This window comes from Sceloporus occidentalis, unplaced genomic scaffold (assembly GCF_023333645.1).
Source record: "Sceloporus occidentalis isolate IW3139 unplaced genomic scaffold, rSceOcc1.0.p SCAF_6, whole genome shotgun sequence".
NCBI lineage: Eukaryota > Metazoa > Chordata > Lepidosauria > Squamata > Phrynosomatidae > Sceloporus > Sceloporus occidentalis.
Window position 1 is genome coordinate 113,857,559 of NW_028316986.1, and position 144,179 is coordinate 114,001,737.

At 40.5% G+C, this 144,179-nt stretch overlaps 2 protein-coding genes across 5 annotated transcripts; both read right to left on the reverse strand.

The window, feature by feature from the left end:
- Positions 1-6,392: 6,392 nt before the first annotated feature.
- On the reverse strand, positions 6,393-29,936 carry LOC149311282 (four and a half LIM domains protein 5-like). Of its 3 annotated transcripts, none has more exons than XR_016281622.1 (7): positions 29,778-29,936; positions 24,915-25,089; positions 19,974-20,143; positions 18,239-18,425; positions 13,449-13,586; positions 10,071-10,144; positions 6,393-7,113 (listed from the first exon to the last, which is right to left on the reverse strand). XR_016281622.1 is itself a non-coding variant. In XM_089528534.1 (5 exons), exons 1-5 carry the CDS (start codon positions 29,934-29,936, stop codon positions 13,435-13,437), a joined length of 843 nt encoding a protein of 280 aa, XP_089384660.1. In that variant the 3' UTR covers positions 12,579-13,434. The 3 variants fall into 3 exon arrangements, 1 of the variants encoding a protein (XP_089384660.1); XR_016281621.1 differs by lacking the exon at positions 6,393-7,113 and adding an exon at positions 8,707-8,736; XM_089528534.1 differs by lacking the exons at positions 6,393-7,113; positions 10,071-10,144 and having other exon boundaries at positions 12,579-13,586.
- Positions 29,937-47,415: 17,479 nt separating this feature from the next.
- LOC149311283 (E3 UFM1-protein ligase 1-like) lies at positions 47,416-77,854 on the reverse strand. Of its 2 annotated transcripts, XM_089530704.1 has the most exons (19): positions 77,710-77,854; positions 73,799-73,944; positions 73,084-73,112; positions 71,918-72,015; positions 70,296-70,410; positions 69,475-69,605; positions 68,099-68,157; positions 63,578-63,724; positions 62,431-62,606; positions 60,475-60,654; positions 58,776-58,896; positions 56,073-56,183; positions 55,282-55,402; positions 54,220-54,386; positions 53,263-53,393; positions 52,388-52,468; positions 50,562-50,647; positions 49,335-49,515; positions 47,416-47,650 (listed from the first exon to the last, which is right to left on the reverse strand). In XM_089530704.1, the coding sequence occupies exons 1-19, from the start codon at positions 77,784-77,786 to the stop codon at positions 47,435-47,437; spliced, it is 2,373 nt and encodes a 790-aa protein (XP_089386830.1). In that variant the 5' UTR covers positions 77,787-77,854; the 3' UTR covers positions 47,416-47,434. The 2 variants fall into 2 exon arrangements, with proteins under 2 accessions (XP_089386830.1, XP_089386831.1); XM_089530705.1 differs by lacking the exons at positions 73,084-73,112; positions 77,710-77,854 and having other exon boundaries at positions 73,799-73,902.
- Between the last annotated feature and the right edge of the window lie 66,325 nt (positions 77,855-144,179).

Below are 144,179 nucleotides of genomic sequence, written 5' to 3' on the forward strand. Positions count from 1 at the left end.
ATTATAATACTTCACAACATCACTATTAAGGAATAGAATCCAAGAACAGAGGCAGGCATAGTAGAGAAAACAGTCATCAAATAAAATATCATCTGTCTGGCAAGGAAAGAACATGCTGGTCTAAATGAGTCTTTACTAGCTAGTAGAAGGCAATGAGAAAATGAGTCAGCTGGTAGGGATAAGATGTACAATAATGAAGGTGTAGCTACCAAAAATATCCATTCTCTTGTCTCAACCAATAACCTTTCCATCATGGGGAGTGAGAGAGACCAGGTAGGCTGGCCAATCAGATAACCTTAAAGCTAATATGTTCTGCAGAAATCACCAGGTAAAGCTTTTAATGATACTGCTTGCCAACTGCTTAATTTCATTTTGTTGTTAACTGCCTTCAAAATGATTTTGACTCATGGCAGTCCTAAGAATGAGAGACCCCCAAGTCACCTTGTCCTCAACTGCCCTATTCAGGCCCTGCAAACTTATGGATATGGCTTCTTTGACTGAGACTATCCATCTGGAATCTGGTCTTTCTCTTCTCCTATTGCTCTCCACTTTACCAAACATTATAGTTTTTTTCTAGTGAGTCCTTTCTTTTCATGATATGGTCAAAATGTGGCAACCTCAGTTTAGTCATCTTTCTTCCAAGGAGACTTGGTCAGGCCCCAACTGGAATACTGTGTCCAGTTCTGGGCATCACAATTCAAAAAGGACATTGAGAAACTGGAGCGTGTCCAAAGGATGGCGATTAAAATGGTGAAAGGTCTGGAAACCATGCCCTATGAGGAACGACTTAGGGAGCTGGGGATGTTTAGCCTGGAGAAGTGAAGGTTAAGAGGTGATATGATAGCCCTGTTTAAATATTTGAAGGGATGTCATATTGATGAGGGAGCAAGCTTGTTTTCTGCTGCTCCAGAGACTAGGACCCAGATGCAAGCTCCAGGAAAAGAGATTCCACCTAAACATTAGGAGGAACTTTCTGACAGTAAGGGCTGTTCGACAGTGGAACAAACTCCCTTGGAGTGTAGTGGAGTCTCCTTCCTTAGAGGTCTTTAAACAGAGGCTAGATAGCCATCTGTTGGGGATGCTTTGATTTAGATTTCCTGCATGGCAGGGGGTTGGACTGGATGGCCCTTGCGGTCTCTTCCAACTCTACGACTCTATGATTCTATGAGTTTGGGCCCGATCTGCTCTAGGACCCATCCATTGGCCTTTTTATCAGTCCAAAGCATCCTCAGCACTCTTCTTCAGCACCACATCTCAACTGAGTTGTTTTCCCTGTCAGCTTTCTTCACTGTCCAGCTTTCACAACCATACATAGAAATGGGAAATACAATTGCATGGACAATCCTAGTATTTAATGATATATCTTTGCACTTCAGGATCTTGTCTAGTTCCTTCATAGCTATTCTTCTAAGTCCTAGGATCTTATCTCATGGCCAAAAAAGCATGACTTACCCCTTCTGGGATGATGATGATGATGATGATGATGATGATGATGATGATGATGATGATGATGATGATGATGATATTTATTTATTTATAGCCTGCCCATTCACAGAGAATCAGGGTGGGTTACAGCAGTAAAAGGATACATCACAAATCAAACAATATAAAAATTAATCCCTTCCCAACCCCCTCATCCCAATTCTAATACCAAAATAATATAAAATAGATTACAGTTGTTTAAGGGATGCAGTCGGGAATTATCACATGGAAAATACCACGGATGCATCCCGGCTGCATCCTAGCTCCCAGCCACACTTAGCCAGCTGATTTGCAAACACAGGAACTTGCCATGTTTGCAAATCAGCTGGATGAGTGTGGCTGGGAGCCAGAATTCAGCCAGGATGCAGTCGCCCAGTGGAATCGGTGGTGACTTTGGTACAATAATATCTGCCTGCATCCCATTGGGGAGTAATCAGTGCAGTAAGCTCCCCAGTCTTCTTCTGATTTCTTTACTGTAGTCTCTACTCTGATTGAGCACAAGTATGGAAAATCTTGCACTATTTCAATCTGATTAATGCTGAACATAAAAACACCCCAAAATAATGACCACAGAGGATTTATGTAATTCAATCTAGACAATGAAGAAATAGTCAAAGATTTCTCATACCATGGGTCCATCATTGACCAGAACAGAGATTGTAGTCAAGAAATTAGAAGAAAATCAGTACAGTTATGAAAGAACTAGATAAAACCCTAAAGTCAAAGATATAAAACTGAACACTAAAGTAAGGATAGTCCAAGCCATTGTTTTCCCCATCACTGTGTACAATTGCGAGAGAAATCAGACAGAAAGAAAATCAATTCATTTGAGATGAGAAGAGTGCTGAGGATACCATGGACAGCCAGAAAGTCAAACAAATGGGTACTAGAACAGATCAGGCTTGAGTTCTGCCTGGAAGCAAAGATGATCAAACTGAGGCTGTTATACTTTGGTCACATCATGAAAAGATAGGATTTACTGGAAAAGACAATAATTCAGTGAAACATGGAGGGTATTAGAAAGAGAAGAAGACTGCATATTATATGGTTGGACTCAGTCAAGGAGGTCAAAGGCCCTGAGCCTGAAGGCCTGAGCAGTTCAAGACAGGGGGGCTTGGAGGTGTCTCACTCATGGGGAGTCAAAGTCAACAGGGGCACTTAACAAAAAACTGACTAAGTGAAGCTTCTGTCAAGTTGCATAGGAGCTAGAGTTGGTGTAAAGTCAGCAACTCTTAGACTTAATAGCAGAGGGGGGTGGGATAAGACGTGAACTGAAAATTGGTTGCATTTCTTTTGTTAACAAGAGTTTCTTTGCCATCTTATGTCATTGATGTCACCTCTTGAAAGCCTTCCTTCAAGTCAATTGTCTAACACTGAGCTAACTTCCACCCCTGAGAAGGATGCTGGGTGTACTTCCTAGTGTTCCTCCACCCTTCATGAAAATGACTCTTGCCTTGACCTTGCTTGAGATGGTAACGATTTGTGAAGACACGTACAGATGGTACAAAGACTGGATGCTCTTGAACATAGCCTTAAATCAAGTGGTTAGCTGAAAATAAACTGAGAGAACTGGGTTTCTGTAGTTTTATTATGACAGACTGATTCAGTGAGCCATGCCATTTGAAATGTACTCAGAAAAGAAGGCTTTAAAAACATTACAATTTACTTCCTATCAAGGACTTGGAAGCTCCTGGAGAAGGAATGATGGTAAGAGCTCTGAAAGAGCATACTTTGCATTTGTGGGAGGCTGTAGGGTAAGGTTGACAGCATAGTGACATTTTGCTAACAAGCTCCACATGTCAGATTCCGAATGTTTTCTGAGCATCACTGTTGTTAAATAGTCCAGCTCATTCCTAGGACATTGGCAATTCAGTGTAAAAATCAGTTCTTGCCATCTTTGAAAACAGAGCAGGGAAAATGCTAGCAAAAATTAACAGTACTCAGCAGCATTGATTATTGGTATAGTTCTCCAAAAGTTTTTGCCAGGGATGTTCCTACTATTAGATAAAGTGAAGCAGCTCCTCAACAGATTTGTGGATGGTGGCAGCTGTGGTGATCCTTTGGGCACTCCCTTCAACCTCCCCAGGGACTCTTCTCTGTTGGAAGGACAGAGCTGTGTGTGTCCCAGTCTAAGCTCCTTTGCCACTCTCAGGTACAGCAAAGGGTGCTTCTCTGCTACCAACATTGAAGAAAAATTCTGTATGTGAAATGAGAAGGGATGGAGGAACAACCTATCCCTACTTGGGCCAGCCTTTGGTCCTGTATTCAATAACTTTGTTTGATTTCCTGCATCTACGTTGTGATTATTGAATAATTTCCCATTCTTAGGCCTCCATGCCTCCTTTAAGACACCCAACTGTAATCTATAAAAGCTAACAATAAATGATGCCAGCCACAGATGCTGGTGAAACGTCAGGAATAAACTCTTCTAAAACATGGCCACATAGCCCGAAAACTATGGATACCGGTCACAAAAAACTATGGATACCGGCCATGAAAACCTTCAACTTCACAATAAATGTATTAGTTTTTAAGGTTCCATTGGACCTCTGTTGATTCAACCATCAAAATTCCTTCAGGCTCTGCCTTTGTTTTGCTGGAATTTGACTTTTCCTAATATATTTGAGATCAGCTTTAAACAATCTTCTAGGGCAGTCATGGAAGTAAACACATGAGACCCGCCAACAGTTTGTGTCATTTTTCCTTTCCTAAGGAAGGAATAAGTGTTAGAACCATTTGGGAATATTTTCTGTGTTTTGAGTTGCACTTGGGACCATTTCAGAGACTGCTTTACCTTTTGTGTCTGAAGAATGATGGCAAGTCATTCGAACTGAAAGGTGAATCTCTGGTCATTTGTGATGTGAAGAGCTCGAAGTGGGTTTTCTACAGTTTTAAATTAGACCTTTTAGAAACTGACAAAACAAGTTGGCATGGACTGTTGATGAAGACAACCTCAAGGGATAACCAGGCAAGGCCGTATCTGCTTTGTAGCTTTGTACGGCAAAATAAATTTCTACTCCCATGGTTTTGAGATAGTTTGTTGCTTTCACATCAGTCCTGCGTCACTAATCATTCCCTCTATCTAGATAGGTAGCATTTGTTTTTGAGTGTATTCCCACAGTGTTAAAACAGTGAAATTTACATTTGAAGTCTGATATAATACATTCCTTTTCATCAGAACATATAGCCAAATTTGTGAGGTAGAGTCAATGTGTTGTAGTAGATTGAGTGTTAGACTAGGATTCTAGGAGACCAAGATTCAAATCCCTGCTCAGCCATGGAAACCCACTGGGTAACCTTGGGCAAAGCACACTTTCTCAGAGGAAGGCATTGGTAGGCCTCCTCTGGATAAATCTTGCCGATAAAACTCTACATTAGGGTTGCCATAAGTCAATATTGACTTGAATCAACAACCAAAACCTTCACGGTTTTTGAAATAATGTAAATTTATGTTTTGCCTCAGAGAAAAGAAATCAAAGCTTTAGACCTGATAAAAACCTTCAACCAGTTGTGCTGTAAAATAAGACAGTTTTCACATGTTGGCAAATTATCAATTTTTTTTAAAAGGGATGGTATCACTACCATAGTTTGTAAATTTTATTTTTTTCGTATTCAGTATTCAAGAGCCAAATATGTCAACATTCCCTTCCTCTTGCCCCTCTTATCAGTCTGGTTATCCCCACCTCTTATTACTATATTCTGCTCATTTTTATGAATTATTTTTCTTACAGGAGCTGACCAATAGCATTCCTTTAACCCTGAGGATGTGAAATAATACCATTAAAAGCACAGCTTTGGACTAGTACCTCCTCTTAAACCCTCATTGTCACATGGAATGTATGAAAAATCTGAGGATAGATTCTCACGACTATTGAATAACTACTTTCAAAATTATTATTCTTTTTTTTTTAATGCCCTAACTATCTTGGAAAATGCAGGAGCTACCATTTTGCAAATGATGACAGAAATGAAATTTCTGGCAGCAGGTAAATGGTGTGAGGAATTGACATTCCCCGGCTCTCATTCATTCCTAGAATACTGGATATGGGAAGGATTTCCTAGCATTGAGCCAGGGCAGTTAAAGCTGTCTCAAACTGGATTATTTCTACAGTGTGTTTTGGACCTAAGGAGCATACTTGCTTCTATTGAAAAATTATACATCTCTAAACATCTCTAAACAGGCATCTGTGAGTACAAAGGCCTTCAAGGGTTAAGTATCCTTGATACATTGCTATATCCAGCAGCATCCATTACAATCAGAATGGGAATAGATCTATTGAGCAGAGATGTTTCTCTGTCTTACCAGCATGTTCTGTTGAAACCTGGGATACCTGAACTTTCCCCCAGTGCAGATTGAAAAGCACTCTGACTTCTATCTCCTCTCAGCTTGTTTTTATCCTCCCTATCTTAATGAGCTTCAGTCAGCTGATATGTTTAGTTCAATGAGATAAAAGATTTCTAGTGAACCTTGTTTATGAAAACTTCCCTCTCATCCAATAAAATTCTTGGAGATAACATAAACCAAGTTATGTCAGGTTTTGGCTGCCTTCCATCAGATTACATCAGCCATCTGATTGCATCAGCCATTGCTCTTTATTCAGCATCTGCTATGAGTTTATTATCAGTCAGGTCAAGCTTTAGTATTAGTTAAGTCTGCTCATGACTTTGTTGGTGTTCTGAATGTAATTATCTTGTCTATTTCTCAGTAACATACACATATTGTCCAATACACCAAGCTTTCTGTGTTGTGTTTTATATATACTTCATATTATATATATATTCTAAACCCTTTATTTATGTTTTTGAGGGTTACATTTTGTAAACTTTTACCCAAATCAGTGCTCAGGCTGTATCAAATTGATGCAATGTTTTTGGTTGCCACGCAAGTTGCATTGGCTATTTCAATACAAATTTCAAATAAAAAGCGGACATCTGTGATAGTAATATTTTTAAGGGGCTAGAAAGCAAGAGAGGGCTGTCTGAGCTAATGCTACTAATATTAAGGTGCGGGGGTGGGGTTGGAAAACAGCAAGAATCTGCTGATAAATTCTTGAGGTTAAAAATGGACAGGAGAACAAGAAAGAGTAGGCTGAATGAGGTACTGGTGGTATGATTCCTGGGGTAAAGAAATGGAATAGGGGGAATAAGAAAACAATACATTTGGAGCATTAGGTAAAGAAACGGAAAGCATTGGGCACTTCAGTTAGTAAGAAATAAATCATACGTATGAGTTCGACTCTCAGGCCTAGAAGGCTCGTTTCAAATGTTCTTCCTAGTAGTCTCTCAGCTTCAACACCTTCACAAAGCTCCCTCCATAATATTGTAGAACTGAAGTTCTGAAGAACTGTAGAAAGCAGGTGAAAGGCCTCTTGTGGGGCAATACGCGTTGCAAAATTTTTGGCTGCCACCATTGCATTATCACAGAACCTCCGAGTGGTCAGGGATCTGTTACAATCTGGCCCAAAGGAGAATTTTAGCTACTCAGCAGCCTGCTACAAAGAATTTGCCCATCACTTTCTGACTTGGATGCCACAGTTCATACCGGCCCCATGGATGAATCATTGACCCTTGCTTGTCCAGTGTTGATGGATACTCTTCCATTTGTGCAGACTGAGGGTATGGACAGGATTCCTGGAGAGATGAGATTAGTTGAGTGAATAAGGAACATGATTAATGCCTCTTTACAACAAGGCAAGGTCCCAACATGCCTGAAGGAGGGTGTTGTAAGACCACTTCTGACAAAGCCTTCCTTGAATCCTACTATACTGGATGATCATAGGCCAGTCTCCAACCTTCCATTTTTGGGCAAGATGCTGGAGTGTGTGGTGGCTTCTCAACTCCAGGAGTTCTTGGATGAGATGGATTACTTAGATCTATTTCTGTTTGGTTTCAGGCCATTCATTTGAATGCCTCTTCCAAAGTGCATTACAGAATGATCCCCTTGTCCACCCCCAGTAACCTCCGCTTTTTTTGTTATTTCCATTTTGGTAGCAAAACATTGATCTATATTTTTGAAACTTTTCTGGGTAAATGAGGAAGTTGGTTAATCTCCTGCCCCCTTTTCTTTCTGTGTTCCTCCTCACACATGTTCGATAGGGTGATTCTGGAGGCAGCTGTTTACATCGCCTCTTGTGTGTAAGTACACACAGCTACAGTAGGACCACCTAGAGCAGAATCCCATTATTTCCCAGGTCAAGTTTATTGCATTGTTTACTTCAGACATGATGCTGCAACTGAACACTGACAGGCTGTCTTTCTCCAGCCATCATTCATCATCTTTCCAGTGCCAATGCAGCAAACAGACTTCCAGACAGAAGATAAGAAAACGAAGTGGGCTGGATTCCCGTTTTTTAAAAAAAGTTTGCAGAAAAGAATGTCTTTGTCAGACGCTTTATTAACCGAGGCATTCTTGAATCTATATGATTTGGGTAGAACACTTGTTGTTGTATGCCTTTAACTCATTTCCAAGTTCTGGCAACCATAAGGCGACAGTATTTTTTGGGCAAAATTTGTTCAGGCAAGGTTTGCTATTGCCATCCTCTGAGGGTGAGAGATTGTGACTTGCCCAAAGTCACTCAGTGGGTTTCCATAGCTGAGTGGGGATTTGAACCCTGCTCTCCAGAGTCATAGTCCAGTGCTGAAACCATTACACCATACTGGTTCTCAAAGTCAACAGGCAACTTCAAGGCACAGTGCTGTTGTTTTGTGCCTTGAAGTCATTTCTGGTTTGTGACCCTAAGGTGACCCTATCATGGGTTTTTCTGGGGCTGAAAATGTGTGATGGTCACCTGTGATCAAGTATGGAATCGAACTCTGTTCTCCAGACTTGTAGTCCAATGCTCAGACCACTACACCACACTGACTACTTTTAAATAGTTGCAATAAACCTGGTGGGAACAGTGATAGAATCAAGAACACTTTCAAGAGATTTGTGTATCAGTTTCCATGGCACCCCCAGCATGCGGTATTAACCACACATAAATAATGAGGGATGCTATTCAATCCATGTGTTAAATCGCATAATATGGAAACATGCTGGGTGGAAATTTTTAATAACATTATTGGACCAGGTGCAACTCTGGCATAAATCAATATTAGCAACATTGAAGTCAACACTGTGTCTATTGATTCCACCTCAAAGTTAATTTTCTATTTTTGTTTCTTTGCCTTATTGGCTATCTTCTGATCCAACACTGATGAATTCAGAGATCAAGCAGCATCCCTTCTATCTTGACAGCAGCAGTGTTGTGCCACCTAGTGGGTGTAAAAGAGAATCCAATATTTCTAGGAAGTGGATTTATTTTGCTGCTCGATATGCATGCAGACATCCATTAATTTTAATGCTGCTTCATACTCGTGCAAGATGGTATCCATAATAATATGCATGCATTTCTACTTCTGGTATTCCTAATTCGATGTTGCATTGGAAAACTGACCAGCTAACATAAATTCTTAAACATTCATATGAAGGAAGGGTTCCTATCTTTTATAACTGTCTTTATTCTTATTGATATTCCTGTAATACAGTTGTTGTAGCTGTTGTTATGGGAGGACTGTGGTGACTCATTGGTTTAGGAGAAACTTCCTGACAGTAACGGCTGTTCGGCAGTGGAACACACTCCCTTGGAGTGTAGTGGAGTTTCCTTCCCTGGAGGTCTTTAAACAGAGACTTGATGGCCATCTGTCAGGGATGCTTTGATTGAGAGTTCCTGCATGGCAGGGGGGTTGGACTGGATGGCCCTTGCGATCTCTTCCAACTCTACGATTCTATGATTCTATGGCATTCTTTTAAAGCAATATATACTCCATATCTGGATGCGCTTAAGTGCTGGTAAAACGCTGCTAAATCTTTTAGGAAGCGTGTATGTGTGAAAGCCTCATGCGCTTCCTAAATGTCAGGGGATTGTTAGCTCCCCTCCAGCATCCCCAAATCATTCATGGACAGACAAATTCCTACGAATGGAAACTTTGAGTTCATAGGAATCCTCCCTCCAGTCCATCTGCCTTGGTCCAGGCCTCGGAGGTAGAGAGGAACTGCTGGACCTCTTACCCTTTCCCTCCACCACTCCCTTCTCCTTCTGTGTCATGTCTTTTTAGATTGTAAGCCCGAGGGCAGGGATCCGTCTAACTAAGAAGATTGCATGTACAGCGCTGTGTAAATTTACAGTGCTTCATAAATAAAGGTTAATAATAATAATAATAATAATAATCATTCAGGGATGCTGGAGGGGAACCAACAATCCCCTGATGTTTAGGAAGCCCATCAGGCTTTCACACACATGCACTTCCTAAATGATTTAGCAGCATTTTACCAGCACCTAAACACTGGTCTGAAAATCTTCATTGAAGCTATACTGCATGGGCCAAAAGACCAGCTCTTTATACCTCATGTGATTCAGGAGGACACAACTTCCTTAGAAGGACAAGGGCAGGACAGTTATTGAGGATCAAATTCAACAATGTGTTTACCATGGTGTTTGGTGAGGGACTGAGGAAGAGGTGGTGGTTGTTGTTCATACAGGGGAGTTTCACCGAAAAAAGATGTCTGTTAGTCATGTTGCATAATTTTCCTCACACGTGTAACTTACAGTTAGCATACTATGTTTTTCTTCACTGGAAAGCATTAATTTCAAAACTGCTAAGGATCGTCTTTAAGGAAACCCTGTAGTGGAAAGGAAAACATGAGTTAATCACAGGGAATACACATTCTCCTTAATGACTTGTTAACCCCCGAGGTTCAGCCTTGAAGTTCAAGTTTAAGACAATGCAACAAGTGAAGCATGATTATGTCATTAGTGGAAACGTCTTTCAAAAACAAGAAATGCACAGTTAATTTTTTAAAAAAAAGATCTTGTACAAGCCTTTTAAAAACTACTTATGTGAAAAGTGATACAAGTCAATTATTTTAGGTGAGTTCTAATTTTTGTTCTAAGGTCATACAATCCAACCACCTGGTATTTATAGATGCATTCAGTTCTTATAAATCATTGCACACATGTGTCTCCATCTGTGATTTTTATTTTTAGCCCTTGCAACCTAGTTCTTTTTCTGATAATTGAAGCCTTGTAGAGAGGAGAAATTGTATGGGAGCAGGCAGCTGAAGTTGGCAAGCAAGGATAATGCAAAGATAGGCTGGCTTGCAGGTATGATGGGGGCAACCAGACCATTACTGATGGAGTATGGCTTGTGGTACATTTTAGCTTTAGAAAAATGAGCAAAATAAAACTGCTGATTACAAATATGGATCCCAAGCATTAAAAGGGCAGCACAGACTACTGATTGTAGCTGTCTGTCATCCTTTTGGCTCAAGAAATGCTAGCAGGAAACCTGTAAACTATCCATTTACAGTAGAATGTATGAATAAGGAAAGTGAAAAGGCCAGCACTTTCCTAATAGGCAAATGTCCCCCTTCTTGAAAACAACTGTGAGCTATTAGGTACTGGTTTGTGTACTTCTGTTACATTCTTTGTGCTTCTAACAACAACAAAAGACCAGTAGGAAAGGGCAGGTATAATAAGCCTACCTTTTCCATGCCAAGAATAGTATGTAGTAGTTTGGAATGGGCACAGTGTAATCCTCCTTGCACCAAATGACACTCACATATGGCCATTTGAGGTAAGCAGAAAGATCATTTTGTGTTCCTTACTTTTCAGCATGCAAGGGCCTGCTCCTCTCTCACGTGAACCAGAGTCTTGGCTACTTACAGGTGTACACAGGTCAATAGCTAGCTCTTTTTGTTTGAGATAGGAATCAAGTAGCTCTCAAGATGTTAGGGAACTGCAACTCCCAAAATCCTTCCCCTTCACTCTGTGGGGAGTTGTACTCCAACTATGAGTGGCATCCTGTTAGAGACCTATGTGCACATAAGTGTGCCTTAGACATGTTTACGTCTCTTTTTATGTTGGGTGTGGGCTTGTGCCTTGTTCAAAGCCTTCTCCCCAGGTAAGCCCTGTGAGGGGCCTCTGCTGCTGCTTACCTGTGGGGATGGGAGAGAATGGGAAAGCAATCAGAGGGGTAAGCTGGAGCTGATCTTGGCTCCATGGGGAACAGAAAGAAAGGGCATTCCATTTGTGAATGCATCCCCATCCCCCAAGCTGAAACCAGATACTTCATCATGTGAATCCCTTCCTCTTCCCTTTCATCCCCACCAGTAAGCAGTAACATGGTCCCCTTCTTCTGGGGCTTGAAAGCTGCCAGGACAGAGGGAGGAGACAGAGCTGTGAGGTCTAGAGCATTACACTCTGCCTGCTCAATGTAGGATCTCAGCCAATATCTGTAAAGCAACATAATTCCTATTCCATTGTAGATGATGATCTGGCATAATTAGCATTGAATCCTGATAATGTGAATAAAGGAGCTTATCCCATTAACAAATAAGCCAGTTTACCTCTTCCGGCTTGAATTCAGGATCTGGGATGCCCCCTGGATGTTATCATACCTAAATCGCCACCTATCTAGCTGGGATGCTGTCGCCTGGATGCACCCGGGTCGAAACCTCGCTCAACCAGCCAATTTTTTAAGTCGGAAGCTCCTCGACTTCAAAAAAGTGCTGGCTGGGCGATGCTTTAACACAGGATGCATCTGGGTGGCAACATCCTGCCTAAATCGGGGACAATTTAGGTATGATAACATCTGGGGGCATCCCGGATCCTGAATTCTAGCCAGAAAAAGTAAACTGTCTTATTTGTTAGTGGGATAAGCTCCAAAGTTGAGAGTTTAGGATCTTTCCAAGCACATAAGGGTAACATAGATTTTTAAAAAATGTTTTCACTATTATAACTGTTTTAAATATAATTCTGGGTGCTGAATTTGAAAAATAAAATAAAAATGTTGTTCCACACCTATTTCTCTTCCTTTTTTCTCCATTCAGTTGTTACTCAGCTTTGATTAAGTGAGGATGCTGATGTTCCAGTGTGATTTCTTTTAGTGTTTTTGAATGGGATTTCTGTTGTTTCATATCAACAAATTAAAGTCTTCTAACAGACTTTTACCTCTTTTGTACTCTTTGCAGGATAATTCTTCGAAGGATAATATTATTCAGTCACATATCACAATACAGAAACATCAAAGACTCTCAGTTTTTCAGGCCTGTGTAATCAAACTAGTACAGGAGCTCACTCACTCCAAAACAGCTTGGTAGTCCATAACATTCTAAAGTTCGCACAATTTTGTGACCTCCAGTAGATAGTGTCATTTTACCAAGTGGTTTCTAGAACATGGCCACATAGCCCGAAATCCCACCAAAAAATATGGATGCCGGCCATGAAAGCCTTTGACTCCACAACAGCTCTTTCTGTTGTACATTTCTCCTATTCCCAGTACAAAACTTGACATGTCCATCCATCTGCTAGATTTTTGAAAAGGACAAAGGCATCCACCAGGTTGGTGCTACAACCATGGAACTCCTATGAGACCTCTAGTTTGGTATGGGTTGATTTTGCGATATTATGCAGAAAGACAACACCAGAGGTAGCAAACTTCCCTTTTTTGTTGTTCTGCTGTGCTGTTCTTTCACCTTTTTGGCCTGCCCACCCCCCAATGTTTGTTGATGACCTATCGGTTTAAAAAGGACAGAGGTGGTGCCAGGAAAAGATGCGTATTGTGCTGTTGGAAAAGTCCTGTTTTCTGTTTCTTCAGCCATACTATCTTACAGCCTCTCTTTATTAGAATTTAAGGACAATATCTCTGTTGAAAAACTGTACCTCCCTGTATTTCAAACAGCAGAGTGCACTCTCCTCCAAGGAAAAGAAAACAAACAACAAACTCTTCCAGGTTAATACATATTGGAAGCTGTTTTCGTAACAAGAACAAGGGTTATTTAAAGTGGTTACAAAGAAGGTACACTACTACGATAGAACAGCAATTTATGCAACTAAACAACCATTATACTTGGTTGACAGACATCTGATGGCCTAGCGGTGAAATTTCAGAGGAAGTAAATGGATCTCTTGACTATGTGGTGTTACCACAAAGGCAGCAAAGGATTCTCCCCTGCTGGGCCAGGAAGCCTTTTCCCACCAAGGAGCTGGAACATTTCCCACATTTGAAGCAGTCACTGTGCCAGTGGCGATCCTCAAACGAGATAAATTTGGCTCCCCCGAGAGCTGGAAAGAGAAAGCAGGGGAAGATAAATTAAACTGCATGTGTACCTTTCAGCAGATCACAAAGGCATTCAGTTTATGCTCTAATAAATAAAGTTCTTTAGTTTATCCCAAAAAAGCCTACATGAATTTCACATAGCTGGAGGTCAACAAATGAAGCTGTTTTATGTTGAAACAAGCGGTAGTGTGCCATCTCATTGCAACATGTAATATGATGCTGAGCTATGGGTCTCATGGGAACAGTCTGGAAAAATGTTTTAGAGGGGTTTTTATTTGTTTGTTTGGATTACAACTGTCAGAAATACCCAGCTATTGTGGTTATTGGACAACTGAACATATAACTATGAGTTATTATCTACAATACACAAGAAATTGAGCATGGATGAGTTCTGTTTGTTAACCGCACCACACACAGAAGGGTGTGTGTGTGTGTGTATACAGACAGTGAACTCATCACATTTACTGGGGTTCCACAGGACCCCCATGAAAGTGGGAAAATGCCCTATTATTTTCTATGGGACTTGAATATGTGTGAGTCGCTATTTTTGCAAGGGGGTCCAGAACGGATCCCCTGTGGTTTGGGAGAGGCTACTGTGTATATATGTATATATAAGAGACAGCCAGTGTGGTGTAGTGGTTGAAATTTTGGAATATGACTCTGAAGACCAAAATTCAAATCCCACTGGGTAATTGTGGGCAAGTCACACACTCTCAGCCTTAGAAGAAGGCAAAGGCAAAGACAAATCCCCTCTAAACAAAACTTGCCAAGAAAACCCCATGATAGGGTTGCTATTAATTGGAAACAATGTATATAGTGTCTGTGAATATGCATGTATGACAGGAATTTTCTCCTTGGGCCTGCATACAAAGCACTAGGCAATAAGTAATGTATACAAGATCTTCAACCTGGTTAATTTCTACAATCTAGGTAGTAAATCCTTTCAGTTTTATTCTTATACAAAGGATTTTATATTTTATAAAAAAAAATTCTTTTCTTTTTTAAGAAAATACACTGTAGACTTTCATTGTAGAGTATCCTAAAAAGTCAATTTCTTGGGAGCTGAGGAGTATTAGTGCCTGGCTGCTTGAAATTAACCTTTCATGCACATGAAATCCCAGAGTTCACTACACATCAAAAAAGGAGAGGGGAGAAGAAGGGCCAAGTCATAGCTGATGGAATTTCCTTCCTTCCTTTCTTTCTTTGAATTTCAGGATTAGTAATCTCTTGGCAACTTTATTCCTAGGAACTGGGGCAAGAGGACATTCAATTTATTTTTAAGAGATCTGGCTAATGGTCTTAAAGTACTTTTAAACTGCTTCTGAGTGTTTGCCAAGCATTTAATTATCTGCCATTTAAACACAAATATATAAACCAGTTTTTCCCTCCTGTTACTGGCATGATCTGTTCTTCAGCTTTGGGAATTTAAAAGCTGCCAAGCAAAGATAGATGTTTCTAGCATCACATGGACAAAATTACACACACACACACACACACACACACACACACACACACACACAGTCACACCCCAGAAGACATTTAGATTCCCATTGGCGCCACCCCCAATGGACTATCTAAAGTACAGAGGTTTCCCAGATTGCATGTATAGAGAATGTTTGAATTGTACTGAGGAAGGAATAAGAATTTTAGCTGCTGAAATGAGAGAGAGAGAGGGGCAGACAGGTGAGTTGTTTTTGTTGTTGTTGTTGTGCCTTCAAGTTATTTCCAACTTACGCTGACCCAAAGGCAAACCTATCATGGGGCTTTCTTGGTAAGATTTGTTCAGAGCAGGTTTAGTAAGGCAAAGTCTTATTTACAGTTAGTTATGCTTCAAACAGTTCTTTGCCCGTCGCTCTTCCCCACAGACCTTGTTGTATCCCCGGCTGTCTCTCTCTGGAGACAGTTGGAGGCCAGCAAAGGTCTTTGGGAGGAGCCACCGGCATGCGCATCCTCCTCCCCCATCTTTTTCCCGGCCTTCAACTGTCTGGAAGAGACAGCTAAAAGCTGGGAGAAGGCTGGGAGGAGGTGACAGTGGTGCATGCCTCTGGCTTCTTCTCCCCAACGCCATTTTCTGGCTGACACCTGGAGACCAAGAAAAGGCAGGGAGGAGGAGGAATGGGCACGCGTGTGCCTGTTCCTTCTTCTCCTGGCCCGTGCCTGGCGAAATGGGGTCTCGTGCCACCCGTGGCACACGTGCCATAGGTTCGCCATCATAGCCCTATGCTTCTCAACCAGAACCCTACCTAACCCCCAATATGCTTCTCAACCAGTGGAGGGATTCAAGGGGTACTTAGATCTAAACAGGTTGGTGGCTGGCTGGCAACCTACCTGTTGTTGGTGTCACCTCTGGGGAATGCATCAGCTCTGACTGAGTATAATTCTCCCAAACACCAGGAACAAGACAGCATCTCCTGCCACACCTGTTGTAGGCAGGCCCAGTGACATAGCTATTTCCAACGTCAATTTGTTGCTTCCAGGCCTACAACTTTTACAGGTTGAAGTGGTAGTTTCACTTTGCCTAATGCCAGCAGAGGTTTAATTTTGTGCTAATATAGATGGGCACTTCTGAGAGAGGTGGCTGAATATCCCCCCTTCCCTCCCTAACACTCAATGGCCCAAATACTCTTTGGACCATTTGCATGGGTACGTATCCCTTACCCATGCAAATGTCCATTTTGGGGGCACTGCAGTGAATGATACAGTAGTCCCTTGGTATCTGCTGGGCTTTGGTTCCGGCACACCCACACATCCTGCTGTGGATACCAAAATCTGAGGATGCTCAAGCCCCATTAGATACAATAGCTTTCACCCAATTTAAAATGCAAAAACAAATTTAAAATAAAATTTCATCCAACATGCAAATACTCTTAAGAGTATTCCAGCCATGACATTTTTGTTGTTACTGTGTGCCTTCACGTCACTTCCAACTTATGGTGACGGCCTAAGGCAAACCTATCATGGGGTTTTCTTGACAAAATTTGTTCCTGGGAGGTTTACCACTGCCTTCCTCTGAGGCTAAGAACATGTGACTTGTCCAAGGTCACCCAGCAGGTTTCATGGCCAAAGTGGGAATCCTGGTCTCCAGATTCATATTCCAACACTCAAACCACTACACCACATTGGCATCCCTTATATAAAATTTTTTAAAAAATCAAGGTTTGCTTTTTGGGAGACATGTAAGTATTTTCAAACCATGGATATTTGAATCTATGGATATGGAGGACCAGCTGTATTCTCATCCTCCCTCTGCAGTGCCCAAAGCCCACCCAATTTACAGTAAAGCTCTTGAAGCCCCCACCCCTCAGTATGGCCATTCTGTGCTTTGTGTGGAGAAGGCAGGATCACAGAAGCATCTGGCTACATCCCTGTAGCCAGACATGCAATGATGACATCAGTGCTGAGATCTGCAGGGGTCCTCTGGGAGTCTCAGCACATATGTCATAATTGTGCATCTGGCTATGGAGTTGTTCCTCTGATCCTGTCTGCTTGCTAAGAAGAATGCAGGGCATCTTGAAGGGCCTTACGGTAAGTTGGGGGAGGGTATACAGCACATGTTCGCTAGCAGATATTTAGGTTATACCGAGGGGATTAGATTGAGGCCCATAAAATGTAGTATCACTCACACATATCACAATGTCTTCACATGCCAGTCATTGACTGCCATGAGCAGTGCAAGTCAATACAGAATATGGGTTGAGATCCTACAGACACAATTATGAACATGTAACTACATATCATCTCTTGACCCAGCTCCACAAACCTACCTTAACAGTTGTCAGCTACACTGAGTGACAGCAGTCTAATGTGCTGGTGACTGGGGTGCACCAAGATGATATTTTCAGCCCCTTTCTTTCAGCAATTTGCAGTGTGACAAGGAGTTGTTACAGGGGTCCCATTTCTGATTGTTGCATCACAAATTACTGTTGGGTGGGGGCTGGAAACATCATCTTGCTGAACCCTGATCACCAGGAGAACAGACCTTCACCATTTGGCATGGCTGCTGGCTGTTAAGGGAAGGTTGGGGGGGAGATTTCCAATTGTGGCAATAATGTCATGATTGTAAACTTGAATACAGATCAGTTACAAATGGGCAGTGTGATGCAGTGGTTTGAGTGGTGGACTACAACCCTGGAGGCCAGGATTCAAATTGCTGCACTGCCATGGAAGCTTCCTGGGTGACCTTGAGCAAATCACACACACCGAGCCTCAGAAATGCTGTGATGAGTTCAGATGAAAAACAGAGCAGATTCACTGCCTCACTAACATGAAATTATGAGCTGCTGCTGTTAAGACCAAAATTGTATTGGTGCCCTATGCCTGTCCAATGTCCACTGCACCAGTGTAAGTCATTTTGGAGCAGGGGACAGCAGAGAAAGCAAACTCAACTGCCATCTGAGCTGCCCTGCTGGCTTATAAGCAGCTTAGGAGTGTACAGGTCAGCTTTCTCTCCTGATAGAAATGACTTTCATCCATGTCCCCTCCCATCACAGTGTGTGGCCATTTTTCCACTTATGCCACTGCTCTCCACACACAGCTGTACCCTAGCCAATAAGATTGCTGGATAAGGGCCCAGCCCACAACTGTTTACAATGCAGACATAAAAAGTACAAATGCTGTCAATGGCTTTCTTTGAAGATGCCAGCCAGATAATAGTTACCTGTAATGGGTTTGGTGCAGGCTGTGCATTTCTTTCCGTAATGGCTGCTGAAGCACTCAAGGCAGTAAGGAAGTTCATCTTTGGAAATAAACTGTTGTCCTGCAAGCTGTTTCTTGCATCCACTACAAAGGAAGCATTCATTGTGCCATGGCTGGTCATGATAAGTCACACCACCAGTAGTTATCACCTAATGAATATGAAGTGGGCATTAGGAAAAGCTGATGAGCTTGGTAATAGTTTTAACCTTCAGAATTAACAAAGCCTTTTCACAAAGTCTTTTTACACTTTTAATTCTGCAGTGTAAATGCAGCCAAAGAAATAATGTCCATTAACACATCAGTTTCATTAACTGAGGAATACCTGTATTAGTTACTAGTCCTTGCTTAGTTTCTTAAATGCTGGAGATCAACCTTGCCATGGAGTCATCTTCATGAGAAGGAAAAAAAACACCTCTTCTCACATCTCTGTAATACTTATTTAGCCTAGATATCCTAAGGACACCATATCCCATCTGCTCTTGGGAGATAAGAAGGGTGAATCCTAGCTACCACTTGGATAGGAGATTATTAATAGATCCAAGGAATACTGGGTGTATTTCAGAGAAAAGCAATGACAAATCACTTCTGAGTGTTCCTTGCCTAAGAAAACCCTATGAAGTTCATGGAATCACCATAAGTTGATAGGTGAACTGAAGACACATACACATGGACAAAATCCAATTATCAGTTCCAATTAGAGTGGACCCACCGAATCAGTGGAACTTGTGAAGTACCCATTGATTTTATGGGTATGCTCTAATTTGGATTATCCATATCCATCTCTTTTGCTTTCCTTCCATTGGAGAAGGCACCAGGTGCACAGCTGAAGGGGCCTAAGGGCAGCCAGATTGTCTCCCCTTGTGATTTGGAAGGGCTATAAACACTCCACCACACTCCCTGGGGACCACAAGGAGCCCTACAGAGCATTTCACCATGATATTGGAACCTACTGGACACTTTTAAGCCTGGGAGATGCCATTTTTCCAAAAAGAAGTGTTAACCTCCAGTATCTTTCTTGTTTAAATTTTTTTCCTATGATTAACATATTCTTGTGGGAAGGGGACCAAACCCATCAAGAAGTTTCCCCATATCCGCTGGGGGACGTTTTTTGGGGGGGGCAAAGCAACCTTTTTGCCAAAACCTTTTTTGGAGGTTATCTTAGAGGCTTGGTGACTTCTTTGATGAAATGTCCTTTATTATAAGCATGATCCTTAGCACCTCAGTCAAGCCACATGTCACTAATCTTTCTGCTTCTGCTGCTAATTAGAGCAGCAACAAAATGTGTGGCATTTTCAAAGTGAAAAGCATCAAGATGACCCCAGTGAAATTGTAGACAATACATGGCAGCTGGGGAGAAAGAAAAAAGTGAAGTACACATTAGTGCTCTGCTCTAAACGTTCTGTGTGCTCTGGTGCAATATGCAATATTCTGTGATATATTGATTGTCCTTCCACTGAAATGGCCAGAAGATGGACATGTTACATTTTTACTATACACTCCCACTCACTCTCATACGCCCCTCAAGGAGTAGGCCATAAAAACTGTTTGGCTCTCAGAATGCTGTTCCTGAAAGAACAGAACAGAAAGGGAGAGGTCCCATAATAAATGGTATCAAAAGCTATTCTCTTTCCAAGTGCAGCAAACCCATCATGATGAAAATCTTAGCTTGCCAGCTGTATATGCACTCATTGTGTTACCTTTTTGCAGGAGTAACAATGCTGAGCAAATTGCTTCTCAAAACAGGGCACGCAGTAATTGTCATCATCCTTGGTAATCAAAGGCTTTGTTCCTAATGGTTGCCGACAATGTTGGCAAACAAAGCAAGCTTCATGCCAAAAGTTTCCCTTAAACTCCATTTTACGAGAACCTGTAAAGCAAATTGCAAATTCAGTCTGATTATTGGCCCGTTGCTGGCATTTTATAAATGGTAGTTTAAAAAAGATACTATCTTTGGATTTCCCCCCTGTATCACTCATTATTAAGTACAGTAAAGTACTCAATTATTGAGTACATTTACAGCTACAGTCAAGTTTGTTTTGGTCAAATGCAAAAGGTCAATACAAACCTAATTCCAGAATATATAAACAGATTATATATATATATATATATATATATATATATATATATATATTGTATGTGTATATATATATATATATATATATATATATATGGAAGGAGGAGAAATATTATGCTATATGTTGGATCCCTCTGCATTTTATCACATTTACTTCAACATTTTCTCCCTAAGATTTTACAGTTTTAGGAAATCTTGCCCTTTTTATATGTTTTATGCTTTTCCTAATGAAACAGAAGAAAGAAGGGCTACTGAATTGTTATTGCATATGTTGAATCAACACACAAGAAGGGGGTAAACATTAGCTTTAGCTTCCTCTGTTCCCAGTTCCATCCTCTTCCTCCACAGGCAGAATGATACTTCATGTGAATCAAAACCCTGAATTTCCAGATTACCAGTTAAGGTGGAGACTGTCCATTGATAGTGAATATCCACTTCCACTTCATCCTTTTATTTTCCACATGTAGGGGGATAACAGTGATGACAACTGATGAGTATGTGTATGGAGGCAAGGCTAAGACTAGGATGTTCCTCATCTTGGTGTGTCGATTCAACATGCAAAAGAACAACTAGACAGGGTTAGACAATCAGAAATATTTTACAACTAATTTATCTGTTCCCTAATGAACTGCTCTGTGAGAACAATATAAACAGAATAATGTAATAGTGAACAAAATGAACAGTGTTATACAGTGGTTTAAGCATTGGACTAAGACTCTGCAGACCAGGTTTTGAATCCCTGCTCAGCCATGGAAACCACTGGGTGACTTTGGACAAGTCACACTCTCTCAATGGCCATCTCTGAACAAATCTTGCCAAGAAAGCCCTGTGATAGGTTCATTTTAGGGCTGCCATAAGTCTGTAATGACCTGAAGGCACACAACAACAACACTAGTAAGCAGCAAACATTTGTCAAATGAATAAGCTACACACATACAAAAGCACTAGTTAATTGGAAGTTTCCAATTCCATCTTTTCTGAGAGGGCACTTCAGGGGCATTGTTTGAGAATGGATTACTGTAACGTATTTTACTTGGAGCTGTTTTTTGAAAAATGTTTAGAAACTGCAGGTGGTACAAAATGTTGCAGCCAGATTGTTGACTCTGGCTGGTTACAGAATGCACACAGCTCTCTTTTTACAACAGCTTCATGGACCCCAGCTCCAATTTTGGTCACAATTCAGAATGCGGGTCCTGATCTACAAAGCCCTATGGTTCACATCCAGGTTATCTGAAGGAAGATATCTATCAACTGGACTCTGTCCAGTCTTTAAGATCTGTAGGAGGAGGTCCTTACCTTATTTCTTTCATCCTTAGAGATAAGCTTGGTGGGAACATGTGGAGCTTTCTTAGGGGCTGTACAAACAGCCCCAAAGGGGCAGCCTCTTCTTTAGACGGATTTGGGCCATGGCAACCTCATGCTGCAGCCCCAATCTGACCTTTCCAGGGCGCCATAGCTATGTTGCTGCAACTATACGGCACTCCTTCAACGCTGCATTGTATGGACGCAGTGCTGTAGGATCATCATGGTGCTGTGTGCCATGTGGAGCATCAGGTCATCCTGGAGTCAGGGTGTGCATCATCTGGATGCAATGTCCCGACTCTGCTCCCAGGCCAACCTTTCAGGCCAGTCTGAACAGGGCCTTAGTGCCTGGTCCTAGATTCTTATTCCCAAAGGGATTCCCTGTTTGACTTTATAGAGGAAACATAATGTTATTTTATTCCCCTTGCATCTTTGATAACTAAGTTGAAATAGATATGCTGGATATTTGGTGTTTTAATGTGTTTATTAATGTAGTGTTGGAAAGTGTTTTCATTACTCTTTTAAATAAATGCATAAGTTAATATGCATAATTTACTGTGTTGTATTAGATTTATTTTTTTAAAAAATATTTTAAGCTGCCTTGCATCCAGTAGGAGGAAACAAGCAAGCAAACAGCCATGTGACGGAAGCTTTAGGACCCAAAAAGAGGAGGGAGGCAGATCATGAGAACAGCTCTCTTGAATATATAATAATGGAATAATAAAAACAATGAGGCTCTAATCAGCTCCCGTGTGTCCTGTGAAGCATAAAACTATACAGCCTCTTATTGAATGAATTAAGCTCCTTTTTGAGATACTAGCAGCTTAAAACTGGGAGAGTCAATACTGCTTGATTGCATTTTAGCATCATGGAGGACCCACAAATTATTTCATTACTGTACTTTACCTGCACCAGTAAACGTTTTTAGTGAGCTTGTTATCCTCTATTTCATTCTGTTTAAAGTATTAGGGAGAAATTGCCACAAATATGCTGGGATCTGAGCCAGTCATTGTTCTGAAATAAGTTCATTAACCACACCGTTCAAAATGCTAAGGAAGAATTGTTTCTTAATCCCTCCAATTGGGAAGTCCATTTTGTGGCTGAAAACCAGGCAATAAGACAAGACAAAACAACTAGATATAACTCATGGGCAGGCAGAAAGTGTCTAGGTGCCCTCAGATGTTCGAAAAATGTCAGATGTCAGTGCACCTTGACCGTTCACTCTACATCTGTCATTTTCAAAGACCAAGCATGAGACAGCTTGAATTGAAACTTTTTTAAAGGAAGAAAAATGGATTTATGGATTGACAGGGCTCTGCTAAGAAGCAGTTGCTTGATTTGTAGTTTTTCCAAGGGCCATGTTGGGAAACTCTTTGAAGTGGAACCACTAAGAGTGTTTCATTTCAAGGGAGAAAGATCTCATTAAAACCCATTAGGACAAGGGTGTGCTAGGTGTTTTTAAACAGAGGCTGGATAACCATCTGTCAGGGATGCTTTGATTTAGATTTCCTGCATGGCAGGGGATTGGACTGGATGGGCCTTGCGGTCTCTTCCAACTCTTATGATTCTAATTTTTGTGTGGTTTTTAACCCCCAAACTGGCCAAAATGACCCAAAACCACTTGCAAATATAGGACTTTCTCACATGGGAGAAATTGGGCAAAAGCGGGGATTTAAACTAACCTTATCCCATAAAAATTGGGTGATGTGCTGAAGATTTTCACATGACATCACGATTAAAGAGGACTAATTGTGTCAATAACCAGGTAATAAACAGCAACAAATCATTCACAGGGGAATCCCTGTGGTTATTGCTGGGATAAGTCCTCTTCAATCATAACGTGTGTGAAAATCTTCAGTGCAATCATGCAATTTTCACGGGATAATGTTAATTTAAACCCCTGCTTCCCTCCCCATTTCCCCCTGTATGATAAAGTCCATAGGAGTTTACAAGTTACAACACTTAAACAAGATATGCACAAATAGCAAATTCCATGAAATGTGAAACTGAAGAGTAGGGAACAACCTTTGGCTCGAGGGCCAAATTCAGTTGCAGAGAAAGTTTACAAGGGCCACATTACTGTAGTGGGTGGGTAAAAAAATACTGGCATATTTTATTTTACAGCTCTCATTGCGGGCAACTACAGTCACCTCTCCTTTTTCATTGGGATCCATTCCGGACCCCTTGCAAAAATGGAGTTTTGTCTATATTCAAGCCCCATTGGCTTGAGTATAGGTATGGGTGCATGGGGATGTGTAGGTGCGCGCCATGGGCATGCACCCCATTCATTCTCCCTCCATTAGTCCCTTGCGCATAAGACCATGAAAATGGATAGAGGACTATGAACCTTAAGAGAGCCATTTCCACATTTTAGAATGGTACACACACACACACACACACTCCCACAGAAACAGCAAAACCTCCAAGTGATGGTGTCATGGGCAAGGGCCACACTGTGATGCTGAGAGGGTGACAGTTGGCCCTATGGCCTAACTTTCTCCTCATTGTATAAGGACTGCATGCCCTTCATCTCTCCTGATTTGGCAGGGTCTGTCATGATTCATTGCCTCCCTTCACTTTTTCAGCTTTATTTAAAATGTCCCAGTTTCTCTCTCCTCCTACTACTTTCCCACTGTCATCAGCTTACATTTATAGGTACAAAAGGTAAAAGTAATGGCACTCCATTCACCTAGCAGGAGTGGGAGGAGGGGTGGAATATTGCTCTTCCCAGTAGACTCAGGCAAAAGCAAATGGTTGTAGCCTCTTCTAGCTTGTGTTTTCATATTTTTGCAGTCTTCACCATACTCTGATGTTGCTTGGCCACTCATGTCCTGGTTTTCATCTGTGAAATGTTTGAGGGTATAGGACTTTGCTTACACATCCAATAAAGTACTTGTCTGAGAAAGCTCTTGGAAAATGTTTTCTCCTGACACAGTCATACTTTTGCCATGCTAACTAATGGATCAAAGTTTATTAAAAGTATCATATAATTCTATTTAGAAAGAGCCAACATGATGTAGTGATTTGAGCATTGGACTACAGCCCTGGAGACCAGGGTTTGATTGCCTGAACAGCCATGGAAATCCACTGGGGGACCTTAGGCAAGCCGCACACTCTCAGTCCCTGAAAACCCCATGATAGGTTAACCCCTCGGGTCACCATAAATCAGAAAGGATTTGAAGGCACACAATAACAACAACAACAACAATCCCCATTTAATCACAGTGAACAAACAAACAGCAATCACTTCTTTTTCTCTTACCAGGCATAATGGTTCTTTTGCAGTGGAAACACTTGGATGAATACTCATTGGAATAGCACTCTGTGCACAACAGGAGCTCGTCTTTGACTGCAAAGGGCTTCTCTACCAAAGACTTTTGGCACTTTGCACATTTGAAGCACACTTCGTGCCAATGGAGGCCTTTATAAGCAAGATCCTTTGAGATAGTAAATGTATGTTAATAAAAAGCATTTGACTCCTTGAAAAAATCCAGCTGGACAGAATCAAATTGGAAGGACTGATGAACTGCAGGCTTCAGGATCATTGTCAAAAGTGACCTGAAAGGTGATAATATTCTATTGTTTGGCCTTGGTCTTTTTTGAAATGTGTGTGTGGTGTGGTTTCTTCCCTGTTCTCCAATCTTGTGGTCTACTTGACAAGACTGTCTATTTATCAGAAGTCATAAAGAGAAAGACAGTGTGTCCTTTTGCACTTCTACTCTGGAATTAGTATACAACTAATAAAGGGCTAATGAAACAAGTGTCCCACTATAATCATGATTTTAACAAATTTAAATTGTATCTGTTCTAACATGTGATAGCCATACAGTTCACAAAATATCAAATTGCCTTACTTTCAATAAGTCTGTTGGCTCATGTTCTTCAGCCTTTCCTTACTTTAATCTGCCATACAATTTGGTAGGAGGCCCAGCATAGAGTAGTGGTTTGAGGTTGGACTATCACTCTGGAGACCAGGGTTCAATTCCCAGCTTGGCCATGAAATCGACTGCATGACCTCTCAGCCTCAGAGGAAGGCAATGGCAAACCTCCTCTGCTCAAATCTTGCCAAGAAAACGCCTTACCAAGAAAATGTCATTACGCTTTAGGGTCATCATAAGTTGGTAATGACTTGAAGGCACACAACACAATTTGGTAGATGGGCCAAAATACCCTAAAGACACCAACGCCTATTTGATCTTGGAAACAAAGCAAGGTCAGTCCTGGTTAGTACTTGGATGGGAGACTGGAAACAAATACAAGGTGCTGCAGGGTATATTTCAGAAGAAGGAACTGGCAAAAAAAAAAACTCTTCTGAATATAAGAAAACCTTGTGAAATTCATGGGATTGCCATAGGCCAACTGGAGACTTGAGGGCATACATACGCGCGTGTGCACACACACACACACATACACTTAGATAGACTGAAGAAGCTGCCTCAGACAACAGTTATGGGGGGGAGGGATTAAATTTTTGCAAGAAAGATCTGAGAGTGCATTGTCACTTTCCTTGGGTAGCATAAGCTAGCCTGCTGTCCTTTGCTGTAATGGTGGATGTTCTAGCTTTGCTAGTGTTGAAAATAAGATGCGGCTATGAATTTGGTCAACTTCTGTTAATAGAATGGATGGTGTTGCTATTTTGTCCTCCTCAGACAACAAAATGTCTTGAGCCTGCCTGGTGCAAGGTTTCAGGGAGGAATATTTTTCAACCCCTATGAAAGATTTCAGGGATGGAAACTGGCAGTTTTAGGGGCTGACTAGCATTAAGACTGGCCTGGGGGCAGAGTTGGGGCATGGCATCCATATGATGCATGCCCGACTCTGCTCCCATGATGGTGTGATGGCGCGCAGCACCAGGGCACTCCTCTGGCACTGCATTTACAAACACAGCACCAAAGGAGCACCTTAAAGCCATGGCACTGTGGCTATCACACGCTTTCCAGGGTGCAAAAAGGAGACGCCTTTTGCAGCTCCTTTTTGTGCCCTAGAAAGGCCACATTGTGGCTATGGTGTGTAGTTGCCAAGGCCCTGATCTGGTGCAGCTGGAGGTGGCTGCAGGCCACCCCTTAGGGGCAGTCTGCATAGCCTCTCAGTACACCAAACAGGTACTTCTACCACTGAATTGTCAGCTTTCAACTCAGATTCTCTCCATTTGACCAATTTTATGTGTTTCCCCCCACTTAACAATTTTAAAATTCAATGTTTATAGGGGTCTGGCAATGTAGAGATGGAGACAGTCAGACAGAGCGCGAGTGGGGGGGGGGGAGAGATGGGACTGCCCAACCTACCATTTCCCCATCAACCACAGAAAGCACAATATTAAAGTCAAAGGAAAAAGCAGATTTCCATGCTATTTACAGGCTCCGTTGTGGTGTGGATAAATCTAAGGAAAATTTAGCCTGAGATATGAGAGAAAAGATTAATAGAAACAAACTCAGAGAAGTTAAACTTTGTTTTCTCTTGATTGCCCCTGTTCCCCAGAATATGTCATTTCTGTGATGAGTGAGGAGACATTGAGAGATAAACAAAATTAAGTTGTCATTTAGTGAATAAAATATTTTAATCCAAACACATCTATTTTGAGGAATCTTGCTTGTGGAGACAGTGTTATTACATATAAATGATAAGTGTCATTTATTTTCTAGTGAAACTCTCCTTGAATCTTAGCAGCTACACTAGAGGCCATCTGTAGAATAGACTAAGGGAAGTCATTTTTCATCAGTTATTTGTCAGTGGAATTTATTTTAAAAGTTTTTCTTGATTTTATCAGTTGAATTAAACTCAGAACAGAAAAGGAAATCAGCACTGCAATCTCTCTGGAATGAGTTCTTAAAATGATACAACTTGCTGGGTTTTTTAAAATATCAGATATTAAAGACACTAGGATATTATATTGAGGTTAATGGAACAATTTAACATCCCCCTGTATATAAAGCTGCTGAATCTAGATGATGAATGGGACCCATTCTATTAGGTCTACTGGGAATCTGCAAACCATTAAAACCTTCTGTATCTTTCCAGGAGATTAATGTCACAGTTTATAAACTAATCCAACATTCCCCAACCTGTTCCCTCTCACAATATGGCAGATTACAACTTCCAGCATCCCCAGCCACAGGTCCTGCATGGCTAGAGATTGGTAAGAAGTGTTAAGTCTGGAGAGATTGGACTGGAGAAGATTGAACAGATGCTAAATGTTACTTCTTTGGACTATAATTCCAGCAATCCCTAAACCAGTTTACCCACTGCTCATGCTGGGGAGTAGATTCTGGGAACTATCACCCAAATAATGTCATTTCAAAACTCTGATACTTATTTTATGTTGATACCTTTTTCTGAAGGTTTTTTTTTTTGGGGGGGGGGTGTCTTTGTTTTCTTTTTGGAAGACATAGCTTGTGGATCAGCACATCACCCCTTATTTCATACACAACCACTGCAGTCAGTTTTATGCTTAGGCTGTCTCTGACAGAAGAAAACTAAATGCCACTAGGAAAACTCCATTATGAGTTTATGGTGGGCAGCAGTGTGCTGAGTCACCAGCATCAGGGATTAGTCCAGGGGCTGGCAAAGAGGACTGGCATCCCACCCCCTCACTCAACTACAAGGGTTACTAGCTTCAGTTACTCTCCCACACAGAGGCCAAAGACTGGCACAGATAACTTAATGAATCACAGCAGCTAATTGCATTGAAGCAAGTACTTGAAAAACCTGCAGGCAGCTTTAAATAATTGATTTGTCCCTCTTCCTCATCTCTTATATCTAACAGACCAGTAATGAGTCAGCAGTAGAGCTAGGTAGCCGAAGAAGGATGATAAAATTTCCCTGCCAGCAGGCCTGGGGCCAACTCCCTCCCTCATACTTACATCACCAAAACTATCTATCTATCTGGAATCCTAGACTTGGAAGAGATCTCAAGGGCCATTCAGTTCAACTACTGCATTGCAGGAACACACAATCAAAACACCCTGACAGATGGCCATCCAGCTTCTGTTTCAAAAGCTCCAAAGGAGGAGACTCCACCACTCTCCGAAGGAATGTGTTCCACTGTCAAATAGCTCTTACTGTCAAGAAGTTCTTCCTAATGTTTAGGTGGATTCTCTTTTCCTGTAGTTTGCATCTATTGCTCTTTGTCCATCCTATCTATCTATCTATCTATCTATCTATCTATCTATCTATCTATCTATCTATCTAATCTATCCACCGACCCATCCATCCTATTCTGTATTGCAATTATGGATTTATAAACTAGAATTGCAGATCTATAACCACCATATCTGTAGAAGCAAGAAATACAGATCTGTAATCAGTACTTAACCCCTTCCCACACCTTTACAGAACGTGGCTGCATTGGATAAAGGAGGAGGTCTTTTCAGATCCCCATCAGATCTCAAGGAGGAGGATGTTTCCAGCCCCTTTCAGCAGTGACTGAGGCTGTGACTAGGAATTGCAACAGGGATTCTTCTTCTGATTGTCACAGCCTCCTTCAGTCATGGGAGAGGGCTGGAAATGTCATCTTCCTTGAGCCCTGTTTGACAGCTGATCCTTTGTCCAATGTGACTGCTGGCCATTAAGGTGGGCTTGGGAAGCGTTGGGGTGGCGTGGGTCAGGCCAGGAGATGTTACTTAGTTATGCATATGTAATTAAGTTGTCAATGTGGGATATTGGCAAACTGAGTGTGTCTATATTTTGAAAGTATTGTTTTCTAAAATATTTTATTTAGAGTGATTCTGCTCTTATTAGTAACTAACATTAAAAACATCTAGGTTAGCTGAATGGAAGTGAGCAATGCTGTGTAGTGAGATGATTACTCAATTTTGGATTTTAAGTTGATCTTTAAAAGATCCATGCAAGATGTTGGATTTAGTTTAGTGATAGGGTTCAGCCTCTTGAACAGCTTCTTTAAAGGTCAAACTAAGACCTGGCATGGATTTGTTGGCCCACTGACAAGAAAGTCACCATCTGTTGTTGGTCCTTTTCCCTGAGCAAGGAAGTATTATATTTGGGGACAATCTCAGATTCCTCCCTGTTTGTGACAGCAAGGCCATTAAAGAAGTTCTGGGTGTTGTAGTAAAAGCTACATTTTTTTTGGATGAGCTGTAGATTGTGAGAATAATCCACACTCTCTTACCTTGGAGTCGCATTCAATAGGCTTCTTACACTCTTCACAGAAGTTAGCAAAGAGGCTGTCATAGCACTTCACGCAGTAAGGATGTTCCTCTTTCATGGCATACCGTTTTCCACATAAGGAAGCCATGCAGTGATAGCAACTAGACACCTCACTTGCCATTTTTAATGCTTTCTGATGTTTCGGGGGATGGAGCATGGGAGAAGAAGAGAAATACATTTAAAGGAGCCTTTGTAAATATCAAATAGGAGCATATATTTGCAATGGTCATGACTCCCCTTTCTAATCCCTTAGACCATTGGCACTCAAACTTTTTACTCTTGAGACCCCACTTTACATCGACATGCGGATGTCACACCCCCACTCAATGTAGTATATGAATAAAAATATTTTATTTAGTGTGTGCATTTCCATTTGTATATTCATGTATGTTTGTATTTTAACATTTTATAAGGAAATAACACCATTAAAATTAGTTTTATTTAGGTAAATTCAATATTTAACTAAATAGATATGCAAATGTTATGTATAAAGAGGTACGAGAAGAGGAGGCGTCTCCAAGTCTAACGCCCCCCAGGGGTTCTGCCCCATAGTTTGAGAGCCACTGCCTTAGCGCTGTAGAGTATCAGACTGTAAAAGTCCTGTTAAATGTCAGGGCCCTGTAAGAGATCCAGGATGGTGTAGTGGTTTGAGCATTGGACTGTGACACTGGAGACCAAGGTTCAAATCCCCAGGGTTCAGCCATGGAAACCTATTGGGTGACCTTGGGCAAGTCACACTTTCTCAGCCTGAGAGGTAGGCAAAAGCATTCCCACGCTGAACAAATATTATCAAGAAAACCCCATGGGTCGCCATAAGCCAAAAATGAAGACCTAACAACAACAACAAAACCCTGTAAATATCAGTTCTGTAAAAGCTTTAGACCTGTAAGGCTGTACATTTTTTAAAATTGTAAAATAATGATAATAAATAAATCCCTGAGAAAATACAGTTGGGTGAGGACCCAAATTTTAGGATGTAACAGCTCTTCTGAGGTTTGCAGGCAAGCTATTTTGGTCTGGGTTTTGGCCACTGGACCAGAAAGACTTTGCTAAAATTAGGACATGATTCCCAAGAATGAGGGAAAACAAAATCCAGAGAGTTCCCAGTGACCATAAAACATCTGCTGGATTCATCAAATTTCCTTTCTGATAATGTCATTGCTCAGCTAATGTCAACACTATACACAGTGTGTTATGGGCTTAAAGAAGAATAATGCAACATAAAAAGCTATTCAAATAGTGCTTTTAAAAAATGAAACAAAGATTTCACTGGTAACACAGCAGAATTTTTGAGAATACAAATCACACTATGTAGCACAACATGTAGCATGATATTGAAACTTATTAATGCAGCCTTTTTGTACTACCCAGGTCTCCCAGCTTCTACACTAATCTTTCTGTGATGAACTACTACATTGATATCCCTCCTCAAATATGCATGTTCCCCATCCCCACCCCCAGAATATGCATAGCTGCCATACAATGAGTCAAACCTTTTAAAAACAATAAGGGAGGTTTCCCTTAAGCTGGGACCTTTTAAAATGGAGATTCCAGAACATTGAACTTAGGACCTTGTGTACGCAAATCCTGTGCCCTACCACTGAGCAATGACCCTTCATGTGGTTCCGTTTTCCCTGGGGAAATAGACTTGTCTGGGAATTCAATCCAGCTTCTCTCTCAGCCAAGGCAAGATTGATGCCTCAAATCACTCAAGCCTAGGCTCTGATTTCTCTGTATCAAGATTATTATGATTCAGAAACAGACATACTTTATTGTCCAGTTATTGTTTTTAATCTTAAAATGGTTCTGTTCCTGTGGACAATGCAGCTCATTAATTTATGAGCCCAAAGGCTTAATGTAGGGCAATATCTCCCCAAAATATCCTATAATAATTTTCATCAAGTGGTGTCTACTTCTTTCAATGGTTAGCTTTCAGATCCTTGAAAACGATGGAAGCAAAGAGCCATGCAGTTAGATTAGAATGCATTTAGACCAAAGAGATCTGTATTTTCAGAAGATATATGTTCATAAACCTTACCTCACTTATTCAAAGTAGACTAGGTACTAACTCTGAACTTATTTTCTCATAGGACTGTTGTGAGAATAAATATGAACAAACAAACAGAATAGCTCATGAACAAATTCCCTGGGACAAAATGAGCTTGTAAAATACCTGTATTTCATTATGTAGTGAATTGCAGTATACATATGGCTTAATAATTTTAACGTCTACTATGTGTGTCATGAATGAGGAGTGTTATTATAATTTGTTGTCATTGTTGTGTGCTTTCTAGTTGTTCCCAATTATGGTGAACTCAAGGTGAACATATCATGGGGTTTTCTCGGCAAGATTTGTTCAGAGGAGGGATTTGTTTTTGCCTCTGAGGCTGAGTGAGTGTGGCTTGCCCAAGCTCACCCAGTGAGTTTCTGTGGTCAAGCAGAAACTTGGTCTCCAGAGTTGTAGTCCAATGCACAAACCACTACAACATACTGGTTTTCAGGGGAGGCATTACCAATTTCAACTGTGCTTTCTGTCACAGATTGCCTCTGATGGGCATTTCTGTCTCTGTTGACCTAAGCAATACCAAGAGCTGGTTCTCTTTTTAGATGTCATTGCAGTTAAAGGGACAAGTCAGTATGCTCTCAGTAATGTCAAATGACTAGCTGCTGTGTGTGAGAGAAAGAAAACAACCCTGGGTAACACTGTGGCATCTGCTGCTGTTTACTTAGCACCAATAATAAGATGAAGTCATGAATCACAAGATCAGACAGAATCATAAGAGTGAAATTGCTTTGGATGGAAACCAACTCACCAAATGGTTGATGCTGGAAAGCCTTCTCATAAGACTAAACCTCATCTGCAGCCTTACTTGAACTATATGAGAATCCATAGCATGAAAGGAAAACATGGCACTCACCATTACAGACCAAGAAAACTGATGGAGAAGAGCCTTACTTTTGTTGCTCTGGCTTGACTATACTAGACCTTTGGCTAACACCAAGTAATGACTGTCCTTATAAAGATCATTGATGTCAGCCATGGGAAACTTGTGTCTCTCCAGATTTTGTGAGACTGCCATTCCCACCAGCCCTAGCCACCAGCATAACCAAAAGTAAGGAATGATGGGACATTGCAGTAGAACAACATCCAAAAAGCCACAAGTTGCCCATCAAACTCTATGTGAATAAATTAAATGGTCATTGAATTTGGATTATTCCATGTAGCTAACAGTTCCATACTCACAAGCACTACTTAGTTACAATTGTGATGCTATTGCCACAGTCATAACTCTTTGGGCAAAATTGCTGGTTTTGGACTAAAAGGAGGGGGACTTAGTTTCAAATTCCTGCTTGAGCATGAAACTCTGGATGGCCCTGGGATAATCACCAACTCTTATCCTAATTTATCTCACAGACTTGTTGTGGGGTTGAGATGATGTACCTTTGGAGAGAAAGAATCAATTAAATAAATAATTTTATATACAACATATTTTAACTAATGGAAGGAGTGTTGTGTGCGGCATCTTTTTGTTAGCCTTTGATACTTAATTAATGAATGTACCTGTATATGTCTATAGATTGATATGCTTACTTTTATTCTCCCTGCTTATCTTTCTTCTGTTAAAACGATTTGGGAATAGTTTGGCTTCATTGTTAACAGTCAGAAACCCTTGAATACATATGTTCACTGCTTATTTGTATTTGGGTGACTACTACTTTGTTTGTTTTACTATGCCCACTCTTTTCCTGCATCACTCTAACTTAACAGTCATTTCTTCTTCACTCTTTCTCCTCCATTAGACCATGTATATGATTCTGCATAAGTAATAAGTAGAGCTATTTTTACAGGCTTACAAAGAGGCGTAAGCTTGCTTCCTTTCTCTGCTGGACCCTTTGGGAAGCTGGTTATAGGAGTGATTGTTGTTCAGCTTCTGCCTTGTCAGTTTCATTACTTGTGAAATCCAGCAGTCTCTTACACATTTCCCAACATTTATGAAACACCAAGATAGTTATATGAACAGACATGAAGAGATATAACTAATACAGGATCCCCTGCAAAAAGTGAGTGCGTGACTGGGCAGTCTTGGATTTTTAATTCTGTTCTCGTAAGGTTTGTGGAATGACAGCGAGGGAGAAGCAGAAGCGGAAGACAAGGATGGAATGCTGATCTCAGACCAAAAATAGCAAGTACTTTATTTGGCACAAGCAGTGGAAAAATTCTCATGCACATTCAAAATCTTCACATTGGAGTGATTTGCAATGTCTTTAATGGTGCTAAAACTCTTTGCTGTCCAAAATGACAGACAATATAATCCATCAAAACAATCCATGACCCAATACTCACTGATGTTATTGCTTTACTCTAAGATGCGCAAAGGAGAGCAGCATCACAAATCTAACACAGAAAGACAGATGTTCTGATGAGTGCATGAAATTGTGGTATTGAGCACAACTCTCTAAAATAAGAATGGATAAAGTGAGGTCCTTCAGATGTTGTTGGATTTAAGTGCCCATCAGCCCCTGCCAGTATAGCCAACAGTGAGGAATACAACACTATCATCTGAAGACTCAAACTGTCCCTTCTCTAGAGTCGTGCTTGTTCAGGAACCAGGGCAGTGTTAACTAATTCTCAGGAAGGAGTAAAGTTGGAAGATCAAACTATTACCCTTGGGGATGATACTCTCACTCAGTATGTTTAGGACTGCAATGGGTGGTGACTCATATAAATATATTTCTATGCTTTTGCTTAGAATTACACCCGGTAATTATTATGCTTAGCTAATAAATGTAATAGCTTGCCTTCCCAGCTTTTCTAGACTCTTGCAAGGTTTATTCAAAGCAACTGACACCAATGTCAACAGGACTGATTTCCAAATAAGCATGCTGATGACTGTAGCCTTAGTGGGTCTTTCCACAAAGAGTATTGCGTAGAAGGTAGATTCCTCACCCCCGCCCCACCATTTGTAGTCCATTGACCCATTTTCCAGTAGCCCTGCTAGTTCCTGACATTCTTGCAAATATGCTGGACTGAATAGATCTGGGGCTGATTCAGCAAGCCAGTTCTTATATTCTTAAGTAAAAAGTGTACAAGTGTTTGTAAGCTGAGAAATGGCAGTTATCTTCATCCTGCTTAATGGTACCTCACCATATGTGTCAAGATCTGTTAGGGATTAAAATAACAGGAGTCCCATCCTCGATCAAATCTGGCAGCCCTAAGCTAACCAAACTCTGCTGTGAATCAGGTTTGGATCTTGTTTCTACTGTACATTCACTAGATGGCTCTAGAAAAGTGAGCTTCTCTCTTTCAACCTCAGCCCTCCATACAGAAGATGATAATATCTGCAATATGGAAGACAATAATATTGGGTTTGGCTATCTGTGCTTTGGGTATTTGAAAGTGCCGTACCTTTGTTAAATTTTCAGTGTTGTCTTAATCTGATACTAAATTATAGGAATAAGAATTATAGAAATTATAAGAATTTAGTATTGGAATTACTGGAATTTTTTTTTTGAAAGGATGCAGTGGCTTAGTGAAGGATTCCCATGAATGTGGAAAAGCTTCAAATAAATAAATTTAAAAAAAAAAACACTATTGTTTTTACTTGAAGTAACACCTGTCCAGGAATCTCCAAGTCCTCCAGTGTAACTCTGTGGTCAACATCTGCCAGAAGTTGATCATAGAATCATGCTGGAGGACCTCCAAATGCCCAGAGAAGTGTTTTCTCTAGGAACCTCTAGGTTCTCCAGCACAACTCTACAGTTAACTTCAGACAGAGTTGCACTGGAGGACCTAGAGATTTCTAGAGAGAACATATTAATAAAAACTACAAATAATCAAATCTGCCAAAGTGAAAGCTGCAAATGCAGAGGGCCAACTGTACTTTTACTGACAATCCAGTAAAGGTTTGAGCACTGGACTACAACTCTGGAGGCTAGGGTTCGAATCCCTACTCAGCCATGGAAATCCACTGGGTGACGTTGGGCAAGTCATACTCTCTCAGCCTCAGAGGGAGGCAAAGGCAAACCTCTTCTGAAGAAAACATGCCAGGAAAACTCAATGGCGGGTTATAGACCACCCATTTGGGGCGGTCTGCACCTGCCCCTTTCTCTGGTGTATCGGGGCCTCAGTGTGCAGAGCGGCAGCCGCTGAGGCCCCGATCCACCGCTTTTCAGGCTGCGGGGAAGCAGCAAAACACCGCTTCCCTGCAGCCTGAAAAGGGGTGTCCCTGGGGCTTCAAGCCCCAAGGACACCCCGCGGCGGCGGGGAGAAGAGAAAGGGGCCGCTTGGCCCCTTTCTCTTTTAGTCCGCTGGGCGCAGCCATCTGAAGGCTGCGCCCAGCGGACTAAACCAGGAAGGAGCTCCGAAATGGAGCTCCTTCCTGCTCCGTGTTCAGGGCGCACTAAGCGTCCTGGCGCGGAGCAAGGACGTCACGTCCGCGCCGCCCCATCTAGAGGTGGCGTGGCCATGACGTCCTCACGGCGGCGGCCGTATGGAAGGGCCGCCGTCGTTTAGTGTGTGACGAGCACGCACTAGGGTTAGGGCGGTGCGGAAGCACCGCCTTTTTGTAACCCTAGTGCGTGCTCGTCACACACTAAAGTGCCGGTCTGTAACCGGCCAATGATAGATTGACTTAGGGTTGCCATAAGTCCCAAACAATTTGAAGGCATGCAATAAAAACAACAACAATAATGCTTTTATAAAACCTGGAATTACACCCCTGAATAGTGGTCCCAGCTTTTACCCTTTTCTTTAAACAGAATCTTTATTAACATCTGTGGAAAGATTTCCACTGTGAGAACTTCTGAGTCTGTCTCAAAAGTAGAAGAAAGAGAGATTTAGAGAGAGGATAAGAGCTACAAAGCAGAAATAGACCGGAAAACAAGAAGTTAGTGACTCATTGCAGGTTTGTTTAAGGCTTTGTGTTGTGACTAGAAAAGATACATCAAAATGATTAACATGTGCCTTCATGCCCTTGCTGTCTCTTGCCCCCCCCCCCCCCAAATAAATAAGGGAGTGAACCATGATGTTAAAATGGAATATTTTCTCCTGCTTTGATCACAGTCTCCAGCGAAAGATGTTGACTTTAATTTTGCTGGAAGCTAGGATGTTGTGTTTGGGTAAATCAGATAAAAAGACTGGCTGTGCACATTACTGGATTTAAAGGTTAAACTGACTTTTCTCTCTGTCTTTTCAGTTCCAGAACACAAGGAACATATAGTGACTCACTGAATGGCTGCATAGACTTAAGTAAAACCAGTCTACAAATCACACCTTGGGTCATACTAACAGTTCATATGAACCACTGTCATTATGTTTTTCAACATTTTAAGAAATGCCTAAAATCAGATTTTAACAGTACAGTTTACTAGCAGCGGAGTCCTCTCCCTGCTGCCTGGGTCTTTTCTACTATAAATTGAAATTATATGGGCTGTTATGAGCATTAAGATGGCTTCAGCGGACATCTTTCTTTGTCCCATTGCTAATCCCTTCCTAAATAAAAGACTCTGTTCTTTTATGCCTTGGCTGTTTAAAGCCTATCAGCCATATTTTAATAAAACTTACCAGTTCTTAATATTAAACTACTCCCTCCCCCCATTTTTCAGATGAAGCAATTCTGAGTCATTTTGCAACCTAATAAAACTTTATAAAATACACACAAAAGGGGAAATTATCTACTGAGGAGAATGAAATCTCCCAGGGAAGCATTCAAAAAGCCTGTCCACTGGTCGTCTTTTCTGTACTATGATTACTCAACCTAGTTGGTAAAGAGAGGCAGAACAACCTGAGCTTTTTCTCCAGGAGAGTAGCTTTGTTGCTGTAATTACACGTTTTTTAAATATAAAATCTTGCACTTAAATGTTATATAATCCCCATGGAGCAGTGAGTCTTGACTGTTTTGAATGCTTATTACCAACAAGACTTGCATTGCAGTTTGTCCTGTTGGCTCTGGAGATAATCCGCCATTTGAGAGAACACATAGTTACAATATTTGATAGACTGAAATACTTTACATCAGACATTTATTGAAAGTTTGTTTGTTGTTTTTTGCAGTTTTTAGGGAAAATATGAAGCAGGGGTGGAAATCATGTAGCTCTCCAGAGATTGCAGTGAAACAACAACAACAACAACAACAACAAAGGCAGTTTACAATGTAAAAAACAAAACAGCTACAACTATACAAAAAAGTGAACATTAAAATGGAATTAAACTATTGACAATATCAAAATGATTTTAAAAAGATAAAATACTACTGAAAGCTAAAAAACAATTAAAACACTTTGGTCTAAATCAGGACAGCATCTTTAGTCCATTCTTTAAAATCTTTCCATAATAAAAAGGTCTTTGCCTGGTGATGGAAGAACAGGACAGAGGCCTCTGGGAAGGGATTTCCTGAGTAGGGACAGCCACAAAGAAGATCTTCTCTCATGTCCCCATCAATTGTGTTAGTGGGACTGAGGATGTTATTAGACAAGGGAAGTTGGAAGTATAATCCAATGACAATCCGAATGCAATATGGGGTTTAACATTATTGTGTGATAGACTACCACACGCAATTTCGGGCAATGGGAAGTCAGTCCAAATGCAATCATGGGGTTTCGCGTTATTGCGTGAGAGGTGATCACACGCAATTTTGGGCAATGGCAAGCTATTTTCAGGCAATGGGAAATCAGTTCGAGCGCAATTTGAATTCATGTAAAATCACAGAACTAGTGAATTCACATGAATGCTTTCTGGCCCCACTTTCTTTTCATTCAAAATTAAGAGAAATTCTTCCCATGTGACAAACTCCTGAGATAAGGGCCTCTGCTGATGATCTCAGGGCCCAGGCAGGCTCATATAGGGAGACACTGTCTTCCAGATTACTTGGGTGAGAGTCACATAGGCTTTACAGGTAATTCAGATAATTTATAGAAATTTAGGTCACCAGTAGCCAAAACGGGGGCCTCCAGATGTTACTGCACAAAATCTTCATCAGCCCCACCAAGGACAGGCTAACAATGAAAGATGACAGAAGCTGTCGCCCATCAACACCTGGCTGGCCATGCTATGCCCAGTCCTGTCATATTGTATATCATATATGTAACTAAACAAAAGCAAAAACAAAACAGAAGCAAAGCAAAAAACTAAGAAATACTTCCCTTTTTTCTTGATCATATAACTTGGAGAATTGCATAGGACAATGATGATTCAAATCATTTTTGATCAAGCTGATTTTCTTTCATGAATATTGCAAAGTCAATAGTCTATTCCTCATCATCTTTATTTGCAGTCAACAGGCCATGAGGGCCAGTTTCTTTAGATTGTGACATATTATGCAGCATTACTTATAGTGACTCATATGCTGGCAAAATGAAGCAAAGTGACAAAATAGTTATCAATTCAGTGAAAGATTTATTGACAAAATTGTCCTAGCCAGGTCTGGAAAAATGCTGAGAAATGTCAAGTAATCATAACCATATGGAGTAAAATGTGAGAATAAAAACCAGATACGGACAAACCAGATGTCAGAAATTAGTTCTGTCACTGAAAGTAGATGAACATCTAGCAATGACAATAGTATTTTTGAAATTAGGAAAAATAAAAAATAAAACAAGAGGGGCATCAAGGCCAATGCAACTTTATGATTTGCTGTTGTTGTTGTTGTTGTTGTTGTTGTTGTGTGCCTTCAAGCTGTTTCCAGTTTATGGTGACCCTATCATGGGGTTTTCTTGGCATGTTTCTTCAGAGGGGATTTGCTACTGTCATCCTCTGAGGCTGAGAGAGTGGGACTTGCCCAAGGTTACCCAGTGGGTTTTCATAGCCAAGCAAGGATTTGGACCCTGCTCTCCAGAGTCCTAGTCCAATGCTCAAACCACTACACCATACTGGCTCTCTAACTTTTTTTAAATTACATTTTTATTGGTTTTAAAAACAAGTATTTTAAAAAAAAACCTTTAAAATTTTCTAACACATTCTAATACATTGCACTAACTATTGAAACGTTTCCAATATTCTCAATTAACTTCATATACATTATGACTTATAACATTATATGACATTTGAATCACCTCAAAATTGTTCCCCCCAGCTCTCTAACTTAATGGTCCTTAGTACTTTTGGTCCTTTCCTACTTCATGTGTTTTATGTGTTTGGAGAGGCCTAGTGATGTCCACAATTTTTCAACTTTTGCCGGGGTGGGGGGTGGGGGGGCTGTGACTCTAACCACAATGAATGTGGAAAGTTGACTGTGAAGTAAACCAGCAATGTAGGAAAAACATGTCCACTCCTGCACCTCCTTGCCGACTGCTTGCCTCTGTGTGGTTTCCTATCAGCAGCTCTGTCATGAACAAGCCAGTGGCCAAAGAAGATGGAAATAGGTCAGATTCTATAACACTTTCAAATTTGTTACAAAAAGTATGGTGGCATCCTTTTGGTTGGTTTGACATTGCAAACTGGCCATGGCAAATCACATAACCTAATTCACAGTTGTTGTTGTTGTTGTTATTATTATTATAATTTATTTCTATAGTGCTGTAAATGTACACAGCACTGTACATACAGATAATCAAGTCAATAAAAATATAAAACCTGCCAATGGAGTACAATCTACAAAATACATATAAACAGTAGGTAGTAATATAAAATAGAATTAGTTAAAAAACAGGCAACAGTTAAAACATCAACATGTTCTGCAAGGTTTAGCTGCAGCCAACCACTAATGACAAGCACAGTTTCATGTGTATATATGCAAATCACAGGCACTGTGCAATAGGAAGCTGCAAAAAATAGCAACAATAGCTTACTTGCAGGAATGCCTCCTCCCATATAATCCTTGCCGCACACTCAGATCCTCTGGGAAGAATTTATTGCAGCCAAAGAAAACCAGGTTGGTTGTGACTTCCTAGAGGACCTTTTCCACTGCCGCTCCAAAAATTTGGAATTACCTGCCGGAGGAGATCCGCCACATTACATCCCTTGATGCCTTCAAAAAGACAATTAAAATGGATCTCTTCTGGGAGGGGCCCTCCCAGACTGACCTCCCAAGAGAGTAGGACCATCTGCCTGCCCAAATTAGCTTGCATTTTATTGCTAATTTAAATGGTTTTAATTAATGTTATTGTTTTATATGTGGTTTTATGTATAGTAATTGGGGATAGGGAAGGGTAAGGGGGTTGAGTGATTGAGGGAACTTTTTTATGCTTCTGTTTGTATAATTTTGTATTCGAATTCTGTTGTTACCCGCCTCAATCCTCTGGAAGAGGCAGGATACAAATAAATATTATTACATATTATTATTAGAATGGTTTGGGGGTAACAACAGCAAGTAAATGAGTGCTTGGCCAGTATACAGCTAAGACTGTAAAGTAGGCTAGCATCTCAGTTTCAGACACATTCATGTAGCATTAAACACTACTTATTTCCACTGAAATAACCTAGTGTTTATTGTAGCATGTAAATATTATCTTTAGATAGATAGATAGATAGATAGATAGATAGATAACAGCCATTGATAAAAAATTATTTGAAGTGTAAGCCTATACAAACATATCTTGGAGTAAGCCCAGCTCACAGCGGGACTTACATCTGAGTAAACCTGCACAGGATTGTACAAAGAAGAGATAAAACAACTTTGACATGAGTAATTGTAGAATCAGCCTAGTAATTTCTCAGATTTCCACTGCCAATAATAAATGGATTTTTCAAATGATACTTTCTTAATTTTGTACAAGAGCGAAGTAGCTACTGATAGCATAAAACTGTATAGGAATATAAATATGATTCATAATTTGTAAGCAACTCAAATATCACAATACTGGCAAGATATAAGTTAGTACTAATTGAAAAGTTATCTCTTCCAGGTCTACTTAATCTTTCTGGCACATGTAATATCATCATCATCATCATCATCATCATCATCATCATCACCACCACCACCACCACCTGACCCTTTTCCAAAAACTGGAACTCAGGGTGGTTCACAACATTAAAAAACAGTACAATTAAAAACATACAAAAATAGTGCATTAAAATAGAATTAAATTATTAAAATATTAAAACAAGTTCCATATTTAAAAAATAAAACACAATTAAAAAGATAAACATGTTAAAAATACTTTAAAACAATGGATTCCATCCTTATTCTTTCTCTAGCCACATAGCAGTATTGAGTATATAAATTATAAAGGAAAAAAGGGACTAAAATTAGCTATTATGATGCACTCTTATGGCAGCAGTGAGTAGAAAAGTGTTGCATAATACTGTAAATGATTTTGAATAATTAGCAGGCAAACATATGAGAGAGAAACAGACTAAAATACTCACTTTTTTTTGGTGCCAGTTGCATTTAGTTACACTTTGGTATCACAACAAAGATGAAGACAGTATTCAGGCCATGAGAAACAAAAGATTCAAAAGAAACAAGTGTACTCCACCAGGCTTGTTTTGTCTCCTGTGAGTGGAGTTTTTCTTTTTTGCTTTTGGAGAAGGCAGCCAAGAAGGTCACTCCATTTCCTTTAGCCCACAAACAGCTGGCTCCCTTGCTCTTTTGTCATATCCAGCATGCACACATAATGTAGGAGGGCCTTTAAAATGCATGTATTTCAGAAGTAAGGGAGGAGGCGTTTCAAAGATCTTAAAATAATTAGAAAAGCAATCATTACAGACAAAAATACACTTGCTCTTTTATGGAGCTGACCACGTGACAGCTGTGATCCTGTAGCTTTTGTCCGTATAGTACACTAAATATTTCCCACCAGCTGCTCAAGAAACAACGGTTGTCCAAAGGGGTCAAAGTAAGAATCAAAGCTTGGACCTCTGAAGTTAGAATTGGGTTAGATTCTTAAGTATTTATCTGATGGAGTCCATCAGAGCCCTGGTGACAGATCATGGCTGGGCCAATTGGACCTTTACGAGGAAACTGGAAATGCTCACTTCCATTGATCTCAAAGGACATGTTCACACTGTTGTAGTTCAGCCACCACAATGGCAGTCCCATGTATTCACGTGGCACTTTGTCTCATTCCTGCATGAATTATAGCATTGCTACTGTGCATCAGCATAGTCAGCCTACATAATTTGGTATTGTCAACAAACCTGGTCACCTCAGTACTCACCCTCTAAACCCCAGATAATTTATCGATGTTAAAAAAATCACATCTTAATGCAGATCTTTCAAGATCCACTCCTTAAACCTTTCCCTTGCAATAACTGTCCATTTACTACTACTCCTTTCTGTTTTTTTAACCACTTACCAGATCGTAAGGAATTGTCCTCTTTTCCCACGACTACTAACTCTGCTCAAAAAAGTTGAAGTGTATGCCATTATCCACTTGCTAGTTGACAAAGGAACTCTATGTTAGTGAGAGAGGACTTGCATTTCTAGAAACTATGTTGCTTCTCTTTCAAAAAGACTTGCCTTTCTATATAATTGATATCTTTAATAACAGCTTACATCGACCCAGAGCACATACTATTTCCTCGATCCACTTCAATTCCTTTATAAAAATGTTGTTATGTCACCCAATTTCCTGTCTTCTAGCATAGAGCGTCATATTAGAGAAGTTATATGTCAGATGATCAACATTTTCATATCTCTTTTTTCAGTTGAATATTTGCATCAGGTGATTTGTTTGTTCTTCCTATACAGTTTGTATCCAAGAGATATCTGTACCCAACTGGTTCTGTCAGTCCCACCAAACTTCCACAATACCCACTGCAACTATGGGGCAGTACCTTTCAGGGCGGTCTGTAGGTGCCAGTTTTTGGCCCATAGCTTTGCCGCAGCAGCCAAACTGTGCAGCAACACTGCTGACCAAAAAAAGAGCCACCTAGAGTGGCTCTTTTTTGGGACGTTATAAGGGGTGCTTTGCAGCCCTTATGACGTCTCTTCCTGTGCATGACATGTGGGTGCTGTGACGCCCACACATCATGCACATGCCCCCCATGTGGGTGGGGTGGTGCTGTAATGGTGCCGCCCGTACGTTGTAGGGCTCGGCAGTGTCTGTTTGGTGCGCGCTGCCGAGCCCTACTATCACCACCAGGATGTTGCATCCTGGTGGTCTGTACTGGGCCTATGTTGTCCTTTAAAAACAAGCACTCAGACTTCCCCATGTAGGTTTCGAGGCTTCCAGAATCAGCAGAGACACATGGATGAGGATTACATTGGCTTGGAAGCAGTTTTAAATGTTCGTAGCCCACATGTGTGCCATTCTGCCCAACAATAAAACATTCCAAGTGCATTTAAGTAGGCCTTTTGCTTAAAAGATGAATAGTGCACACATACAAATGCACAGAAACCTCATTAGCCATTATTAACATAATTTTGCCCAAGTTATACTTTAACTTATTTACAAAATAGATTATGATTATATAAAAGATTTCATAGCTGATAGTAGAAAATCAAATAAACTTGAGTCAACAAATAGGCCAAATAAAGCCGAATCAACCAAGGTCAAATACTGAACATATTTCTTTATAGGCTTCCTGCCTCTTTATGACTCCTAAGTGGCTTTCAATTACTACTGTGTGGTTCCAGCTGTCTAGTTTCTGATGCAAGAAACAGAAATGAATCATGAGTAGTACAATATAAAATAAATGGTCCCCTGAAAGTTAATGAAGTAATTAAATTAAATAAGAACACAACGAGATGAGTTCCTGCATGGCAAGGGGTTGGGCTGGATGGCCCTTGTGATCTTTTCCAACTCTATGATTCTATGAATTAGAGATGTCTTACATGTTTGACATACATATGGTTCTTTGTGGTTGAAGGTGGGTAGCTTCTTGCCTTTTTTTGTACATTTATTTGAAGAGAGAGGAAATCAAATTTTTGAGGGGCTTCATGCCTTCCATATTGTTGGCACTATAATACCATGGGAAAATTTTCAGAATTTTATTCCAAATGCTTAACTTAAAGCAAGGTTGAGCAAACTTCAACCTCCCAGGTATTGCCTGAATGCAACTTCCAGCAGTCCTAGTCAACATTGCTAATGCTAAGAAATTATGGGAGGTTCAATCCAACATCTGGAGGAACACATAATCCTTAGCCCCGATCTTAGGACTTTTAAAGCACTTTCCCCTCTTGCTTCTGGAAACCTTAGTTGGTTCACAAACTTGCTCTTTCTTTTGTGTGAATGAAGCTATTTTGATTACGTAAATTGCAGCTCTCTCTTCCACACAGGGAATTCAGAATTAAAAGGGTAGGGAATCTCCCATCATAGGCCTTCCACTTATTATTGTCACCAGTGGACACCCTCCAATTTGTCCACATATATCCCTGCTGTCCATCCAAGCCCTGGAAGAATATTTTTCTCAACAGTTGCACCTTATGCAAGGAATTCCCAAAACAGTTTGCCTTGCCCAATCCTTATGGCACCATCTGGAGATCTACACAGAACAAAAGTAACAGATGAAGAAAGGAAACACAGAAGAGTAAGATGAAGTAAAAGAAACAGTGGAGGCCTTGAACAGGAAAGGTAGTGGGGAAAAAACCTTGACACATTTATTGGAAGGGACATGAGATACAAAGGAAGCCTATGTGTAAAAAATGACAGAGCACAGAAAGTGATGAAAGGAACAGCATGAAGAAGACTCAATTTTAAATGTGGGGAAAGCTAATGGAAATAAATCAGGAAACATGGCAGGAAGTACACAAGATTGTTATAGTGTGGAAAATATTCCCGACATAATTTCAAAGCCCATCACATTTTAAAGGAATCTAGTTTGGTAGAAGCTAGCTCTGTCTACATTTCAGAGAAAACAGTCTCACTATAGTAACATTTCACTGCCTGGTTTTAGGCCAGAATATGTGACACTAACAGCATGAATGCACAAACAGCTGGAAGAGATTAATGTGGCACCAAAACATACCAGCTTTCTAATCACTACAAAAGCAAGTCATTCTTGTTCTTAAATGACTTTAAAATAATGGGAATTGGCAAAGAGTTAAATCAAATGCCCCCTTTATATTAACTTAAACCCCTCAGATGAAAACAATGAAATACTGAAAATAGCAGTGACAGCAACAGGCAGAATACTTGGCACCAACTGTAATAATAATAAAAAAACCCTCACATAATGGCAGTACTGGAGAATAATTTACTCAGTAAAGCTAATAAATACACAAAAGGCTGACACAGGAACTAATGATAGCTTATTCATTAGTTTTTCCTCGTGGGAGAGATTGAAAGCCTCTTTACTACTTATAATGGTATTCCAAAAACTAGAAGAGGAAAATAGTTCTTAAAAACACACAGAGATGTATCTAGTAACAGGTGACCATACATTTTATTTAAAGTTCACCTTAACTTGGCATATTTAAAGAAAAAGATACATGATATGTTTCTGTCCTCTGAGAAATTTCTAGTAATTCTTTTACCAGAAGTAACAAAAATATTTTTTGTCTACTAAGGGAACACTGTTGATAAATGTATCTGAAATCTTTGGGGGGGAAAACTGAGGATAAGTCAAACTCTTTTGGCATTCATTTTTTTCTCTCATTAATTACAAAATTATTTTTGCCCATATGGTGGCTGTACCCTGTGATACTAATTAATTAATTAAAATATGTACATTCTGCCCACTATCTAGAGCTCTCAGGAAGGCATACAACAAAACCAATCTGACATTTTAAAATGTTGAGAATAATTAATATATTTTCAAAAGTTTAAAAAATATAAACAATGTAATGAGTTGAAAAGATAGAGTTAAAAAGGTTAAAACAAATCCTTTCCAGACAGTGTATATTTGTCGATGGGAGGGAAAGTGAACTTGTGTGACAAAAAGTAACTAGTGGCATTTTATTTTTAAACTGTAATTTGGGAAGAAAAATATGTAATCCAGACACACTGGGTTGAATCCAAAAAGGGCCTCCCACAAACATAAGGACTCCCTCCAACAGCAGGAGGCTTTTGATGCAAGCAAAGTTTTTTTGCTGGCTGAACAAGGGACACCATCCTTGCTAATTTCTTCCTTTCCCATGCACATGATCCCTGTAAATTTGCCCTGGAGGAAACTACTGGAACAGCAGTGCTGGAAGAAGGGTGGAATTGCTCAAAAACCTCTCCCCATTATCAGTAAGGGCAAGCATTGTGCACAAAATTCCACCAGAGGAAACTTCTGCAGACAAAAGTAAAACTCTAGGTCCAACACAAGAATTTTGTACACTTTAAAATAAAAATGTTTTAAAGTCATTCAGCAGAAGCAACATGTAAATGTGAATATATGAGAACTGGATGAAATATAATGTATGTGTAAGAATTCATACGTTCATTCAAGAAAAAAGTAATAATGATAATGGAATAAACTGGATGAAATTCGACATTCAATGAAATCTGAAAGATTGCTAGCTCTAATACATTTTAGTTAACTCCCAACCTTTCAGACCGACATGATAGCCACAAACGTAGTTGAATTCTCAGCTAAAGATGTTCAGTCCACAGATCATGTAATTTTGTTTCAAGTTATTTTTAAAGCATTATGTTCTGCTCATTTGCCTTGCCACTGATACAACCAGCAGCTGCTGTATTTTGCATTATAGTGCTAGAAGATGCCAAACAAGCCAAATTTACACATCATCATCGTCGTCGTTGTTCTTTAAAAGAAAATATTCTGACTCTGAAAATCCTGAATGAATTTTATTATCATTCCTCTGTTACAGAAGATTTTCTAGGCCTCAGAACAAGATCTTTGACAGAGCCAGAGAGTTCTTGCAGCTGTTTTCGGATTGCTTCTATGCTCTCTTCTGTGTCCAAGCTATCATCCATTGAATCGTCATCACCTTGACCAATCTTCTTATTCTGATTTACCAGTTGTTTCACTACTAACCCCTGGTATTTGACAAGAAGAGAATGCTGATCCTGAAAGTATAAAGAAGTATTTACTAAACTATCTATCATTTAAAAGATTTTGAAGAATCTTATTAGTTCACAAAAAGAGGAAGAGGCTGTAAAGAAGAACAGGTAGAATATGATTATGAGCACAACTTAAAGCTGGAATCTAGGATCAAACTAAATGAGACCTTCATATTCTCTGTTTTGTGTTACTTAATCTTTATAGTTATTTTGGGATGATAATTTCACACTAGGAGCAGCTAAGAAATGCAGCAGACTACATGACGGATTTGTCTCCCACACTATTATTGTTACTATTCAATAAGGCCCAGAACAGACAGCCTGGAAGGAGTGGCAGAAGCCTGCTCTGGCCCTGATTAGGCTGGGACTACAGCAACCCACTCTAGAAGCAGGCCACCGCTGCAGTCCCAAGCTGTGCCAGCCAGGAGTCAATCTAAATTGACTGCTCTTTAGGCCAGCTTTTCCCGGCTTGGTGCGGCCTCGGTGTGGCTGCTGACCGCTTTGGAGGCATGTGTGATTAAACACCATACCCCCTAAAATGTCTGAAAGCCACCTTATTTGCCCTATGTATTTTGGGCCTAAGTTGCCATACATGTTGTTGCTGTGTGACATCAATTAGTTTCTGATTTATGGCAACACTAAGGCAGCCCTATCAGATGATTTTCTGGGGCTAAGAGTGAGTGACTTGTCCAACGTTACCCAGGTCTGAACACACGGGCAAAATAAAGTGGCTTCTGGTCACTTTGGGAGCGTGGTGTTTGGATGACACATGCCCCCAAAATGGCTGGAAGCTGTGCTGAGGCCGTGTTTCTGGGGCAAGAGGTGGACCTTTTAGGAGTGGATTACATCTGCTCCTGCCAGCAGCCTGTTTGAGAATGCAGTAGCGGACTGCTTTGGAAGCAAGCCGTGGAGTCGCCCTGGTCCTGGTGCAATTGGGGCCAGAGGCCACTCAATGTGGGCATTGTGATTTGGCCCCCAGTGTGTTTTAATGGATGAGTGGGGAATCGAATTCTGGCCTCTAGGGTCGAAGTCCAATGCTCAAACCACTACACCTTGCTGGCTCTCTCACCATACATGCTTATTATAATTCTACTGAACAAAGAGAGCTGCAATGCAGTCTTTTAACAGTGTAATTCTATCTCTCCCAAATCAATCAATTCAACACACCTTAATCCCAGAAAAATGAGTGTGGATTGCAGGTAAGCAGAGTAATCCAAAGCAGAGTTGGAGAGGATAGCAATGGACTCACCACCGCATCTCAAAACCTGCTGGCTCATATCAGCCAAAATAGAATGTGAATTCCTCCCATTTCTTTCATTATGGCAAGTCTTGGCTGGCATAACTCATGACCCAGTGATCAGCCTCTTTAGGAGATCTCTAGTGTTTGGATCTGGTGGATTCAAAGCTGTTGATGCCTCACTCCTGGAGCTGCCACTACATTATTTGGGGCTTTCCACCCACCCTGGGGCTTTTCATTCATCTGGATGCAGTAGGAACTGTTATCATAGCAGAAATCTCTCTTCCACTACTAACAGAACTTCTTTTCAGTATTCAGAGGGTGACAGAAGGCTACCGAATGTCTGCACTTTTCTGTCTTTTGCAAACAGGAGAAAATATGCTACAGATACAAAATAGATGCTCCAAGCTTCTTTTTTAAAAAGTTTGTTTTTGTATATGTGTGTGTAAATACCTCTGGGATCTTTGTATTCAAGAAAGTAATGATTTGTGGCACACATCGCCCTGGTGTATGAAGCATACAGTGTGTTGAAAACTGAAACAGCAAGACAGATGCCAGGTGGAGCACAAGAGCAGGATCTTCTGTCACTTTTAGGTGTTCAATCAGAGCTTGCCTGTGCTGGAACAGGATTTGCCTAAAAATAAGGAAGAGAATGTATGGTTAATGCAGCCATTAAGAGGCCTCAAATTTCCCTTTGTTTTACAAAGCATTTTCAAATAATAGTTCAGTCCAATATCTATTCAGAATTAAACTTCTGTAGACATCAACAGGATTTACACCCAGGTCATTCTGTTCAGGAATGCAGCCTAAGGAATGTAAGAAGAGATTGCTTATCTGTAAATGTGGTTCTCCAACTGGTAATCTATGGACTCACACATATGGGTTACTCTGTACCTTCACTGAGACTCTTGCAACTTCTAGCATTACTGCTCTCCATAAAGCTATATGCTATGCTTCTCTGCCTACTTTCAGTTCCAAGTCTGCCATAGCATGCTAAGGAAGCTTCCTACTGATGTTGCCACTGCAGCAGAAGGAAATGAACTGAGAATAGGCAGGAAAGCACAACAAGTAGCTATACCGAAGGACGCAAAACACAACTCTAAATTTCCAAAGATGTTTGCACAGGCACCGAGTGACCCATATGTGAAGTCAAAGGCTTTCATGGCTGACATCCATGGTTTTTTGTGGGGTTTTTGGGCTATGTGGCCATGTTCTAGAAGAGCTTCTTCCTGATGTTTCGCCAGCATCTGTGGCTGGCATCTTCAGAGAATCCTTCATTTCTCTGAAGATGCCAGCCACAAATGCTGGCGAAACATCAGGAAGAAACTCTTCCAGAACATGGCCACATAGCCCAAAAACCCAGAAAAAACTATGACCCATATGTCTGGGTCACAAAGACCACAAAGAACAAGTCCCCTGTCAAGCAACTCCTTGTATTTTTGTTCAAATTCTAGGTATCACCAAGCCTAGATACCATCAAGAAAATAAGCGTATGAACAAAGAGGTGGTGCATATTATTTCTCAAAAATTCGTTTTGGATTAAGATACAGTAGCATTTCATGCATCATTCTATCCTGGTAGACATTTGTTCTTATCATTGGAGACAATGTCCTATGCATATTCTAAGGGGGGGTGGGTGGGTAGGTGAATGGATAATAAATTCCACACACAAAAAATTACCTCTCTTTCTTTTTGTCTCCCTTTTTCACCATAATATCACAAGCTTCTGCAGCAGCATCAAGGCAAGACACAAACTCTTCCAAGCTCTTGAAGGGGAAAAAGTATGCTAATTAAAATTCCAGCAATATCTCCCCACTAACTGAAATGTTCTCTTTCATACAGAAATAGAAAAGCTGGAGGACCAAGAAAGGAGCAAGTAATGTAAAACACATGTATATACTTGGGAAGTGACACACAATAACAAAATACAGTAACAATGGAAGGAAAGTTATAGATTTATAAATAGCTGACTGAAAAAGGAATGAAAATTCTTTTCACATTCACACTCCTGCAGTCAAAGGATTATGAATATAAAATCAAATTTTAATCAAAATTTACAACAAAATGCTCCAGAAAGAGGCCTATCTATCCTACAGATGTCAAAACATTTCCTGCATTTCAACCCTTCCTAGCATAACATCTTCCAATTCTGTTCACCTACAGTTCCCATGATTCCGAAAGTATCATTAACTAGTACATATTATCTGAAGGTGTATGCAACACAGAGGGAAGCTCACAGCCCATATCACAAGGATTTTTGGAATAATTTTTAATTTTCAGAAGGTGTACCTCATTTGATCCCTGAAAAGTGCATGAGTTAGGTTAAACTGCAGTTGAATCTCTTACAGTAAGAAGTCAACTGAGAGAAAGATATTTAAGCAATGAAAAAAAAAAGAGAGAGAAAATATGGATATATTCAAAGCCATCCCACTACTGGAAAAGCAATGAGTGATTATGACAGTGGGAATACTGTGTCTCAAGGAGGAAGTGAAATAGCTTGTTTCATTTCAGACTCATTATAATTTCTGCAATGCGCTCTACATGGGGCAACCCTTGTACCATACCCGGAAGCTGCAATTGGTGCAGAATATGGCGGCAAGACTGGTCACTAATATACCTAGGACCAGCCACATAACACCGATCCTTAAAGACCTTCACTGGCTGCCTATTCGCTTCCGGGCGCAATACAAGGTGTTGGTTATTACCTATAAAGCCCTAAATGGCTTGGGCCCAGGGTACTTGGAGGACTGCCTCTCTCCGTACAATCCGCCCCGCACACTCAGATCAACCGGGAAGCGATTATTAAGAGTTCCGGAGGTCAGATTAGTTACTACCACCAGGAGGGCCTTCTCTATCACGGCCCCCAATCTCTGGAACTCGCTTCCCGATGAGCTCCGCTCGGCCACCTCACTGAACCAATTTAAGAAGGGGTTAAAAACACACCTCTTCGAGCAGGCATACCCCTGACTCCTGACTCCCGATGTGCTCCCCCCCCCCCATCAGCACTGTTGAGCTGGCACGAGATGTGGTTTTATTGCTGTAGTTGGTGTTCTGATGTTTTATATGATGTTTTGTATTTTGATGGTTTTAGATTGTATTTGTATTTGCACATGTTGTTAACCGCTTTGATTTTTAGAAAAGCAGTATATAAATAATATTTTTATTATTATTATTATTATTATAAGCAAAACCTCAATCTTTTAAAGCTAGTGTGAATATTTTCACCAAGGCTGGTAAGAATACATCTAATGAACTCTTTGTAATAACAAATTCTGTAATCTCCTAACAGAACATTGAGGTATGAAAAGTGAGCTTTTCCCCATAAACCTCTATTTCTGTTTCTCCACACATTTTGCTGCTTTGTACCTGCAAGTCAAGTGCTCCATGAAATGTCAACTTTTGGTTTGTTTAGATGACTGCTTATTTTGAATAGCTGAAGAATTCATTACTAAATTAAGAGAAATAAATCATATAAAACCAAGCTTGTTTAGCTGGATAGAATTTACCTTGCCATTGAGAGAAATGTGGAGTTTTGTTAAAGGACCTCTTGTCTCTTCAGGTAATGTACTCAAAATTTTTTTCCTCATCTGTTGGGGTTTGGAAAAGAACACACAGCATTGAAAATAATCTTTAGGTTGTTGGGTAGCTAATTTATCTTAAGACCTATTACTAATACTTAAAAAAAACATGACCTTTTGTATACAAGCTGGTGTGTGTGTGCTGCTTGCTCCCTTCTCCACTGCCCTCACATGTCAGAGCAAACCAAAAACTGTGTGGTGGTGTGCTAATCTGGAAAATATTTTATATTTAATTTTTTTGTTTGCCAATTCTCTAACGCTTGGGTGTTAAAGAAGAGGGTGAAGATACCTCAGCTCTTCACTTTCCTGTGCAAATTTGCAACTATTCACATCTATTCACCCTTCCTCTGCTGAAAATGTGCAACCTTCTGAAACCATGTGAAGCAAACAGACAATATTGTACATTTCTGTTGATTTCTGTGGATATGCTGGTAAAAACTGTGATAACCTTTTTCTGCAGAATTTAAGGAGGGTTTTTTGGGGGGAGGGGGTTCTGCCAAATGCCAAACTCCTGCAAATTGCATGTGGCTGTATTGCAATCTATTCAACTGGAATGAGGAGTATTTTAACCATGTAGGCTATTCTTAGGAGGTAGCCATGTGATTGGATGAGAAAGATAGTTATGTGAACATGTCTGTGAAGAACTTCTGGCTGATTACGGAGATCACAAAGGAAATGTAGTGAAAGACAGTGCCTTTCAAGATACACAATATTTTGAATAAGAAGATTTTAACAGGCCTGGGAACCAATGCACACCATTCTTTAAGAAACCATAAGCTTAACAGAAAATGGTATTAACATACCTCACTTGTAATGGCAGTGTAATCTTCTGTTGCCATCATCACATCAGCAGCAAGGAAGTTGAAAATAAGATTAGTGATGTCTGTACAAACTGTCTTTAGCATGTGTTTGGCAATATTGGCTTGTGTCTCATCTGCAAAACAGAATTTATGTAATTAAAAAGCAACTTCCAAATCAATATATTACATTAGTAAGTCTGCCCTGGTCTCTGCTTGTAATAATCATTTTCTGCTGCAATAATAACCAGCCTTCATCCAGTAAGCTTTCATCTAGCTACAATGCATAACTCTTCCTACTTCCAGCTGCTCTTAACAGTGTTAAAATGTTTATGTCATCAAAAAGCATGAAAGGCTTATAAATGTTAGTGGAAAGGTCAGACAAGATGTTTCAAACTAGGCCATCTTGCTTCAAGCAGAGAAAGCGAAGAATAAATTGACTCCTACAGGCAGCTCTCTGTATGGATCACAAATTGTAGAAGTCAATGACCATAAACACAAAAATATCTGTGGAGATGAAAGGTAGATGGGAAGCGAGAAGGAAAAGAAAGCCAAAGCTATGAAATGAAAAAGTATAAGAACAAGGATGGTCAGTATTCCTGACTATTCTCAAGGAATCAGATGGGAAAAGGATCCATAGTAAGTAGGAAAAGGAGTTATAATAAACTAATATATATAATGTAAATGCATATCAGCTACTGCATAAATAAGAAATATCCATATGCACACTTCTTAATACAGTTTAAATACAAAGAGAAACAAAAACAAACCTGGAAAGACTGCAGTGAAGTAGCAGCATATACATTCATATAATGGCATTAATTGTACATTTCTAAGTACAGTATTTGTAGTTTCCATCCTTAGTATTTCTCAACTGCTGCTTCAGAACTCTTTGTGATCAATAACTCTCAAGAAGAAAAGCTCTAAACTACATTTTTTGAAAGAAGAAACATTTTAGTGTACCTGTAAAATGCTTTGCCCCTTTTTCAAATAAGCGGATATTATTATATAAGTTGGAAACTTCTTCCTGCAAGTCCTTGATAGTCTTTCTTCTACTAGCACCAGAATAAGTAGATGTTGAGGACATAAAGACAGAACGCAACTCTTCCTGATACCTCTTCGTTAAGGGCCTAAGAAATAAGGAGGAATACAGAAAATTAACAGGAACTCTTAATAATAATACAGAGCCTAAAAGCTAAACAACAAAAAATAATCACGAGGTCCGAGCTGAGAAATGCTTATGTCAGATTGGTTCCTGAGTAACTGATGCTAATGGCAAGGATGACAGCAGTGGAGAATAATGAGTTTTTACTTAAAGGATGGGAGGGAGCATGACTTTCAGTAAGATGTAAATTTTCAATCGCTGTCATGTGTAATATTAATCTTTAAATCAGCAGTAAATTCTAAGAACTTCAGCTGCAATCTTTCTTTTCTTTCTTTTTTGTACACACCCAAATAGCTATATCATGCAGAGCACCCTGAATTTGACCACTACACTGTGTTTTTGAGGATTTATAGATCAACAGTTTCCAACAGACATAAGTTTTGGACAAATAAATGAGGACTTCTGTCAGAACATAACAAACGTTACCATAGTCCTACCAGAGTTATATTACAAACCACTTCAGTAGGCTCTTGGTATCACTGGCATTTGGTTCCAGGACCCTTGTGGATAACAAGGATGGTCAAATCCCATTAAATACAAAGGGACAGTAAAATGGTGTCCCTTATATAAAATAGCAAAATCAAGCTCTGATTTTGCTATTTTATATAAGGGACACCATTTTAAAGAATATAAGGGACACCATATAGAATCCATGGATATGGAGGGCTAGTTGCGCTATCTCTAGCTACACTTAAAATGCTGAAATAGACTACTTCCATTCCAATTAATAGATAGCTTTACCAGAGGACATGGGAAAAGAACACTTGCGATTTTGACTTATCCTTGGCTTTCTGTTCTGGACATTATGGGCTAAGTTATGTGCCATTTAAAAATAACCCAAGATAAACGAATGCCATTACCTTATTAGATGATCAGCCAGTTCTGTTACAAGCTCTTCAGGACAGTCCTTTATATGTTTTCTTAAAACATCCTCAATTTCTTCTTGTGACATGAAAGGGATCTCAAGGTGCTTGCTTCTATCTGTAATGCCACAACAAACAAAGTAATATTTTTAATTTATTAAAAAGCTCCCTGGGGGTATAGAAAAGGATTTTTCAGTAACAATATGACATAAATTCTTCTTGATTTCAGGACTCCTCACAACATATACTGTACTAAACACTAGCTTTCAGGTTATGAAAAATTATAATTAGGTAATTCATGCCAAAGTTTCATGTTTTCTATCAAAATTTGTGATGCAATTGAACAGGGAAAGAGCACCAGTCAAATTGATTTCGTCTCCTTCAAAATGACCATGGCTTCCCATTATTTGATCTAATACGACTAGACATTTATCTGCCATGATCCCTTCATGTAAAAAATGTATGCAAAAAAGAATGCAAAACAGTATGAAAAAAAGTATCCAGATGAAGATGTTCTAAATTCCCTTTTTTCATATTCCTTTCTCGCTTGATCTTTGTACCATTAAAGGACTTAACACGACTATTCAAATAATTACACTTTTTAAAAAGCCATTCATATATTTGGCATTTTTACTGTTGAATGTAAATGTATATGTGTATATATATATTTTTAGAAATATATTTTAATATAAATTCATATATTAATAAATAAGGGCTAGTGAACTATATTTGGGAGGTTAAAAGCAGAGTTAATATAGTCCAAAATCATAACTCCAAACTTGTATTACTTGCTTGTGACTCCTCATCACTGTCAACGTCCTTCCTTCCCTTCTTCTTGGTTTTCTTAATCTTGAATTCTCTAGCATTTCCACCACCACCTCTTACACTTCCAGTGCCCTCTGGTGGAAAAATGATTTAGTTAGCATATAAAGAAATACCAAATAAACCACTGTTTTCACAATCATCATAAAGTTTATTTATTTATTTAATCATCATAAAGTGGACTAAAACTCCATGTAGAAGCAGGCAGGGAAAATGTTAAGTGTGAACATATTTATACATGGAAAGAACAAGATGTATTATTTCTTGATGCATAACAAAAACAGGACTATGAATACAGGATTCATTCCCATTTCCAATGCACTAGTGAAAAAAATTGAATTATATGAAAATGTGAGTCCCATTTAAATCAAATAGAGATGGGGCAAACTGAAAGAAACCAACATCCACAGCAGAATCTATAAGCAGACACTTTTGCTGAATAATGAAAAGAAATGCACCTAGATATTTAACAGTGAAATCTCGTTAAACACATATATTTAGTCCAACTATATTCTGTATCTTTTATTTGAAATGACACCTTCCCCATGAACTAATAGTAATATCTGGACTTGTCCTATACCTACTTGCCAGTGGACTCAATGAGACTTCTACACAGACAGCTACAGGAATCAAGTGGGGCTACAAACTGTTTTAAAAAAACATTTTCCCTCACAGAGGAATGCATGGGAAAATGAATGTTTAATGAAACATTTTTTCTTTCCTGAACCCAGCTCCTACATCTGGCATTTCTTACTTCATATGTGGTAAAGGTCTTTGTTGTATAATTTGGAGCATCACTTTGCATGCATGAGAGAGTACTGCAATGGCCATATGAGTACTGCAATTATGTCTCATTTCTTGGAGACTGGAAATAATTGAACATTTTCAATCTGTGGCCCATTGTTCAGTTTGCCATTTTAGTTAGAAGTAGAGTAGATTCTGTCTCTGTGAACTGAAACAGTTCTGCTGATATGCTACCTGTTCCTAGTGATTTTTTTTTATTCCAAGGGCTCTGAGTTCAGCTTCTACCTTACTTTCTAAAACTGTAGTTTCATTTTCAAATAGTTCCCACTTGAATAAATCTTCCATCCTTTCACCTTTTCTGTGTACTGTTTCCATCATCCTTTTATTTGTTCTTAATCATGTAATTTGTTCCCCTACTGATAGTATAGCATCCTCACTCTTGGTTTAAATTTCCCTTTGGTTTCTCAGTTCTTGTGCAAGAGGTCTCTTGTTTTCATGACCAGCATACCATCTCTTGTTTTTCCTTTTTTGACATCATCTTCTATTTCTGTATACTGATCATTATACTAGTTTTCCGTGTCCCTGCACACACGCTGTTGAACAGTTGCATTCAGGGAACTGGCCTTATTTCTGAAACCTTTTGCTTCTCATTTTTTAACTGCTTGAAGAGTTTCATCCTTCACACATTGAGACTTCACTTTCTTTTTGGCTGCACATAGTGTCTTCTTGCATTCCTTCCTGACTATGTCCCTGGTTTCAGTTCAGAGTTCTTCTGGCTAACTTATGTTTAGTATCTCTAAACATTCAGGACAAAATTTAACATTTTATGAGTGGATATTTACTCATAGCCTCTTTATTGTGCAGCCCTCTGGTGCATTCCCCAAACCTTTGATGGTAGGTAGGGGGCCACGGGTTGGGGTGCACTTACACTCTTCCTGTTCTACTTCTGGAACATTTCCCATTCGTTAGGAAGAGTTAATTGGATATAATCATCAGTATAAATAGATTCTAAATTCAAGCAAATATTTTTTTACCAGTAAATATAAATGGCTTTAAATAAATATTCTTTCTTTGGGCTGCACAATTATCTGGGAGTGAGCTCCACTTAACACAAGGTTAATTCTGAGGAAACATGCATCATGCTGTTATCAGGACCAGAAATTTATGGTCTTATCACTTAAATACACAACAGGAGTGTTACATAATTAAAGCGAGTCTCTTAACCTTTGCATCAATAGACATTTGGGAGTGATTGTAAGACAGAGGATAAGGAAATCTGTGATAGTACATATGCAGTATGACAGAAATTCATTTAGTCTAACTACAGTTTTAGAAAGAGGCTTAAGCACTGCTATTCAGAGACCATCTAAATGGCATTGTCCTAGAAAAACATGCATCTTTAGAACTTTTATTCATGAAAAAAAATCAAACATGGATTCTTGGTATATCATTAATGTTTTGGTTACCTTGTTTTAGATGCAGTCTGAATTACACATGACATATCAATACTGTTATGATACATGTATTATTACATATGCAAGACTGTTACAAACGTAACTGAACAAAAAGAGGTTATCACCTCAATCCACATGCCCACTACCCAATTCTTTTTACTCTTGTTCACTCTCTTTGTCTATTAGCAGAAACATAGAAAGATGGATAAAAGAGGAAAATGGATGTGTCAGGCTGGTGTTGATTTTAGGATGCATTTTAAACTACAGTTCTCCTGAATCCTGGAATCTTCTGTAGGATAAATATTGTTCAATGTACTTCTGTCTAAAGGTATTTATATCCTGAACTCTGAAGGGTTCCCAGAATTGTTAGCATCCTCTGTGTATGTATATAGTTTCTCCAGGACAGATTCCACTGAGTCAGTTTAAAGCAATCATAGATCTTTTTACAAAACAGTTAAGCTCATTTCCTACCTGTTGCTTTCTTCCTTCTTTCATCCTTTTTTTCTTTTTTACTTGAAGATGCATTTTCTAGAAGAGCAGACTGTTTCAGATCCTCCTCTGTGATTAAATGAACGGGGTTATTTTTCATTTCCTGAAATGAAGATCATACACATGTTCAATCATATGTGCTCTATCAGGACTTCCTTCAAGTCTGTGGGATTTTTGATACTTTTTCTTCTCCCATTTTCCATGGACATAAATGCATCTGAGTGAGGCTCATGAAAGTTTGGGGCAATGCATCCTAAATATATTTGGGTGGCCATTCTTTTCATCCAGATCATAGTTTCAAAATCAGCACCTACTGTATTGTTCTTGATGATCAGTAGAAATGCCAAGAATCTGACCATGACAGATTTGGGATGTGAAATATGAATAGAATAGACTTACTCAAAATAATGAGCTCCTCTGACAGCATCCCAACATTTCACAAAATGTAATGAACAAGGTTTACAAAATAAAGCCCTCTGTAATTGTAAGTAAAATCCAATTGAAAATGAGGAGGTGGGGGGAAAGGAGGGGCTTGATATCAATTTCACAGATAATTCACAATGAAATACACAAATGCCTCAAAAGATGCACTAAAACCAAACCCTCTCAAACTTAATGCAGCCCACTGACCCATCAAAGATGAAATAAATTATCTTGATTTTGACACTTTCCTCTGATTGCAAAGGCAGTAGAGCACATGGTAGTTATTTTGTTGGTGGGATCTACTGAATTTAGTGTCATTACTCAGGCAACCTCTTCCTTTAATTTCCTTCACATTATGCAATTAAAGTACCTTGCTAACACTGACTGCCAGTAACTACATCCTTGTCATGGCCAGCCACAAGAAGGACTCGGAAGACAATTAGGACTTGACTCCTCAGGTACAGGAGGAACCTGAGGCTGTGCCAGGCCCCAGTTCTGCTCTCCCAGCCCCAGTGGATTTGGCTCAGACAGACCCTAGCTCTGTGGCATCTTCTCCAGTGGAGCCTGGGGCTCAGCAGTCCAGCCTTGCCCCAGTAGAGGTTCCAGATGTGGGAGACATAGTGCAGCAGAGCATTGAGATTCCTACCTTCAGCCAGAGATCCGAAAGTGTGCACCTTCGGCGTTCCAAGAAGCTTGCTGAGAAACGCTCATTAGCCACTCAGCAGCTAATAAGGGAGCTAGATATGATACCTGGCAGACGCTGAGCTCTCGTCAATCTATTGGTTCTCATTAGTGGACGCTGCTGGATATGACTCCTGGCTTCCTAGACCTTTGACTGCCTTTGAATCCTTGACCTCAAATGGACACTTTGACCAACCCTCTGGCACTCTTGACCTTGGACTGGACGGGTAGTATTAATCCCTGTAATTCTAAAATTTGGACTGGCTAGTGGCTTATTCTATTTGGACGTTGTTTGGCATTGTTGTTTGAAGAACTGCTTCTTGGCAGCTTGGCGTGCTTTCCTTTTGCCGAGCAGGCTCTTATCAGCCGTGTGAACGTGTGTTGGCAGCACTCCCGGACAATCCTATAGAATCCTGGGATTTGTAGTTTTGTGAAGCACTAACACTCTCTGGCAAAGAAATATATCAGGAGACAACAAATCCCATGATTCCATAGGCTGCAGCAATGGCAGTTAAATTGGTATCAAAGAGCTGTAATCATGTAGTGTGAAATTTAAACAATCTGTTCAGTAACAAACCTTTTCAGCTTTCTGGTGCATAAGATCGACAAACAAATCAGCACAGCTGTTCACAAACTTCTCACTGACTACAATAGTATCACTGAAGATCAAAGTTGAATGTTGTTTACTGAAGGTTCTCATCACTTGCTGAAGTAACATGCTGGCATCTTCAACAGATAATGAGCTTGGAAGAAGAGGCTACCAAAAACAAGAGGAAAGTAAAAACAATCACATTCAAGTTCATATTTATTGTTCAGTCAACTGGCTGTGTATGGAGCACTGTGCTCATCTTGACACAGAATTTAGAAGTCTGAGAATATCAGGTGTCATGTTTCAAATACAAATACAAATAAATCTTTTAGCCTTTACTACTGCAATAACAAACTTGTGAAGTATTTATATAGTGGAGTCGAAGGCTTTCATGGCCGGCATCCATAGTTTTTTGTGGGGTTTTCGGGCTATGTGGCCATGTTCTAGAAGAGTTTCTTCTTGATGTTTCGCCAGCATCTGTGGCTGGCATCTGCAGAGAATACTTGCCTGGAAAGGAGTTGGGTATGTACATGCTATGTGACCCTGGGAAGGCAGGAGTGATTTGCATGTGTATTGTTCTGTTGATAATGGCAGGCCTCAGGGTGGGAGGATCTGCAAAAGAGGATTAGTGTCTGCTTGATTCCCAGCAGATAATGAGCACTAATCAAGCAGACACTAATCCTCTATTGGACACTAATCCTCTTTTGGACACTAATCCTTTGATTTTGGAAGATAAGCAGGATCAGCCCTGGTTAGTAACTGGATGGGAGACTGCCATGAATATCAGGTGGTGTATTCCAGAGGAAAGAACTGGCAAAACCACCTCTGAGTATTCCTTGCTTGAAAACCCAATGAAATTCATGGGGTCACCATAAGTCGATAGGCAACTTGAAGGTGTACATTCATACACACACATATGTAACCTATTCCAGGCTGCATAAATCACAACTTCGCAGTAAAAAAAAAAAAAAAGTAGGTCTAAGTGCATCCATAAACCGACAATCATTTGCAGCATGTGCTGTGAACCATTTCCAATTGATATTGAAAATCTGTCAGAACACAAGGCTTTATATTGAGCATACAAGAATTGTACTTGGGGACTTTCTTGCCGATCTCATTCAAATTGATTGTCTTCAACTCTTCCCAATAATGCCCCACCCACACCTAAAATAAATTTAAAGGAACTTTTTTTTTCCTATGGAGTGATCATGCAGAAAATTGGAATGTTGGTCTCCAAAGCAGCCCAATGGCTGTTTTATGGATGAGAAATACTTTTCCCTTCTAAGCCAAAGGTTGTAGAAAACACAGCATGTATGTGCACATGGGCCTTGATTTTTTAAACAGATGTTTATATTAAGCAATATCATCTTGTCAGTAATCTTTCCATTTAGAAATTGCTACATAAATGGCATTTCAAGTGCTATAGGATTCTAGACTTAACCAGTGGCTCAGTATTGATTTTGCAGAATTGTATTTCAAAATTGAGTTTTAATGCTTTTTAAACTGGCAATGTTTAGCAAGTGGTGCTCTTTCAACCATCTTATCCTCTTGTATGATCAGTTTATTGTCAGTAATCATTGTTTAATTTGTGGCTCTCAGCTGCAGAATGTTCTGCTAAACTGCCAAAAGCAAGCAAGTCATTTACACATGGGCAAGTCATGAGTTCTTCTACTTGTTCTGGATAGATTAAGGCAGCAGCTTTCCAGGATTTCAGACAGGTGCCTTTGACAGAATATGAAAAGATCAGCTTTCTGGACTACAATACTGAGAATTCTTCAGCCAATATATCACTGGTGATGTTGGCTAGAGGATTTTAGGAGCTATAGCTTAAAACAATAACTTTATAAGGGTGTTTCAGAGGCTTTCCTGGGTATGTCCCTCCTATAGACACAGCTTGTGCTTTAGTTACAGCCCTCTGAGCAAAAGAAACATGAAAGCACATACCACAATATCCACCCATGTTCCAGAGCTGATAGCTTCATCCACAGAGGCCTCCACCTGATCCACAATTTCGTGACCAATACAAGATGCTTTCAGAAACAAGAGCTGCAAGGACTTGTATCTTTTCTTTATGTAGTTCACAGGATCTGGGATGCCAAGTCTGGACAATGCATCAAATTCTACAAAATTAAAGAAATTTCTTGATGTTGAAGGAAGCCAAAACATTTAGTACAATGGGCTACGATTGCTACACAATGGATACCAGCCACTGTCTCCATAGCCTCCATATGGGTTATATTTCTTACTTATAGATAAGCATGATGGAAATCAGGTATTTAAATGTTAATGACGTTGGAGAGGTCTTTCTACTATTCCACTCCATAGCACCACACAACAAGACCAATTGATCTGTGTCCTCTTCCTCCAGCAAAACAACAGTGTTGTAACTGCAGTTAAAGGGTGAGTGGGATGGCATGGAATCCATACCTATCGCATAGAACACCCCCTGCTCAACAGTCAAGACGAAAAGATAATCTTTTCTAAACTGCTCTGTTAGCCAAATTAATGACTGCTTCCAGGCCCGCAGAAGGAGGTAAGAAAGACCTCTTTCCAATGCATAAAATGGGCAACAGCACTGTTCTACATTGCCTTTTTCACCCTGAATAAGGGCTCGGGTGGAAGGGAACTCTCAATTCACTATGGTTCTCATGAGAAGGTAGAGAGGCTCTAAAGCTTTCTTGGTAGCTACCTAGAAACAGGAGTGGCAGACAGGTTTCACCCCTTGTTATGAGCCTTCTCCTATTAGAATGAATGTCAGCTATTTATCCCACCAGGAGACAAGTGGGAAACCTCTGGCCTTCAAGAATGCACTTTCTATCAACCCTCGTTTTTTGGCTGTACTGGCTGTACTGATGGGAGTTGTGGTCCGATGACATTTGGAAGGTCATTCTTTTAATAGGAGAAAGTAAAAGTCTGCACTCATGAATTTCTTGGAGACGCCCAATCAATCCCTCTCCAAATTGTGGAATCTGTTACATAATAGTGGATGAATATTGAAAACTGGTACAGGAAAGTTAGTGAGAGATCTTGAACACAAGTCTTTAGATGGAACTTTTTAGAATTAAAGCTATATTCAAAAGAAATACTTTACCTAAATAACCATTTTGTCTGAAAAATGAATCCACCCAGTTGCTTTGCGTTCTGGCATAGATGTCAGGGATAAACACAGCCTTATCTTGTCTTCCACCAACCACTGTGCCTTTTAGATGTCCTGTATTAACAAGTTCTTCTAACATAGCTGATGAAACAAATTAAGCAACCATTATTAGAAAGTTATACAAAATTGTGCCCCCGTCTAAAATATAGCAACTGTAATTGCAACTTACAGTAGATGGTTATATGAACACACTTTTTCCCTGAGCTGCTCCTAGTAACCAAGCTAATATAACATAATGGTTAAAACAATTTAGATGGTTGGAAACTTGATACTTCTTTCTGAAGTTATTAAATTTGGTATCTGAATAAATTCTAATAATTTACATTTTAATTCTGAGTCTGGGAATGTAAATATTTCCAGTATTTGCTAACTATACTATGGCTTTTTAATATTTTTTACAATATGTTTATTATTTCACCTATTCATACATATCATTTAGTAAAGTATCATACTTTTGAGCATACAGTCTATATCTGATTGGGGCAAGAGTAGCTAGGGTATGCAAAGGTATTCATCAATTTCCCAAAATATTGTGGGCTAAGGCTTTAACATGCTTGTTGCCCCGATGCATCTGAGGAAGCAGAGATTTTGAGCAGCTAAATGCCTGAGAGGTGAATGGCCTCATAGCACATAGCACTCCTCCCATAGAATCTCCCCCGTATACTCAGGTCCTCTGTGGGACATTTACTCCAATCAACAAGGACAAGGTTGGCAACTGTCAGCCAGAAGACATTTTCTTCACCTGTTCCTAGACTGTGGAATGAACCACTAGAAGAGATTTAACAAATGAATACATTGTCCAAATTTGAAACAGTGTTAAAGACTGGCAGGCCTATCCAGATGATTTTTAAATTAAGAGTTTTTAAATTATGAATTGATTGTTTTTAAAATGTATGCTTTTTAAACTAAGTTATGGTCTTTTAACTGATTATGTATTTTTAACTGGTGGTCATATTTTTAACTGTTATGTGTGCATTTGTTACTGTATTTTAATCTGTTCCCTGCTTCAAACCATAGGGAGAGGTGGGTAAGAAATATTCCGTAATAATAACAATAACAACAATAACAATTATGGTAGACTATTTGAGTTTCAGTGCATTAATCATAAACCTTGGGGTGGATCCAAGCTTGATCATACTTAAAAGTCTCCAGTTTTTGTAGGTCTTCTCTTATTTATGACCAAGTCTGAAGTCAACTCATTAGGGGACTTATTCTATGATGCACTGCATTCAAGGCAACAGCCACTGTGCTGACACCAAAACTGGTCCATTTTTTTTTATCAAGGATAAGCATATTGACTAAATGACACTGTTTTAAACACAACATAAGGAACAATGAGTGTAGAAGCGCCAGACCAAAATCCATAAAGCTCTTTGCGTGATTGAGGATCTATATGAAGCCACTGGGAGAGATCATCCGGAGGCATGGGGCGTGGTGTTATCAGTACGCTGATGACACCCAAATTTATTTCTCTATGCCTTCGACTCTTGCAGTGACCAAGGATTGCATCTCTCCTCTAAATGCCTGCCTCAAGTCGGTAATAGGCTGGATGAGGGAAAACAAACTCAAGCTGAATCCAGAGAAAATGGAGGTACTAGCAATAGGATCCCCCAGGCCCAGGCAGGGAGTTTTGCCAACCTTTCCTGGATGGGGTCACACTTCCCCTAAAGGATGAAGTCCGCAGTTTGGGAGTACTTCTAGACCCGCCACTACAGTTGTCATCTCAAGTAGGTGTGATGGCTAGGAGTGCTTGATACCAACTTCGGTTGATACACCAACTGCGGCCTTACCTGGACCAAAAAGGACCTTGAAGCAGTGGTACTTGCACTGGTAATCTCTTGTTTAGCTTTCTGTAATGTGCTCTACATGGGGCTACCTTTGTACCAAGTCCAGAAGCTTCAATTAGTTCAAAATGCAGCAGCTAGATTGGTCACCAGAGCATCAAGGTTTGACCCTATAACACCAATGCTAAAATCTCTTCGCGGGCTGCCGATTAGCTTCCGGGCCCAATACAAAATGTTGGTTATCACCTTTAAAGCCCTAAATGGCTTGGGCCCGAGTTACTTGAGGGAACGCCTCTCCCTACACAACCTGCCCCACACTCTCAGAATATCTGGGAGGAAGTCACTAGACTACATAAAAACCAGGCTAATGACTACCCCCCACAGAGCATTTTCTGCCATGGCCCCCAAGTTGTGGAATGATTTGCCAGAAGAGATCCGTCTTATTACCACTCTGGATCTTTTCAAGAAAGCGCTGAAGACAGATCTCTTCTGGCGAGCCTACTCACCAAACCTGCTTTAAAACATCTCACCTCTGTTAGTATTGTATGTTTTTATGGAGAGTCGACTAACTGTATTGTATGGATAGTAATGTACATTTTTATGGTATGTAGCTGATATGTTTTTATTGCTGAAATATGCTGACTGCTGTAATCCCGCCTCAATCCGCAGGGAGAGGTGGGAAACAGAAATAAAAATTATTATTATTATTATTATTAGGAAGTGACATGGGACTGAGATTGGTCATTGCCATTCTAGGCAAAGAGAAAGTTCACACATTGATGCAGTAAACGCAGGACACTGTCTGAAGCTGAGTAAGGCACTGGTAAATCAAGACAGTACTGCCTATATGGACTGAGAGCAGCTCTCTAGGGTTTCAGGTAAAAATCTTTCTCAGCCTGTGTTCTTTCAGTGGGCTGCTGCCTGCTAGGAAGCTGGACAATTGTCTAAGAAAGAACCATACAAGTGACAAATCTATTTGGTTCCTGACTTCCAGACATTATTAAGTGGAATAAATTCAGACGGAGAGACAGTTTTCAGCGCCACTGGAATGGACAAAGGAATACCTAGACAAGGAAAGTATCTATGGTGAAGGTAAAGAACTGGCCTATAATAAGCCCAACTGCATAGGTCTTCTGACTGATGCATCAGGATGAAAGGCATCCAGGAGCCAACTGTACTCAGTGTGTGACATATCTAACATATTTGATTTGACTGGACAAGAGATATATTTATATAAATGGGATATAGGGAAGGGGCTTTTTTTTTAGCTCATCAGCTAAATGGAGGCAGGGAAGAGTATAATACAGATGCCTTTGGGGCAGCAAAGCATCAGATTTTGCTTTCAGCAAAACAAATCCACCTCATGGCTGCTACTGCAACAAACCAGCAGCTGACAACCTGAACTCCTATGAGTGGTAAGTAGTATTCCTTTCTTGATTATGTAAGTTATCTAAATACCCAATCAAATACTGGTGTAGAAATAGTTCTAGAAGAAGGATTGTAATGTTTTGCTATAGTTTTAGAAGAGGTGAAATTCTTGCTATGAAAAGTGTGTCTAGACTGATTTGAAGTCTACATAAGCTGTGCCACTTAGGACAACATGCTTATCAGTGTTATAAGAATAAGTATTAATATAAAGCTGCACTTGATCTCATTTTACTTTCTTGATAGACCATAGCATAGGGAATTCTTATTGGGGAAGGGGGCATGGATGTTTATCTGACTATTGGGAAGACTGGGTTTTGCAACCCTGGGAGGCTAGATGAGAAGTAGAGCGAATTCTAGAAAATCCAAACAGACTCAGCCTGACAAGTATAATGCTAAGAACATTCAGTAATCTAAAAGATTTAGGGGTGGAGGAACCATACCTGTGTCAAGAGGGTCAAACTAAAATGTTCTGCAACAAGAAAGAGATGTAATAGTTCAGGAAACACCTGCTAAATATTTACTTTAGAAAGGCTTTTGTAATGATGTCAGATTTTTCACCATGCAACACTGACTTTATTCAATGAAAGGTAAATAGACATCAATACAAAAAGGACATAATATGTTTTAACAGATAAATCTGAGCATCAGAAAAACCCTGGCTCTGCTATTACAGGACAAAGACTACCACCCACCCCCCCCCCCGACTATTAACATCATTATGATTTATCTGAATTCTGTACTCTTGTGTGTGCTTGACTGATCAACCTGCCAGGTGTATATTTTGCTTCAAGTGGCTCCAGTGACCATTTTATTACCAGAACTTTCATTTCTAGAGGGACAGAGCAGCTCTGACAGCGGAAATGTATGAGGAAACTGCTGCTTGTTAAGGTGTGAGCCTGCTATGATAAAACTATCTATCTGAAAGAAACCAATTTGATGTTCCCTGGAAACAGGATGAACAAAACAAGAAACCTTTTTTAAATAGATCAGTTTCACACAGTGTTTTTTTTTAAAGGAGAAGATCAAACATTCTTTCAAAATACAGCTTGTTCCATCAGGCTAAGAAAATACACATTTCAGTCAGCCACTCTGCTCTGTAAAAGTACTTTTCTATATGACCAGTGAAGAGGTATGCTGTAAATTTATTAATCAGTACCCTCCAAAAAGATGCTTTTGACTCAATACTTTCATAGACTCATTACTGGAATTAGTATCAGAATAATACTGTCTGAACAAAACTCACAGTAAAGCAAATGCTCTTGAAATCCATGTCGCGTGATTAAGTTAATTATCGGTGTAGGCCTAAAGAGAGAAATAACATACATGAGATGTCAGGAGAATTATATATGAAGATTCAGTTACCTTTGTTTATTCCACTGACATGGAATAAACATTCACCAAGCTGCTGAACAGTGGAATAATTATACAATGTTTAAGACAATTTGGCTATTTTGGAAAAGAAAATACTACTGGGGAGGTGTGTGGGAGTGGTACTTTAATATTTTGCACAGCTTTGTACTGCCCCTTAAGGCTACAGTCAATTGCATTTCCATGAAAAAATACATGTTTTTTGCTCCTTTAATGCCCCAGTGCATGGTGACCATGTTTGCAGATATACAGCTAAACAGGAGACAGTGGTTCCAGGAATTCAAGCAAAAATTCTCAGGGAGGGGTAAAATGGTGTGATTCACCAATGGTTCCTTTCTGTCTCCTTCCTTTAGCCTCTTAAAACCTGTCTACAGACTGTGTTTTCCCAGGATACACTGTCATCTCCTTTTAAAATTTGTCTACACCAATAACAAAGATAAAAACTTGTTTTTTACAGTAAACACCTCATTAACCAATATATGATTTTTTAGGAATCCAAAGAAAGCCATGATCAGAATCGCCTATCCAATATATGTGGAACTGGGAATGAAATAAACCTGTGTCCCCTCTCTTATGAAAAGCAACAGCTGTGTCTCTCTCTCTCTCTCTCTCTCTCTCTCTCTCTCTCTGTGTGTGTATGTGTACATAGAGAGAGAGAGAGAGAGGGAGAGGGAGATGTCTCCTGCTGTGTTTACTGAGAACTTATATGATCTATGGAGTGAGGAAAACATACAACCATGATTAGGCTATTGCCACAGGAAGGCAGATGCCTCAGTCTTCAGCTCACAAGAGCAGTGGAGACCAAACAACAGTCCAAGACATAAGAAAGAAAGGACCTCTGTTTTTCTCTCTTCAAATACATCATCCAACTCACTTCCAGCTCCAGCCACGTCAACAGAGTGGAACAGAGATGAAGAAAATCTCCATGGTATAAAGTGACAGGAGCAATGTAGGTTCCCTGCTCTAACCTATTCACACCAACTGAGTGAATGTTAGGGGAAATTCTAACACCAACTGGCCAGAGCTGCGTTCTGAAAATGACATGTGCCCTTGTTCCTTAAACCACTTGTATCTCTAGCTCATCCTACCTTAGGGATGCCTCCCATTTCTGCTTTCTCTTTTTCTTCTTATTTAATTGTGCGGGTGTGCACATGCACACACATGTGTGTACACCATCCCTCTACATACCCTCCATGCATAGAAAAAAAGCTTAACATCCAACTGCCAAAAGAAATAGGTAATTTGACTTGCCGGGTAATGGCACGGAAGAGACCACGAATACGGGCCCGATGCCGTGTGACAAATGCATCTGTGAAAATCACTCCTCGATTGTCTTGATCAATTTGGCCATGTATAATTTTCCCCAAACGGATAGAAAATGCCTAATAAAAAACAACAACGCCACAGCAATTAACTGAATAACTGTATTATCCAGTAATATGTAGGTTTTCTTGGAAATATGAAGGACACCAGATGAATTAGATATACCGTAACCCAAGCTGCCTTTTCTTTTCCTCAAATGTTCATTTAGTAAAAGACAATTGGTTGTACACTGTTCTCTCACTCCAGAGATTGACAAATCCTTTTAAGCCCTAGATTCTACAGGTTTGTGTTAAAACAATGGCTTACTGTCACTCTATATTAATGCAAGATTTTTTTCTATCTTTTCAAATAATTTTTCTGAAGGAGTAGTACAGATTTTTCTTAACCTTTGAAAGCACTAATTACACCAACTGTGAATCACCTAGATCCAAAAGCCCAGATCCAATCTCTAATCCAAAAGTAGACCCACTGAATCAATTGCTGAATAGTCAGTCAATACCTAGTTAAATCCAGCTGCTTCAATAATAATATAAATGAGACTAGCAACTCTGCATGTCACATTAACTATACATAGTGACAAGAAGCAAATTTAAACCATATATATTAAAATGGTTTAACTTCAAGTCTCATTAAAAAGAACAACCTACCAGATTAAGTATACCACCCAAGGCATATTGCAACATCAGGTATCACAATTAAAACAGCTATGAAATAACATGCACTCCAGTGAAAAGTTGGCAATGAATTACCTGCTTTAAGAAGTCTCCTGGAAGGTCATATGACTTACACAAGTCAGATATTTTCACTTGTCCAGATTCTTGTAACTTGTCATTTGTTTCTTCTGCTATCTGATCTAGGTAATGTCTAACACGAAACCAAAAATAAATATTAGGATAATATTTCAGATCTGCCTGGCAGGTATGTAATATCAACATTGGATTTTTGGTATGTAATGTACAATATGAAAGCTTTGGCTGTACTCTGGGCAGTAATACAAAACGTGAAGAGGTGTGATTGATTTGCCTTGATTTAATCCAATTTACAATTTACAAAGACAGAAGCTACTGTTAGTTTATTAGATAATGTATAAAGCGAATGGCGTACTAAAAATCCTGGTGTTTGATCTGCAGCTATAACTTGGTCTGAGGCTGTTTCCCCACTGTAGAAATAATCCAGGTTGACACCACTTTAACTGCCATGGCTCAGTGCTATGGAATTCTGAGAATTGTAGTTTTGTGAGCTATTTAGCCTTCTCTGTCAGAGCGTTCTGGTGCCATAACAAACTACAAATCCCAAGATTCCACAGCACTGTGTCATGGCAGTTAAAGTCGGGCCAACCTGGATTATTTCTACAGTGCAGACACAGCCTGAGTCTCATCTTTAGGGTATAGAAATCACAGATGACTTTGGCTTTTCAGCAGAATGAAATTCACATTTGCTATCCCAAAGAAGTCCATGGCAGCTACAGATCACCATGTAAATGTGAAATCTAAGCTGAAATATAAACTGCTTGCCTTCAGACATAGTCATTTTGTTTGCAATTCATAAAATCAAATATATTTGTTTTCTGTCAAATATCAAAAAGAAGAACATCTACAGCAATGTCTCTTAAAAATGAGACAGATTTCACCAAAAAGTAAGAGTACCTTGTAGTTCATATGTCTTCATCTCTCTTCTCATGGTACTAGAGTTATACTGATGGTAGAGACTTTTATCCATCTCTACTGATCGTAAAGACTTTTAGCAATCTCCATTTTAGACAGCAGACATAAAAGGATGCAACTCCCATACTTTCTGCTAACAGCCCCCCCAACCTTTCCTCTCTGAGGCACATCCAATCATGCATGACAAGAATCCAAAATCTTACTTTTCTGCATGGAGTTTTATTTGCACAGAGAATGACAATATGTACTACAGGACAAACCATTTCTTTGTCTTCATTGTTGCTAAGATTTAAATGCTTTTCTTTCGGTTAGAAACACAGACCTGAAACAGACGGGCCTAAAGGAGCAGCTTCTGGGTGTTTTGGGGGTGTGGTATGCAGATGATGCATGCTGCCGAAGCAGCCGGAAACTGCTCCTAAGGTCATCTAAGGTGGCCTGAAGCTGCTGACAATAGGAGCGGCAAAAGTCCGCTCCTTGCCAGCAGTTGCTGCGGTCCCTGGCTGATTGTGGGGCAATCATGCACATCTGCTTTACCCCTTAGACTATGGTGCTAAAACTCTGCTTCACAATTTTTTGTGAAGCTTTTTGTAAAAGTGCAATGAAAGTGCTGCCTTAGAATGATTACTCAGTCATAACTTTTTGCCTCCATTAACTCTCTACTATGCCCATGACATCTATAGGCATGTTAGGCTCATGAATGAACTTACTCATCTACAAGTTGTCCCAGTACTAGTTGAATTGTTCGGTCAGATCTGACAACGTCGTGAGCTCTGTTTTCAATATGGACCAGATCTACGTTTACTGCCTAGGGAATTTTAAAAAAATGATTAGTATGTAGAAGTCAAATTCATTTTGTGCTGTTAATTCAAACTCATAAATCATTTTCACTAACATTTTTTCAGTCACTATACCAGAAATATCTGAAGTGGAATTAATATAACAAGACTAGAAAAGAAAATAGCAATCAAAACAAGTTAATACACGAAGTAACATATCAGTAAAGTGTCAAATCATTATGAAAGTCTGTCATTTAGTCGAGGTTTAGGAAGAGATAAAGGTTAATGGCATCAAGATATTAATTAATTATCTGAATGCCCCAGTGAGCAGACATTTTTACTTATACATGTTCTGACATTTAACAAGGAATGAGTAATAAAACTAAACCCAGTTTTCTGAACAGATTAAAATGTTTCAAAGAAATTAAGATAGTTTGATGGATACCCTCAATATGAATAAAAATACTTTTACTATATTACAAAGAATAACAGTAATATGATGGAATTTAAAAAATCAGTATCTATCATTAAATATAGTCAGCCCTCCATATCCACGGATTCAAGCATCCACAGCTTGCAAATATTTTTAAAATACATACATTAATTATGAATTTCATTAGATTGTAATGTTTTATTTTCTTTTATTGTTATTGTATTTGTTTACGGATTTTGTTTGCTTAATCTTTTATGCATTCTATGTGTTTTGTAATTTTGTAATTGTAATTTTGTAAACCGCTTTGATCTTCTTGGAAAGGCAGTATATAAATAAATTTTATTATTATTATTTTATTTTTTATTATTATTATATTCCAAAAAGCAAACCTTGATTTCACTACTTTATATAAGGGACACCATTTTACTATCCCACTGTATATAATGGGACTTGAACATCCATGGATTTTGTTATCTATGGGGGATTTGGAACCAAACCCCAGCAGATAACAAGGGCTCACTGTACATAAAATACCGGTTGGCAGTTGGGTGATTCTGCTCTATAGCTGTTTATTGACATAACTAATGACATTTTACCACTAAAAATAGTTGTAAACTTAATATTGACCAAATTAAGCACAGCTAAAAGAAATAAAACTATTTACCTGTTGCAAATCAACAATATTTACACGACCTGTAACAGTATAAAAATATGTTAACAAGATTATAAGATGTTTATTTAGAAATAGTCACAGAAACAGGATATACATTTAGTTAGATATTTATTCATTAGTCTTTATTTCCAGCTCTCGTGCATGTTTATTAGAAGTAACTTACATATAAAATGTGCAAATTATTGCCACTTCAGATTTCCTTCACAATGCTTCCATAATTCTTGTATATTGGATGACCCTGGGCAAGTCACATTCTCTCAGCTTCAGAGGAAAGCAACGTGACATATTTTGTAAAAGTAGTGAAAGGGTTGCTTTAGGGTTGCCATCATCAACCGGAAATGACTTGAAGGACCCAACAACAATGAGATCAATTGCAAAGAGAATGATAGCGAAATTATGTCCTGATTTCATCTGAGAAAACTCAACTTTCTCTGTAAGATGTCTATTTTGGAAAGTTCAACTTTTGATATATTAAAAGCATATTTCTTGTGGAAATTTGTTTTCAGAAAACCTGTTCCCAATACGTATATTCAACACTGCATTATGACTTTATACAAATAGGACATTTGGATGCCTCCATGAGTAAGATGCATGCTTCTAAGTCACATAATTTTCCAAAAGCAAATTCATTTTCAAGCTTTGAATACTCCACATTTAGACTTTTAAACACGTTCTTTAATTTTAAAAAATGTACATGCACACTTACCACCACGAACATGAAGTTCATCACGTATCTCTTTGCTAATCTGTGCAGGGGTAATATACTCTTTTCCATCAAGAGTATGCACTACTTCCAGCTGTTTTTCAGCAATTAACTTGGAAACGATCTCTATGCAATTACGTTCCGACAGTCTGCATATATAAAGAACAGCCGAAAAACCTTATATGAGATCCTGAAAACTTGGTGGTATTTTGCTATCTGGAGAAACTTCATCAGTGTGCCTATATTACACAAACATTTAGATAGTGCAAAAAGGTTTTGGCAGATCTAGGATGCCAGAAAATTAATCCTTAACATTTAGTCTTGCTGTAAGCAGAAATACAGATGTGTGAATTTCCCCTTAGCTTCTCAACCCTACCAGCAGTGTTACAAATATTCATGATTCTGGATATGTTACAAGTGATCTGTATTAATTCATTCATTACTGATTAACCAGTAGCAACTACAGAGAACAAAACAAATACCCATAGTTTATACGTAAGAGTATGTGTTGTGGCTCTATGCTTGTTCAAATCACAAACCTGATCATTTGAATGGATTTGAAAACAGGGTTTGGCCTTTCTAACAGCCTCTTTTCCAAGGCCTAGCTAGATGTGTTTAACAAAAGAAGTTTAATGCAATCTTCAAAGATTAACTTCAAATTCTTCTGCAGCTGAATTTTAAAAATACAATAGCCTACTACCGCTTACTAGAAGTGCTTCCACCAAATTTCACTGCCATCCTATATATATGTTAAATGATTTGTATATGTATGCCATGTAAAATGTATACATATAGATAATGGTACATTCTGCTCTTTTCATCAATGGGTTCAATCATGCATGGCGTTTTTTGGTGTGTGTAATATATATAGCACACACATGCATGTGCACACGTGTGCGCATACACACATTCCAAAAAGCAAACCTTGCTTTTACCATTTTATATAAGGACACCATTTAACTATGCCATTGTATTTAATGGGACTTTACCATCCTCTGAGTTTGGGGGAGGTGGGTCCTGGAACCAAACATCAGCAGATACCAAGGGGCCAATGTATTAATCAAGGGCATCAAAGGATATCTTTCCAGTTAAATGTATTTAAATCCCAAAGGGATAGGATCCAGATGCTCACCTGAAGAGTGTGGACAAAACCTGACTTTTTCTGTGCCCCCCTCTTCCTTCAACCCCCCATGCACTGATTAAATGGAGGCTGGAGCACCATGTACTGTGCTGTGGCACAGGATGTGGGAAAGGGAGAATGTGGCATAAGATGGTGGAAAGGGGAACTTACATAAAACTAGACAGACACACCTTGTACATGACTCACAGAAGATGCCTCTGCCCAATTTCCTACATAGGAGGGGATATACTTTGAGGTCTGGTGGGGAAAATAGGGCAGGAAAAGCATTATCTGCCTGGGCCTTTCCTTGGGCAGATACTCAACAAATACAACCACAATACAGTATATATCACTATATAGGGTTCTCTGCCCAGCTCCAGTTTTGTTTGGTTTTGACAGGCTGGGCATGCACCTGTGCTTTTGACAGTAAAACACTCAACCAATGTAACTCTTTTTTTAGCACACTGAGACAAAAGTGATGGGTAAAGCTTCTGCTGTTCAACAGCAGTTTGGCATGAAGAAAATGAACTTTCCAAACTGACTACATATTTCATAAAGATGTCTTGCTCAATACAGAACTCACAGTGTTATGGGATTTTCAGTGGTTTGCTACTCATCAATATGAACTAGGATGTATGCACACTTCAAGTTGTTTTGCTACTTCCAAGAACTTTGTTTTGGATAGATTTGGAGCTGAGCTCCATGTATATCATTCACATTACCCTCATATTCATCAAAGGCCCTTAAACATGGCTACTTTCATGTACGACCAGAATTGCATTTCTAAGATGCATCTGTTTTAAAATTTGTTCTCAGTTTCCTTGATTACTGGTTATTTCTCTTTATTTACACCCACTTTTGCCTATTCCTAGGAATCAAGGTGGTTTTAAAATTAAAACAGTGATAGTGGTAAAGGAGAGAGTGAGAATAGTGGGATATAATTAAATACATTAGCTAGATAAGCAAAGCTGCAAGATACTGGTTTTAAAAGGGGCCAAGCAGCGCTCTCCTCCTCCGACAGCAGCATGGCAGGTGGACTGCTAGTAAGACATTTCAGTTTCTCCTGAAATAAATACCAGTGTGCTGCAAATTAGCAGGTTTATTTCATGATATGCTTGCATGGACTTCAGTCCACTTCATCAGGCACATAATTCCAAACGCATAACCATAATGTATATATGAAATATTTTGGGAGCAATGCGATGCTTTGTTGCAAAACAGGCTTGCTACCCTTTTGGAAAGCTGCCACCAAGGAGTTTATCAGACAAGGGAAATTGGAAGTATAATCCAATGGCAATCCAAACGCAATCATGGGGTTTAATGTTATTGTGTGATAATCTACCACATGCAATTTCGGGCAATGGGAAGTCAGTCTGAAGGCAATCATGGGGTTTCACGTTATTGCGTGATAGACTACCACACGCAATTTCGGGCCATGGCAAGCTATTTTCAGGTAATGAGAAGTCAGTTTGAATGCAATATCATATTCATGTAAATTCGCTGCACTAGAGAACTCATGTGAATGTGTTCTGGCCCCACTTTCTTTTCATTCGAAGTTAAGAGAAATTCCTCCCGTGTGATAAACTCCCAGGAAAAGTCTCTCAGACACATCAGTTCCCTGCCTCTTTTGCAGATGTTAAAGGCCACTGGTCAGCACTGTGTGTGTTGTGTTTATCAGAGGAGCAAAATGAGCAAACAAAGCACACATTTTCCAGACGGTGGGTAAAATTTGCTAGGGTTCCCCGCCCTGCTCCATTTTTTTGTTTTGTTTTGACAGGCTGGGCATGTGCTTGTGCTTTTGACAGCAGAACACCCTGCCGGCGTGACTCCCTTTTTTTAGCACATTGAAACAAAAGTGATGCGTGAAGCTTCATCTGTTGGACAATAGCCTGGCATGAAGAAAACTGGGGTTTTTTCTCCCACGCGTGAGGCTCTTCAGCACATGAAGTCTTAGGATGTATCCACGCTGTAGAAATAAAGCCATTTGGCACCACTTTAACTGTCGTGACTCTGTCCTGTGGAATCCTGGGGTTCGTAGTTTGTTGAGGTATTCAGCCTGCTCTGTCAGAGAGCTCTGGTGCCTCACCAGACTACAAATCCCAGGATTCCATAGGACAGAGTTGTGGCAGTTAAAGTGTTGCCAAACTGCTTTATTTCTACAGCGTGGCTCACCATCGTTACGTCTATGCTTCACCAAATGCATTTTTTTTACAGGCCAGACTGCTATTCAGCAGGAAAAGCCTCTCTATTCCTTTGGGTCTTTTCTACAAGTCAGGCTGCTGTTCAACTGGAAAAGTCCTTTGGGGCTTTTGTAGATGAGGTTGATGCCAGGGGCAAACGCAAAACAAAACACACACACACAAAAGAAGTAAAACTGTATCCTTGCTTTTAATTTCATTTATTAATTAATTAATAATAAATGGAAAGAGAGAGCAGGCACCACTATTTCAGAGTATTACGGTAGCGACCATCTTGGCCCTAAGAGGGAGAAGGGATGCGCTCGTTTTACAGACATTACGGGAATTGAAGGGGGGGGGGAGGCGGTTAAGGGGCGGCAAGAGCGGTGAATGCGCTCGCGCACGCGCACAGGGGCGCGCGGCGGTTATGTCAAGAGACTCAACGTTCCAGTGGAAGAGACAGTTGAGGCGGCACGCGCAGGGGACGAGGGCTCTGGCCGCGCGACCCCCCTCGAGTCGAGAAGGGTCTCGCGCGTAGCTCCGCCCTCCCCCTCCGGCTCGTGCCCCCTCCCTCCGCATCTCTTGCCCCCACCCCGCGCACGCGCACGCGCACTCACCTCTGCGTCGCCTGGGCGATCTGAGCGGATTGGAACTGTTGAGACAACTGGAGGATTTCTTCCCAAGTAGCTGCCATAGTGGCCCCGGGAGCCCGAGGTGGGAGGGAGAGAGGAAGAGGGGGAAGTGGGCGTGTCCAAAGGAGGGCTTCGGAAAGCACACGTCAGCTCCAGCAAAGCCGTTCCTGCGACGGGGCGCGACGTGGGACAATCTTAGGCGCTCTTAGAAGAGCGCGATTTGAGACTCGACAGCGCCGCCTGCAGGCCAACATGTTCATAGCAGTGGCAACTGCAGGAAAGAGTGGAAAGATCGTGTTTCTTTGCAGGGAACCTGCAAGCAGTGGGTTCTGTAAGGAGAGGGTCCTCCTTTTCCAGGACGCGTCCTCCATTTCAGCCTTCTGTCCAGGAGGAATTCCTAAACGTCCTCCATTTAGAGCAGGACTAAAAGAAGCATGGATTTGCACTATATTAAAGAGGTTTTAGGTTTCAGTTGGTCATGTCCTCCATTTTTCTTGAATGCCCTCCATTTTGTGGTGCCTTGTCCTCCTTTGCGGTTATTAGTACTTCTGGCCACCCTGTGTAAGGATCCTGGGTGCATCTACACTGTAGAAAAGATGCAGTTTGACACCACTTTCACTGCCATGGCTCCATCCCTAAAGAATCCCGGGATCTGTAGTTTTTGTGAGGCACCAGCCCTCTTTGGCAGAGAAGGCTGAAAAGACCTGGCAAAACTATGAATCCCATGATTCCATAGCATGGAACTACAGCACTCAAAGTGGTATCAAACGGCATTATCTATACAGTGTAGATGCATCCCCTGTTTCCTAGTCATGGCAGGTTGCTGTTATGTGCCTTCATGTCATTTCCAACTTGGGGCAACCCTAAGGCGACCCAATCATGGGGTTTTCCTGGCAAGATTTGCTCACAGTTTGTCATTGCCATCCCCTGAGGCTGAGAGAGTGTGACTTGCCCAAGATCACCCAGTGGGTTTCTATGGTCGAGTGGGGATTCGAACCCTGTTCTCCAGAGTCCTGATCTGACACTCAAAGCACTAGGCCACACTGGCTTACTCTAGTCACAGGTGGAAAGCTGTGAGGTATAGATTTCTAAGTACCAAATCAAATTAATCAGGACAAAACAAGTGAAGCAGCAATGTCCAGTCTATTGATTACAATCTTGCAAGAACGGGTGTCTCTTTCAAGTAGGCACACCTGTCTCCAGTTTTACACAATATTTATAAGTCATTTTATGCTGTAATCTTCTTTATCTCGGTTTTCATTGGCTAATAAACTTTTAGAAACTCCCATGACATGCGCACTTTCCACACCTTTCTCACATTCGTTCATACAATGCGTGCCCATTTAAATTAGTCATTATAGGGGTGCATTTGTTACTAATATTCATAACCTTAGACATGCTCAGAAGAGGAAATCCCTTGAACTGTTTACCTTTTTTAAAAAAGTGAAATCTATTTCAATTAACTATATAGCCTGAGCCTGTGGTTTCCTCTTTATCTCAATGGCCTTGTTTATCAGATGAAGGAAATGTCTCTTCTTTTGAAGCTTGTACACCCGAAATTGTTACAGTCTTTTGTTTAAGATAAATTCCTTTATCTTAAACTAAAAACAAACTTTTGAGTCTGTATTCTTGGCACATTCTTTAAAATATGTTTTGCAAGGGATGTGTGTGTGTGTGGTGTGTATTTTAAAAACCATTCCTATCTTTTATATTATGGGGCCTATTTTTATTAGAGTACTTATACCCCGCCCTTCAACCATAAAAGCTATCAGAGTGGCTTACAATTATTATTTTAATTAATTAATTATTTTTAATTATCTAAAGTCTAAACTCTTAATTTTTTCTCTATACACACACATATATGAACAGCCACAGATGAAAGCAAGGACAAACCCCCTCTGAAATAATTCTGCCAAGAAAACCCCATAATAGGTTACCATAAGTCAGAAATGACTCGAAGACACACAGCAACAACAAACTCATCCATCCATAAAGCAGTACTCTGAACACATCCCTGTCACCTGCCATGAGGAAGCATTATCTGCATTACATTGCCAACATTTAGTTGAAACAGAGTCTTTCTTTCTTAGTTCCTTTCTTTTGTTCTTTTTGCCAAACATATTTTGGGATTTGAAGAAATTTAAAATATTGAAGCAAGAGCAATTTTCCATTGGTTAATTCACATATGACAAACTGACTTTGTCATCTTGAAATCTATCTGCTGGTCATTCTTGAAAGATGTACTGCATCCTTTTCTGGCTGTTAGGTGATTTTGGTATTCAATGGTATTGTTTTTGCCCTTGAAGATCTTGCCTAGTTCCTTTATAGCTGCCCTTCTAAGTTCTGGTCTTCTGATTTCTTGACTGCATTCTGATTAATGACTGAGCCAAGATACGGGAAATCTTTAGCTATTTCAACATACTTCTTTTCTGTTTGAAAGTTATGTAAATCATCTGTAACCATTATTTTGTTTCCTTAATGTTCAGCTACAAACCTGCCTTTGCATTTTCATCCTTGACTTCCATCAATAGTCATCCTAGGTCTTGGCTATTTTCAGCCACTAGTATTGTGTCATCACCATATCTTAAATTGTTGATGCTGCTTCCTCCAATTTTTATGCCTCCTTTCGAATCTAATCCAGCTTTGTACATGAGCTGTTCAGCAAACAAGTTAAACAGATGGGGTTAGAAGATTTAGCCTTGTTTGATCCCCTTCACAACTGGAAACCATTCTGTTTCTACACATTTTGTCCTGATGTTGGCCTCTTCTCCTGACCACAGGCTGCATACCAGGACAATAAAAGAGTATGGCACACCCATTTCTTTAAGACCAATATATAGTTTTTCATGATCTACACGATCAAAGGCTTCGGTTATAATCTGTAAGGCAGAGATTGATTTTCTTGTGAAATTCTTTGCACATTGTTTGCAATGTGATCCTTAGTGCCTCTTCCTTTTCTGAACTCAGGTTGAACATCTGGCATTTCTTGCTCCACATACGGCAAGATTGTTGTCATTTTGAGCATTACTTTGCTTGCATGGGAGATAAATGCAATAGTCTGGTGGTTACTGCGGTCACTGATATCCCATTTACTGGAATATATATTGGCTATTCCCAATCTGGTCATTGTTTTTCCTCCCGTTGTTTGTTGGCAGATTTTAGTTAGAATTTGACTGGATTTTAGAAAATACTCTTGATTAAATAAATTAGGTGGACTAATAGTTTCATTCCCCCCCCCCCCCCCAAGCAGTCTAAGTGCCAGTCACTACCAGAGTACTGCAAAGAGGAAGGAACAGCCTAGCTTGAGACTAGAATCTGGTGGGAACATCATGTAGCAATGCACATGGATTGGTTGCTGTCCTTTGCAGAATATGGTATTTATTTTCCAGAGGGTGACTTATATCACCTTGCTTCCACACTTAAGATCTTCTCATCGCTTGGGGATGTTTGCTTTTCTGATGCATTCCTATGCACTTTGAATACTGGAGATGAGCATAGGGGCAGGATTAAAAAACAGCAGCACAGTAGCTGCCACATAACTAAACTCTACTGTCAGGATTTTCCATGCACAAAGTATCACCAGAGGCAAGGGATATAGGAAATTTGCTAGTCATTACACGTGATATACTGATTGCTCTATATTCAATTAGAATATATTTTTTAAATTTTTTATTGAATTTATTCAATAAATTCTTTCCTGAAGTGAACTTGAGGTGGCAAATATTACTCTCCTCTCCTCATTCTTATCTTCACAATAAACCTGTGATGTAGGCTAGGCTGAGAAAGAATGAGTGACAGTGGTGACTTGTGCAGGGATCAGTCCAATGCATACCACTGCACTTCATTGGTTCTCTTGTTCCATTTATTTCCTCTCTTACCTGCTTCTGCCCCATCTTCAGAACCCTTGCAGCTGCTCTTGTCTCAAGCTCCAGACAAGTAGAGCAGATTTCCTCTGACATGGACTGGCATTCTGACATGGACTGGCAAACAACCAGATGATCCAAGGACATGTAATAATAATAATAATAATAATAATAATAATAATAATAATAATAATAGGATTTATTTATATGCCGCCCAATCACTGGGGATAATAGTCAGTTTCCTGCCCTCAGGCTTACAATCTAAAAGACACGACACAAAAGGAGAAGGGAATGGTGAGGGGGGGAGGGGATAAGGTCCAGCATTCTTCTCTCCCTCTGAGGCCTGGACCAAGGCAGATGGACCGGAGGGAGGGCTCTTCTTCTTCAGGCTAGCCTTGATGGAGCTGGGCCTGCCTGGTCAACTCCCTCATAGGCCGGAAGATGACAGTTATGGAGGGAGGACAGTTATGTAGTTGGCTCTTGGACATTCTGTGTAATTAGAGTAGAAGTGACTGCTCCGTTGCACATTGGGAGAGGTTTCTTGGTGCAGCCTGTTGCAGAATGGAGACATGTATTCATGGCTAAGCCAAGCCACATGAAGCTAAGTCTTCCTGTTTCCACCTCCAATCAGATGGCCTTGTCTTGATCTGGAATGAAAGTGTGGTAATAATAATGGTAAATGTCCTGTGCATACACCTGTTTGTTACTGAGGAAGAATTAGAACTAACGGTTGCCTTTGTTACGCATCCTTATATACCCCACGCTGCATTTTGAGGTTCTCCTATTTGGAGATAGTAAGTTTTTGCGAGATCAGTGACCTTTCAGGAACAATAAAAAGTTCAGATTCCCATGGAAAAAACTCCTAAAACCCAGCTATCCTCTTCCACTTTTTATTTCAGTTCTGTCTGCTGTCTGCATGTGTTTGAATTGCTGTCTTGTGTTGGTGTGTTTATACTCTAAAAGGTTTCCCCTTTGACAAGGATATCAAGATGGAGGGAGGAAGAGAGGGAGTGAAAGAAAATGGTGGGTGGGTGGGTGGGGGAATAGGGTTGGAGAATGTGCATTTGTTACCTTCATAGTAAGCATTCACAGGATTAAATGCTCAAGCCTTGTTTGCAATCCTTATGGTTCAGGAGAACAGTTCTATATATGGCACCCAAAACATCCCAGGGCATTGCTTGTTTTAACTGTCAGCAAAAATAGTCTCAACAAAAAAGAAGCAAAAAGGTGCTTTACCCCAAAATGACAGGGTTGGCACTCTTCCTGCTCACATTACAGAGCACCTGTAGACCACTGATGTATACAAAAGAGGCTGTGGCTGTCCAACCTTTTAATACTAATATTTTTGGTATCAAATAATCAAGTTATTGATTTTCCATTATGAGCCAATATATATGGGGCAGGAGGTGAGAGGTGGGATATGATAGTATACCCTTTTGGTTTGACAAACTATAAGTAGTATAAACACATGACTTATTGGAATTTTACTCCATTTCAGCACTTCAAACTTTACTGGCAATAAAAATTACAAAAACAATTTAGTCTTTTTAGACAGATCCATAGAAGACGAACAGTGGCAGACTGTGAATTGATTTTTAAAAATCACTGTGTCAATACTCTGGCACTGATTGATAGTTATTTGCAATTTTTTTTACAATGAATACAGATTTAAAATAAATTATACATTTCAACTATACCATATTGATTCACTCTGGGAAAAGCCATTTACTTACCCTAATTAGAAACAACAAAGGCAAATTCCAAGGTATTAATGCTGTCAGAATGAATCAATGCTGTAAGTGTGACAAACTATGTTACAAAATACTACAATACCCACAGGTATTATAATTTGCACTCACTGATCATTCATACAAGGATCAAACACACCTAGCTGATTAACCAAGTATGAGTTAATGGAACATTATGCCAATTCTATTCGTTCTGTTCAAAGCTCCTGAAAAATTCATTGAGATTCATGAGATCAATTTTTGTAGAACTTTACAGAACACACAAACTTTTGATGATTAATTAGTCTTTCTTTAAAAAAAAAAAAGAAGGTTTAATCTCTTGCTTGTTCCATTCATAATATTGTTCCTGGTGTTGCACCCAAGATAGTGTTGCCATATGCCTGATTTTGTTGTGTTTTTCTAGATTCCAGCAGTGCCACCCCATGCCCATTTGGACCATCATCTGGGCCAGATTCCAAGCTTTTGTATATATTAAAAGCTATTGTAGAAGCTCTCATATTGGACACAATGTTGAGGTACTCTGTATTCAAATAGTTTTGCAAGAAACAAGCCCACCTGTAAATTTAAGACATGAGGAGAAGGAGAGCAAGCAGTGCAAGAAGGCTGCAGTTAGCAAGAGGGTGAGGGGAAAGGTGAGGTAGAAAGAATGATGGGAGAGTGAGTGGCATGAGCGGTGGAGTACAAAGAAGGAGGGAGGAGGGCAAGGTGAGGGGAGGAAGGGAGTAGGAGAGGAAGAAGAGCAAGCAGTATGAGTGACATGAGTGACACAATGCAAGAAACATCACATCACAGTGATGGGGTGGAGGAAGTATGAGACATGGGAGTGTGTGAGATGCCTGCATCATGAATGGTGGAGTGCAACAAGCAAGCAAGGGATGCCCTGTGAGTTGTGAGGTGAGGGAGGGAGTATGAGATAAAGAAGAATGGGAAAGGCAAGAAGTAGAGTACAAGAAGCAAGGGGAGGTCCACTTCAAGGGCAAAGGTAAGTTGAGACAAGAGGGTGAATGGTGTCTGAGGCATAAATAATAGCCTGAGACATGAGCATGATGGAGTGCAAGAAGCAAAGGAGGGGTACACTGCAGGGGTGTGAGATGAAGGAGGTTTTAGCATACATGGCATATCTTGTGTGATATTTGGGGCATTCATATTGTCCTATTTTCATATCTGGAGCTAGGCATGTTCTTAAGTAGTCATAGTGATCTTTGGAAAACAGAGGAATTTCTCATGATAAAGAAATGTAGACCTGAAGACATGTGTAGGACCCAGTAAGGCTGAAATAACAGCTGAATGGGTTTCCTGATCACTCCATCCTTCCTCCCCTAGGCTTTCTCTATACCTTCCCAAATTAAAGATAAAGGCAGAAGTGAATAAGCCAACACTTCCTTCCTACTCCCTGCCATGTTCCCAGCTAACTTCCTTATCCATCTGTCCTGGAGTTGTCCTAAATTCAATAGCTGTTTTTGTACCTAGCCATCATTCATTCTAGAATCCCATTGTTGGTTCTGTGAGAAGACCATCAAGTCTTTGTTACATAGCAAGATAGCACCAAGCACCCCTTGAGGCTAGGATCTATAAGTATTAGTTTGAAATCTAACCCCCTCGCATGCACAGAGAGATTCTTCCATTTATTGTGTTGCCTTCAGACAACAATCTTAGCTTTTTTCCATCAGTGAAAAATGGATGGCAAAAGAGTAATAATGATATGATGACAATATGTTAATATTATTGTTTGTACTACACTACGAATGTGCATGTCCACTTCACATGGTTTCCTTCTTTTTTTTTTTACTCCCCACACCAACCCTTTAAGGTAGGTTTGCTGAAAGATAATGAAGACCCATGATCACATAGTGAATTCCATCACCAAGCAGAGATCTCCCAGTTCTACAACCTGTTCATTAAACATTACTCTGTTTTGCTTTGAGGAGTCTAAATACCCTAAAGGCACCAGGTCCTATCTAATCTTGGAAGCTAAGCAGAGTCAGTCCTTCGATGAGAGACCATCAAGGGATACCAGGTGCTGTAGGATATATATCAGAGAAAGGAACCGGCAAAACCACCTCTTGAGTATTCTTTCCCTAAGAAAACCCTATAAAATTCATGGGATCCCCATAAGTTGCCAAGGGACTTGAAGGCATGCACACACACTGTACTGCTTTTCTCAAATCAGTTATAACTGCAAAAGTTGCTATGAAGATTAAAACATAGAAAATAGAAGAAAAATGCAATAATTAATGTGTCTAATTCACATAATTAGAATCCAAATTAGAGTAATTTGAATAGTCAGAATATTTGCATAATATGCAAATAAGATGCTTAGATTTGTGGATGTGGAATGTGGCAACCCTAGAATCTCATGAAATTTACTGTTTGCTTAAATGTTGAGGAAATGCTGATTCTACCCTGGCCTTTAGAAACCTCAACCATAGAAGTTAAAAACCTTTGCACTGGCACAATATCCAGTCACCAGATGAACTTTTTCTAATAAATCCCAAATACATAGGATTGAACAATCCTATTTACAAACTAGTAGTCATTTTGGAAGTATAGATTAAACTCATTTTATTTATTTAATTATTAATCCTTTAAATTTAACTTTCTCCATTTTATTAGTTATATTTATAGCCTGTCTTCCCTCCAAGGAGTTCAAGATGATGTGTTCCTCCCTTTCTCCCATGAGGTAGGTCACATTTGAAGAGAGTGACTGAACAAGTTTCATGACTGAGTGGAAACTTCCACTTGAGCTTCCCAGGTCACAGTGCAACACCCTAACCACTACAACCATGTTTCTCTCATTAGTTTCAAATCAAAGAAATTACATGGGTAGCCAGATGATCCAGCACTCCTTTCATCCATTTCCAGCAAGATGAAATATTCATAATCCCCCAAACCCTTCTACATTTCTAAATTTAGGATGCTGATTTACATCCCTTTTCCATCCTCATGATTATGTTCACTGTAATGAATGTGAAACATCCCTGGTCAGTGTTTGTCAAGCACTTGTCATTAAAGAGTTGGGTCAGGAGAGTCAAATGCTATGTCTCCATCTCATTAAAGCTCATTATTACAGCCACCTAGGAAACCAATTATTTATTTTAGCTATTTCTCCACGAAGAAATTGAGACCCTGTGCTCCGGCCCTTAAAAATCCCACAAGGTGTCTTGGAGCCATTTAAAAAAATATGCATACCATAAAATGCAATACAGCCAAGTCCTTTCCAGGCAAACATTCTCTGGAGATGCCAGCCACAGATGCTGGCAAAACGTCAGGAAGAAACTCTGCTAGAACATGGCCACATAGCCTGAAAAACCCACAAAAAACTATGGATGCCGGCCATGAAAGCCTTTGACTTCACAGTAGAAATGCATTTAAAACAGGTTTAATAGATCACGAAGTAGATTTTTTTATAGTTTGTCTTTAAAACCCTGAGAGAGCAAGTTAATTGGACAGTGCCAATTCCAGGTTTTGAGGGCCCTTGGACAATACACTCCCAAGTGCATCTTTCCCTCTCATTTGCTCTGTCTCCTTACCAGGAAAGCTGCCCTTCCTCTTCACATTCACTGCAATGCTTGCTAATCCACGAGCGAGCAAGCAGTGATGTCTATGGCTCCTCCTTCATGTCTCTTTTGTCTGGGCCAGAGCAAGAGGTAGATCACTGTGAGCAGACAAGCATGTTGCAATGGGAAAGAGAAAAATCAGGTCCAGGGAGGTTTTCTTTTTTGGGTGGTGGGAGAGGAGTGAGCCAATCCTTGATTGCAGTTTTGCAGCTGGGCATCCCTAAGGAAAGGATTTTGGAGCCTGGGTGCCATGACTGAAAAGATCCTGCCCCACAAACTCTCCAAAGGTAAAAGGACAACAGAGGGGCCATTCAAACTACCTTTTACCCCAGTTCAGGAACTGGATCAAACACGGGAAGTTCATATTGGCTCTGATTCTTCCACAATTGAAGTCGAGGCTTTCACACCCGTTCAGGGCAAATACCCCTTGGTGCAGGTCTTTTGAAAGTGGAGTTTTAGCTGTATCTTTTGAGAAAAACCAGGTCCGGCAAATATGAACTTCACCCTGATCATGTTCGGGTCAAGTTCAGGGGAGGGATTTAGGTCAGAGGGAGAGCAGAGTGTGGAACCTGCCTCCCCGAGGAGTATGAAGGAGCAGGACGCAGGGGGGCATGTTGGGCAGTATTGGAGTGAAGGAGGAGGATGAAGGAGCAGGATGAAGGGCCAAGTTCAGGGGAGGGATTAATTCAGAGGGAGGGCAGAGAACGGAACATGCCTTCCTCTCGCAGGCAGCTTTTTCTCCCTCTCTCTCTCTCTCTCTCTCTCTCTTTTTTTTTTTTTGATAATTTTTATTTTTGACAGACTATGCAAATAGTTCTACAGGTAGATACATATTGATAGAATGTGTCTGCTTGTTCTACATTTCCCTTTCATTTGCTTGCTGCCGGCACGGCACCTCACTTTGCAAGAGGCTTTTAAAAAAAAAATTTGGTGTAATATGCGAATGCTACAATGTGAATGTTACAAATGTTTCTCTTTCAATTTGGCAAATTGATACAGAATGCTTTTGCTACATGTGGCTACATGTGTGTATGTTTATGTGAGGCATTCTTGGGTGGCAAAGCAAGAGGATGAAGAGATGGCATTCTGAAGTGAGGATAGATAGTATTTTGTGGTGGCAATCGGAGGCAGAGCAAGGAGCTCCAGAGGAGGGAAGGATCGATTGCATTTTGGGGTGGCAATCGGGCGGAAAACAAAGCAAGAGGATGCAGAGATGGCATTCTGGGGGCGAGGATTATTATTATTATTATTATTATTATTATTATTGTGACGGGAAGAGGATGGCATGGGGGGGAGGCAAGGGCTTTGGAGGTAGCATTGGACTGGAAGCGAAGGGGAGTCTAGAGGCTGGCATGTGGAAACTCATGACTTTGAGGGAGTCACACTCTCTCAGCTTCAGGGGAAAGGCAATGGCAAATCTCCTCGGAACTAATCTTGACAAGAAAACCCCAAGATGGGGTTGTTTTAGGGTTGCCATAATCTGTAGTAACCCAAATACACACAACACATACACACACCTGACAGGTTGACAGAATATGCGCGCACTGCCACCAGTTTTTTTTTAAAAGGAGGGGAAATCACCCATTCCCTTGGCCAATGGCTGTTGGAAACATCACCTTTGACGAAAGCCGAAGTGAATTTGATTGATAGCAAAGGAGCCTTCATTTTAAACTGGTACCGCAAATGTGAACTTCAGAGAGGTAAATTACCCCGATTGAGGTAAAACATAATGGGCACTTTTTTCCGAGCAGATTCGAGAGGGGGGAACCGGATCTGCCCAGTTCTATCCAGGGCAAATAGGCAAGTGGGAATGGGGCCAGAGTAACTCAAGTTCTGTAACAGCTCAGAACAAAAGCACTGAAACTTTCAGTCATATTTAATCCTGGCAAGACAGAAATGTATGTTGCATTTCTTAGAGGATCTTCCTAAATAATCCTCTCCAGTCCATTTCTTTTACCATTAGTTCGAGTAGTAATGATATGTATAATGTTACCTTAATTGCTGGAAGAGAGCACCATTATTTTTGGAAGTCAGTATGTTGGTAACATATATACCTACCCACATCCATGTAACCATCACAGTAATATAACTGTCTCACAGTAGAAAGATGTAGGGTTACCATGGAGCATCAGGAATAGAATAAATTGCATTACATGTAAGAAAAAAGTTAAAGGGTAGGCAATATTTTGCAAGTTGGTGTAAAAAAACTCTTAAATGTAAATGCATTATAAAAGAGTCATACTATGTAGTCCTATACCAGTCTAATTAAAGTAAGGTCTATGGGACTCCATAGACACTGGAGACAATCGGACACTGAGATCTATGGGATTCCAGATAATGTTGTACACTATATACTATAGTATGTCTGCCTTAATAAATGCTGTGCATAGACTAATAGTATTCTAGACTGCTAGTTCCATAGTGGTAAGAAATCTTTAGAGTAGCAGACTATTATACAGAAAAATAAAACAAGTCCTTGTCCTTTCATAAGACTCTTTCATTCAATCACTCATCCGCTATACAGTGAGCTGCATAAACAGGCTACAGGAAACACAGACTGCCATCTTTTCTTTTGCTTCTGAGATTCTACCAATCACCTTCAGGCTTATCTTTCAGCTACAGCATTTAGGAGGAATAGAAATATTCTCAAAATGATGAATCTCATGCTTTTTGACAAAGTGTTTGAGTGAAATCTTAGAACAACACCATTTATGGCCTATCTGATGGTTCATTCAATAAACTAAGTAGAAGCTACTGCTGTGTCTGAGCCTCTTGGGAACAAGTTAGAGACATTGGTTGCCTTTGAGAATCAATTTTCAGCTGTTTATTCCTGCACTCATAGAAGCACAGAGTTGGAACAGACTTTAAAGTCATGCAGGAATCCACTATTAAAGCACTCCAAAGAAATGTCAATCTGACATCTGCTTAAATATTTCCAATGAGGGAGAGCCCCCCGCTTTTCAAAGTAGCTTGTTCCAGCATTGAACAGCTCTTATCATCAGGACACTCTTTCTAATATTTAGGTTGAATCTACTTTCTTGAAATTTGAAACAATTGGTTCAGATACTAACCCCTGAAGCAGCAGAAAACACACTTGCTCTATCTTCTACACCAGGGGTCGGCAACCTCCGGCCCGCGGGCCGGATACGGCCCGCGGAGGCCTGGCGGCCGGCCCCTGCCTCCTGTTGCTGCTGCTGCTGCCGCGGCAGCTGCCCGTCACAGCTTTTCGCCACTCTGGGCACTGCCATTTTGGTCGGCAAAATGGCGGCGAGGTCGCGCGAGACTTGACCGCCATTTTGGGTGAAAAAATGGCGGCGCCCAGAGCGGCCTCTGGGGCTATGGGCGCCGCCATTTTGCCGCCCAAAATAGCGGTGCCCAGAGCGGCGAAAAGCCGTGATGAGCGGCCGCGGCGGCAGCGGCGGCAGGCCTTCAAGAGGCCCGCTGCCGTCTCTGGGGCCCTCCAGCAGGGCTCCGGGGGCGGCAGGGGGCCTCTGGGAGGCCCGCTGCCGTCCCTGGGGCCCTCCAGGAGGGCTCCGAGGGCGGCAGGGGGCCTCTGGGGGGACCCTATGCTGTCCCTGGGGCCCTCCAGGAGGGCTCCGAGGGCGGCAGGGGGCCTCTGGGGGGCTCGCTGCCGTCCCTGGGGCCCTCCAGGAGGGCTCCGAGGGTGGCAGGGGGTCTCTGGGGGGCCCGCTGCCGTCCCTGGGGCCCTCCAGCAGGGCTCTGGGGGCGGCAGGCGGCCTCTGGGGGGCCCGCTGCCGTCCCTGGGGCCCTCCAGGAGGGCTCCGAGGGCGGCAGGGGGCCTCTGGGGGACCCTATGCCGTCCCGGGGGCCCTCCAGGAGGGCTCCGAGGGCGGCAGGGGGTCTCTGGGGGACCCTTTGCAGTCCCTGGGGCCCTCCAGGAGGGATCCGAGGGCGGCAGGGGGCCTCTAGGGGACCCTTTGCAGTCCCTGGGGCCCTCCAGGAGGGCTCCGACAACGGCAGGGGGCCTCTGGGGGGGCCCTTTGCCGTCCCTGGGGCCCTCCAGGAGGGCTCCGAGGGCGACAGGGGGTCTCTGGGGGACCCTTTTCAGTCCCTGGGGCCCTCCAGGAGGGCTCCGAGGGCGGCAGGGGGTCTGGGGGAGCTTTTGCAGTCCCTGGGGCCCTCCAGGAGGGCTCCGAGGGCGGCAGGGGGCCTCTGGGGGGCCCTTTGCCATCCCTGGGGCCCTCCAGGAGGGCTCCGAGGGCGGCAGGGGGCCTCTGGGGGGCCCTTTGCCATCCCTGGGGCCCTCCAGGAGGGCTCCGAGGGCGGCAGGGGGCCTCTGGGGGGCCTGCTGCCATCCCTGGGGCCCTCCAGTAGGGCTCCGACGGCGGCAGGAGGCCTCTGGGAGGCCCGGTGCCGTTGCTGGGGCCCTCCAGGGGGCCCTCCAGCGCTGGTGGCCCCCACCAGCTTTTTTGCCGGTCTCTGACGGGGCCTGGGGCCCCGTCAGGGGCCAGCAAAGATGGGGAGGCGTGGCCCCTGGAGGGTGGAAGCTCCGCCCCCGGCACGCAGCCCCACCCCGGAGGGTGGAAGCTCCACCCCCGGCACACGGCCCCCCCCGGAGGCTGGAAGCTCCACCCCTCGCATGTGGCCCCGCCCCGGAGGGTTGAAGCTCCACCCCCGGCTTCGGCCCCCCAGTCGCCTGAGGGACACCAACCCGGCCCCCGGCTCAAAAAGGTTGCCTACCCCTGTTCTACACAAACACTCTTCAAATATTTGAAGTTGGCTATTATGTTACATCCCTGTCTTCTCTCTTCTGACTAAACATATCCAGCTCCTTCCATTGAGCCTCATCACACATAACTTCCAGACTTCTTAACATTCTGGTTGACTTCTTCTGGACATATTCCAGCTTTTTAATAATGGTCTTAAATTGTGGTGCCCAGAACAGGTAAGGTCTGGAAAGCACAAAAGAATGGTACTGTTAGTTCCCTTGGTTTGGACACCATGGTTCTGTTGATGCAGCCTAGAATTGCATTTTATTTTGTTTTACTTTGCTACAGAATCTCACCCTTGACTCATCTAAACCTTTGGTCTGCCTAAATCCTTTTTACATCCATTGCTGTCAAGCCAGGTGATATACATCTTACATTTGTGCATTTGATTTTTCCTGCCAAAATATAGTTTTACATTTATTCTTGTTGAAATTCATTTGTTATTTTTGGCCCTGTTCACTTGTCTGTTAAAATCATCTTGAATCTTGATTCAGTCCTCTGGGGTTTTAATTATCCTTCCCAGTTTAGAGTCATGTGCAAATTTGATGAACCCACGACAGAAACCTGTGACCCTCTACTTGCCACATCTGTCCATGGTGATTCTTAAGAGTCACACAACAGAGAGATAACATTTAACAATTATTTCCATCCTTTAGTTCAAAACACGTTAATCCATATTATATTCTAATTTCTGGAAGATGAAGTAGGACCAATCCTTTACCTACAAGTAATGCCCCATTGAATTCAATGAATTTGCTTTTGAGTTGAGAAGACATGCATAGGATTTTACTTTATCACTCTATTTGAGTTGGAACTAAAGGCCAAATGAGCTAAACTGCTTTGCTAAGTACATTTCCATGCTCAAATGTTCTGCCAAGTTGTCTTTGATCTCATTTCTGGGAAATGTTGAAACGAAACATAAGGGTTTACTGAGACTATTTATTTTTCCTTGTCGGTTGAATACCACACAGTACCTTTTCAGCAGAAAAAAAGATACATTTTTAATGCTCTTAGGCTTTTGCACAGTTTGAAATAAAATTTATTGTCGTGTTGGTAGGATAGGTGGAAAAATATTAAAGCTGGATTAGCCACCTGCATGCCATTGTGCAACTAAATACTTGACTGAAAAAAACTAGATTACAGTGTCATTTGTGAAGCCTCTACTTACTGTGGGAGGAAACAATTTTAATATTATACTGAACACTTCACTTCTATCAAAACGTAATTATAACACTAAAATTGGCACATGGTGAAGTCTACTTTGACATGTGGCTTCAAGAATGATAAGAAACAGTAGGAAATGTACCATTGCATATTTTGAACATACCCACAAATATTTAGCTTATGGTGAAGTAAATTCCACCTTGATCTCAACACGTACACCCTAATCTCTAACTAGTGAATGATGTAAAGAACGTATTATCTTACTAATCAACTATGTTCAAACTGAGCAGATGTTTAGTTTTGTTTTAACTAAAAAGTCAGATTCAGAAGCTACAAGTGTGTACATAACAGGAATGATAGCACTGAAGTTTATAAACGCTTGTTTAAGTACACTTGTCCCTCCACATTTGCTGGGGCTAGGGGCACAGGACCCCTGTGAATGTGGAAAAACCATAAGTAACAAAAACACTGTTTTTTTTTACCTGAGAGAACACCTCTCTAGGAATTTCTAGGTCATCCAGTGCTACTCTGTAGTCAACACCTGCCAGACATAGACCATAGAATTGCAGTGGAAGAGCTACAAATGCCTAGTGGAGTGTTCTCTCTAGGAATCTCTAGGTCCTTCAGTATGACTTTTGGTTAAAGCTGACCATAGAGTTGTGCTGGTGGACCTAGATATTCCTAGAGAGAAGATCTGCAAAAAGCCGCAAATGTGAAGGGAGGAGCGTATACAAGTTTGACCAGCTCACAACATTCATTTGTATTATGAATCAAGTCCCATTTCTTGCAATAGTCCCCTTCTGGTCTGGAATGTTAAACAAGAGCCTGCACAAGTGTACACAGGATACTGCAGTCTGTTAGCATGTGTAAGCACATGCACAGATGTTAGTCAAAGTTAATCCTTTACCCTTGAGAAACTTCACTCACCCATCAAATGCTAAGCCAGACTGCAGTTCTCAGAGAGCAATAAGATAATATACATGTGCACAACATCTTGTGCATCTTGCTCCTTTGAAGGCAGATGAGGTATTTATGAATTCCTGGCCAAGGAAGCTTGTAAATACTGGAGCCCTCCTGAAGCAAACTGAGGGGAGTCGAATCACTGTATTCAGGTCTAGCTTTATCATCCACCCTTCCAATCCCAGGCCCCTTCAAGCACTGGCACTATTGCTCACAATTTGGAAGGTACTCATGTGCTGGATTAGATTAGTGAACAAAGAGAAACACGGGCAGTTTTTTGGGGGGGGATTAAAGCCAAGTTGTTGTGAATCCTTCTGGTTTCAGTGGAATACATTCTGATAGACAACAAAGGCTGAATCTAGACACGCTAAATAAAGCATCCTTACCTCAATCCCAGTTCTGTTGGAACACACAATGTTCTTCTCTTTCTGATGTGTAAACACTTCTTTTTGATGCCTGAATGCTTTAAGGCAATTTTTTTTAAAAAAATGTCAGTTCACCCTGCTGTTTTGGGGAAGAAATTGGTTTTTAAAATGTGTGATTTGATTGTGATAAAATCGGAGTGGGGACAGGTTGGAGGGTGGTCACCTACATTGGGTGGTCACCTAGGTCATCTGATCATTTCTCCCACAGAAGGATACCTCCTTGGTTTATATTGGCATTGGAAAAAGGTGGTTTGTTGCCTTTCCTTTCCTTTTTTTTTTTTTTTTTGGATGTGGTGTTTTTTATGTACAAATTTGCAGGTCTGAATTTCACCTTTCCCTTCTTTACAGGCTTCACTTTATAGAAACGAAGGTGGGCAGTCAGAATGAAGGGCAAACAAAGACTATTTGAATAAGCAAATAGGATGATGATGATGATGATGATGATGATGATGATATATTTATCTTTTGGGGATCAAGGCGGGTAATAACAGAGATTAATACAATACAAAATAATCAAAACAAACCCCTGAATCTCCCCCAACCCTCACCCTCCCTCCCTGAATAAAATCACTACAATAAAACCATATATTAATATAGATCACAATAACAAGTTAACATCAATTAACACATGGCGACAGTGGTGAGATTTGATCAGAGAATCAGACTTGTTCTAGTTTGGATATGAATTGTGGGAATTGGCCCCCCACTCACAAAAATCCCACAGTTGTTGTAGTGGTGTGACTAGACATAAACCGTTAAAGCAAACACATGCACAGAACAGAAACATGCCCTTGTACCAATGGGGCTGCAAAATAGCAGTGGCGTGTGGCTTTCCAAACTGATTTCAGTTGGGATTAAAACAGATTGTGTGGCAGTAAAGGGTTCAACCAGGGCAGGGATGCCATGCAGCTGAGACACATCCCTCATGTAGGCAGAAAAAATGAAATGCATAGATATGGGATAGAGGACACCTGGCTTAACAAGACTACATGTGAAAGAGAGCCAGGAGTCCCCGTAGACCACTCCTCCTGTCCAGTTCCATGTGTAGGTCATTCACCAAAATGATCAAATCCGTCTCTGCCAAACTTGAAACCAGATTGATACCTACTTTTTCAAAGTACTTTAAAGGGAAGTTTAAGGCATTTTATATACATTTTGACAAGATTTTGCTTCATGTTTTATGCCATTCTCTTACCATTTCAAAGATTTTCTGCCTGAAGAAAGTGGCACAAAGTAATGACAAGGAAAAAAAAACAATTCAACAAATTCTTTTACTAAAATTGTATCAAGTAATGGCAATTCCTTTTTAAACACAGCTATAGCTGTAATTATTGACTTTATTTCATTTAAGGCAAACACACATGATATTTATTTATTAAAATAGCTAGAAAATTGAGATATAACTAAACAGATATAGCTATAGTTCTAATTACTGTTACTTTGTGTCTTTAAAAAAATCATGCTGGTTGTTTATAAAAGTAGCTATACATTTTAAAAAGAAAATCCTAAAAGGTAGTTATTATTGCAAATGCAAGATTTTCAGTAAGAGAGCTTGGCAGGTTCATGAAACCTTTTCCCCTTGAACCTCATTATTGGCCAAAGAAGTTAGATCTATTTCAGTTTTGCTCTTTAGCCTCTGGTTAAATGATGTCTCCTTCTTCTGCCTTGTAGCTGGAGGCATCATCTTCCACAGAAGGATTTTATAACACTTTCTGTGCCCTCTACAGCTTGCTTCTCACAGGATCACTAAGAAAGAGCAAGGAAGGAGAATGATGTTTATTTGAACTGCGGTGAAGAAAGGAGTAAGTCAGCAAAAGCATCACTGGAGGAGAATGCAGAGGTTTTACATTTCTCCAGTTGGCTCTGGATTTGAACCTACAAATCAAAAAGCCAGCTACGATGATGAAGGGAACAAGAGTTCAGATACTAAGTAGGTCACAGGTGCTTCTCCATAAGAGAAATGTACCTTTCCCACTTGCTCTCACAAAAGAAGCCATCAGCTATGATCCACGGCTTATAAACAAATCACAGCCAAGGTGCTAAATGAGATTTCCAACATTTTAGTGAATCTCAGAGGAAAAACATATCAGTAATGCAATTTATAAGGAAAATACAGCTCTGGCAGGGCTCACTTCATCAGAACCTTCATTTAGCAAAGAGAAAATACTAGCGTTGAGAAAGGTGTGTTTTAGCCCATCTGTTTCTAGACACAAAACCAGGTGGCATTCCCTGCTGAGCATTAGGGGAAGGAAGTGTTTTACTTCAAGACTTGTGCACTATCTGAAGCATTATCTGTAGCAAGGTGTATAGAGAATCTCAACCAAGTCTTTCTTCTTCTTATTATTTCTTGCCCACCTCTCCCCATGGATCAAGGCAGGCAACAACAACAATTAACTGACAAACAGCATCAGTTAAAAACACATCAGTTAAAACACACATCAGTTTAAAAGACAAATAAGATGTACACATAGTAAAACAATCCACATTTAAAATTCATCATTTAAAATTTAAAATGTAAAAATCAACCAGATAGGCCTGTGCTTGAAGAGACTGGTCTCTAATGCTGTTTTAAATTCAGACAGTGTATTCATCTGATTAATCTCTTCCAGCAAGTCATTCCATAATCTAGGGGCAGCTGAAGAAAAAGTCCTCTGGCTGACTGATGCCAACCTAGGAGTTTATTGCACAGCACTTTTGCCTCATCCGGGCACAGGATGGGCTTGGGCTTGAATGGCCTTGAACGGGTGTATCACATATAAAAAAATGTGGACTTTATCACAGGGCAACAACAAGCCATCTCCCAGCTGCCGATTTTGAGGGACAGAAAACCTGGCTGACTGGAGTAAACATCCCCTAGAAACAGAGGGCTATAAGGTTTTGCCCATTCTAGTAGACACATGGCATACTTACGTTATTGCCCTCCTCTGCCACAGCAGCTACTCTTCTCAATTAAAATGTATATTAGATTAATACAAGAATACTGAGTTGAGATTCTCTATAGTCTTTGATACAGGCACAACCCACCATGCCTAACCCCTCATTTTTTTTCTCTTTAAAAATATGGGCCCATGACTTCCTCCTCAGTTTTAGCAGGGATTTTTTTTTTTACAGGGAAATTGGAAGTATAATCCAATGGCAATCTGAACGCAATCATGGGGTTTAACATTATTGCGTGATAGACAGCCACATGCAAATTTGGGCAATGGGATGTCAGTCTGAGCGCAATCATGGGGTTTCATGTTATTGCGTGATAGACTGCCACATGCAAATTCGGGCAATGGCATGCTATTTTAGGGCAATGGGAAGCCAGTTCGGATATAGTTCACATTCATGTAAATTTGTTCTGGCCCCACTTTCTTTTCATTCGAAATTAAGAGAAATTCCTCACGTGTGATAAACTCCATGGAGAAGTGGATTGTAGCAGACAGTGTATGTTGACAGAAGTTGGAGCTTCTGTTGTAAATACTTGGTATATAATTTGCAACAGGAAGATAAAAGCCTCCAAGGAGTTTGGAAGAAGTCATTTGTGTCTGTGCCTTATTTCAAGTTGGTCAGTGCTTTATTGCCAAATACTGCATACTGGGTTATGCTTCTGCACTCTGCTGTGAGCTACTGTTGAGGTCAAGCACCTCAGGCAGTGCTAAACATTGGTACCTCTGTTTGGGCCTAGTTTTTTGTTTGTTTTGGTCGCTGCACACCTGCAGGACACAGAGGAGAGCCAATATATGGGAACAGGAGTTCATCAGCAACATCTGGACTATCACAAGTTCCTCACTCCTGGCTTGATCACTGCTAGTTTCAAGACATGGCTTCATGTTCCTCATACCCAATTCAGCATTATTTGAATGCCACAGTAGGGACACAGCATGCTCCTGTGCTTGGTGTTTTCTGAATATGGGCTAAGGTCTTGAGTAAGAAACAATTGTATTTTTTGTGGAAAAATCATGTAATCTGAAGTGTAGACAATTTGATCTTCATTTTATTCTTGGTTTTTTTTTTTTTTTACTATACAGTGCATCATGTATTCTGGTGAGCTGGATGTTAGATTATTAACTTGACTATTAATGCTCTATCAGCCTAATTTAAAAACTAGAGAGCAGCTGCTGTTAGAGTTTGATATAAGGATTAGAGGAAACTATAAGAAGAATTAACTTGAGACTTTATGCTTCAAGCTTTCCCTTTCTGGAGCACATCATGCTGTGAGTTAGGGGAATGGAGGTGTCAATTTGGGGATTTGTGTTCATTTTAATTCCTTATTAAATTGAACATGTTTCATAACTTTTAGCATAAAAATAACATATTACATAGTTAAAAAATAGGGGGAAAAGCAAGTGGAGCCCTGCAGTACTTTGAGATAGTGGGGGGGGGGAGGTTAGAAAGATACCCCTTGTGCCATCTTTACCCATAGCTAATAGATCCATGCAGAAACACACAATTAAAAGAAATCTCATAGACGCCCTATTCAGGTATTCAGTAAGTTTGTACACTCCACAAGTGAGGAAAGAGGTATGGTAGCCCTGCCACCTTCATTGTCTTTTTCCTCAGATGGCGGTGATATGTCTGAAGAGGACAGCCTGATATAACCCTGTAAGCTTGCTGAATGAACCAGGATCTCCTCATTCTCATGAGAAAGCTACCTGTCTAAAGTGATAGTGGAGAAAATGTCTGTGCTGGAGATCTGAAGGACAATGAGTGGAGAAATCACTTCATTCATTCACCCCCCCCCCCCCCCACACACATATGCAGCTGTGTATTGTGTTCTCCTTTCTTTTCAGCATCATAGTCATATGAATTTACTGTACTCTGTAAAACTACTCCACAGCAAGTCTAGATCTTGCTCTCTATTGCAAATTTTATCTCTTCATTTTCTAGTCCAGGAATAGAAAGCAAATGCCTCCCCAGAAATGGAAGAAACTCTTAACTCTTGGAAAAATGACAAATGGTTAGAAATGATGGAAGATGGAATACTGACTGGGGCCAGTTATAGGAAAATTATTATTATTATTATTATTATTATTATTATTAAATATAACTACCTTGTTAAAACAGCTTCACTGGCTACTTGTCCATTTCTGGGCACAATTCAAAAGTCTGGTCAAGATCTTAAAAGCCCTACAGAGCTTAGGTCCAGACTATCTGAAATATTGGCCTGTTACAGACGGCCAAAAATAAAGCTGCTTCGGGTCTCTTTGGAGGTATGCTATTTAAATGATGCATGGGTCCTACGAGTCCGGAGGTTGCGCCAAAGCCACACTCCATTCCTAAGCTCTGGAGTGCAGCTTTGGTGCAGCTTTCGGATTCTTAGGATGCATGCATCATTTAAACAGCATACCTCCAAAGAGACCTGAAGCAGCTTTATTTTGGCAGTCTGTAACAGGCCATTGTTTCTCCCAGCATGAACCTGCAAGATCTGTAAGATCTTCAGGGAAAGACTTTCAGTCCCAACACCTGCACATGCTTGCTTGGTGAGGACACGAGAGAGAGCCTTCTCAGTGACTGCTCCTATTCTCTGGAACTTCCTTCTGCAGGAAGCTAGACAGGAATCCTCTCTGTCTTCCTTTCACCAGCAGACAAAGCCATTTTTGTTCAAGCAGACTTTTAATGGGTAATCAGGGAAGGTTCTTATTTTGATGGGTGTTTTATTTTTTATTTAAAATTTTTATATGTTTACAGTTTCCATAGGTCAGAAACAACCTGAAGGCACACAATGACAACAACACAAACAACAACAACAACAACAACAACAACGGCTTTTAAATGATTTTATATTGTTTAATGTGTGGATTTTAAATTATTTTTTAAATTTAAATTTTCAGTTTTCTAACTGATTCTGTTTGGAAGCCACCTTGGGTCTCACTCTAGGAGAAAGGTGAGATATAAATGAAATAAATAAATAAAATACAATAAATAAATAAGAACAGCAACATTTGCAAGGCCACCAGTTCCTATTTCCTGATCTAGCCAGTTTCTGTTTTACTGACTTTCTGTGGTCTATTGATTTTGATGATCAGCTGTTCTATGAGTTCATGGTTATGATGGCTGCTCATCCCCTTTGGCAATTATCACCCTCTCTCATTACTAGTACTCTATCCAGCCTTCCACATCTTTCTCTTTGATAGCCTTCTATGGTTCCTAAGGCTGCATTGGCTTGTATATTTGTATGCACCTTTGCAGACTGCTAAATAAAACCTTTGTATTTACTGAACCTGGAGTCTTCCTGCAGCAAGTACTGGTACACACAGGTGAAAAACAAATCTCTGAAGTTACCCTCCTCTCACAGGCTTCCTTTTGACCTATAATTCCCCCCAAATTTCAAGGAGACATTGACATGGCTAGTGAGGACCCCCATGTCTCCCACCACTTTTAAGAGTAATACATTCTGGGTAGGACTTAGGGCAGGGAGAAGCAGCTAAGGGACAGTATGGAAGAGAATGATAACCAATGTTTAATATTTGTTTCCTTTTACTAACACAATGGTGGCGAGAGCGAGACTTATGTAATAAAGTTCTCAGAAAATTTGTTCTTCAACCATTTTCCAAATATTTTTTGAATATCCTTTCCATCCCTACTTCTGTCTCTCCTTCCTGTTCTTTGCTGCCCATCACACTTTCCAGCTGGTCATCACAACTGCCACCTGCCATGGAGTGAAAAACTAATGACTAAGACAATGGAGGTGACAAGGGGAAGTACATAATCAATGAAACTCTCCCTTCCCATATGATTACCTGAAAATGCCTGTAAAACTACACTAAATTTCATGGGAGACATCTAAAAACATAATGCTAGCTTAATCTATTTTAATGTAATTAACACTAAATACATTAGTTGTTGAGCTATGTTTAATGGACAATGGAACTGAAAGCTTGTGTACTCTTCTTCTTTGCTATGCCATGTAGATGATAAGGAGAAGCTTCTAAGCCCAAGATTCATAAAGGCCTGCTCATGTTATGTTGAAATCTGGCTTATAGTATGAGTTCAAAAAATAGGTCCAACTGTGTTCCTCTTGAGTTCCTCTTACTTCTATAGAAAAAAAGCCATATTGTTATTGCTGCTGCTGCTGTTATATTGCTATTTTTCTTTCCACTGTTGCTAATAATTGTATCATACATAGCCTGGGAGTACAAATGTTCAGGGAAATGTCTACTAATTGATAGGATTTATTTAATAATGTTACAGATTCTCACAGGTTTACAGTCTGGAGATAATGGGAATTTGTTGCTGGTGGTTTCGGACAACTTCTTCTTAGTGAAATTTGCATGGAATCAGTAATCTTTAACTTTGTAATTTATTTGTTTTTCAAAGGGGATGGCAGATGTAGGATCTGGGAGAAATTTATAGAGTGATGGGTTCCTTTAACTTATAAGTGGTGCTCCCCTTCTTACTTTGCCCCCTCAGTGCTGGGGAACCAGAAATTCTAATTTCTGACCTATTCAGTTCCCTTTCATTCTCTCAGACCTAAGGAAGAAGAAAGGTTGGAGATAAGTCCCTTCCCCTTAAAAGTACCAGGAAATAATTTTTCATATCGAGAGCAGGGGAAAGGTGTTTTCTCTAACATGCTACTGATTGAGGTTAAGAGCTTTCAAGTGGGAGAGGGTCTTATTTATGATCAGGTGCTGATTGGAGATAAAATCTCTTGCCTGTGGAGAGGTGGGCAGCACCTGGGAAGGAAGCTGGTGGGTTTGGTTTGTATTAAAGGAAAATGAAAGGAACATTTTTATTTTTATTTTTGAGGAAAGCCTTTTCTGATGGCCTTCCTTATAACAAACAACTTGGCTATCATAACAGAGTATAGCAATCATGCCCAAATATCACAGTTGGTTCTGCACCTTTGAAAAAGGAGATTTCCAAAGGAAAATCAATCATAATTAAAGCATTTTAAAAAAGTAACTGGTCTCACTAGCACATTTATTGCTGTGCATAGAAAATGGAAAAACAAAAACGAGTATTTCAAACTACTCCAGATATGGCATCTTGGACAAGAAACACAGAGATTGCAGAAGTGGGCTAAAAGGTGTGTGGCTGTCATAGAACTGGCTTTGCAGGAATAGCTTGTTTCAATCATTTTTCCTTCCAATAAGTAGCATCTATTGCAAAAAGGGAAGGTGAAGTCTTAACAGTATTTACAAATCCCACAAACTGTTTTCCCTGCAGAGTTAACCAAATCTCACCATAGCCTTCATAAACAAGTATCTAATGGGGAAACCACCAAAGTAAATGAGGAGGGCACCCACTTTGTAGACTGAATACTACTCACATTGACTCCTTTTTCTCAGCCTGATTTTGTGAAACTCCACTAGTCTGTACTTTGTAGGAAATGAACCCTGGAAGAACTACCTTGAACATACCATTCATGAACACAGGGTAAGTAAAATATGTGTATGTGTGTTGTGTGCCTTCATGTTGTTTCTAATTTATGGCAACCCTAAGAGATTTTCCATTGCCTTCTCCTGCAGCTGAGAGCATGTGATTTCTCAAGGTCAACCAGTAGGTTTCATAGCTGAGTTGGTAATCAAACACCAGTCTCCAGAGTCATAGTCCAACATTCAAACCACTATGCCTAGTGCTTGGGAAATGGTCATTGTGAAATTGTTAATGACCAGGGCTGGCCTATAATGAGATAGAAAAGGGCATCCATTTGGGAGCAGCAATTTCGAAATGATGTAACACATTACTTAAAATGAAAACAAAAAATAATAATAGAGAAGACACTGCTTGGATTTTCTGCCTCAAGGGTCAAAATGTTTTGTTTTGTCCACTGTCTGTAGCCTAAGCAATGCCCTTCTCATAGTTTTGTGACATGGCTCTTAAACTATTTCTTCCATTTGATCTACGCAGCTAATAGACTATTATGACTTTTGACAATAAGGAATGATAGGTGTTTGGAACACTCTCCCCCCCTGTCTTGTTTGGCCAAACATCTATTTTCAAATCTAAGCCTCATTTTAAAAAAGAGCTATGAAAAAGAAAGAAAGGAATGAAAATAAGGAAAGAGAGGAATGACCAAGAAGATTTATATGCCCTCTATTTCTACAGACAAAGATTATCACATTCATTTTAAAGCAATCTATTCCTGATGGGATAAAGTTGCATTTAAATTTAAAATGGGTATTGCCACACTCAGCCACAGCTGGGCAAATTCAATCTGTCTGCAGCCCAGATCTCAGCCATGCTTATCCAGAGGCTTTTCAAAGTTGGGATCTTGTCGCTTTTGAAAAGCCGCTGGATAAGTGCAGTTGGGATCTTGGGCTGCAGGAGGGTTGTACTCACTCGGCCACAGCTGAGTGCGATTACACCTGCTTTTAAATTTAAATGCGACTTGATTCCGTTGGAGATAAGTCACTTTAAAATGAATGAGATAATCTCCAAAAACAGAGGCTTGAGAAAGCAGAGGCAGTGGGTTAGAAGTAGCTAGGATGCAATAGCAAGATGTAAGAGGAGTGGTTGTTAACTTTTTGTAGAGTTAATTAACTGACTAGAGTTTGATTCCCATCTTGGCCACAAAACCCACTGTGTGACTTTGGGCAAATCACATGCTCTCAGCCTCATGGAAAGGCAATAGTAAACATACTCTGAACAAATCTTGCCAAGAAAACCCCATGATAGTTTTACCTTAGGGTTGCCATAAGTCAGGAATGATTTGAAGGCACACAACAATAAGACTGATGAAGAACCTTATAAAGTCCTGCCCTGAAAAACTCACTATGATCTGAAGATTAACAGGAGAGAAATCAAACAAAGTTTATGGAGTCTCAGAAGCCCCTTTGGGGATGTCCTCGCAGGGGGGTATCGACAAATGGATCTCTGGTGAAAGAACCTCACATTGAAGCAGAAGGCTGTAACATGTGGCTTTCCTGCTGCTCTCAGGTGCAATGGAAAATAATATCACAGGAAGAAGGCAGATTGAGCTGCTCATTTGGCCAAATGCTGCATATGGAAATAGATGGAGATAGTATCTTCTTCTTCCCCTTAGGCAAGAAAATGTTTTTGATTTTCTCTGGGAAGTATCCATCAAGGTGTGGGTAGGGCGATGGTGATTACTGTATCATGTATGTGTTGCTTGCCTTTGATTCAAATTTCTGAAAGTAGCATTAGAAAGTATCCCCTTGTTATGGCTGTCACCTGTCCCTAACTGAAATGTATAATTCCATTACAGATGCATCCAGACACATTTAATCAAACCATATCCTGTTGTGTAAACTGAGAACCAAGTTCACAGCTCATCCCTAAACAAATTATACTCAGTATGAGAGCCGAAGCTCTGAATGGAGTATTTGTAATGAATGTTGCTGTCTCCTCCAGGTCAGCTGGGAAATTGGGTTGCCACTGTTAGCAATTTCTAAAGAATGGCAGGGTATCTCATTTTCCCAGCTGCCTTTTGGATATCTAAGTAGGTTACGACATGTGGTTCCTTATTCTTTTCCATTTGCAGTGTTTTGCCGAGGAGGAAAAGCTTAAGCATAATTTCCTTAAGATTTTCTTGAGAGCTGGCCAACATTCTGCCCTCGACTCCAAGTGGCAACTACAAAAGGCACAATGGGGCTACCCATTGATTGCTATTATTTAGGAAACCTTTCATCCAAGTTATACAAGGCATATTTTTGCTGTCTTCCTCTCATCCAGCAAGCAAGAAACCAACCCTGAGAGAGTTCTGTTTTTCTGCTAAGCTTTTCTATGCCTAAACCTTTAATTTTTAATTCTTCTGCCAAAACCTGGAGAGAAGTTTAGGTCTTGGGTTCAAGGTATTATTTTGTTTTTCTAATTTCCATTTCTTGTTTATTTTGTGATAATGGACTCTAGATGGCAGCGTGGATGAATGAATATTGAGCATTAGCAGAGACGTGTTCTTCATTCCAAGCCAATACAAGTATACCGTGACAGCATTTTCTCCCTATTTCACTAAATTATTATTTTTTAACTACATTTTTTACTACAAGCAATAAAAATTGAATACCATGGAATACTATTAGGTTTAACATCTTGCTGCATTACATTTGCCAACTTGTTGTTCTCTCCCACTCTGCTACCCTCTGCTACCTTCTTATTTTCTTTTTAAATACCTTTAAATTGTGTTAATTCAGTGCTTGGTTTAACGCTATAACTTATCTAATTGTTTTTAATTGTGTTTCACTGTTATAATGGATTAGTTTTTAGCTGTAATTCATTTTAATCCATGTTTTAGGTGACCTTTGTACCTGCAGTGGCAGAAAGGCAGAATATAAAATAAATAAAATCTAAACCTATCTGCTGCTGTTTTGTGCTTTCAAGAAATTTCTAATAATAATTAATAATTTGTTTTATTTATATACCACTATTCCAAAGATCATAGCGGTGAACAGCAAGTAAGCTAATTAGCAAGTAAGCTAATTTGCCCCCAACAGTCTGGGTACTCATTTTAGCGACCTCGGAAGGATGCAAGCCTGAGTCGAGCTTGGGCCCTTTTGCTGGTCTTGAACTCGCAACCTTGTGGTTTTGAGTGAATGGCTGCTGTACAGGCATTTAACCACTGTGCCACCAAGGCTCCTAACTAATGATGACCCTAAGGCAACATTGTCATGGGGTTTTCTTGGCAGATTTGTTCAGAGGGGATTTGCCATTGCCTTCCTCTGAGGCTGAGAGTGTGCGACTTGCCAAAGTCAACTAGTGGATTTGCATGGTGGAACAGGCATTCGAACCCAAGTTTCCAGAGTCCTATTCCAGTGATTAAAGCACTATACCACACTGGATTTAGATATATACCTAGATGTAGCTAAAATGTAAGGGTAGTTTAATATACTGTGACCTTTACATTCTTTTCCAAGAAGAAAGGCTGAAAAGAAATTCTGTAAAGCAGGCTTAGGCAGGAGGCCTCAGCATAGACAGAATGGGAGGCAGTGTATTCATATTGGGCAAATACTGCCCAATATGGTTCATTTCAGTCTAAAATTCCTGCAAGTTTTCTGACAACAAAGCATTTGAAGACAGCAGAGTAGCACTCAAGAAACAGGCTGTTCTGCTATTCTATGACCCATATCAGACGTAAAGTGATGAGATGGCCTGCTGTGTATTTTTATGATTCAGATTATCTCCACTGCCTTTCATGAGTGGAGTTTTTACTGGAGGAAATGGAAGTGGAACTCAGTGAGGATAAAAATATTTTCTTATCTGACATAGGATTTCTGGAATTGTTAACCTTTTTCTGGGTCAAAGAGTCCTTTGAGAATCTGAGGAAAGCTATAGATCCCCTCCCTCCAAAACTGGATATAAAAATATGCACACAAGTTATTGGATAAAATGTTTTTATTGCATTGGAAATCAATTTCTTTCATATAGGCTAATCTGCAACCAAAAAAATACAATGCAAAAATGAAAATATTAGATATTATTTTAAAATTCACTGTGGTGGGAATAATGAAAAGCAACAGGAAGAAAAGATAATTTTTCTTTTTGCATGCCATTCATGGCTCCCCTGAAGCAAGCAGATGGACCCCAAGTTAAGAGCACCTTTAAGAGGTCCATCTCACATGTATTTATTTCTTAGGGAGTATCTTTAGTCAACATGAGATTAATTTGCCCCAACAAATGGATTTTGAATAAGCATATCTTTAGGAATACACACAGCTGTGTTAGTCTACTGCAGCAAAAATAACAAATGTGCTACTCCAGACAGGCAAATGAGTTGGGAACTTGCAATCTTGGGATTTTCCCCCTTTAGATATACAAGCAATGTTTCTGTTGTTGTCCTCCCTTCTTCTTACTCCTCCTCCTGCTGCTGCTACCTCTATCTCCATTTTTAGCAATTCATGGCATTAGCTGCAACATTTTATTCCCACCTTTTTAGTTCTGAAACATATCAGAATAAAAGCAAAATATTTCCATCCCCCTTTTTTCTTTTAAATGTTTTTAGAGATATAGTGCATCAATGTATCACTGAATCAAATACTTTATACCATAACGCTTTAACTCTAAGAAAAAAATTAATAAAGAAGGAAATAATTATCCTTCAGACCATAGGATCATCCTGACAAGGAGCTTATCACTCAGCATTTAAAACCGGCTCCAGCCTCAGATTATTGCACACTAAATCACAGCTGAACCACCAGCTGCCTGACTCCCAGCCAGGTCGAAGCCGCACCCTGCCAGCACTTTTAGAAGTTGGAAAGCTTTCTGACTTCTAAAAAGTGCTGACGGAGTGTGGCTGATGGTGGCCGATGATTCGGCGGTGATTTAGTGTTTGATAATCCCTGCCTCCATCCCATGTCCAGCCTGGGAGGCTGGAGCAAGTTTAAAATGCTGAGAAATAAGCTCGCAAGTCATATGGATGGTTAAAGGTTTTTTTTTTTTTTTAATGAGCACAGTTGTACATATAAAACATCACTACGAACATCCCCAAAAAGAATGACATGAAAGGACATGGAAGAGAGAACATGAATCCCATGATGGAAGAAAGGCGGGATATAAATTCAAACAAACAAACAAACAGGAAAATCCAGAAAAAACCTAAGGAGCTATATTGTGATAACTCACTCTTCATTAGACCAGCCTGGAAAAGCCTTCTTAAAGACCAAGAGTTACATCCCATATTGTCTCTTCACCAAGGAAATGGGTATCACTGGAGGAATGGATTCCCCCTCTTCTCTGCGATTTCTAATCCACATGCCCTTAAATCTGTTCTAGATGATTAGGAGACTCCCTAGGGTCAACCTGGAGAACACAGAGAACTGTAGAAGGAGAGCTAAATTCTTCTTATATGAGCAGAAATGTATATTGTAATATTGGATATTTGTCTGGGATTGCTGCCAGCAATCTCTGATTTATGCTGATAACCAAGCCTTCAGCCAACACGTGCAAGCAAAACAAACCTTGTGAAGAAGCAGTCTAAGAGCAGGCCGAGGAAGCAAGCCGATGTCAGGGTTCCAGAAAGTCAAATGTACCGAAAGACAAGCCGACGTCAGGAAGCCAGAAAGTAGCGTGGTCAAAACAGTCCGAGGTCACAACAGCCAAGAGATAACGAAGGTCCGGTCCGAGGTCAAGATAACAAGGTAGCAAGGTAACAAGATGTCAGGAGCTAGAGCGACAGCAATCACACCAAGGGCTCATGCAATAAACTCTAGCAACAAACTCAAGCCTCTTTCCCACTTAAATCAGGGAAACTCTCCCTCGAGCCACCTGAGGCTGGTTTGCTAATTGTCTTTCTGCAATCCTCCTGGATCTGCGCCTGCAAGCACTCTCGGCCCTTCTCTCTTGATAAGAAGGCACCTGCAGGCAAGCCTCGTCTCCGGAGTCACCACTAGGCTGTGGCACCATAGGAGGCCTCTCCTCAGCACTAGGACCTGGTTGGACCTCCTGCTCTGGGGCTGGGGAAGCACAGCTGGGACCTGGCAGAGTAGAACTAACACCTGGCGTAGCCTCAATCAGCCCTTGCTCTGGAGGAGGCTCATCCTCCTCCTCATCCTCCGAGAGCTCATCTTGGCTGGCCATGACAATATTGTCCTAACACATATAACATGGCATTAAATGTACAAAACATTATTTTCAGTTGGCAGATATCTCTACCCATCAGTGATGGTGAGGAAAAGGAACAAGAGCAACAGTGTCAGTCCTCAGATTCAGCACATAGAATAGCCCCTGTCAATCCTCAGAAGAGACGTGTGGTGGTGGTTGAGGACTCCTTGCTGAGGGGAACAGAAGCAGTAAGATTGTGAGCCTGACAGAATGACTTGAGAGGTGTGCTGTCTCACAGGGGGGAGGGGGTCCATTGTGTAAAGGAGAGGCAAAGATGCCTTGTCAAGCCCATTGATAATTGTTATTAAATGCCTTTGTGTTGACCCTGACTCATGGTGACCCTGTGGATGAGACATCTCCAAGACCCCCATTCTCCACTGCTCTGCTTAGGTCCTGCAGACTCAGGACCATGACTTCTCTGATTGAGTCTAACCATCTGGCATTTAGTCTACCTCTCTTTCTACTATCTTCTAACTTCCCTAGCATTTTTGTCTAATCTAATGAGTCATACCTTCTCCTGATATGGCTAGAATACAAGCGCCTCAGTTTTGTCATCTTGGCTTCTAGGGAGAGTTCAAGTTCCCATTTGTTTGTCTTCTTGGTCATCCGTGGTATTCTCCAGCACCACATTTCTAATGAGTTGATTTTCTTCTTATCTGCTTTCTTCACTGTCCAGCTCTCATCTGTACATGGTGATGGAAAATACAATGGCTTGGACAATTCTAACTTTAGTGTTCAGTTGTATATCTTGACACTTTAGAATCTTGTCTAGTTGCTTCATAGCTGTCTTTCACATTCCTCACCTTCCTTCTGTTTCTTGTCTCCAATCTATGTTTTGATGAAAGGTATGGGAAATCTTTATTTTGATTTTCTCTTTATATAGGTTGAATTTATATAGATTGTCCATGGTCATGTTTTCTTTATGATCAGCAGTAAGCCTGGCTTTGCACTGTCTTCTGTAAACTTCCTCAGTAACTGTTCCAATTTTATGATGTTTTCCGCTAGTAGTATGGCATCATCTGCTTATCTTAGATTGTTGATGTTCCTTTCTCCTGTCTTCACTCCTTCTTCTGAGTCTAAACTTGCTCTTCATATGATATATTATTGAATACATAGGATGATTGAATGCAGCCTTGCCTAACTCCTTTGCCAATTGGGAACCAATTTTTTTCTCCATATTCTGTTCCAAGTGTAGCCTCTTGTCCTAAAGACAGATTTCTCTTCAGGGCTATCAGATATGGCACTGATCATTACCCCTTTCTTTTGGTCCATGTGGGAACCAATGACACTGCAAGGAATATCCTTCAGGATATCACAAGGGATTACAAAACTTTGCACAGGAAGGTGAAGGACCTTAAGGCACAGGTTGTCATTTTGTCTATCCTGTTACCAGCACTGGAGCCTTAAGTCATCTTTTCTTCTGATGACCCTATGCAGAATGCCTGATGGGATACATGACATAGAGTTCTCCATGACTGCAAGGTGGGCAGGTCACACACGCTATTAAAACATAGATCAAAGAGGCCCAGATAGGAGTTGCCAACAGGAAGAGTCAGTCACACTTTTCGAGCAGATTTATGGCCAGGATGTTTTTGCCAGTCCAGATCTTGGATGAGCATTAGCACTTTGAAGTCTGCCTATAGATCAAGCAATCTTTAATATGTAGATTTGGTTTTGCTTTGAAGTGTGGTAAACAACTCTTCGCCTGAGGCAAGTTTTTGCCTTATTTAAGGTCCCTCAAATCTTTTGTCAGTGTTCTATGTTAGAATCCAGGCAACTCCTTGTGTGTCTGAGTTCTGATATAGTTCCACTCTCTTAGCCATTCTTCCCCTCCTTCCCGTTTATGTTGCTTAGTCTTCATCAATTTGGATCCTGGAGCATCACGCTAAACAGGTGAATATCATCCTTGTCAAGCCTCTTGTTACCTATCCAACACTAACTTACTGTATTCCTAAATTCTTGGGTGATTGTGTGAGTACATGCTTTTTTCATGTGTGTGAATAGTAAACATTAGTTAGTGTTCATAAAACTTCTCTCTGTTGACCTATCATTACACAGGACAGAGACCACTCCTCTATTTGAGCTAATGATAAATTCCCCAGACCAGGGTCTCCTTATTACACTCCTCTCAGTTGAAAGGCACAGCCCAGGAAGGAAAAGAAGAATAGTAGAGATGAACAACTGGCTCTGCAGATGGTGGTGCCAGAAATGATTTTGCTTCTTGGACCACAGGCTAAGGTTCATTAAGATGGTCTTCTGGCAAGTGATTGGTTGTACCTCACAGCAGTTGGCAGGAATATTTTTGCTAAGAGGCTCACAAACCTTATCAGGGGAACTTTAAGGAGCTTATCGCTTGGTCATTAAAACTGGCTTACTTCTATCCAATTTAAAACTTAATTCTGGTGGCATCCTGATCTTGTCAGAAGGTTTTTTGCCACCAAATTTGCTGCCTGAATACAGCCTGGGTCCATCCCAGCTTCCAGGAGTGCTTTGTGTGGCTCTTTTCAGAACTGGGAGTTTTCTGACTTAAGAAAATTGCTCCTGGAAGCATGGAGGGACCCGGGCTGTATTCGGGTGGTAAATTAGGCAGCAAAACCTTTTGATAAGATCAGGATGCTGCCTGAATTAAGCTTTAAACCAGCCAAGCGATAAGTTCCTATACTAAGAGCTGATTCCCACTATGTTTTAAACTGGTTTGCAAACTGGCTTGAAGTGGTTTAAATGACCCTGGTTCGCACTTGAACTAAATCACTGAACCACTGGATCACGTGGTTTGGAGAGGGGGCCATGCACTAGACCCAGTTAATGCATGTCTTTTTGACGATTTTTCCCCCCATGTCTTTTTCGATAAATCAATTCTGTGCAAGTGTGAACCAGATGCATAATAAAATAAATAATAAAACTTTAATTTATATCCACAATGAAAGCGGCGTACAACCTTTAAAAAAATACGATATAATACAGATTGGAATCGATTCAAATTTGCCCTTTACATTTGCCTGCTGGCTGAATTGACTCATTTTTAATCAATTCATTAGTCAATGGGAACGACAAGTGGGTTTTTTTACAGCTAGAAAATGCAATCAGGGCAAATGATAGTGTGAACCATGCTCTGCTGCTGAACTGATCCATCAATTCAGATCACAAACCAATTTATTTGTAAGTGGGAATGAGGCCTGAGTTATGTGGGGAAGGGAGACAATATTCCTGAGGGCAGGAATTCATCAGGTGCTGGAGATAATGGCTGAAATGTTATAGGGAGAACTGAATAAATAATAAAAGATCCCAACAGTGGGAGGGGAAAAACCCTAAATAAGTAGCTGGGGGAATGACCCATGGTCTGAGATGTCTATACTAATGCACAGAGGATTAAAAATAAGCAAAATAAACCCAAACTCTTAACATTCCAATCATGATATTTTATTTATTTATTTATTTATTTAGGTATTTATATCCCGCCCTTCAGCCCTAATGGCTCTCAGGGCGGCTTACATTTATTATTATTTTTAACCAGACAGTTCCCTGCCCGCAGGCTTACAATCTAAAAGACACGACACAAAAGGAGAAGGGAATGGTGAGGGGGAGGGGATCAGATCCAGCATTCTTCTCTCCCTCTGAGGCCTGGACCGAGGCAGATGGACCGGAGGGAGGACTCTGCTTCTTCCAGGCAGGCCTGGTGGAGCTCGCCTGCCTCTCTCTCCCACATGGTGGCTGAAGGGAGGGCTGGTCCTCTTCGAGGAAGGTAATTGGAGCTCACCTGCCTCTCTCTCCCCTTCCAGATGGTGGCTGAAGGGAGGGCTGGTCCTCTTCGAGGAAGGCAGTTGGAGCTCACCTGCCTCTCTCTCCCCTTCCAGATGGTGGCTGAAGGGAGGGCTGGTTCTCTTCGAGGAATATAATGATATAATCCCTGGTAGGATGAGTCTCACGATTGGAATGTAGTAATAGAGGGATAAAGCTTATTTCAGAGAAATATACCAAATAGGAAATGAAGAAGAATAGCATGTGTGCACCTGTGAAGAAATGCATGACTTTAATCCTGGGAACCAGGTTGAGAGCATCTGGATAAGAATTTAAGGGGGAGAAGAACAAAAAATGATGTCATTGCTGAGGTCTATTACAGACCCTAAAGCCACACTGAGGACTTGGATGATGCCTTGCTAACAGATGGCCAAACATTCAGAAAGGGGAGATGTAGTAGTAATGGGAGATTTCAACTATCCTGATATTTGTTAGAAGTCCAACTCTGTCAAGAATATAAAGTCCAACAAATTTCTCACTTGCCTTGAAGATAATTTCATTGTCCAGAAGGGGGAAGAGGCAACTAGGGGATCAGCTATTTTAGGTTTGATCCTAACCAGCAGTGGTTAATAAGGTGGAAGTGGTGGGATCCTTAGGTGGAGTAACCATATTTTTTGTTATACAGCAGAAAAGGGAAGCCAGGCATATTTAGACATGCATTCTAGACTTTAAGAAAGCTGACTTCCATAAACTAAATACTGGGTGTGATCCTTTGGTCAGGAATACAGAAGGGAGTTCATGATGGATGGGAGTTTCTTAAAAGTGAGATACTGAAGGCACAATTTCAAACAGTTCCAATGAGGAGGGAAAATGGGAGGTGTATTAAGAAAGCAGGCAGAATGACTAAGGAACTTTTAACTAAGTTAAGGGTTTAAAGGGACATGTACAAGAAATGGAAAAAGGGGGAAATCACCAAGGAGTAATTCAAATAAACAGCCAGCACATGTAGGGAGGGATCAGAAAAGCTAAAGTGTAAAATGAACTCAGGCTTTCTAGAGAGGTTAAAAACAATAAACAGGTAATTTTTTGGTTATGTCCATAGCAAAAAGAAGAAAAAGTAAATGGTAGGGCCACTGCATAAAGAAGATGGTGAAATGCTACCAGAGAACAGAGAAACAGCAGTAATAATTGACATCTTCTTTGCCCCCAGGGCATCCTCAAAAATGAATGAAAACAATGCACAACCTGGAGAAAATAGAGCAGATAGTGCAGTAGGGGAAATATAACAAAGAATAGATAAAGAGGTAGTACAGGAATACCTGGCTACTCTAGATGAACTGACGTCCCCAGGACCAGATGAACAACATTCATTAAAACAACTGGCAGAAGTAATCTCAGGACCACTGGCAATAGCATTTGAGAATTCCTGGAGAACAGACATTACAGCATACTAGAGAAGGGCAAATGTTGTCCCCATCCTCACAAATGGGAAAAAGATGACCCAAACAATTGCCACCCAGCCTGACTTCTGTACCAAAAAAAGATTGTAGAGCAGATTATGAAACAGTCTGTAAGCACTTAGAAAAGGCAGGCTGTGATTACTAAAAGTCCACATGGATTTCTCAAAAAGAAGTCATGCCAAATCTTATCTCCTTTTTTTGATAGAGTTACACAGATCGCTGTGTGATGCAGCAGCTAAAAAAGCCAATGTTATTCTAGACTGCATCAATAGAAGTACAGTGTCCAGATTGAGGGAAGTAATAGTGCCACTGTATCCTGCTTTGGACAGACTTTACCTGAAATACTATGTCTGGTTTTGGTCACCAAAATTCAAGAAGGATATTAACAAGCTGGAACATGACCAGAAAAGGTCGACCAAAGCGGTGAAAGATCTGGTAGCCATGCCCTATGAGGACCAGCTTAGGGAACTGGGTATGTTTTGCCTGGAGAAGAGAAGATTAAAAGGGAATATGATAACCTTGTTTAAATTTGTGAAAGGATGTCATATTGAAGAAGGAGCAAGCTTGTTTTCTGCTGCTCCAGAGACTAGGACATGGAACAATGGAACAGAAAAAGAGGTTCCACCTAAACATTAGGAAGAGGTTTCTGATGGTAAGGTCTGTTTGACAGTAGAATACACTGCTTTGGAGTGTGACAGAGTCTCCTTTAAACAGAGGCTAGATGGACATCTGTCAGGAATGCTTTGATTGTGTATTTCTTCATGGGAATGGATTGGACTGGATGACCCTTGTGGTTTTTTTGCAACTCTATGATTCTATTATTCTAGCCCATCTGTTTCTAGGCACAAAACTAGGTGACATCCGCTGTTGAGCATCAGACCCCTTAAAAGGAAGGAGGTGTTTTACTTTAAGACTTGTGCTGTAGCTGATGTATTGTCTGTAGCAAGGACTAGAGGAGAGCCAATAGGCTATGAAATGTAAGTGGTTTGTGGCACTTTATTGTGAAACACAACTGTACAAAATAACAATATAACCCTAGTGACACAACAGCAGTAGATTCTGATAACACAATTATCTATTATTGTTTTGCTATGTTTATTAATATATTTACTAGGATTGTAAAATTGTTATCTCTACTGAAATGTATATGAACAGTATGTAATTCCTCCTAGGGTCGGCTTCAGCAACTTGATATGGCAATTTTGAAGTTCCTTTTCTGAAAAACTGAACTTTTGGGTCAGTAATAGAATGTCATAGGAGACTGAAATCTTTTCTGTTGCTACTATTACCAATACAGTTGGCTTCCTATATTTACTGATTTCTTTAATCCATGGATTGAACCATCCACGTTTTTAAAATATTATATTATATTATATTCCAGGAAGCAAAGCTTTATTTTGCCATTTTGGACATCACTTTACTATGCCACTATGCCAAGGGCCCACTTTCAACACTTTTTACCATCAGCAGTATGGTTTGTCAAGAACACAGAAAATCACTGTCTCAGTATACATATCACTGCAAAAGTGGAGCTAAAAATATGAAATGAAATGAAGCAAAACAGCGGACACTTTTAGCTCTTGCATTCCAGGAAGATTGAGATGCTTGTCTATCAGTCTTTGCAGTTGTAGCAGTAAGCACTTGGCCTGCTAGATATGCTTAGATTGCAGTTCCCATCATCTGTGGCTGGCATCTTCAGAGAATGCTTTGCCTGGAAAAAGTTGGGTGTATATATACTGTGTGAGCCTGGGAATGCAGGAGTGATTTGCATGTGTATTGTTTTGTGCTGATGGCCAGCCTCAGGCTGGGAGGCTAATGCAAAAGAGGATTAGTGTCTGCTAACTGGTGATCATTATCTGCTGGGAAAGCCCCTGACTCTGAGTGGTTTCCCATTTGCATTTGCTGAGTCCTAATTTTGCTATTCCTCAGGAATGGTAGCCAAATTTTGTTCACTTTATAAGGGTTAATGATCACCAATTAGCAGACACTAATCCTCTTTTGCATTAGCCTCCCAGCCTGAGGCCTGTCATCAGCACAGAACAATACACATGCAAATCACTCCTGCATTCCCAGGCTCACACAGTATATGTGTGTGTGTGTGTGTGTGTATATATATATATACACACACACATGCACATACCCAATTTTTTCCAGGCAAGCATTCTCTGAAGATGCCAGCCTCAGATGCTGGTGAAACGTCAGGAAGAAACTCTTCTAGAACATGGCCACGTAGCCTGAAAAACGCACAAAAAAACCAATTGATGCTGGCCATGAAAGCCTTTGACTTCACAAAATACACACAGTTCTTCATACATTGATTCATGGCTTGAGCGTATATTTATTTATTATTTAATTTATATCCCAGCTTTGTTCCAGGACTTGGGCTCAAGGCAACAATATGACACCCTTCAATACAGCTAAAACCCCAGTGAGATATTATATTGATGAATGCGTTAAAGTTCCTTTTCTCTTCTGAATGCTGTCTTTTTCAACTTCTCTAAGATATACATGGTGCTAAATCACCATTTTACCTTTATTATCGAGTTGGAAAAGAATGAGCCTTTTGTTTCCTACTGAGCTATATCCATTTTATTTACTTGTACAGAAAATACAAGCTATGTTAGCAATGTATCATCGATTCTAATGATCCATTTTATCATTTTCTTCAAGCACAAATAGATAAATAAGAGAGACTTTTTCCTGATGAGTTTGATGTAGTAGCTTCATGACATCAGATAGCAAAATGTCTTGCATTCACTGTGAAATCTATCACTGTTCTTCTGTTACAATTAATTATTAATTATACAAAAGGAACATCAGCATCACAGCAGGTATAAATTGAAGAAATTTGATTCAGTCATGTATATCCCTAAAAAGCACATCAGTATGGATTTGATACAATAAGATTTACAAGGAGGAGTACAGACTTCTGTTGCTAGATGGGTTTTATTAATGATTTGGATCAGAAAGAGAAAGAAAATTTAGTGGACTGTCACTGGCATCAAATTTAAACATTTATCAAGCACAGAGAAAGGGCAAACCAATGACTTGCCCACTTGAAGAATCAGTTCTACCATATCAATTCACAGTAAGAAATACCAGAGGAAAACATGTTTTCCCTCAGAGAGTCAACACTGTTTTACAAAGCAGGTGATAACACCCTTAAAGAGTAACACTGAAAACACACCAAAACATATGGCGTTTTCCAAATTGGGAACTGAAACCCATTTTTTTTTTTTTTTTGCTTTATCAATTTGCTATTATTTGTTTTTGTTGTGGTTGGAATGACTTTATCCTAGGGTTTTCCTGGCAAGGTTTGTTTATAGGAGATATCCTGTTGAACTCCTCTAAGGCTGAGTGTGTGTGACTTACCCAAGGTTACTCAGAGGATTTCCATAGCTGAGTGAAGATTTAAACCTTGCTTTTTCAGTCCTATTTTACAGAGACATAGCCGTGTTAGTCTGGAATATCAGAATGCAAAGCGATCTTGTATTTTTCCAGGGTGCTTGGCAAGCACAACAAATGTTGGATCTGGCCTGTGGAATCCACTTTGACACCTCTCTTTTATGACTAGTAGGAGTTCTTTTGCTGTTATTGCTTCTCAACTGTATCCATTTCCTATTTGCGACCAACAATTATAGTTATCTATTCACACAAGTGGCTTTGTGTCTTCGTAACTAACCTCCAAATCTGCTTTGATGAGGTGCTGAGTGACCAAGTTCCTCCAGGTTTCTCCTTTGTGCTGGTAGCCTGAGGGGCAGCATTTGGATGAAACCTGTTAATATATTGCAACCATGCTTCAAAGCAGACTCTCCAGCCAAGGTTGCTTAGATGTGTCATGGGAAACCTTTTCATCTTATGTTAACCAACTGAATTCACAATGTGAATATTAGCAATCAGAGTGTTGGCTAGAAATGTGCTTCTTAACAGAACAACATTTACATGCAGCACCATTATTAAAAGAACCCAGCACACTTTATTGTTCTATTAATAACATTACTCCTACAGAGTTTTGTTTATAGATATAGAATTATGAACACAGTTTTCTTTGCTAGTAACTGTCGTAGAAATGGCTAAACATGAAGGTATGACTATCATACTTCATTTTGTGGAAAATATTTGAAAATTTCATTTACATAAGCTTGCCATTTCAAATCACAGATGGGAAAGAGCATTCTAAAAACTAGCATCTTACTGTTAAATTAAAACAGGGAGAGGAAGGCAGAATCCCTCTTCTGAAAGTGTTCCTACCCATTCACCAGCAAACATGACAATGTTGACAAAACATCCAGATGGTTTTATAGTCTTGTTATGACTAAGTCCAAGATCCAGATAATATGCATCATACACCAAAATCCATTTTCATAAATGTCAATTAAAAAAAGACAATTCCACTCCAGTTGGCCACCCTTCAAACTCTCTTGCTGTATTAAAAACTGTCAAAATGCCTGCAGACTTCTGTGATTGTTTGCCAGAGTGGATGGATCCTGAGACAGCTGGCTCACTATGGCAACTTCTGATTTCCAAGGGTCTATAATGCATCAGGCATCATTGCTCCATTCTTGCAAGCCTCTGGTGCTAAGGTCTCAACTACCCAGTCTTAAAAAAAGTGTTCAGTTAATATTATAATGAACTCTAAACAAATAAGAGCAAAACTCTTTACTACTTTACATAACTGGGAGGTAACAATTTTGGTTGCAAATATTGGGAAAGATTATTTTTTAGATTATAACTCATGATATCGCTCAGCCAATATGGCCACTCACTGGGGATTCTGCAAAGCAGTCACTCAAAAAGTAAGTTTTCCTGTAACAGAAATTTCAGGAAACTTAAATTTCTAGGATTTGCAGAACAATAGAATTGGCAAGAGGACCTAGTAATTGAAAATTCATAAGTTTATTTCCAATTGTCGACAAAGGAAAACAATGAACTCAGTGGAATTCAAGTTCCAAAAGCTGAGGCCCCGAACAAGACAAAATGGCTCTTTTTATATTATTCAAGACAAAGAAGCTTCTTCTATACACCTGATTGGCTAATTACAATTTAAACATACAGAATTCTTACAATCAGAACAGAAATACATGCATACATTAAAACTGCATCATCACTCCTTACCCCCTCCTGTAGGAATTCAGTGGCTTTCCTCCTAACCTTGCTTCTGAATGTCAACTATGTGTCCTTATCTCAGTAGTTTATGTTATGTCTTTTTACTGGTGCCAGCTTCCATCCAGGTCAAGATGCACTCCTTATTCCTTTGCTCTAGTTTTTCTAAACTCTAAGCCTTTATTTCAAAAACCATCTCTCTGGCTGACAAAGGTGACTCCATCTTTCTATAGTTTTTTATTTCAACAAGGAATATTTCCACCACATTCCAAGATCTGATTAGCAAATGCCTGGTTGTATCATTCCAACAAAATAGATTATCCTCTAATCCACCCCCCCCCCCCGGATTTATTCCCAATTCCCCCCCCCCTAAATTCCATATGATTTATGCAAGCATTTCCTCCCCTCAAGTACGTAAAGCAGGAAACATTTTAATTTTTAACCTTTTTTTTGGCCTTTTGAAGAAGCCACTGGAAATTCGAAAGCTTTCATGATGTATTTTGTGTATGTTGATTGGCCAATGAATGTATCACTCTTTTGCGTATTTTGTATTTTGTTGTATTTTCTCAAAACTTACAGTCCCTTGTCAGCTCTGAATCTTTCCAACTATTTTTCACCATGCACCACACCATTTACAGTATGTCTCAATGGCCTCATTTGATATTATTGTAATGGCATTCAGCGTCCAAATATATATGCTCTCGCCAAAGAGATACTCCACTGTTTATTTCAAGAATTGGAAAGAACTCATAGGCCCGTTACAGACCGCCCAAAAGGGGTGGTCTCGGGCCGCTGCCAGTTGCAGCGCGGAGGAGTCGCAGCAGCCAAACCGCATGACTCCTCCGTGCTGCAAAGAAGGAGTGCAAAAATCGTGCTCCTTCCGGCAACCTGGAAGAGACACCGCAAGTGCCAAAGTGCGCACTCACGGCGTCACTTCTGGGCTGCGACGTGCGGACGCAGAGCGTCCACTACATCAAAATGGCAGCGGCTGTGTGGAACGGCTGCCGCCATTTGTTACGGACTCTGTCCATAATAGGGTAAGGGGTGTCAGGAAGAGACGCCCCTTTTTCAAAATGGGACGTCCTAAGGACGTCCCTTATGGCGGTGTGTAATGCGCCATAGACTGCTGCAGATCATACAGCATATGCTGCTTTTAAAAGAAAGCCACTTTTGGATATAATTTTGATAGGCAAGTCATCTATGAATCTAAACTGACTCCAAGGTTGTTGTCAGAGCAGGCTGAAGTATTACACAGGGAGCTGATATTCTCTCTAACATGACAGATTCACAGAACGTCGTTTTAAATTAATTACCATTCTTCCTTTTGTCTGAGATACCACTGACTTGGGGACTTAGAGAGATGTGTCTCAAATGTAAATAAATGTGTCCAACTAAACAATTACCCTTCACTTATCTTAATGGCTCATCTCTTTTTTTGAAGTGTTAACCAACTCTGATTAGACTTTTAATCATGTAGAAGAAGACTGGGGATAGGAATGGCTGAATCTTGTTTAGCCACCAACAACATTTTCTTTACCTTTATGACCATGATAATGCTGTTAACATTGGCTGCTCCTAAATTAGCATGTAATGCAAACCCTAGATATCCTGGAATCTGCTTGAGTCATAAACCTCTCAAATCTCCATGTAGTCCAGAAACATGTTTGTCAAGCTTACTAGGTACTCCAGGAAAATTTATGACAATAGCATTCAAAAGAGTGGCATGTCGATTTGAGGGTGATTTTGCCACGACATCTGTCACCCCATTGATCTCCTAGGTTGATTCGGCTGATCTGGTTGGCTAGATGGGTGTCCCCTTTCTCCCTCACCGCTCCATGTGCATCCCTCCCAAAGCTGTGTGCTCAGTGGAAGAGGACGACCATCCCAGATAGAAGGAGTGTATTGTTCTTAGGTCAAGGGTATATGATAGCTGCGCTCTCCTGCTAGAACGTCCAAACAGTCTCAAAAGATTGGACAGGAGCCCAATACTATTATAGAGACTCAGGCACTAGTTGTTGGGAAAAGTGTGAAAGCACTAAACAACAGAATAATCAAATCGGGAAGGCAGAAGGTGAACAGAAACCAGTCCCATGGCCACATACACAGTGTCTAGCAGAGGGGCAGTTGTTATAGTGGTTTGAATGTTGGACTAAGACTCTGAAGACTAGGGTTCGAATCCTGACTCAGCAATGGAAATGCACTGGGTTTGCATCCTTCCGAGGTTGCTAAAATGAGTATTCAGATTGTTGGGGGCAATTGGCTTACAATTGTAAACCGCTTAGGGAGTGCTTAAGTGCACTGATAAGCGGTATAGAAATGTACTTGCTATTGCTATTGCTAGCTGAAGGCAGCGGACAAGTGTACTGAGTGCAGGATCGGCTGTGTGAAGTACATAGCTTTTCCATCCATGTTGGCAAGGTGTTCATAAGAAACAGGTAAGGGACTGCCATGGGTGTCCCCACCCCCTGCATCTTCCAGCTGATATGCTTCCCTGAACTACCTAATGGTAGGGTTGGAACAGGCTGGAGGCAATCAACCCTGTCCCCCTTCAGGTGGAGTGGAGGTGTTGGTTGTGGAGTACCAACACATGCCAGCATGTAACCTGAACCAAGAGATGGGGTGAGGGACAGTCAGCCAGCGAGGTAAACCAAGCATCTTGAACTGCCAATCCTTCCATTTATCTAGGCAAAATGAAGGTGTGTGTGTGTGTGGGGGGGGGGGGGGGAAGCATCTTGGTTTTTTTTTTTTTTTTTTTTTTTGCCACAGACAGCAAAAGGTCTTGGCCCAGCCCTTGTCTTCTGTCAACATTACTTCTTAGCAACTGATATTTGGTGGTACACTGATTTTGAACATGGAGGCTCCACATACCCACCATAGCTATTAGCTACTGATATGTTCTAAAAATTGAGTCCTGAACATGCATCAGCTAATGTCATTTAAATGAATATGCAAGAAGGGGGAATGTGCTAGGCTGACCCCTCCATTTATGTGCAGAGGGGCAGGTGGCCCATGCACTTTGTCCCCAACTTTGGGGGTGACAAAGCATATCCAAATATCCCAATATGCCATTGGGTGCTTCTTGAGGCCTCCAAGAGTGGTCATTTAACTTGTAACCCCCGTCCCCAATCACTCCAACCCCTAAACATCCAGGAAAATCCAGAAATTGCAGCAAGATACAGATTTTCAGTTTCTTCCAGGGTGGAATAAATGTCCCTCTCTGTGTCTTGCTTTATTGGTAGCAAACTATTAATGTACCCTTCTCTTTGGTTTTAAAAAGTCACATGCACACTATGGCCTACATACAATGACACCACTGAGCAATACAAGCCTCACTGCATTTGTTGCTGTGCATTTTTAGAGTTAATACAAAGGTTGCATCTAATACAGTTTTTGTTGCAGAAGTGGATGTGCATAACCACTTATAGAATAGTGTTATCTGGCACAACTGTATTAACCAGGATTTTTTTTACTCCGCTAGAATAATACTGGATTTAGACCAATGTCATTAACATTCATATAAAAACAAATTCTATTAAGAACTGCTACTTCTCAGTGAACAGTAATTGCTGATCAAAACAGCTTAAAATTTTATACTGTGGCCTCAAGAGTGATACATACGGGCACTGAATAGCAGAGCCATAATGATACCAAATATTAATAAAAACATGGAAGCGTGTCTCACAAGATGAGACTAAAATAAATAAATAAAACTAAAATCTTAGTTTAACTTGGTGAATGATGAATCAATATTTATTGAGTTTCCACATAGCTGTTACGTGACAGCAGCAATGGATAAAAATTAACATCTATTTTTGTCATAAAATTTCAACTTGTTTCTTAGTCCTGAAGGTGGAACACTGTTGGCTAAAGCATCTGTTTGTTTTCCCCTGAAGATTTCTCATGCTAAAATTAAATCCCTCGGATCACATTTTTCATGTCATAGCAGCAATTAAGATATGAAATGGCTGTGCATAGTAGCTGCCTGTCTATATATCAGTGGATAGGCATGTATAGGAACAAACCAATTCAAAGATTCAGATGTTTCCTTTTCTAGAAATTTGGGCCTAATTGTCCTTTAAAAAGAATATATTGTGTGTGTGTGTGTGTGTGTGTGTGTGTGTGTGTGTGTGTGAAAGGGAATGTGGAAGCTACTTCTGTTGCTTTCTGAAATTATGCCAGATCATACAATTTATGGCACAAACTTACAGGGCCACATAGAACCTTCCAGAAAAGTCAAATTATATTTTTGGTTAAGTTTAAATAGCAAGGAATTTTTCTCAAAGTATCCTGAAGTTCACATCAGAGAATGGAAACTCAGAATTTTGGTATGCAATTTTAAGACCTCAATGTTTATCATCATCATAGTCCAAATTAACAATTTATTGCTACCCAACCCCAGAATAATGAGACCACACACAAAGATGGATAAAACAGGGCCATTTATTGACCTATTTATTAAATTCTTAATGGAACTGCAACTAATTCCTAACAAAAACCAAGTGTGGGAGAAGCTGCATTTGGTTTCTTATCGCAGACTACATCTTCAGCTTATCAGGACAATAACACCTGAGCCTTCACCAACAACCAAAAATCTGGGTTATTCGCTGGCCGGTCTGCATCAGGAAGCCTAACCAGAAAGCCCCTTTCTCAATCCGCAAAGATTAAAGTTGGGGTTTAACTTTCAAGCCAGACTTAAGGGCAATTTCTTTCTGACACTCTTCAGGTCGCAAGGCCTAAAGAGGTGGTTCCAAGGTGCTTGCTGAAACGTAATCCAAATATTTATGCCAAAAGTAGGTAAACATATAATTCCAATCAAAATTCAACTTTTTAATTTTTTAATTTTTATTAAAACACATAAAACCCATAAAAATACAATACATAAAAGCTCAAACACATCAGAATTCTTCTTATCATAACTGATAATTAATTGTTATTCTTTCATTAGTGTCAGACAATACATTGAACATAAACAAGTACTTCCCATGTTGCTTTAAAGACTGCCTGAAGGAAGAGGCCCCTCCCTCCTCAACTGTCATCTTGGCCTCAGAGGGAGTGATCAGGCAGACCCAGCAACATCAGGGACTGCCTGAAGGAAGAGGCCCCTCTCTCCTCAACTGTCATCTCGGCCTCAGAGGGAGCGATCAGGCAGACCCAGCAACATCAGGGACTGCCTGAAGGAAGAGGCCCCTCTCTCCTCAACTGTCATCTCGGCCTCAGAGGGAGCGATCAGGCAGACCCAGCAACATCAGGGACTGCCTGAAGGAAGAGGCCCCTCCCTCCTCAACTGTCATCTTGGCCTCAGAGGGAGCGATCAGGCAGACCCAGCAACATCAGGGACTGCCTGAAGGAAGAGGCCCCTCCCTCTTTTAACTGTCATCTTGGCCTCAGAGGGAGCGATCAGGCAGACCCAGCAACATCAGGGACTGCCTGAAGGAAGAGGCCCCTCCCTCCTTAACTGTCACCTTGGCCTCAGAGGGAGCGATCAGGCAGACCCAGCAACATCAGGGACTGCCTGAAGGACGAGACTTCTCCCCTTTTAACTGTCACCTTGTATTTTGTATTGTATTACAATTTTTACTGTACACCGCTATGATCATTGTGGAATAGCGGTCTATAAATAAAATGTATTATTATTATTATTATTATTATTATTATTATTATCTCAACTCTGTGCAGTGTACCTTCATGCATTATTCTTTTTTCTTTTTGTCTTTAATTACATTCTTGTACCCTCAAAGTATAGAACTCAATATATCAATCTGATTTAATTACCTTTGAATGTTAGTGATTCATACTTATCTGCACCCTCTATTGTTTGTTCTTACAATATATCAGAATCATGTCCCATTCTTTTACAATTGTTGTAGTATCTTTTTGTAATAAACAACCCATTAAGATATCGATCTCCCTCATTTCATAGACCTTCCCTATCTAGTCTTCTAAATTAGATACCACCTGATTTTTTCCAGAATTGTGCAATTGTAATTCTCGCAGCGGAAATTAAATAAAACATAATTATTTCATATTTTCCCTTAATTTGTATAGGAATCTTATTCAGCATATTTGACAAATACATTTCTGATCTCATTTAAAATTTGAATTTTAACATATATTCTATTTCTGTATGTATGCTCTTCCAGTCCAATTTTAATTTTGGGCATTTCCACCAAATGTGGATCCAAGTTCTCACTGCTTTACTATGGCACTGTATAGATGGGCCCTATTGGGCACCATCATTACGCGCGAGGGGCGGTGCTTCCTGACGTGCCTTGCCCCTCGCACTAATGAGGGCATAAAAATGGCAGTGCCCTATACACATGGGCACCGCCATTTTGACGTGACGGATGCCTAGCGTCTGCACGTCTCGGTGCTTTCATGATGCCACAAGTGTGCCATTGGCGCCTTGCGGCATCATAATGGCGCCGCAGAAAGAAGCCGCTTTTTGCAGCTTCTTTTTGTTGCGTGAGGCTCCCTTGTGCAACAAACGAGGGCGGCGGGAGACCGCCCTTTTGGGCAGTCTGTATCCCGTCTAAATTTCCAACACAAAACAGGTCCTGTTTTATATATTTTTGCTATTTTGCTAGGTGTTAGATACCATCTGTGTTCCATTTTCCAGAAATTTTCATGGAGATTTTGTAAATTTCTTTGTTTTTTCTCTTGCCAATTTCCAATTGTCCAATTCTATATTTTGACCAAAATCTGATGCCCATTTTACCATAGTGTCCATAACAAAATTCAACTTTTAAACCACATTTGATATTAACAGACACCACCCTAACCAATTTCCCATACATCACTGGAAACAGTATGGGGTAGGTGAAAAACCCGTGGAAAAGGGGGAAAAATCTTACCTGGTCACTAAGCGAACAATAAAACTTCATACTATACAAGCGGTGGGTGGGTGGGTGGGTCGATTTCCTCTGTGGAGTGGGGCAATGGGGGCAATTGGCAAACCTTTGCCTCTGACCACACCCCCAGGAACCCTGTGCCATGACATCACTACTATAGCATGATTGGTTATTGTCTGCCTCATCCCAGCAAACAGCCCATCCCCACTCCAACTCCTCCATCGTGGAGGGGGGGAGATGGCCAATATAATTTATTTTGGGTTAATTACACAATGATCTCATATATTTCATGCATAAAAATCTCATAATAGCATCATTGCGATTAATGTCACTTGTATAATAACAATGCAGAAATGATTTTGAGAGGCAGTAATGCTTCTGCTTTTGCATTGCTCACAAAATGCAGAAGTTAATACCTTCCTTCCTTCCTTCTTTCTTTTCCTCCTCTCTTTCATGTGCCACCTTTCTCCTTGTACAGGGGCCAAGGCAGCTTACAACCAATTAAAAACAGGGTACAGCAATATCTATCTATCTATCTATCTATCTATCTATCTATCTATCTATCTATCTATCTATCTAGTTGTTTAATATAAGTATATATTTATTGTTTAATTGTTTTCAAAATTTTGTACATAGCTTTTCAGGCACTCACAGCCACCAAGTCTATTCAAAAGCCATGTGGGCTATTATTCATTGGTATGCAATCCAAAATCAGTGACAGAGTGGTCAGCATCAGCATACATCATTATTCCTCTTTTGGAAAGGAAATGACATATTGTTTTTCACTGTGCAATATAATGATGCACAAATTGTCCCAGATGCCATAAACATTTTCAGAATTCCCTTTTTTTGCTCATTAGGGAAACTGTTTAAAGCCTAACCTACTGTATGATTATGTAGTGCCTTGTTGCTATGCAGGCTTCAAGAAAGGCAAGAAGGGCAGCAATTACATTGAATTAGTCAGCCCCCATTTGCATTATTATCCACTTGGAAAGTGTTTTCATAAGCTGTCCTTGGGAAAACCCTCAAATGACAGAAATAAGCATCTTCCATTTGTAAGGATGGTTATAGTGACTAGAAGGCTGTGCTAATGCATACACATTTATTTCAGGAAAATCACATCATACTAAAGAAATTGTATTATACAAAGCAAGTTGTTCTATTTATCAGGAAAACAGACTTAGAGGTCCTCCAGATGGGCCAATAATTATGGTGAATTATGAGCTAATCTGTATTTGGATTTCATGTTTCAAGGGTAGGAGGAGTGAGGATTGGGGGAAGGAACATTAACAACCTGATATATGCAGATGACACAATACCACCAGCTGAAACCAACAAGTAGATGGAGCAATTATTGCAGAAGGTTAAGGAGGAAAGTGCCAAGACAGGCTTAATGTTGAACATAATGACCCTGGAAGATCTACAAACATTCATCCTAGATAATGAGAAAAGTTAAATAGCCAAAGAGTTCCTGTACCTTGGATCAAATATTGACCAAAATGGAGACTGTAGTCAATAAATCAGAAGGAGACGGAGGAGCTTATCACATGAACTTTAAAACTGTCTCAAGTCTCCTGGGCTGCAGCCAGGACACGGGATGGAGGCGGGGATTATCACATGCTAAATTGCCACCTAATCACTGCCTGCCATCAGCCCGGGTCCAAGCCGGGCCCCAGCTGAACTCTGCCAGCACTTTTTCAAAGTTGGAAGCTTTCTGGCCTCTAACAAGTGCTGGCGAAGTGCGGCTGGGACCCAGCCTGATGGCAGGCAGCAATTAGGCAACGATTTAGCATGTGATAATCCCCACCTCTATCCCGTTCCCGGCTGCAGCCCAGGAGGCTTGAGACAGTTTTAAAGTTCATGTGATAAGCTCCTAGGAGTGGGCAGGGCAGGTATGAAAGAACTGGACATGATTCTAAAGTGCAAAGATATAACTCTGAACATTAAAGTCAGGATAGTCCAAGCCATTGTATTCCTCTGTCACAATGTACAAATGTGAGAACTGAACAGTGAAGAAAGCAGATAGGAAGAAAATACAATCAGTTGAGACGTGGCGCTGAAGATTGTTGAAGATACTATGGATGGCCGAGAAGACAAATGTGTCCTAGAACAAGTCAAGCCTAAACTCTCACTGGAAGCCAGGATGACTAAACTGAGGCTCTCGTACTTTGGCCACATCATGAGATAACATGACTCATTAGAAAAGACGATAATGCTAGAAAAGGCAGAGAGCAGTAGAAAGAGAGGAAGACCACATGCCAAACAGTTAGACTTGATCAGGGAGGCCACAGGCCTGGACCTGCATGACCTGGCCAGGGCAGCTGAGGACAGGGGTCTTAGAGATGTCTCATCCACAGGTTTTCCATAAGTCAAGGTCAACTCAAGGGCAGTTAACAATAACAACATTTTTTTTCCTGCTCCTTCATCCAGTCATGCCCTAAATCTACCAGTCTTTCATCTACACTTTTTCCTACTGGAGATGTGGTTAACTGTGGTGTGGGTGGGGTTTCCTTCCATCTCTGTCATCCCTTCCGTGAACTCAACACTTCCTCCAGATGCTCTTCCCCCATTATCCATGTTCCTTGTCTTGCACATTTCAGTTTTTAGAAACTGTTATAGGTTGCATCTGCACTGCAGAATTAATGGAATTTGACACTGCTTTAACTGCCATGGCTCAGTGCTATGAAATGATGAGATATGTGGTATCCTCTGTCAGAGAGCTCTGGTACCACAACAAGCTACAAACCCTAGGATGGAGCATTGAAAGTTAAAGTGTGCCAAACTACTGCAGTGTGGCAGCAGTAGTGCCTAAGTGCTATGTCACTTTAGCGCTATAACTGTAAAAAGAAAAGAGGAGGTGGAAAAGAAACCTTCAAATTGGTAAGTGGAAATGTAATGAGGTAAGGGAGGTTAGAGGAAAACTTTCATGGCAAAGATCACGCCACCATTTAACATATCACCACCCAAACCTACAGGAGGAACCAAGAAATTGGACATTGATGGGGAATGTTTACCTATGCCTATATCAAAAACATCCATAACAGGGAAAGAAAAGTCATGAGAACTAGACCAGGATGGTAGGCACAGTTTATATATATCCCACTAAGGAGGAGTGCCACTAGGGGTGTGGGGGTGGCACCAGGTGACACTCTAAGGGGGAAGGTGACACCACTGCTCCCCAAACATCAGTCTTTTCACAGACACAGGCTGTACTATTTACTTGTGTCCCTTTAATACACTGAAGTGATGGTGTGAGTAGGGTGAGGCTCAGTGGGAGGAGAAAGGGGAAACCCCAGTTTTTAAAAAAATTAAAATTAAAATTATAAGAATAGTTTTAATTAAAAATAAATTTAAATCATTAAATTATTTTTAAATTTTCTTTAAAAACATCACATTTTACCAAATTACTAATCTCCTGAAGCTGTTTACATATAAAAACATTTAGACTGTACATATGATATTGTAATTTAAAGGTACAATTTTAATTTTGTTAGTTGTTTATGTCACAACTATTGCCATTACCTTCAGTGATATTTAGGAATTACAATTTATGAGTAATCTTAATATAAAAAAACATTGCTAAGGCTTCCGCATGGTGTGGTGTGGGAGGAGGTCAAGGGGTGGGTGACCCCATGAATTACTGTATTGGGTGACACCAACCCTAGTGATGCCACTGCCAATAAGTACAGGTACAACTCCAGCCAAATCCCAAGGTGAGGTCTTAGAATGTATAGCTAATATTTATTATGACCAACAATTCACAGTGGTTGCAGCCAGATTTCTTGCTGTATCTGCATTTAAAATTACCTGCTAACTCAAAAATGTGGGAATATGATTACAGTAATACAGTAACAAGTCTTGTCTTTCCCTTCCAGACTCACTTTGAACCAATTATTCCAGAAATGTATATCCCCAGATGAATGGCAATGATTTGGGCCATATCAAGATCTTTGTCCATACACTAAAATAAATCAAGAATGGGGAACCTCCTACTCTCCAGATGTTGGATTGGAAATCCCATCTTTCTTGACTACTGGCCATAATGATTAAGAATGATGGAAACTGTCTTCAAGTTGTTTACTCCAAGTCTCAAGTGAAGTCTCCAGTGTCTACCTTCAAGTCTCAAGTTGAGGAATTTCAGCACAAAATAAGTAAAGAGATAGTACAGGAATTCCTTGTTAATCTAAACGAATTTAAGTCGCCAGGACCAGATGAACTACATCCAAGGGTATTAAAAGAACTGGCAAATGTAATATCGGAGCCATTGGCAATAATCTTTGAAAACTCCTGGAGAACAGAAGCAGACTGGAGGAGGGCAAACGTTGTCCCCATCTTCAAAAAGGGGAAGAAAGAGGATCCAAACAATTATCGGCCAGTTAGTCTGACATCAATACCAGGAAAGATTCTAGAGCAGATCATTAAACAGAGAGTCTGTGAACATCTAGAAAGCAATTCCATAATCACAAAATGTCAACATGGGTTTCAGAGAAACAAATCATGCCAGACAAATCTGATCTCTTTCTTTGATAAAATTACTAGCTTGGTAGATGAAGGGATTGCTGTGGATATAGTATATCTTGATTTCAGTAAGGCCTTTGACAGGGTTCCCCATGACATTCTTGCAAACAAGCTTGTAAAATGTGGGCTAGACAAGGCAACTGTTACGTGGATTTGTAATTGGTTGACCGGACGAACCCAAAGGGTGCTCAACAATGGCACCTTTTCATCCTGGAGAGAAGTAACCAGTGGGGTCCCACAGGGCTCTGTCCTGGGCCCAGTACTGTTCAACATCTTTATCAATGACTTGGAGGAAAACATTGGGAGAATACTTATCAAATTTGCAGATGACACCAAATTAGGAGGAATAGCTAATACTCCAGAGGACAGGATCAAAATTCAAAACGACCTGAATAGACTAGAAAGCTGGGCCACAGCTAACAAAATGAACTTCAACAGGGAGAAATGTAAGGTACTGCACTTAGGGCGAAAAAATGAAATGCACAGATATAGGATGGGGGACACCTGGCTTAAGGAGACAACGTGTGAAAGGGATCTAGGAGTCCAAGTAGACCACAAGTTGAACATGAGTCAACAGTGCGATGCGGCAGCTAACAAGACCAATGCGATTTTAGGCTGCATCAATAGAAGTATAGTGTCTAGATCAAGGGAAGTAATAGTGCCACTATATTCTGCTCTGGTCAGGCCCCACCTGGAATATTGTGTCCACTTCTGGGCGCCACAATTCAAAAAGGACATTGAGAAACTGTAGCGTGTCCAAAGGAGGGCGACTAAAATGGTGAAGGGTCTGGAAACCTTGCCCTATGAGGAACGCCTTAGGGAGCTGGGGATGTTTAGCCTGGAGAAAAGAAGGTTAAGAGGTGATATGATAGCTTTGTTTAAATATTTGAAGGGATGTCATATTGAGGAGGGAGCAAGCTTATTTTCTGCTGCTCCAGAGACTAGGACCCGGAGCAATGGATGCAAGCTGCAGGAAAAGAGATTCCGCCTCAACATTAGGAGGAACTTCCTGACAGTAAGTGCTGTTCGACAGTGGAACACACTTCCTCGGAGTGTAATGGAGTCTCCCTCCTTGGAGGTCTTCAAACGGAGGCTGGATGGCCATCTGTCAGGGATGCTTTGATTTGGATTTCCTGCATGGCAGGGGGTTGGACTGGATGGCCCTTGTGGTCTCTTCCAACTCTATGATTCTGTGATTCTATGATTCTAAGTTGAGTGTCAAGTCCTTGAAAAATACTTTCTAGTCAAGTTTCAAGTCGGAACCAACTTTAATAGAAAAAAAACGAAGTGGTGGTGGGCTGTGTGTGTGGCTGGCTGGCTGGCTGGGAGTTTCAATAACAAGAAAATCAAGAAGACATGCATAAAGTTAAGTAAAAGAAATCCTCAAAGGTGAATAGGAAATATATTAGACAATGATCTTGAGACAAAAGGATCCTTCTAAAGCCTTTGAAAAGCTTAAGAAGGCTTGTCCAATCTGCAACTGGGACAGGCTGCTGAGTAGACCTCAGGACCATTGCCTAAATGTGTTTTCTGTTTCTGGATGAAGCTAGACCACCAATTCAGTCACTAAAGATATAAGAGATGCAAGTCAAGTCAAGTTAGTGTGTCATTTATTGTCAAGGCAAGAAACTGAAGGGACTTAAGCCTGACTTGGGTGCAAGGACTTTACTGCACTACACTGTTATAGTGTTATTATTCTGCTTTTGCTGCTATGGCTGCCTCTTGTGGAATCCTGGGATTTGCAGTTTAGGGAAGGGCATTTAAAATTTTCAGCCAGGGAACTCTTAGACCTCACTAAACTACAAACCCCAGAATGCCATAGGAGGCAGCCATAGCTAGGGTTGCCATAACCCGGCTGTAAATGGGCTTTTCCTGGTTTTGGCGGCACCTGCCCGCTCACGTCACAGGTGCCGCCAAAAACTGGGAAAAGCCCGGTTGCAGCGGGGTTGTGCTGCAACCCGTGGGGCCTTACTGCCCTCCTCCTCTTCCACCTCGCATGGCCACGCGGAGGAAGAGGAGGACAGCGAGGCCTTGGGCGGAGGAGGCGAAGGGGGAGGCGGCACCTCCTGTGGGCGGCCGCACCACCCTCCCCGCCTCCCTACGGCCCTGCGCCCTCCTTCTCGGTCTCCGCGGAGGCCGAGAAGGAGGGCAGGCCCTGGCGATCGCCAGAGGCTCCACACCCTCCTTCCCGGCCTCCGAGGAGACCGAGAAGGAGGGCAGGCCCTGGCGATCGCCAGAGGCTCCGCACCCTCCTTCCCGGCCTCCGAGGAGACCGAGAAGGAGGGCAGGCCCTGGCAATTGCCAGAGGCTCCGCGCCCTCCTTCTCGGTCTCCGCGGAGGCCGAGAAGGAGGGCAGGCCCTGGCGATCGCCAGAGGCTCCGCGCCCTCTTTCACAGCCTCCGAGGAGACCGAGAAGGAGGGCAGGCCCTGGCGATCGCCAGAGGCTCCGTGCCCTCTTTCCCGGCCTCCGAGGAGACTGAGGCCTCCGCAGAGGCCGGGAAGGAACGTGTGGGGCCACCAGCGATTGCATTATGAAATGTAGGACACATTTTTTTTAAAATGGAGGCTCCATTAAAAAAAAGTGTCCTACATTTCATAATTTTGTCCTACACTTTTCCCGGTTTGGAGGTCCTGAGTTATGGCAACCCTAGCCATAGCAGTTAAAATGGCATAACAGCACTCTAATAGTGTAGTGCAGTATTATCCCAGGTCAAATGACTTGAGTCTATATAAATGGAAATTGTAGTCTGAGAACAACAGGAAGGCTGCAGGCTCTGCACCCTGATATAGGCACCTCCTGCCTAAAACCCGCTTAAATCCCAGCTAGAATCTGAGCTCAACTGGCAGATTTGCAAAGCCAGGAAATTTCCGACTTTGCAAATCGGCCAGCTGAGCACAGCAGGAAGTTGGCTTTTAGGTGGGAAGCAGCATTGGCGACAAAATGCATATGATAATATCCAGCTGCACCCCACAAGCAGATTTAAATCAGGAAAAGTAAACCGGATTATTTAGCTGGCCCTAGTTCTGTGTAGATGCCCATTGTACTAGATGGTAATGGTGTTATGAACGTGACTGTCTCCAGTGGTCATGTTGGCTGAGGGATTCTGGAAGTCCTCAAAGCATAATTTATCCAAGGTCTGCTTTATGTACCATATGAATTTGGTCCAGGAAGAGGAAGTATCAATTCAGGTCCAGAGTTTTTCAAACTCCGGCCAGAAAAAGATCTGAGTCTGCTTTCACATTATTCTACATACTCAAGGGAAGAACTTTGCCATTTATTTGACTGAATAGTTCCACATCAGGGGTCGTCCAGAATTTGACACTAATGGTTTCTCAAGACCTCTGCAACTGATAACTAATTAAACTTACAAACATTAAAGGAAAAACGTGAGGGTGATTTCAAACATTAATGCTCTAGTAAACCAATACTTGAGAACACCATAGATGTTTGCTGTAATAATTCCTTTCTCCAGCTGTCGTATGCTAATCTCACAATGCAGTAACTCAGCCATCCATGCAACTTTATGCATTACTCTCCACAAAAAAGTAATTTCATTGCTCTGGATCCTATGGGGTTTGGAGAAAACCACCTTATATCTTTTGATTTCACTTTAAATATATAATTACACCCCATGTGGTGCTTTCTAATTTTGTTGATATATTTATTTTCATTGGTTCTTTTCAACTTAGGTCTTTTTTCTGCATTATAACATGCACTATTGTAATATAAAAGGAAGCCAATTTAAATAATTAGTGCTCCTGTATTTTCAGTTCATTTGCTGTCCTATCCCCAAGCTAATTTGTCTACATGAGTAGACATTATTCCATCAATGAAATGGCTAGAGAGATTTTAGCAAACAGAATGCATCCTTCAATTTAGTATAATAATTCCAAGGTTTGCACACAATATCAGAATATTATTCATAGGCTAAACCCTAAACTCAGGTGAGGAAGTTGAATACTGAATGATATTTTGCTTGGTAAAGAGAATGTCAAACAGGATTTTTATACCATTACAGTATTTGACATTACTCTGAAGAAGTGTGGGCAGTCACCAAGGTCTGGAGCCAGTCTAGTTCTGTTTTCACAAGCAGCCGCCAGACCTCAGACATGTAATACCAGTATAACAAGGCTTTCTCCCCAAAGAATAGTGGAGTGAAAATTGTAATTTGAGAGTGCTGAGAATGTTCAACTGGAGACCCCTTGTTTCTCCTACCGAGTGACAGTTTACAGAGCTCCTGTAGCAAGAGAATTACTGTAAAATTGGTTTAAGTCTACAGCCTAGAAGATATGACCTAGAGTTATATGCAGGATCCTGTGACAGTCAGAAAAAAACCCAGTTTGGATGAAAGCCAGTTCTGGGTTTTTTTGTGACTGAAAAGAGAAGGGCATAGAGAAAAAAACTTCATATTTCACTAGCATATTTGTCACAGTGTTATAACATCTGTGTAATTTGTCTGCTTTAAGTTAAATCACGTAATATTTTCTGACATGGTGTGGGAATGTTTGATGAAACTCCTATTTTGTGCTCCTGCGCATATTAATACAGCTAGTTTGAGCACTCAGGAATAAGATCCATTGGTGTAAGGGCTTTTTGATGTCAGCATTGCTTTTCATAAAATGTGCACATATCACCTAAGTCTGTGGGAGATTTCAAAAATGATTTTGTCTGTATGTATAGAGTGACACAAAAGGGCAGGTGAACAAATACGCAGTTGGACAGCTGATAGATTTACAATGGGTGGAAAATGGAAAAAAATAAATATGATATGCATTAAAGATAATGTGATGAAATGGAAGTACATGTGCATATAGAAATTTTAAAGATTCTTTAAAAATATTAGGGATCATTATGAACCTGGAGGAAAAGCAGTGCATGGTAGGGAGCAAGCCTGATGAATCAACAAGAATAGGAAGATTGAAGTAAGTCAAATTCGTAACTGAATCATTTCACTGCTATGAATGAACAAACTGCTACTAATGCAGGCTGTATTTTTCTCCTTTTCCTTCAGTGTAGGAGAAATCTGAGGAAGTATTTGTGCAGCTGAAAAATGTCCCTTTGAAAACCATAGTTTCATAGGAGCAGGGTATTACTCCAAGCATCCCAGTCAACAAACTTTTTTTTAAAAAACATTGAATTAGAAGAAACAAACCCTGAACTTGGTTAACATTTTCTTTTTCTGAAAAAGGTTTCAGTTAGGTCTCTGATGAACCTCTGTGGCATGGGATTTCAAAATTTATTGGTCTTTCTGTGTTTTAACTCGATGCAGACATGTCATTGCTAAAAGGCTTCTCATCTTTAATATCATGGGCCACAGTGGGATAAATGAAAGGTAAAGAGCATTTCTGGGGGTGTAAGTCAGCCCGCCCAGCTGAGTGGATGGAGTTGAAACACTGCACACTTCAGTTCACTAACCCTGCATTATTTATCTTGTAGCTGTAGAGTCACATAATGGTCAATCCACCAGACTAGATTTTTGGACTTTTTGGTTCTTCCTCCAGTTTTTATATCATCATTTTTGATGAAGAGATCAAGGAAACTGAAACTTTTGCAGCATGCATAGGTCACTTTTTAAACACTGTAGTGGTATTAGTAAACTATACTATCATCCCTGATTTTAATTTTAAATAAATCTGGCCTATAATGACCCAAACTGTGCAGAAATATTTAGGCCAGTATGTAAGAAGTATAGAAGGGATAGAAGTCATATACAGCCATATCAATGGATTCTTTATCCATGAATTCAACCATCCATGCCTTGAAGATATTCCAAAGAGATAGAAATTCCAAAAAGCAAACCTTGATTTTGCCATTTTATATAAGCGACCCCATTTCACTACACCAATATATTTAATAGGACTTGAGCATCCACAGATTTTACTATCTACAGGGGTCCTGGATCCAAACCCCAGCAGATATCAAGGATCCACTGTTACAATAAGGAATTCTGACTATGTGTTTCTGGTTATCCATCAGAATGTATGCAAATGTCAAGTCTGTGAAGCCATCAATTACAGCTGTTCACAGTGGGGAAATGAAATTAAGTAAATAGTAACCCATCAGCTTTCAGTGTGATGACTTGGGCTGCATCTGCACTACAGAAATAATAATAATAATTATTATTATTATTAACCTTTATTTATAAAGCGCTGTAAATTTACACAGCGCTGTACATACAATCTTATTAATTGGACGGTTCCCTGCCCTCAGGCTTACAATCTAAAAAGACACGACACAGAAGGAGAAGGGAGTGGTGGTGGGGAAGGGGCCTGTCTAGTAAGATAATACATATAAAATACATAGCAATACAGGAAATGATTCAATAAAACAGACAACAAAAGAACATCAAATAGCAAGTAACAATTATGCAATGCCTGGGAACGCTTCTCTGAACAGCATGGTCTTCAGCTCTGTTTTGAAGCTGGTTAAAGAAGTGATGGCTCTTGCTTGTGGGGGAAGAAGGTTCCAGGAGTGAGGGGCAGCAAGTGAAAAGGGGCGAATCCGAGATGGGGCAGAGGAAATCCTGGGCTGGGACACCAGACCTTGACTACCAGAACGGAGGGCCCTAGTGGGAAGGTGAGGGGAAATAAGGTCTGATAAGTAGGGAGGGGCCTGCCCATGGAGGGCTTTAAACGTTGACAGCAGGAGCTTATACTGAATGCGGAAAGGGAGGGGGAGCCAGTGAAGGGATGCCAACACAGGAGAGATGTGGTCAGAGTGTGGATGTGATAATGTGTGCAGCTGAATGCTGGACAGAAATTAAAGGACGGAGGTGAGAGAGAGGAAGCCTGGCCAGGAGGATGTTGCAGTAATCGAGTCGTGAGATCACTAGGGCATGGACCAGGATCTTGGCAGTAGAGGCAGAGAGATATGGTCGGATTTTGGCAATATTGTATAAAAAGAATCTACAAGCCTTGGCTGTGGTCTGGATCTGGGGGATACATGACAGAGAAGAATCAAAGATAAAACCAAGACTGCGGGCTTGCTGGACTGGTTGACATTGTATTAACTGTCATGGTTCAGTGCTATAGAATCCTGGAATTTGTAGTTTGTTGTGGCAACAGAGCTCTCTGGCACAGAAAACTACATATCTCATAAAACTACAAATCTCAGAATTGAGAATAGCATTGAGTCATGGCAGTTAAAGCAATGTCAAACTACGTTATTTCTGCAGAGCAGGTGCAGCCTTAGTGTGCATCAGTACTGTAGAAACAATGCAGTTTGACACCATTTTAAATGCTGTAGCTCCATTCTATGGAATTCTGGGATTTGTAGCTTGGTAGTGAAGGCTTAATATCTCTCAGAACTATAAATCCTAGAATTTAATAGCATTGACCCATCTCAGTTAAATTGGCATCAAACTGCATTATTTCCTGAGTGTAGATGCACCTTTAGTGTACAGAACTCCTTAGAAGCTTCACATAGCTTTATTTACAGTATTTTTTATTAAGCTTTGACTATTTTAATTATTATGTGCTTTATTTTAACTTTTCCTCCAACTCCATTTTGGTTAGGATCATCAGCATGCATATGTCTGAAGCATAATTTCGACTTTAAAAAGTAATATGGATAAATGAGAAATAAGTTGAAGTTAGAAACAAGTAAAATACAAGGTGATATTTTTGGAATATAAGTTATCACCAAGGATTTTCTCTGTTGTAGAATCTTATGACTTTGCTGAATATGAGCTGAGTAAAACACTAAATATCCCTCTTATAACAATGATCTGAGTAAAACCTCCCCCCGCCCACAAGTTAATACTAATTAATGTCTTCTTCAGAGAAAATTTTCAGGATGCCTCAGGAAGCATATTTGATTTATGCAATAATCTGAATGGCCTCTAGGAGCTAAATCACAGACGTTCAGACACATGGCAAATGTTTTATAAGCAACCGGACCTCAGTTCAGTTTTACAGAGCTGATAAATCAGCTTCTCTAACTTGACATTTCCACCCCCAACTCAATCACTAGGTGTAGTTAACAAGGCACCCCAATTTCTGTTGCTTAAATTATCTGATGTAGCATTGTGGATCACACCATAACACTGGAGGGAGAGGATCATTTATCCAGAAGTGGTAGGTCACATTTGTAGAGAGCAAAGACAGCTTTCTTGTGTGATAACAGCTCATCCTTAAAGCCTTTTAACATTCAAACTATTTGTGAACACAGTGTTTCAAAGGCTCTTTTCCCACATTAACCTTCTTGATCATTACAGTCATCAGCAGAGGGCTAGCTCCACATCCTGTTATATTCAGTTGAGAAAAGGCAAGGATGTCTGATATGGTGCTAAGATTGGGGAACTTTCTGCCCTGGGAGGCTTTATCAGCATTTTGATGTATAGAGGGGAAATTCTTTGTTCTACTGCACCATTTGTTAGTCTGGTTTATTGCTTTGGTAACATATTAGCCTAGAGGTTTGAGTGTTGGACTGACTCTGGAGACCAGGGTTTGAATCCCCATTGTCATGAAATCCACTAGGTGACCCTAGGCAAATCACACTCTCTCAGCCTCAGAGAAAACCAGTGTCAAACCTCCTCTGAAGAAACTTTCCAAGAAAACCCTGCCTTAGGGTCATCATGAGTCAGAAACAACTTGAAGACAAAACAACAACAAGTCACACATTCCAACCTTTAACCAATGAAAACTGGAACACATGGCCATGCAACATCAGAATGTGGTCAAGGTGGGAAAAATTATGAATGAGATAGAACAAACAAGCTAGGAGAGGCTGCAGCAGTTTGCTTTTGCCCAAGTCTATTGGAAAGAGCATGATTCTTTCACCTCCACCTCCTCTTCTGTTTTATATTATTAATTAAGTGCTGTTGTTTTTAATAAATCTTGAGAGTTTCTGAAAGGCAGAATCCAGGATAAAACATATCAATCATGTAGAGAACTATTGCCTTTGTCCTCCTCCTCCTCCTCTAAAAATCTTTCTTTTCTACTGTTCTCAAAAGCTGAGTAGCATGATTTTTTTTATGAGCAAGTTTTTATATTTAGTTGAAAACAAAAGCGAAGGAGGAAAAAAAAAAAGAGAGATGTCAAGTACTGAAGGGAAAAATCCACTGTGTCCCCACAAATTATAAAAGTTTCCAAGGCTTGGTTGATAAACTTAGTGATCAGATTTGGTCCCTTTCCCTCCATTCTTTACGTAACTTTTCTACTTTAATTTTACTTTCAAGAAGAGGTGAAAGGCCATTTGGTGCCAGCCAATTTGTTTTACTTCAGCTCTCTGAAAGGATCAGAGTTGCTTAGCAACCAGTTATTCTCTCTTGATGCCTGCACTGGGCCAGAGAAAGTTAAGCTTCTCCAAGGCTTTGGCTACGACTAGCATCCACATCAGAGCAAAATGCCTCCAAGACTTTTCATCTTCAGGTTCTGATCTTCTCTTTTTGTTTTATATTTCCTCTAATGTCTAAATAAGAATAAATAAAAATCCCCTGTCTTACAAATTAGGCAATTCCTCTAATCATCATCATGATCATCATAGGCTCTAACATAATAGTGTGTGGCTATGCTCATCTACACTTCATCCTAAATGGCATTTATTCATTGGTTAGGCCTCTTAGAGCATCACTATTGCAAACAGAAAATAACAAATGGCCCCTTTTGCTTTAATTTTAAGTCAATTATATTGTATTAAAAAATACCACCACAAAAGAACACCACAGAGCAACAAATGTTTGCAGATATGTAATGATATACACAAATAGAAGAAATGGTGAGCTTTCCCCTTTTCTGTGCTTTAATCATAACTGTTCTTTTATCCCTTTCTCTAGCTTACTCAGAGCATCAGCTGTGGCCTGATAAACAGAGACATAAATGTTTATCTAAAGCTCGATTCAGGGTGACCTTCTTAAGGTGACCTTCTAAAGGCCTGCAACTCTGAGCATTCCTCACTATAGGGCTGCTGGAAGTGTAACTTAGCAACATCTGGAAGACCACACTTTATCTGCCCTCTGCCTCATGCAACAGTTTCTGTCTCTAGGTATCAACTTTTTTCTGGATTCTAAATTTGTCATTATTTTCCAGAGTTAGGTGTAGAGAAGGACTATGTAGCCCCAAATGACTAAGGCTGTATCTGCAATGCAGAAATCATGTTGTTTGATGCAGCCTTAACTGCCGTGGCTCTGTGCTCTCTGGCAGAGAAGGCTAAATATTCCACAAAACTACAAATCCCACAATTCCATACCATTGAGGCATGACAGTTAATGTGGTGTCAAAATGCATCTATAGTGTAGACATCACTTAAGCCTTACTGGTTATGATTGGTGGTGCTTCCTTCCATCCTCCAGTTTCTGATATCCCAGCTGGCAGCACTTCCAAACTTTATGCTATAACTGTGGACTGGGGTGGTGGGGATAAGTTGGATGGTAGGACTGCTGGATCAACAGAAACCCATTCCCTGAGATTCAGGGCCAAAAGCTGAGAGCATGGAATTGATCCCTGCGATGTCATAGTGTTTTCCCTTGTGATGTCCCAGAGGTGAATGAGGCAAGAGTTGTCTGTTGGGTCTGGGCCTCTTCTAAGTAGGCTGATTATTTTAAATTTTAAGTTACTGCAAATTTGGAGAGCACAGTAAAATTTCACAGGGAGAAATTATGCATAGACAATGCATAGACAATGCCCAAAACTTATGCCTAGACAGTGCCCAAAATTTGCCTTCCTCGCCCTGTAACTACACTAACGAATCTAACTTGTAGCTAACATGTTTTTGTTGTGCTCACTCTTGCTTTTGCCTCCCCTACTCATGTTCACTTTCTTTTTTGTTAAGTCACACACATATACACATATATGTAATTAATTTTTTAACACTCTGAGGACATTTTCACTGCAAAAAGGTTAAACTGAAATGAAGGGGGAATGTCCATGTCCCTCTTCCTCTTCAGTTTTTTAACTTCCAATGCAAATGGCACATAATGGAAATGAAAGTAATTTTTGTTTTTTGATCATCTGTGCTTTTATCTTTGGGAAAGGTTTCAATCCTGGAAACTGAAACACTACCAGTTATTACAGGAGAATGTTACTTTTTCTCCAGCAACTCTAAATGAGGAGGGAAGGTTAAAATCCTGCAGATATGATTGTCCCTCTGATCAATGTGAGGCACTTTGTGTATATTAATTTTTATTATTTTTATTCACCAGCATTACCTTATAATGTGTTAAATGTTTATGTGGTTCTAGATGGTCCATCCTAAACATGCTCTATTAACTTATATATTCTTTTGCTTTCTGTAGGAGAAGCTGGTATCATTAATCATGTTAAGCACTATGTTGCTTTGGGCTGGTTCCATTTAAATTAATGTGGATGTTTGAATAGCAAAATACCAGTGAATGAGAGTTAAATAGATAAAATCTGACACTTAATGATTATTTTTAACAGTTTTTTTTCTGGATGGGAGGTTGAGGGATTCATTTAAGTCTTGCTTTTTCATATAAATTAATTTATTCTGCATATTTTTTTATGTTTGTATTCTCAAATGTAAGATCCTAAACCAGACTGTTATCAGCAAGGATCCAGTGCTTTCACATCCACAAGTTTTGCACAGCTACCAATGTCCCTAAAGACTTCTAAAGCCATCAGTGCATGTCAGATTCAATGTTGAATTTGCTCCCTGCTTTTTGTATATATCCGAGGTAGCTGACCCCTTCCTGCACTGTATGTTAAAATATTTCCAGTTCTATTGATTCACTATGATTTTTAAAGAGCAGATAGCTCAATTCTTCCTGTCTTGCAAGTACACCTTTTTGCTTCTGAGAGCAGCCTGGTGATGAACTGATTTTGTGGGCAGACAGTTAAGCCTGTCTGCCCACAATATCAGCAAAAGCTTCTGATTCTTGAACAAACAAACATAATAATAAATCTATTTATGCTGATGTAATTGGACTCACACCCATGTAGGACTCTGTAGGACTCTAGACTCTGTGTGTGTGTGTGTGTGTGTGTGTGTGTGTGTGTGTGTAGGTAATAATAATGAATACTACATGGAAAAGAAGATGTTCAAGTTGAACACCTCAGGAATGGAATTAGATGTTTCTGGAGATATATATCTGCTGCAGTAACAGCAGATATATATCTCCTGTTCCTCTCCAAAATAAAGCAGTGCTATTATGCTCTAAATTTTGCTGCTTCCATTCCAGTTCACTGGCTGCTTGTTGCAGGGCCGTAGATCTCAAAATGTGATGACACCACAATTTGTGTTTTGTTTTACTACATCTTACAGGGAAGAAAGAGGAACCAAGGTTACTGTTTTGGGCAGCTGCATGTCTTTGGTATTTTCTAGCTCCATAATGGCTCCCTAGAATGGATACCTTTTTGTTTTGGTTTGTTGAGGTGACCATTCAAAGCAATGTCTTGGACTTCCAAATAAGGACTCAATTAAAATCTTCATAAAGTCAGTTATCTGATAACCAGGATCAATATTTGGGCAAATATTTTGAATAATGCACATTTTATTTTAGGTTTACCCAACATTTAGAATTTTTTCAGGAACAGCCACAGGCCATCCTATACTTTACCCCCAAGTTCCTTAATAGGATTTCAACCAACCAACCAACCAACCAACCAACCAACCAACCAACCAACCAACCAACCAACCAACCAAATAAATAAAGACATTGCATATTTCTAAGAAAATTATTTCATTTTGAGATACCAGGTTAAAACAACAGATAGATACTGCATCTATATAGAGCTTTTGTGAAATCGCTATGAAAAATCAATTAAGATGGGATCCTTAGGGAAAAAAACCCAACTTTGTTCAGATTGTTTTATTGCTTGATGTATGTGTTTGACATGACTCTGCTCTTGTCCTGTGCACTTGATCAGTGTATGTGTGTGTACATGCATGGGTGCTTCAGCATTTCAAATCCATTTCGTCATAGTATACCTCCAAGGGGTGACAGGACCAATGATGATTCACAGCAACAGAAACATGTTCTCATATTCTCTGTGAGAAAGAAAGAACTTTTTTATATGTGGTGAAGAATATCATTCTAGCATTTATTAACCATTTCTAATCATACTAGACTGAGTTCCAACTTGAAGAATGCATTTACTATGTAATGATCAATAGCTTTTTTTTTTTTGCATAACATGTTATACTGCTCACATGTTTTTTTTAAAGGATATAATGTGCACTCTCCCAACCCCCAAACTCAAACTATATCAAACTACAAAATTTTGAGATGAATAGTAGAGTGGGACCTTGGCATCCATGGGGGATCTGTTCCCCCCCTGCAGATACCAGAAAATGTGGGGACCTTGAGTCCTGTTCTCCCTAATGGCAGCGTGATGTGTGTGCACACGCTACCACAGCTGCATGCACATTCCACCACTGGGGACAATGGGGGCTTGACATTTGTAGAATCATAGAATCATAGAGTTCGAAGAGACCACAAGGGCTATCCAGTCCAACACCCTGCCATGCAGGAAATCTAAATCAAAGCATCCCCGACAGATGGCCATCCAGCCTCTGCATAAAGACCTCCAAGGAAGGAGACTCCACTACACTCCGAGGGAGTGTGTTCCAGTGTCGAACAGCCCTTACTGTCACGAAGTTCCTCCTAATGTTGAGGTGGAATCTCTTTTCTTATAGCTTGCATCCATTGCTTCATGTCCTATTCTCTGGAGCAGCAGAAAACAAGCTAGCTCCCTCCTCACTATGACATCCCTTCAAGCATTTAAACAGGACTATCATATCACCTCTTAACCTTATCTTCTCCAGGCTAAACATGCCCAGTTCCCTAAGTGGATGCTTGAATCTGTGAATAGCAAGTCCCCAGATAAGGAAGCCCCACTATACAGTGTAACACTTATTTTGAGGTCAAATGTTGTGAAAGAATTTAAACCTTTCCTGATAAT

Coding starts and splice junctions, on each gene's coding strand:
- LOC149311283 (XM_089530704.1), bottom strand. CDS start 77,786: ATGGCAGCTACTTGGGAAGAAATCCTCCAGTTGTCTCAACAGTTCCAA. Junction 63,725..68,098: donor TCAAGAGCATTTGCTTTACT/GTGAGTTTTGTT, acceptor TTGTTTCATCAG/CTATGTTAGAAGAACTTGTT. Junction 47,651..49,334: donor TGAATACAAAGATCCCAGAG/GTATTTACACAC, acceptor TTATACTTTCAG/GATCAGCATTCTCTTCTTGT.
- LOC149311282 (XM_089528534.1), bottom strand. CDS start 29,936: ATGGCAAGTGAGGTGTCTAGTTGCTATCACTGCATGGCTTCCTTATGT. Junction 25,090..29,777: donor CTATTGAATGCGACTCCAAG/GTAAGAGAGTGT, acceptor ACTATCTCAAAG/GATCTTGCTTATAAAGGCCT. Junction 20,144..24,914: donor CAAAAGAACCATTATGCCTG/GTAAGAGAAAAA, acceptor TTTGCTTTACAG/GTTCTCGTAAAATGGAGTTT.